The following is a 144,179-nucleotide window of genomic DNA, read 5'->3' on the forward strand; positions in this document are numbered from 1 at the left end:
ATCTATATCATGTTGTATATTTTCAAATTTTTATTTTAAAAATTTCTGCATTTTTTTTTAAATCTAAATGGTGTCTTTACTTAGTTTGGACTTTTTCTTCCCTCATTCTCTTCTCTAATTTTCTTTCTTCCTTCTTTCCCTTTTCTCATCCTTTTCTTTCTCCTTTCCTTCCTTTATAATATATCTATGGAGAAATATCTACAATAATATTGTTTCTGAGAGTGTTTGGGGATTGAGGCTATAGCTCAGTTGGTAGAGTACTTGCCTTGCATGTACAAGCCCCTGGGTTCAATCCCCAGCGCCATACACACACACACACACACAAAAAAAAAAAGGAACATGAAAGTGTTTGGGATTTTCTTTTAAATGGACTTATTTTTAAAATAAGCAATAGACTCACAATTTAAAATGTAAAACAATATGCTAAGATGTGTAAGTTCCTACCAGGTCACCATCTCCCACACTTCCTATTGGTAAGTACATGATATTGTATGGAATGGGGGGACCTTGGTTTACCTAAGCAGATGCCTATAGAAGGACATGTGGGTCGTTTTCAATTTCAAAGAAAAAGGTAATGATTCATACATGTGACACTCTAGTACTGTGTTGATATTTCTGGAGGGTGATTCACCAGATGCAAGGTTTCTAGGTAAAAGTGAAAATGCATCTGTGAATTAGGTACATTGCCCTTTGTAGGGTTTGTGTTTTATATGGGTGAAATCGGGAGAGTCCTTATTTACTCACAACCCTTACAACAGTATGTGGACAAGCATTTGTAGATTACCTTTGAGAAGTTATCTCAGTGTAGTTTTCACTTGCCTTTCTCTTAAGTGAGTGAAATTGATCCCCTCTTTTTTGTTTTTAGGATCTTCCATCGTTCCTGTGCTGTGAAATATTTTCTTTGGCTACTTTTCAATGGGATTGGGAATGGCCTTTAACTTTCTCATTAGTTCTTTTCTGTATTGCTTGCTTTTAGATAAGAATGTCTCAGTTTTACAAAATAATACTTATTCTATGAAACGTAAAAACCGCAGATGAAGAGTTTGACACAATAAAGCCTAGAGAAATGTGTTCTGAGATATGAGAGGCAAAGTGAGCACAGTAAACTTAGAATATACATTTTAGGAGGACAGGAAGAAATTCAGGAGAAGGGCTTCCTCCGCCTTTCACCTCTCCCCTTCTTCCTTCTTCATTCAAGAGTCAGTGGCATTTGATGAAAGTAGTAGGTAGTAGCCCTGGATTTATTCACACTTGTAACACCTAGTGAGATAGTAAAAGATATCAATTTAGAAAAGAAAAAAAAGGATCCATCCATTACATTGTGGTCCTTGGAATCAAATTTGAAATCATCCACATCGATGGTGCCAATAGGTAACTTAAGTTTTTTAAAATAATGTTTATAAAGGGCTGTGATTGTAGCTCAGTGGTAGAGAGCTTGCCCAGCATGTACAAGGCTCTGGGTTCAATCGCCAGTGCTGCAAATAATTGTAATAATAATAATTGTAAGCAGAGTACCAACAGGAGTGGGAAAGGAGAGGGGAGAGATCTGACTGACAAGCTCAATTGTTTTCAGAGCAGGAGAGCTAGTGGGCTTATATAGGGGCAGAAGCTATTGATGCTGTGTGCAAGAAACTGAAGCTGGGGCCCAGAAGGAACAGGAGAATTGGTTGGGAAGAAGTGCTAGAGGTTTTTTTGACATAATTAAAAATTCCTAACTATATCCAGTTTTCTTTTCTCTTTTGTGAAAATGATTATCGAACATGTCTTGCACTCATAATAATTTAGCAATTCCTTCAAAGTACAAAACACAGATGTCACATATTCCTGGAAAGATGCCACCTTATATGCAAATATCCACAGAAATGTGTTAAAAAATGAACCCGCTGCAAAGTGCATCATCTTGCAATGCTAAATACAATTAATCTTTCTTTAACATCGCATAAATGCTCCTGAAATTCATATGTTCTCTGAATGACTACAGGGCACTGCATTGAAGCATACTAAAAAATATATGAGGCTAGAAACAGTGGAGTTCAGTAATTTTACTAAGTTATCATTGATTTGACTGCTTTTGACCTTCTTTAACTTCCTGCATTTAAATTGTGAACAAATATTTTGCTACTTCTTGAAAGAACAAATAGAGTTCATTTCCCACTGACTCTAATCAAAGGGAAATTTGACTTCAATGATTTAATTCAATGTTACTTTAAACAAAGGGAAAACTGCCAAAGCATGCTTTATTTACAAAAATAAATTGTTTCATTTAAGAAGTCATGGTACAAAACTGAAACTGACTCTGAGCCCAGATGAGAAGCATTAGAGTGTCTTAGAGGAAACCCACACACTTACACACACGTTGACAAAACCAAACTGGTCTCTTGCATTTATATCACGGATAGACATTTTCTCATATAATTCATACGACTAGCTGTTGAATACAAATCACCTCTCGATTGTCAAAGTAAGTGTGATTCTTATGCTACTTGTGTTCCTTCATGATGCATGCAGAGCTATCCTTTATAGGATTGTAAGGTGTTCCAAGACACTGTGGGGGTCAAAGGGAAGATTCAGCATCTAGGACAAAGATTTGGTGAGTTATTCGAGAGTTGGCAAGCCAATCAGAATGCCTACAGGTGGTCAAAGATTTATGTAGTGTAAAAAAAAATAAAAGAAGGATGATTTAAAAGATAATGTGAAAATAATCAGTGTTAACATCTACTACAATGTATGAGAAACACTCAGAAATTTATTTGCCAAGTCAATTAAGAATAACTCAAAGCAGATACTAGATAGTCTTAGAGAAAGTTTAGTTTTTTACTTCTGATATTATGACAAGAATATCTGAAATACTGTCTTGAAATCTTTTGCATAGTCTTTTTTTTCCCATCTCTGTCTTTAGGTTAAGCTGTGAATGCAATGAAAGCAAGTACTTGAATTTTAATGAAAAGTTCATTATAAAAGGACTTGCTGCCTGGTGTGGTGTAACATGTCTGCAATCCCAACCGCTCAGAAGGCTGAGGCAAGAGGATCGCAAGTTCAGATTCAGCCTTGCGATCCTCCTGCCTCAGCCTCAGCAACTTAGGAAGGAGTCCTTGAGCAACTTAGTGAGAGCTTGTTTCAAATTAAAAAATTAAACAGGCTGGGGATGCTGCTCAGTGGGTCCTAGCACTCCTTAGTTCCATTCCTAGTACCACCCCCACAAAAAGATTTGCTATATGTCAGTTTTTCATAAATATACAATCCCTTTCTTCCCCACTTCGTAACTTATATAACGTATTCCTGTAAGGTAATTCATGAGGGACATTATAGTGTGGTTTAACGAGACATGTGAGCTATCACTTACTTATTAACAATCTTAGCAGGCAGTGACCTAAGCATACTGTGAGGGAACCCCAGCATTAAGCCTGTGTTAACCAGCGTGGGACAGGTTCTCTGGGTGCCCTGATTCTGTCCCACCTTTCTTCCCATGTCTTAATATTGAACAGGTTATTTCCTTCTCCAGTGCTACAAGTTCCCAAGTCAGAGTATTTGTAAAAATCATTTAGGGTTACATAACATATGAAAATTTAAGACAATTTTTTTTATTCTTGAACACGATACCAGATTCTTTGGTTCTGATTTGCTTCTGATACACGAGAGACATTGTTGAAATCAACAAGTTTCCTTTTTCTGAAAAATCAAATGGTAAGTTTACCAGAGATCACCCTTTTACTGTAGTAAAAGAATGTGTCCTAGTCCCAAGGGAAACACATATATACTGAAAGTCCATTTTCAGTTCCCTGGCCTTCCAAGTTTGGGGACAAGCAAGGTCATAAAGACTCCCTGTGTCACTGCTGGTAGTGTGAATGAGTCATACTCTTCATAATGTGGTTTACATTTTATGGTGGCTTGTTAATTTGTTTTAAATGCTGATTGATGAATTCTCTGACAATACTGAAATGTGATCTAAACAAGTAAGAATTTGTTCTGATTTCTAAATTGTGGGACAGTAGAACAATGACTTTTGTGATTTATCTTAATGCCTTGCTTCCTGGCACTAACATTAACGATGAGGTGACCTTTGTTTATATGCATTATGAGAACAATCTTTTCCCGTGGATGTTTATTTTTGTGTAATAACACTGATGTTGGAAGAGAGCTCAGGCTTAATATGTTGCACAGCATTGTTGAGAATAGACATTACACTTAGTTTTGTGGGGACTTTTTTGTTTGTTTTAATCATAAAATAAGGAAAAGATAGAAAATAAACTCAGAATGCTTTCTCCACTAATTTTTCAAAACATATGAACAAAATTAATACTCAGAAAAAGAAGAGCAGACGATTATAAACATAGCTTACATGACAGCAAAGTTGGTTCAAATCCCAACTCTGTCATTTAATAGCTGTATTATACCAGGCACTGAACTTGCCCAAGCCTTGGTCTTTCATCTGTAAAATGAAGAGAATAAGATTATGTATGGCATAGAATTTGTCTTGAGAAACAAATATAGGAAAAATAATTAACTAATATTCCACATGTTTTATGCCTCAGTAAATGTTAGTTATTATAATAGCAATAATTTTTAAATTTGTAAGTCATGATATAAAAGTATACATACCCTTCAATTGGATCAGTATTGATTTTTAATGTTGATTTTTTAAAATTTTTTACATGCTGTTCTAAATTATTTCATTTACCTTTTAAATCTCACAAAATTCCTTTTATCAGGAAGAATTATATTTTCAAATTATGGGTGAACAAGTTTTGACTACAGTTAGAAATCAAGGCTAATTCCACAAATGTTCTTTTAAGTGAAATGGAAATGGTGAACGTTTCCAGGTTAGAACTGTAAGATTTTGAAAAAAAAATATATGTACAATTGTTATTTATAATATTTAATATGCATATTTATATTGCCTAATTATATTTGCATTCCCAATAAGCAAAGAACAGTTTTTTAGTATAGGTATGTACCCAATACTGCATGGGATATACTAAAAATTGTTACTTGTTCATTTGAAATTCAGATGACTACCTTATATCTTTTTTGACACCCAAGTTTCATATTGTCATGAAGAAAATAACCATTGGTAGTTCGAGTAAAGAAGAATCTGTGTTAGAGGATCTTTAGCAAAAACAAGAATTCATTTTTCATAAATGATTAAAACTATTAATTGCTTTAAAAATATTAATCAAAATTAGCAATTATGTTTGTTCCAGGGAAAGAATAAAGTGTAAAGTAAAATGTAAAGAGGATTGCAAAGGACTGTGCACAAAATAAAAAAGACCCATAGTAGAATAAGTCTCTTCCTTTAAAACAGGAAGTTAAATAGTCCAATTTTGACTATGTCTCCTTAAAGAAACTTCAGATTATCCCATGTAAACAAAACACAAGAAAATGAAAGGACAACGTATCATTTCCTTCTAGTTAAAACAGATTTTTATTTACTCAGAAGTTATGTGTTTGAAGGTCTTTAGATCAATCAATATATTTTGCAATGAGCTAGTAGCAATTACCACCCACTTCTTCAGCCCTAATGTGGTGCTCTGAGAACTTTTATAACAAACCTTCAGTGTAAATCAAAAATTAAGATCAGTCCTACTTACTTGTAAGAAATAATAAACTTCACATTCAAATTTTAAGGAGAAAAAAGGAAAAATAGGTACAAAAATTTCACTGATCAAGTATTAGAATTCTGACCAGAAATTTCCACTTTTGAAGTCATCTTGCAAAGACATTCAGCTACTGACATTTTCAAGAATGTCTTAATGCATATACTTTCTGAAAATATTTGTCACTTATGTATAAAATTATTGACTTGAGAACTGAATTTTAAGATAACTAAATGTATCTTTTATTCCCCATGAATTCTGGTCCCAGAAATAAAATAAACTTTAAAAGAAACATAATCTCTTTCTGTCCAATATATAGACACTGGGATTTAGAATTTTATCCTTAAAACGGAAGAGACTTTTTAAAGTTGAAAACTTTTTTCTTAATTTTTCTGACTAGTTCTTGAAATTAATAATGTCAGTGCCAGACTTTAGCTCAGAAATCTTTTGTGTTTTGTGACACAAAAGAATCTTTTGTGTCTTCATTTCCTATAAATTCAACCCATAGCCAAAGACACCACATACCATTTTCATTTTAAGATGGAAATTACAGACATATTCCACATTCAAGTGCACTGGGTCTCACCTTCTGGTTGATGTATATGTTCCACAGGGTGACTGCTCTCTGAAACACAATTTATCTTTCCTTTTACTACACATTCCTATTTGCAAAAGAAAAAAGTGCCCAGCTTGTTTCTTAAACTAACAGAATTACCATGGTTCTATTTTCTAAATATTTATTTTGTATCTCCAAAAGGACAGTCTTGAGTAGAAAATACATATTTTAAATGCTCAACATTCACTTTTGGAAGATGTAATGTGCAGTTGAAACCTCTAAATAGAAACCTTTTTATAGATTATTTAAAATTTAGGTTTTTTTGAAGCAACTCAAATAAACATAGATACCTATCATGTGAGTCTACTGGACATTAGAATTACGAATTATAGTAGCATTATCTAGTAAATGGTAACTGGTCAAGTTCCATGAGGTAAAACTAAGGTGTAGAAGTTTGAATGACTATCAAGAAAAGAAAAGTAATATTTATTTCTTTTTGATTATTATAATTAATGATTTTCAACTGCCTTTTTCTCACTATAAAGGTGGTAACTGACCTCAATATAAATTGGAAACTGTTGCTTCATTATAAATTTCTCTTTTTTCATCTATTAAATAAGAGTGAGGAAATACACAATAGCATAAGGATTTATTGCTCATTTTATGTGCTATAATAAAAAAGAATTTGGAATAGAAACAAAATAAATGTGGCTTATATAAAAACAAATTGCTGTATAGTTAAGATACTTAATATGAACTACAAAAATGAAGATATAGAAAATCAAATTAATCTAAAGGTAGTGAGACCCATGTTGAAATGCAGAATTCACCAAAAGACATCTTGGAAAATACCATTATTCTTGAGTATTTTTAAGAAGAGATTCTATATGATTATTATTAGTTTATGAGTCTTTTTCGGAAGTCAGAACCTATAAAAGTGTTGTAAATGTTATTAATTGTACTTAACCTATATTTTAATAGGTGCGCACATATTCCACATAGGAACATGTAATACAATATATTATAAATAAGAAAGTTAACAATTGAACTTTATTGTGGCTATTAATATCAATTCCTGGTGGAAGCAGTCTAAGAATTTGAGATATTCAAAATAATCACATTTTAATGAAAGTCAAAGATGAACTTTAACGTGGGAACTATACACATGCAATATTGTATTTCTCATATCAATGTTAAATTCCATAAAATAGCTACGCTAAGTGTCAGATGTAAATAGGGCACAAATAGATTTCCTTGCTCTATTTGTATCCTATGGGTTTTAATACAAACTACATTTGTTTATTTTAAAGATGTTTATTTAAATTCAATCATAACAAACATAAATTTGACCAAAGTATAAAGCAATAAATCCCATATATTGTACAGAGAATAATCTATGCAGCAAAGGTAACACCCATGTGAAAAAAGCAATATAGGCTCACTTGAAAACTTTACATAAATATGCCTAAAAATGTATTGGACTAAATGCTAACATATAGAGTATATGATTTCCAAATGTTAATTTAGTTAACTTTCTTATAGTATCCATACACACACATACTACTTTTATGTACTGTAAGTAAAATAGTAAACTATAAGATGTATCAGAGTAGAACAAGGAGGACATCTTGAGGTCATTCTAGAAATGTACACATTGCTAATCTTACACAGAGTGCACTTGCAATTTGGCTTAAAAAAATAGAAAGCTAAGTTAATAGTTTCAATTAAAAGGGTGTTTTTTTTTTTTTTCAGATACAGACACACATGAAGACTACCAAGAAGTTGTTTGTGCTGAATAATAGATAATACTTTAAAATAAGCATAACACTGTACAAAACATTTTAGCAAAACTGGTTTAAATATGTTTTTCCACAGTGGTAAAATAGAACCCTTCCCCAAACGTTGGTCCAGTGCACTTCCTCAGTCCACTGTCTTCCTATTTCTCCCTCTTACTTCTAGAAACACAGATAACAGCTGGGCCAGGCTTTGCAATGGCCCCATGTACGTCTTTTCCTATGAACTTTGAGTTAAAGCTGGACTCGCAGGACCATTGGCAGAATGTTCTGGTCCCTCGGTGCCACTTGTGGATTCAGCACCTTGCACCTCTTTGTTTCCTTGGTGGGTATTGTCTGGGACAGCAGATGGATGAATGCAATTAGCACCATGCTTTGCTTTGTCCACTTCATTATCAAATTCAATTTCATCTTCTTGATTGTTGATTTTCTTTACTTGTCCATTCTGGGCAGGGTAGGTGTTGGCAATAATGTCATATAGAAACTGGTATTGCTCCTAATGAAGGAAAGCAGCAAGAAATTACATGAAGAAAACTGATACCCTTGTTTTTATGTCAGATGAAAATTAGCAACAACTAATCCTTTACTTCTGGAAGTTTGGATGACAGAAAAGTTCTCTGACATGTCCTCATAAAGAAAATTTTGAATGACTTATTTCCTTGCAGTCCTGAAGGATGAGCTATTTTCAAAATGAACCCTAAAGCACCACCAAACAGGAGTTCACTTCCTTCCTAACACATGCTATTTCAGTCCCATGCCTTTGCCCTTGATGTCATTTTGTGTTTATCTCTTTGGCTAATGCATACATAACCTTTAAGAAGGAATCACCTGCTTCAAAAAGTCTACCCTGATCCCCATAGGATAATGCCCTCAATTCATGTTCCTATAATTTCACTATGGTTTTAGTTACTACATTGTTTACTAAATATCTACCTTTTCCCAACGTTAAACAGTGAGTCTCTCAAAAGTAAGAGTATGGTAGCAGGCACTCAACACATTTTTAAAATCAGTATATGTAAACTCAACATCATACATGATAAAAAGCTTTGTATATTTTAGAGAGTAATTAAGTTTATATTGTAGAGAATTACCAATTTCCAGCTGATCATCTATAGTTACTGCAACATAAAGAAGATATATATTTGCTTTAGAAAAAAAAGATATAACACTTCTTATTCTCCTGTATATACAGTTCTTCATAATGCAACTTCAGGCACTTAGGAAAAGACTAGGAGGAGTCTGTGTCCCCACCCCTTGAACCCAGGCTGGCATTGTGACTTTTTCAGCTGATGCAATACAGAGGAAGACTTGGTATGTTCGATCCAAGCCTGAGCCTCAGAAGGTTGTCCAGTCACAACAAAATGGCAGCCAACGTTGAGCCTAATGGCCATGAAGATCATTTTAGAGTAACCAGACCCCAGAGGACACATCACCTGGTGGCAGACATATGAGAGAGTCTGCTCATCTGAGCCTAAGGAGATCAGTAGAGCAATCCAGCATATCAATAGGCTTATTGAACTATAATCAATGCTGTTTAAGCTGCTAAATTTTGGGATGGTTTATTACACATTACTGATGGATAAAGAATTAAAGAAAGGGAAATTGAGCAATCCAGGATCATGTAAAGAAAACTTTTTTTAATGTTTTTTATGAACTGTCACAACAAATTGCTGGCAAACTGTACTTAGGTCTCTTATTTGTACTGATAAAAATTCCATGTGAATTATAACTTAAAAATAGAAGAGAGAAAAGAAGAAAAGAGAATAGGATGTGAGGAGAGGAAAAGAGACGGGAAATTCAAAATAAAAATGAAAAGGGTGTTATAAAACAATGGCGAAGTACACTTACAAATGTGGAAACCATTCCTGGCCTAGATTTTCGTAGAGATTTCACTACTTGGAAAACATCAACTACCTCTTCGGTTTCTGCACTTTCCAAGAGATTTAGCAAGGCACAAAATATTCCTGTTTGCTGAGCTCCATCTCTATAAAAGGAAGAAAAGATCAAAATAGAAATTTACTCTATTTTATGGAGAAAGTGATATTAGTATAAAGTAGGGGGAGATAGAATGTAGTTTTTTACTAGATGTTTATTATATTATTCTAATTTCATAAAACTCAAATTATTTCTGTTAAATAATTTTTAGAGGGGTGACTGATCATTTACAATTTAGAATTTCAATAATCCTGTATTTTTTAAACAATTGCATTAGGCTTTTAACATATACTTTCTTCTATTTAGTACTTCATGGATTTAAATGTATTTCATTTACATATGAAGTTGTTACAACCAAATTAATAAAGACAGTTTGATAGATGAGGAAACCAAGATTTAAGGACAGAAATTTAAGTCAGGAATTAAACCAAAAGTAGAAGACACCTGATTTTCTTTCACTCTTCTGCCCCTCAACCACTTTTTACAAATATTTCCACTTCCATATCAGTAGAAAAGTGATAACCAATGGAATTATTCATTAAAACAAAGGAAAACAAATAACCAATCTTACTATGAGAGGTGTAAAACAGGATATCAGCAGGATGCTGTGTATCATACATAACTAAAGAACAGTTAGCAGGTATTTAAGCATATCCTAAGAGATACATAGAAGCTGAAACTTCCCTTCATTTGCTTTCTTTCCTTCTAAGTCTCACTTTTGAAAATTCAAATAAATGCTGAAAAGTAGTCTATCTCCAAGGATTTGATTCTAGTATCTGCAATTCTAATAACACTGAGGTTCTTCAAAAAGTATTTCAATAGTTTTCAATTTCTCATTTTACTTTATGATTTTTTTCATTTCTCATTTATTGTATGTTCATTTTTATGTAAACTTTTTATGTTATGAACCCTTCTCTCAATCTTCCTTACTTAAGGTGGCTATTTACCACCGGTGAAATTCTGTAAGGCAGGTATTCACCCCAGGTGAAATTTGAAAGTCTGCATAAGGGAACTAATAAAATCAAGTATTAGGGTTTTTTTTTTTTTTAATTACTAAAATATTTGCCTCTGGGTTCAGTTAAGAAAATCAAATGATGGATTTAAAATCAAAATTGCTAAGCATTGAGATACCATTTAATATTTAAATGAAGACATGTTTATCGAAGATGAAGTTTTCACTCCTCTGGCTTCTGAGACACTGAGTAGGGGACTGATGCAGGTGAGCACGTATCTACTGTAATCTATCCATCTATCTGTGCATCCTTCCCGCCATCATTTGCTCATTCGGCCCTTATGACGTTCCAAGCTCAGGTACTGAATAATCCAAGATGACATGACATTTGGTATTTATTGAGTGAAATTTATTGCCCAGATTTATTAAACTCAAATATAGCCATTTCTATTATATTTCTGTAACTATTATGCTGTGGAAACATAACCAAGAGAGTGACCGACTGAATAAGAGATTTTTTCTGAGTTCATATGTTTTCAAATATCAAGACAAATAGAGAAAAGTGCCAACAAAGAAGTCAAATGTTATGATTTTCAGAGCACATCCTATCAAATTCCACCCACCTGCAGTGAATTAGGATAGGCACACTCTTGGTGTACTTATTCCCTTCCGTGGAAGTCTTCTTGGGTAGTTTTTGTTTGAGGATCTGGATCATGGAAATTAAGTCTTTGGGTTCTGCAGGAAGCTCTTCCACACTCCAGTTGGTATACTGGTACTGGTACACAGTTCTAGGATCTTTCCTCTAACATTAGAAGGGAAGGGGACATTAGCTGAAGTGATTCTTAGTCCATATAGTTTACTGTTACATTTTCTTTACAATTGCTTTCATCTAAATAATTTAAATTTTTGCTCTGAACCATTATATAGATGTTTACTTTTCTTGCATAAAATAATTTATATCAGTGTTACTACCATACTAATTACATCAAAGATATATACCATCTAAATTGTTTGTTTACCTTGGAATGTCTCAATTCAAATACACGGACAGTATAAGTTGAATATTTGGTTGTGTCCTTCATATCAACTTCTAAATCTCCATATGTTTGCTTTTCTTCTCCCCAGTACTGAGCACAGATTTCCTAAATAGGAAAAAGTAGGATTCAATGGCATCTACACAAGTGTTGAGTCTCAATATCTCTCTCTCTTTCTCTCTCTCTCTCTCCTCTCCTTCATTATGTTCTAATAAGTGGAAATTGCTCTGTTCTAAAATTGAAACCTGTACATGAAAAGAAAAATTCTAAAATTCACTTGATGATATGTCAAAGACCCATTTAACAAATATGTGGTTTTCTTTGTATAAACAAAGGAAATCAGAGAATAATCAAGGAGGCTAGAAATAGTTATGTCTTTCCTGGTGTTGGTCTCTGAGATTTGTTCCTGCCTTCCATATCCAGATTTCTTATCTCTTCAAAATCTGTAGATTGACACCTCCAATAACTCAGGTCCTGTGGTCCTTCCACCAGTCCCAAGGAAGGAACTAGCATCATTTAGAGATTTGTCTCTGCATCTTGATAACCAGTACCAAGAGTGACTAAATTGAGAGAATATCAAAGTAAAGGGTCATACTGGGGTGTAGGTGAATCTCAAAATGATTTCCTCCCTCTGCAGATTGCTTCACTGCTACAACCCCACATTGCTGACAATGATGCTGTTCCTGCCTGTATTCTCATTCTATTTCTTGACTTGCACAATTAGATAAATGAAAAAGTTACTGGAATTCCAAATGGAAATCTGAACCTATGTTTATTTTATAAACCAGAAGAAAGAAATTTCTGTGTATGGGACAGAGCCCAAGGGGAACAGAAAGGAAGTCATGATTCTTAGTGTATGCCTATGACGGTTTTTATTAAATAAGCATTAACATATGTTAGGTCATTTGGTAGGTGCTAAGGTACATCTTAAGTTCACCTCCAATTGTAGAATTTTATGGCAATAAATACTACATGGGAATGAAGAGGGAAGGATATAACTAAATTTTCAGGAGTTTTGTTTTGCTAGCATAGGGTCAAGAGAGAAAGAGAGGGCACATTTAGGTATAAGAAGAATTAGTAAATTAATACACAGAAATGAGAATGTAAGAAGGTTTGCCAAGACTTAGTTTATAAACCTACGTTTCCAGAGTGAAGAGTAAGTAAAACTTAAAAAAAGTGGACAAAAATGAAAAGATAAATGGGAGTCTGATCTACGAAGGTCTTGCACATCAGAAATGGAGTTTGATTCTTATCTTTAAGAAAAATAGCTGTTGTTTGTTGTGACACTAGAATCTCTGTGTTCTGGAGGTCTCTGAGTAGCAAGACTGGACAGTCAATCATGAGATTGTCAGAAACCAGGTCCAAGATGACGGGGGCCAACATGGGTGAAAGTGGTAAAACGAAACAAACAGACCTGTGTGACAGAAGGACCAAAAAGATGTGGGCACAGTGATCAAGCAAGTATCTCAAGAATGAAGAGTAACATTTTATAACAGAAAGACTTAAAAAATATATTCCCAAAAGTACAAACCTGGTCTCCATGCTTCAACTCCGTCAACATGACAATAACTTTGACTTTTCTTTGGAATATCATCTGCCAAAAGTCACCAATGGTCTCTTTCAATGGTCCTTGAGCAGCAATCATCATTTCTGGCTTCCAGTAACTCTTCAAAAAAACAAAGTTGGGGGTTTGGTTACTACTGCTCTCTGCAGAGGAAGGAGAGTGCATTCTTCAAAAAAACCATTTGGAAAAAAATATTTTGATATCAAAGCTGTTACATTAAAATATTGATCCTTAGGTCCAAGAAAAATATAATATCAACATATGAAATATTTACTCGGGTAACAAAATAGCAAATAATGTTATATCACAATTAAGACATACAATATTATCTTGCCAAACAAGATTTTCCTTCCCAAAATACTTTCCAAATCTTTTATTCACTATAATTTTTATTAGGATTATAAAAACAATTCCCTAGCACTTAAAATTATCTTCATCATGATACTACTTTTGTAATGTCTATTCATTTTTATGATATAGCATAATTAAACTAATGTTCATTGAATACTTAAAGTGTTTTAGGAAATCTGGGAAAAGAAATCCAACTTAGCATATATGTAATAAGTATTTATTGAATGACTAAAATTTCTTGTTTGAATTCTCAGTTTATTTTTTAAAGTATGTAACAGAGATTCACCTGATAATCCAGTTAATCTAAATGAAAAGTTTTGAACTATGTAAATATAAAAATAAGGATTTGCTTACTATTTGGTTATAGGAGCAAAGAAGAAACATTTTCAAATACTATTATTTGCTCAAATTTTATTTTTAAAATCAATATGGTAATAGTCATATTTGGCATAAAATCTAAACAATAGCATGGCCCTATTCTAAATTAATTCAATAGTTTTTAACATTTTTAAATTGTTTTGAAGTTAAAATATAACATTAAAAGTTGAAACTTTTGTCAATAGATATGTAGTTATGATCGAGCTCATCACTCTTTTTTTTTGAAACCAACTCATATCTTTATCAATTAAAACAAATTAGCATGTGTAGAGTTTTTTACATACATGTAAAAGATTTGAGCATTGCTGACATCATAGTATTAGACAAAGTTATTAAACCAAATCTATTCGTTTGTTACACAAATACATATGGAGTGTTCATCCTTTGCTCTTGTTCTGGGCACTGGGTTTCGCAACAAAAATTAATGCCTAAGTAAGCAAATAAAAATAAATGACAAATTCCTGCCAGCAGGTTCATTATCCACCAGCAATTCTAGTGGGGAACATACACAAACAAAGAGAACACAAACACATATAAACACACATAGATACACACAAAGTCCCACAAATAGATGTATACACATAGATGCACAGGTACACACAGACCATCACAGAATCTCACTCTTTTATGAAGTTGTGTAATAAATGGCCCTAACAACACGGACATGATTTTTAAGAGTGTCAGATACTGGGTCTGGGAAATATAAGCACTTACCATAATGAAAGATGCATTGATATATCTGCTTGTTTCTTCTGAGTCACTGTCTTCATCAGAGGATTCCTCTGAATCATGCTCACTCTCTTTGCTCAGTTCCAGTTCATGTTTAAGTGGCACTCTGTTAAAATCATCTATGCAAAATAAATTATCAGTAAGTCTTCTTTAGAAATAATCAGGGCTGGTGATGTAGCTCAATGGTTGAGCACATGCTTAGTGTATGCTAATTCCTGGGTTCAATCCCCAGCCCACCAAAAGAGATACAAATAAAAATAAATAATCAAATCTATGCTTGGTTGACTTGTCAAAATTAAGAACTAATTCAGAATTAAATGTGCTAATATAAATGCAATGATATCCTACATATAATTCAGTACTAGTAAATTAAGAAATTATAAAAAATGTCTTTAAAAAAAAAAGGGAAGGCCCAAAAAGGTTATAGGAAGAAACATAGAACATAATAAATAGATGTCAAAATGCTCAAAATGGTTATGCAATCTTTGATACATATTCTTTAGTTTTACATAAAATATCATCATTTTGCTTGCTATAAATAAAAATAGAGCCTAGAGTTTTGTTTCTCAATCATATTCCATCAACATTAAATTAAGAGTCTTATTTAAATGGGTATCTCAGATTAATTATGGCTTAGTCCAAATGTTTTCCTTGCCTCTCAATATTTTAAATTTGTAATAATCTGGTCAAATGATCTGTTTATATTACTATCAACTCCATATTTTAACTATATTCATGAGGACTTCTGCAGAAATTAGGTCAGCCATGCACTGATTTGATTTATTTGGTTGTCTAGTTTATTAGCTTGGCTTATACTTTGTTCATGCTAATTTTAGTGTAAGCAGTTGAATAAAATTACAGTCGTACCAGATGTGATCCAATAGATGTGCTTAAATGGTAGAATTCCAGTCTTGAAAACTGCACATTTTGATTTATTAAATTTGATGATTGGCAGTTTATAGAGCATTTTCTATCTAATTCCAACCTCCCAGATATTAGGGATAAAGAGAAAAAATCAGAAAGAGAACAAATGGATATACTGATTGCTATTTGACAAATACCCTGAAATAATATTAAGATGAGAGAAAATTAGTAGAGTACTTGACCTTTATTCTCCTTGCTTCAGAGGTTTCATCTTACAACCCCTTTCTGAAATAACTGGCAGAAAGATAACACTGAATACAGTCTTTCCTCTAGAGACCATTCAAAACATGGGGTTCAAATAATTTGCTGCAACTAAAACTTGAATAACCTATTAACTTCTCTATTGTAAACCAAATATCAAAAATTTGCTCAGAGATAACATGCATGTGTGTCTCACATTAAACAAATTCAAAGAGAGTTTAACTTTAGTTGATACAAAAAGTCATAATAAAAACTACATACATGGAATGACATTAGAATTCCGGTTTTTCTTTTTATTTTCCTCTTGGTTTCCAATGTGCTGTGTCCTCCAGCTCCTATATGAAGGAAGTCTCTGAAGAAAAAAAAAAGAACAGAAAACTCCTTTAAAACCTAAATATTAGATTAATTTATTATTGTGATATAAGATGCTTCCTACAGAGAAGCGCTTCATCAATTTTTGTGAAATTTGTATACACTCCCTACAGGTCACAATTTTTAAGTTTACCTGTGAATTTTCCATTTTTCTTGTTTGTGCATTAGGAACAATTGACATGGCGAGTTGGAACCAAAAATATACATTTTTCTAATAGAATAATCTCACTTAAGAGCTGCTGCACAACAAAGTATTATACTTCATTCTGGTATAAATTGAATGTACTGTACTGTTCATTAGTACCCATACTGCAAAATCAATGGCAATTATTTTAAATTATGAGAACTAAACTTAGCAGGCATAGCATTCACAGAAGACTTGCTGCTTCAAACACTGATACTCAATGTTTTACGCCTCCGAGGCTGCTGTCCCTCTTATGCACAGTAGCTAGTAAGTTAGCAAAATCTATCACTTCTACTGGTAAAATTCACTTTTACTTTTCTCTCTTCCTACTTAGTCCAGTTCATTTTCTTTTTTTTTTTTTTTTCACTTGGAAAATATCAACAATTTCATAACTAGCCTCTTTATGTTCAATCTTTCTTGCTCTAGACCTTCTAAAACACAAAATGGCAGATGTCCCTCTTAGGCTCTTTAGCAACTTCCTTCCAGTATTTGGAAGCAGTAAAGCTCCTCAGTAGAGCATAAAAAAACCTTTAGGGATATAATCTTGACTGTCTCTCCAGCCTTATCCCCTATTAGATCTCTCCCCACTTCAACCAAACCAAAGTCCTCCATTCCTGGCAGCTGTCAAATTCTAGGATAGCCATGCTGTCCATGAACTCTTGGCAGGATACAGTGGTTTGAATGTATCCCAAGGGTTCATATGTAAAGACTTGATTCCCAGATTGGTGGTATTGGGAACGCCTATGGACATTGGAGAAGTTGGGCCTAGTGGGAGGTCCTCTGGTCATTAGAAACTTGCCCTCAAAAGGGGTCCATGGGATTGTGGGACCATGTTTCATAAAATCTCTGCTTCTTGATTTGTGATGTGAGTGTTTTGCTTCGATACATGATCCTGCATGATGTGCCACTCTTGCCAGAGTCCCAGTACTATAAGAACAATCAGTTTTGTATTTGAACCTCCAAATCTGTGAGCTAAGCAAACTTTTTGTTCATGAGCGTCTTGTCTTGGGTATTTTGCTTTAGTGATATGAAGCTAAGACACAAACATACATTTTTTTTTCTCTTTCTTCTTTGTTGTTCATAACTTTTCATACTCTGTAACTACCAGTTTAAACATCAATGCCTTCTCAAGACTTCCCTGCCTCTTCCCACTAGTTCCTAAATAAATATTGATTGAGTATATAATATTTCAGAATAATAATGCTTAATATTATGAGTAGACTAAACTGAGAAAGCTCCTCATGTGCTATTAAGATTTTCTATACAGACACATGCATGCAAATGTACATGTGTGTGTGTGTATATATATATATATATATATATATATACACACACATTAACATGAAGCCCTTTTTAAACCAACATGGCATCCAGTTTCCAACCCCACTTAGGCCTGTGTGATTGAATGAAAGAGAACATCATCACTAAATAACACGAAATACTGGCCACATGAACACCACCTTGAGCTGCATGTAAAATGAGTTGTTTTGTAAAGCACTACAGAACTTTTGCTCTCTAAGAGATCACCCAATAGCCACTGCCCTCTAGTAGCCAATGCTTGGGATTACAAGAGGAAATGATGGCTCACTTTCTTATAAGACCCAAAAGATTTTTCCATCTTCAATTCTGGCTTATCTCAGTTGCCACCAAAAGTCTAAGCCTCTCCTTGAATCCACATACCTAGGATTTTATTCCTAGATGGTTTCCTGTATTCTCAGATAAAACCCAGTCTCTAATGTTAACCAAGGCCTTCCTCTGGATCTTTAGTGTCCATGGTCTATCATTAGCAAACTCCCATCCATCGAAATCCACTTCCCCTTCCCATTTCATTTACCTCAAAAGTTTGAGGAAAGTCATGGGTTCTCTTTGCTACTGCTATTACCGCAAACCATTTTTCCATATTTTGCCCCCCCAAAACCAATAGCTTTTGATTTTCCTTCCCTTATACTACACTATCTTTTATCCACTGCCCTTCACATGGGGGTGTGAGGCACTGATTTCTGGATCACTCCTCCTCTCAGTCTTAGTCTTAGACTTGGCTAAGAGGATGCTCTTCCTCTCAGGTTCATCCTCACCCTTGGTTACTTCAATATTGACAAAGATGATCTATCTAACTCTCGCGTTGATTCATCTGTTTTTTCACCACACACGACCTTTCCCTCCATTCCTCAGTCATTCACTTTCACCATCATACCTGTGTAGGTCTTATTCCTACATTACAACCTCTCTAAAATCATGATTTCAAGCATCCTTGGTCTTAAAAACTATTGGTATTCTTCTGAGAGGTTAATTCTAATCCTTTCAACCTAGTAACTTGCAAATCTATCAAAACCTTCAACATATTGCCATTACTAGTTTTTCTTATGTTCTTCATGTGGCCATTCACTCTTTATTATCAACCACTATAATCATTCCTTTGTAAACAACTCCTTTGCCTCTCAAATTTCATATGTCACTTTTCAAAATCTAGATGGGCTGAACCCAGCTATCCGCATACACAGGTTTTATCCCAAGAGTTCTGTGTTGCTGTAGAAAACAACACAACTAGCTCATCATCTTTAAATTATGCCCATATTTTTCCAAACGCTCAAACAATAAATTCCTGCAAACCTATGACCTTTGCCTAGAAAGAATGCATTCTTACTTTGAGGTAATGATTTTATACTTTTCCCCTATTTTAATCACTATGATATTTTTTGCCCTACTCACTCCTGTACCCCTAACTCTACTGATGACCCTGACTCACAATTTCTCGAGAAATTGAGAGCAATTGGGATTGAAGTAATGTAGTGCCAATTACCTTGATCTGGTCATTACACATGGTATATGTGTACTGAAGTATCACCATGTCCCCCATAAATATGTATAATTATGTTTCAAAAATATATTTAAAAAGAAAGGAAAGGCAATGAGATTTTCCATTACCAGATTTCCCACACTTTGCATCCACCTCCTTTTCTACCTTCCTGTCTAGTGAATTGGAATAATTTCACTGCCTCCAACATCAGGGCTATTGGCACTACCTGTGCTCTGGATGATAGTCTCTCATGCCTTCTCCTAAGTTCACTTACAAATCACTTGCGCCTAGAATTTTACTTGGCATAGAGTCACAACTCTATCATACCTGCTCAGTGGAAAAAATACCCTCTCTAATTACTGACTATACATATCTATGTTTATCTTAAATATATTAGCATCTCCCAACAGCATGTGCATATGTAGTTTAGTAGGGTTAGTGTATTGATTATGGTAAATTTATAAGCTAAAATAGCAACACAACAACAACAAATACTCCTCTCTTTAAGACTACTCTGTGCTTAGTAATTCTTCCAGGAAAGTGCAGGTCTTCTGCAGGACCCAGTTGCTTGGTGATTATTATAAGCTCCACCTCCTTCCCCCACCTTAGTTCCACTTTGATCCTAAACATTAAATGTTTCTGCATCTGATTAAAAACACCTTCCTGGCCTTGTGAAACTCTCCAAATTGACTAGTTTGGTATTTTATAGGAAAAACTCTGTAAACTGGAAATCATCCGCGGAAGAGAAAAGTTAAAAAACATTTTTTGACAACTAAGTAATTCGAAGATAACTGTGTCAACTCTCTGAAATCGTAGCAAAATATATCCTCAGTTAACTGCCAGAATAATTGCCTAATAAATAGGTTAGGACACACTTACTTATCCTTTCCTTTCTGTCTATCAGCTCTAGCCATTTCAACTTCCTAAGCAGTCACAAACCCCCCTAATTATTTCCTTTTACAAAACAAAACCAGATGCAATTTTTAAAGGCAGGATGCTACATCAACTAGGGCAGACCAATTTTGTCGCTATATACTATTATTTTGACACTTCATGTTATACCAGTTTAATGAGTGAGGGTGGGAAGTATTAGGAATTGAATCACACTTCTGGGTTTAAACTAGTCTTCTACATAATAGGTATGTAGATCAAGGCATTTCTTTTAATTTCTCTATGTTGGTTTCCTCATCTGTGCTCCATTGCTTAGGGTGAGGATCAGATGCAGGAACTACCTGAAATGTATAGCAAACACCTAGAAAATAGAAAGCAATAAAATTTACTACTGTTATTTATTACTGTTATCTCTATTATTACCTGGAATTCAGCCTCAAGAGGAGATGGCTCACTGGGTGGATCTCTTTTCTTCATGTTATGTAGACATGGATGTAATTCAGACAAGTTCACTTCTGTTTCTCCAAACTGATTGTATTCCACTAAGGCCTGATGGATCAAGATGTACTGTGCCTACAGAACCAAATAAAAATAAAAATAATTAGGTAATGCAGTGTCCTGTGTGTCACATTTAAATAAAATATGCATTCACATAATTTTGTTCATATTGGGACAACTGTGGTAAATTAATTGACAGGTATAACATGTAAATGTTCTGAAGTTAGCTCTCACCACTCTCTGGAATATGAGCAAATTTCATTTCAGACTATTTTTCCAGGAAAAAAAATTGTTTACCAAATAGAGTATCCATTATATAACTGTATATCTCTTATCTTATTCCTGAACATTTAAAAATAGTCTATTACTCTCTTCAGTGACCATTACTGAGTTAATAAGTGAAATTAATAATACATAAAACTGTAATAACATTCACAGGATATCAAAAAAAGGCAAGTTGATGTTCCACAGAATGTATCATTAAAATTTTCTAAAATTTCTTAAAATAGAGAAAATTATTTAAGATCAAATATGCCAAACACAAATTTGGCAACTCCAAACTTGTTTATCATATTTGAATTCAGTACTTTCAAAGGAATTCCATATTTCCGATTTAAAGAGAAACATATTTTTCTTTAAATAGCACCACCCATTCCCTGAGTTTGCTTATATCTTTCTCCTTTGTTTCATTTATTTCACACAAAAAAATTTCTTCTTCTCTGGTTAACAATCTATTTTTGTGCTAAGTCTTCATTGATATTTATGAACATATAGACATTGTATGTTTTTTCTGATTTTAAGATCACAAAAATCATATTCTGTATGTTTCATTTGGTGACTTCATTCATTCTGTTTCCATCTAAGCATTCATTCACATAGGCAGATACAGACCTAGATCCTTTCAACTGCAGTATGACATTTGCTAGTCAAAGTCCACTGTCCACCCTGCTTTCCCTATCCCCTGCTGATATCCCGGTGGAGTGTTTCCACTGTTGTGCTCTTCTACCAATGCTGAATGCAAGGAACAGTCCTACACCTGTTTTTAGTTATGCACATTTGCAATTGCTTCACTTTGATATACACAATACAGACATGTGCGATTGCTTGGTCAAGTACAGACATTTTTCAGTAACAACTACCACTTATGATCACTGAATGCATAGCATATGCCACAAACTTGTCTAAGTGCTTCACTTCTATTTCCTTTTTTTTTTTTTATAAATCTGCACAGTATTTACCTTTATTTTCATTTTATGAATGACTTAAGTGAAGCATAGAAACATTTAACACTTGTCCAGAGGTGCATAGGATTAAAAATTAGAGACAGGAATTGAACTTGGGAAGTCTAGTTTGAAAACACAGGTTCTTAACCACTATACAGTCTCCTTGGTTTTAATTTTATGAGATGCTGCCAATCTGTTCTTAGTGCTTTTATTTCTTTCCTGGTCTGATATGTATAAATAGTATTTCATTATTTTTAAAAAATACAAAAATGTTGTGGTCATTTTTCTTCTACAGAACTTTCAAGGACTAATGAAAATGCTTTTGACTACAGTCAGTGATTGCGACTTTTTAATTTTCAAAAAACTAAAAGAAAACTACTTCCACCCACTATTTGAAGGTATGATAGATTTAGATTTCTTTTAATACCATTACTATCACCCTAAAAGAATTTAAGTTCAAAAACAAAAGTGAGCATAATTATTAAATCTTAGGACGTACCTCCACTTGAACCATGAGGCATCTCTGTCGCCTAAGCTTGACAACATAACTGTAGACATCCACCTTGCCCTCTGCTTCCAGCCCTTCTAACATGGCATCAATTCCAATGTAGGTGCCTGTGCGCCCGACACCAGCACTGACAAAACCAGCACAAACAAGTGGAGACAAGATCATGATGAGGAAATGCATGGAGAACCATCAAGCATGAAGCAGAGATAAGAACCTAAGTTTCTCTTGAAAAAGGTCTGTTCAGGGTCCTTGCTCCTGGGTTCACAAATCACAATATCACTTCATACACTCTGAATTTATATAATTATAAGTTGGCAATTTACCAAAAAAAAAAAAAAAAAAAAAAATTTCAAAAAAGAATATAAATTACACAAAGCAGATTGTTTCCCCAAAACGGAATTGCCAAAGGAGAGGACATCCTTAACTAAGGACTTGAACAGACCCATAGACCCCAGGGTGCCATAAGGAGTCTCTATTTACCTGCAGTGCACCACAATGGGGCCACTGAAGAAGTTGCTGAAAGCATTCACTCTCCTTCTCAGTTTGAGGAGCAGGTGGGGATCTTCAGGAACCCCATGGTCTGGCCAACTGGTAAACTGAATGTGTGTCACCTCTCGTCCAGTGGTTTTCTCTCTTTTCTAGTCAAGAGGTAAAATTTTCTTTTAAGGTTACTTTGTTTTCATACTAAACCATATATCATAAATAAGTGGGAGGAAGAACCCACAGTAAAAACTCCTCATGCAAATGGAAACCGCTCCAGAGTCTTTTCCTCAGGCATTCTGTTCCCTAAGCTTTTTTCAACTACAATTGCATTTCCCTTTCCAATTAATAACTAGCAATTGAAAGATCATGCAGGAAGTTCATGCATTACCCAGTAAGCAGGAACTTACCAGTGAAGTAAGGTAATGTAAATAGAGCTGAAACTCCTAGGAACTTTCATGCTACAAAGCCAAGAGAGCAAAAATAAACACATCAAAAAATGTGGGTGGGGAGAGGCTAGGAGTCAGGCTGGGGGTTTGGGAGAATGTGTGAAAAAAAAAAAATCTAGTAAAGGTCACTCTCACAGCTGTTTAAAATTCTTCTGCTTGGTAGACCAGCAAACAGGACTATTTCTCACATGTAGAAAGTCTGACTGTATTCCTTAAGCCCTCACAAGTAGAATCATCAACTTGAAAACAAAAATAAAGACAAAAAAAAGATGTTATTTTAATTTTCCAGTAGGAAATATCTGAGTTGATTAAGAATAGTAACCCCAGACTATCTCTATAGCGAGATAGGTATCAATGTCTACATAAATGCTATCAACATCCATATAAATGCCTATATCTATGGATTGGGGGCCTTTGTAGCTTTGTCAATCATGTATTTAGCCATGAGTCATTGGTAGAATTGTTTTACAACCCTCAAGTGCAAAGCAGTCAGTAATGCAAAAGGAACCAAGAGGGCCTTGGGAGAAATACACAGTAGGTTTGCTTCTTCCTGTAAAAAAAAAATGTATTTGGACTATATAGAAATAAAATATAGATTACTGAAAGACCTCCAACAAATGGAATTCAGAGAAAATTTCAATCCCTCTTGTAAAGACCTGCACTTTTTAAACAGCACTATTAAAGCACATTCTATTAATCATAAACTTCATCCATTTGAAGTGTTTTTATTACATGCACAAATTGATACATCACCCGTATCTAATTATAGGACATTTTTGTCAGCACAAAATGAAAGACTACACCCTGTAGCTGCCACTCCCCACTCCAACCCCCTCAGCTGGAAGCAACTACTAATCTACTCTCTGTTTTTATCTGCTTGCCTATCTGGAATTTTCATACAATTATATAATATTTGTGTTGACCTCCATTTTAACTATTTCCAAGATCTTGGTGGCCTCTTTATTTTCTGAACTAAACATCTATCTCTACTACATATTTAGAATTTATACTTCATGTACTGCTTTCTAATTGTGTAGAAATTTGTCTAAACAGTCTTTGCATAATGGTAACACTCCATTCAGAATTATTTGTTAATTAATTTAATAATATAATCACTTATCTGACACATTTAATGGACCCTTCTTTTTCTAAAATGCTTCAGGGGTCCAGCCTAATAGGTACTTTTGATTTGACATGGGCAAACCTAAAATTTGACCTATCAACTTATTTCTTATTCTAACCTAACCTTTTCTCCTAGAGATCATTAAAAAATAATTTTCCCAGATATACTTTATTTTCTCACATTTAATATCTCATAATAATTATGTTTTTATAAAAACAATATCAAAACAAAAATCATGTACTAAAGCATACTCACATTTGTAATGCTCAGTTTCTGAATGATATAATCTGGACATCTTTTGTGCTCATATATCTTTACAATAACATCTCCAAAAGCCCGCATGCCTTCTTCCATTGATGGCCAATATTCTGCACACTTGTTCTATATTTTAAAAAATCATTAGTGATTCCAGTTTTTCATCTAAACAAAATTTTACTACACACTCTTAAAAAACCAAAACCCAAAAATTATTCATCCGAAATTCTCACAATATTTACATATTCTTTGTTAAGCACATATACACCTAAAATTGTGGTATTTGAAATGCACTGTTTCCCATCCATGTGTTCAGGAGGACTTCCTTCATACTACCCAGCAGAAGGATGATGCTCCCAGGCTTAGCTGCCTTTAAACAGAAGGCATCCTCAGTGGTCAGCAAAAAAGAGGTGATTCCTTGTAGTCAATTTCAGGTTGGGGGATCAAGAGGCTTTTACTCTTCCTAAAGTCCTAAATTATGTGATTTAACATTTGTATGCTCAAAGTTGTATTCACTAGTACTTGTGAAGTTAACACTTTCCAAGGTACTGAATAATGCTGGGAAGAAAATTAAAAAAAAAAAAAAAAACCCAAACTTGGAACCAAATAAAAGTCCAGTAGTTAAACTGAAGCATCCAAATGTCATGCATTTAGGAATACATTTCATATGTATAAATTTTATTTTTATGCACGCATGAGAATGCAAATCAAATGTTAGCACTACTAAAATAGAGAGATTTCTATTTCAGTCAGCAAGCACATAAATGTGGCTTTTTGAAATGCAACTCAGCACTTTCTTTTTCTGATTCCAACCACTATCCTGTGAAACTTCTAGGTTCTTACCCTGTTTCCTTCTTCACACCGAGTGACCATGACGATAACAGTGGCTTTTTGTTCCCAGATCATCCTCCAGAAATCATCCAGAGTTTCATCCCTAGGACCTAGGAGATTAAAAAGAAAAAAGAAAAAAATACAAGTTAAGAGAGATTTTTTAAAGTCCTATAAAATAATTTTCCAAAAATAATATAGGACTATCAAATAATTACCTTGTGCAGCAATATATTTCCTGGGTTCTTTGAAACCCTGTTCAAGAACACACAAAAATATGTCATTTACTAAATACTCCATTATTCATTAACATGCAAAATTCCTTTTTCTTTTTTTTTCCTTGGTTTCAGGGATTGAATCCAAGGGCATGTAACCACTGAATCACATTCCCAGACTGTTTTATTTTTTTATTTTGAGACAGGGTCTCACTAAATTGCTGAGGCTGGCTTTGAACCCATGATTCTCCTGCTTCAGCTTTCCAACTTGCTGAGATTACAGGAGTTTGCTACCATGCCCTGCTAATGTGCATCTGAATTAGAAGCAATTGCTTTAGATTTGCTATTTGTTGGTTACAGATTTCCCAAGGCATATTCAAATTATTAAGGGAAATTGTATTAATTTGTGATCAGTCACTTAACTGTGCCAAACGGATTAGTTAGCATTTGCAAATGATATTCATGACTTTCATGTATTTTGCTATATACTGCAAGCAATTTTTAAAAGTTGACTTCATTTTCACTTAGGATAGTACAACAATTTATAGGTATATGTCTTTTATTCTTACAGTTTAAATTCTGAGAACCTTTATAGGCTTCTCACCAACCATGTAGTTACTTTCCATTTCTTTGTCTAAATCCCTCTGGAATTGCCCTCTACACTTCCACCTCTTAACTATGGTTGGAATATACTGCTGAGTCCCTGGAGTCCTTTTTTGCAATTCCAGATAAGTGATGCAATCACTTTCATTTCATTACTTAAAATGTCTGCTTTCTCTGCTCCTGTTACTAAGACAAAGAAGGCACTCAGAAGCAGATGAAACATGCTACTTTCTTTCAAAATTATCTCAGACTCTTTAAATTTACCTTTATCTCATTTACCTCAATGAGAAAAGCTCCATAGAAAGAGATGAAGTTTGCTACTGAATGAAATTTTGTACAAGATCTACAAGAATTCATGTCAATTTTAGTAGCTTCTCATGGCACAGTATTAGTCATGTTCATTTGTTCCCAAGCACTTATTAAATGGCTAAAATATGTCAAGCACCAATCTCAAAGCTGAAGATGAATGCTTTCCAGGAGCTCCTAGCTGTGTTGTGGAAACCTAAGTACAACCTGATACCATAGCAGCTATATATATATTTGAACAGAAAGTTCAAGTTCTTTTGTTGTGTTTTGTTTTTCCTAGAGACCATCAAAGTTCTTGTAAGTCTTAGCAGGTCTGCTCTCAAGTTCTTTACTTTGAAGAACAAGTTATTATGTATAAAAAAAGACAGTATATGCTAATATAAAATTGATTAGTGTTAACTGTAATGGTCTGTGGAGCTCATCTGACAGAATCAGCTCAAACAGAGGTGAAAAACATGACCTCAAACTCATAATTATTCTTTGGCCTATGACTTAACATTGCAAAAAGTGTTAGTTGCTGTTAAAAATAAGCCTTTGAAAGATTATGTTAAAAAGACATAGAATAAGAGATTTCATTGTGGATATCATGAGAACAGGTTAAGGGAAGAACTATTTGTGGATTAAGGTAGACTTCCAGGGACAATAGCAAACAAGGATATGAAAACTGTAGTATATCAAACAAAGTGGAGGGGAAACTAAGTTTAGAGTGCTTGCAGGGGTGGAATCCCAGATCTACTAGCAAAATAGAGAACACCTTTTAGAGTTGTGAGATTTAATTGAATTAATACACATAAAGCACTAAAAATGATAACTGACGAATAGAAAATGTGTATCAATCATGTTATAATCATAATAGTCATCATAATCACCAATGTCAGTAATTTGGTCTAGAAAAATCATTAGATATATCATATGGAACTTGATCAGTGATAGGGGCTTGGAGGTTGAAGATGAATGATGTGTTTAGAAAATATTTCCAAGTTATTCTGTAATTATACATAATTATAGAATAGTGGATGGGACTGTGTCCCTCCAAAACTCATGTCTTCTAGAACTGCAGAATGTACCCTTGTTTGGAAATATATCTTTGTGGATGTAGGACTTAAAATGATGTCATACTGTACAAGGTTGTGTTCTAAGTTTAATGACCAGAGTTCTTAAAAAGGAAAGAAGGAGGACATTCAGACAATGACTAGACACACAGGGAAGAAGGCCACTGGTGGAGGCAGAGTTTGGAGTGATGCAGCTATACACCAAGGAATGCCAAGGATTGCCAGCAGCCACCAGAAGCTAGGAACAGGCAAGGAAGGATCTTCCAGAGATTTCAGAGGTAGTATGGTTCTGTGGACAACTTGATTTCAGATTTCTGAACTCCAGAACTGTGAGAGAAAAAGTTTCTATTGTTTTCAGGGAAACAATAAAAAAATTGTTTTCTTTTATTGTTTTATTTTTTAATTTATTGTACAAACAGACTAATGCACTGCTAAAATAAGTAAGTAAAATTTCAAATTTAAGTCTTTACTAAAAATTTACTTATCCAAGTGGGCCAATGGCAATAGCAATATAAACAAGAAGGAACAACTTGATTTCAATTGTTTTTCTTTTTAAAAAAATCTGGGGAATTACCTTATAAATCAGCATACAAGGCAGCATGAAATATACCTGGTAAGCTAGTGTATTGTTCAAGTTTTCTGATAGCACATTGTTTTGGCAAGGCTACTTGGAAGTAAGCAGGTTCATACATTGCTGCTGGATTATAAATTGTAAAAAACCCCTGGGGGCCATTTAGAAATATTTTTTTTTAATTACAAATGTCTATGTTTTTTGTCCCTGAAATTCTTTCAGAAATTTATCCTACAGATACATTGAAACCCACTGTGGAAAAATAAGAGTTCATATGATTCATTATATTATTGTTAGTAGTAGTAGAAATTAAGAGACCACATTTAATGCCTGTTAATTAGGAAATGATTAAAGAAACCTTAGTGCAGTTATACTGCAAAATCTGTAAGAACATCAAAAGGTAAAAGTTCTCATGGTCCAGGGTTAGCAAACTATGTGTTGTAGGCTGAATTCAACATGTCTTAATTTTGTAACAAAAGTTATTTTGTAACTTAGGCACATTATGTATTATCTATGGAAGCATGGTCACTCATGGCAGAATCTAGGATTTGGGACAAAGATGGTACGCTCCACAAAGTCAAAAATATTTCTTATCTGGCCCCTCACAGGAAAAGTTGATGACCCCGTTCTTTATAGTTATATCATATAAATCCCATATAGACACAGATATGTAAATAACTATGTAGTCAGCAGGATAGAGAACAGTGAGATTTTTGTGTTTACATTTTCATATAAAGGGGTGATAACATAGGCTGGTGTTTTAATTATGTATAAAGAAACTCTGGACGGATAAATAAAAAGCCAACATAGAAGTTATTTCTTCTGGTGGTTGGAGACATTGGACAAATGGTAGATTGGGTCAGAAGGGATTTTTTCAGTTTGTAATGTTTTTGTAGTGTTTAAAATTGTTTTACTCGTGTGAAGCATTATTTATTTATGATTATATAAAAATTGAAACATTAAAATATCAAAATATTTTTAATAAATTTACCATGTACAGAGGATGGGCGTCAATCAAGAGTGTTGCTGCTACCATGCAGTGTATGCAACAGAAGCACAGTAGTCTAGAGTCAGGCTAACTGGAGCGGAATCTCAGATAAAACCTTTACTAATATGTGAACAAGGACAAGATAACTAACCTGAGCCTCTCAGGTATCATCTACACAGTTAGCATTGTGCAGAGGTGGAGTTCTTATGACAAATATATGCTAGTTCATTAAACCTACTATCCAGAACAAAATAGACATCATAGTGTATTAATTTGCAGTATGATTTGTTTTACAAAGAGGAAAATCTTATATTACATAAAAAACCAACAGGAAAATAATCAAGAACTACTCCTGTAAATATTAGTGATTTTGTTGTTCTTATCAGTGACCGGTCTTACTTCAAAATATTTCTAATAAATTTTATAAAACTTTACAAATATGTAGAAGGATTTGAACAAGATGCTTAGACACAAGAAAAATTCAAACTGTCAACGATAATATAACAAGAATACAAAATAATTTCATATTCTTACTCACATCAATATAACTGGCATTTATATAGTTTGACCCTGCATCTCCATTTATTTCAGAGAGTTCAACACGGTTATAATCATCTGTTTAGAGAAAATAAAAGAAACAAGTGAAATAATGAGTAATCAAGCAGCTTAAATACATAGAAATTCAATTCTCAATGAGGACTCACAAGGAAGGATGTCAACATAACGATTTTTATTTTGGTTGAAAGACTTTCGAGCATCCTTGATAGAAAACTTGCTGAACACCCGTGGAATGCTCTGAAAGACACAAATATTCTTTGGGTTAGAGCAGATTCAGGAAAAGTATTTTCCCCCTCACCATTTATTGTATTGAGTTAATGTGACATCCTGTCAATTATTTTCTTTATACTGATAAGCATGTCAGATATGATTATTGAGATGAACATTATTAGGAATTATGCAAAACTTTAAAAATTAATGATGGATTACTTTCAGAACAAATTTCATGTGTAAGACAAAATTTAGAATTAGTTGAAGTGCCACTCCGAAATTCATTTTAAAAACAAATGCTTGAATAAATAGCTACAGTACAAGTATGAATCGGTCAAACTATATTTTGTGACATGAGTTCATATTTGTAATAATACAATAAGGGATTATACTAAAATATAGACTTGATTCATATTATAATCTTGTCAAAGTTTCATAAATAACTACTAAAAATATCTGCCTTGATCATATTGGAGTAGTATGTGGGATAAAATATTAAGACAAATGGTTAGACAAATACATTTAAAATTTTCTTATTCTATCAAAGAAAACTCATACCTGAAATTCAGCTAGAAAAAGCCGTCCTTCATCAGCAATTTTTCTCTTATAAGTTTCCAACAAATTATCTGCATTAATTGGTTCAACATTCATCAACTGTTTTTCCTCATCTATAAACATATTAAAGATTCAGGTCTAGTGTCATGACTGTCTTTAAAATGTGCTACAAATTATCAAAAATTTACATCTAAGACTTAATTCTTATTGTCTTTCCTTCTCACAAATACTGCCTGGAAAATCTCATTCACATTATAAACATTCACCTATAAATCAATGTCTTTTAAATCTTGTGTTTCAGTCTTCTTTAGGGCTTTATATTGTTCCCCCTACTAGAGAGCTTTTCCTTATTTTTTATTCCAACAGAAAAAATACCAAACCAAATGTCACCATTGTTAGGACGTCCATATAATCCATGTAATTACATGTATTTTAAAGCAATTAACATAGTTATGTTTTAATTATTTTTTGTTTTACTTCTTTTTAACTTATTGTAAAATCTCGTAATTGTGCAAATGGAAACAAGAGATTTTGATTAATACCCTTCTACACCCTATCCAGTTTAATTTTATTGTCTATTTACACTAGACTATGAAACAAGTTATATTCCTTTATTGTGCCTCTAGATCATGAAACACAGTTATGTAATATGTTTATGAAAAATATTACTGTAGGATAAAAACACAAATTTATAATCAAGAGCAATAGTTGTATATGGACCTTGAAAAACAATAATTTTAGCAGAATAAGATATTCAAGCTATGATACGTGTAAAAATTGTTTCCACTACTTTTCCATTCATGTCCTGTTGGAATATTTCTTTTAGTTCTCATGCTAATTTTCTCCATTTAAAGATGAAGAAAAGTTGTCCATGAGAGTGTTACATTATTCTTATGATCCATAGAAACTTTCTATCCATCACAGTTATCAAAAAGGCCACATCCTTCTTTGTGTTACTGGGGATCCCTAGTATTCAATAATTCTGAACTGAGGGCTACCTTCAGGTGTTTAGGAAGTTTGGGTGTCTAAGTTCAGGCACATTGCATGGTACAATCACTATCAATTTTGAGATCAATTTTCTTTCTAATCTGCCTTGACTCCTTAAAATAAATTTTCCTCTTCTGCTCAGGTGCTGTTGCTACTGTGCTCTTCAAACTAATTCTCAGGACAGACTACACTGTTAATTCATTTATTCATTAGCATGAATTGAATTCCATGCACTCATCCAGGTCCTGGGATAGAGCAGTGAAAGAGAAAGAAAAACCTCCCTGTCTTTCCCAAGCTTACATTCTAGTTAGGGGAAGATAATCAACAAACAGATGAATAAATAACACATACCACCAAGGTATTCATATGTGTTCAAAAGAAAACAAAGTTAATAATGAGGGACCTCCAGAGAACCAGCCCTAAGGCTTCTGCTCAGATCCTTGCTATCTGCTCTGGCAAGAAGGAAGCCCTTCAAATATAACACAAGAGAGAGGGATTCTAAGGTCTGCCCGTCTTGAGCAAGAGAAAAGAAATAGCTCATGATCGTGAGCATAGTTTTAGCTTCTTTGATTTCATTTCTTTTATCAGGATCATGCTTTTTTAAATTAAGGAAGTAATATAAAAGTTGACAAAAAAGGAATTTGTTGTCCTCTCCTAAGTCAAATTGTTCTTCTGTGTCTTGTCCCTAACTGTGCCTTTGGTGGGAGCAGTTACCACCCCCTGCCAAGGACCTGAGGACACTCACCCCTTGTCTCTGTGACTTGCCTTCTGCTCTTCCCTCCCTGGTTCCTCATTTGTCCATCTAGTGCTTCCCAGGATCTTAGCAGACCAGATCCTGCCCTCCCCACAAGCAGGTTTCTGTATTCTTTGTATATACCTGACACATTCAGGGACATAGATTTATCAACTTATTGTCTTATTTGTCAATATCACTGTATTCCTATATTAGATTCTGAATTCTTTAAGAGCCCAATCCTGTGGAATTCTCAGTGCTTTGCACAACATTTGGCATACCCTGGAAGCCTCATAGATGCTTGCTTCTTGAACGATTTAATTAAAGTTTCATCATTTTATCAACAGAAGAAGTCCAAGTTAAATAAAAATGCCTAGTTCTTATTTAAAAAATAAATGGACTTGAATGCAAGGGAAAGAGTATTCATCAGTGAAAACTAAGCATACTTACCTCTCTCAACAAGCTCCCGTGCTTCATCAAAATTGCTGTGAAAATAAGAAATATGAATGTCTCTGTTCTTAAGAAACACTGAATTCAGTTGGCATTAACTTTCCTTGAGTAAATTTCATTTAATGAATTCATGGAGGGAAGAAAGACGGAAAAAAGAGGGATGGAGAGGAGGGGAGGAAGGAAGTGGGGAGATGAAAGGGGAAGAGGAGGGAAAAGAGGAAAAGAGAGGTGAGAAAGTAATTGGGAGAGGGGTAAAGAAAAACTGACGGACGATAAAACAACCAAGAAGCATCTGCCAGGCTCTGATATGCGACCAAAAGAGTTGATTTTAACACTCCTGTTTTTCATAAAATATAACTTTTTCAGGCCAAAGAAATAAGTACATGTCCCCAACTAGTTCCCTCATTTCTTATGCTTTTGCCATTCTTAGATCCCTCTGATCCACTTTGATCTAAAAGAACAGACACACATTCTTTCTACAGGCTATAAGTAAAACAAATCCATAACATTATTTGCAAATGTAGAAAATATGAATACTTAATGTAAACCAATAACACCATAACAACGACTCCAATCCAATGTCAGTCATGATCTGAACTCCATGCTGTCTTCTTTCCTTCATGTATTTATTTAACTGGGTCGATTATTGCCTTATGAACATGAACTTGCATGGCTATTACTCCCACTCTTATTTTTAATTCATATGTCATTTCTTACCTGGATCTTTTCCTTTGCAGATCATAGATTTTATAGAGGACAACAAGCAGGGCAATTGCTGTCACAACAATCAGAAATGCCAGAAATGCAATCAGTGCCTTAGAATTATCTAGAAATAAGAAATAACACAAGGAGAGGTTACTGCCTCAAATATTTTGTCTGATGCTCTGAATAATAATCTTCAAAAAATGTATATTTTGATATTTTTCATTATTGTAAAGTTTTAAAAAGCTAATAATTTTCAAATAAGACTACCTACAATAAATATATTCCTGATTTTGTGACTTTTGATTATATTATTCAGAGCCCATAAAAGCATACATATTTAAAAGAAAACAGATTTCATTAGATAATGTCTTTTATAAATTACTGCCGGGGTACCCGGGACCCCTAGCTCCAGGCTAAGCAGGATGGTGGCTGGCAGCTTGCCAACGTACGGTCCATGGCACATACTTATGACGCGATAAGCAGGAGTCGCGCTGACGCCGTATGAGGAAGTACTTAACTACTGGCTCCTGTTTCTCGTGTGCTGCGCGTGATCTGCTCGTGCCCCATACACTTACACATTGGGATCATGCATGTAGCTCGTGCCTTGTCTGTATAGCTTTCTGATTGGCTGCCTTACTATATATATTCTTTGTGTGCTCCCCTGAGGGGAAACAATAGAACAATAAAGAATCTTGGAAAGCTCCATGTTGTCGGGGAGTTCTTTCCTGTGGGCAGGGGAATCCCCGATAAGTGGCGCCGAAACCCGGGAGACGGATAAGGGTGAGTGATGTGGGAGGCAGCCTCAAAGTTCGCGGTATGCGACTAATCGGACTAGCAAAAGGCAGTCCAGAGACAGAGCCAAGCGAAATGCGGCTCGGGATGGACTAGCAGAAAGCGGTCCACCTTAAAAGTATTAAAGTGAAAGTAGCACGCGAAAGGCGGCTACACCCTGGACTAAGCGAAAAGCGGTCCACATTGGAGACATTAAACTGAACAAAGTGGTGCGCGAAAGGTGGCCATCAATCAACCCGGACCAAGCGGAAAGCGGTCCAGTGAACTGAAACTGGTATACAAAAAGTGATCGCAGTAAATTAATCATGGGTTCTGAGGTGTCTAGTGTTCGCATGGAAGGACTATTAAAGGCTTTATTAAAGGCTAATGGAGCACCTTTAAAGGTTTCCTCAGCTAGGAAGTTTTTAAAAACTGTAGAAGACAAAGCCCCTTGGTTTTTAGATGAGGGATTGTTTGATCAAGAGAAACTATCACAAGAGACAGAAAAAGGCCCCCCTCCTGATCCCTTCCACGCAGCTCCATGGCCACCTGGGGAGGGAACACCCGTGTCCTTGAAGCAGTCCTCCCCCGAGTCCAATCCCCCTAGGCAGAGATCTCAGCAGCTCCATTCCTCAAAAGTAGTAAGAAATAATGTTTTGTGATTTTCTGCATTCAAACCTAACCTGATTTCTCAACCAGGAAGAAAAAGGGTTAAAAAGTCCTGGGTGATCCTCCCCCCGCCCTGCCTGGCCTTGCTGAAGCCTGCATTGGAATGCAGGCTGCAGCAGTCTCAGCGGGAAAGGGGGGTAACCTGAAGATAAAAAAAAAAAAAAAAGGTGTCATTTTAAACTTCTGGCTGCTACACAGAACTAACTCATTTTCCAGGATTCTTGTTTTGTTTTTTTTTAATGCTGTATTTTTGAGCTCATATGATTTTTTTTTTTGATCAGTTTATTTTTATCCAACTCTACAGTTATTTTGAACATCTGTTACATTGCAATGGAGATTCACCTATAAAGTTACAAGGCCTTTGATTTTGTGTTATGTGTATGTTGTGCTGTCTAATGTTATGTTTTGTCTGTATCAAAACTGAGCGCTCCTAAAATTAAAATTTAAAAATGGATCCAAATACTTTTATTCACGTGATTTAAAAAGGTTCAATTTAAATTGAGTAAACTAATAAAAGTGAAATGTCTTTAAAAATAACTTGCAAGTCTCTAGGTGGTCAAACTAATGGAATGTTGATGTTAAACAATGTCTAATATCAATTGTTTCTAGGACTTTTCTTCAACAGGAAAGAGACAGCAAATACTGTTCAGGACACTTGTCTAATATCTTGACTAAAAACAAGGTTACTAAGAGTTATGTCTTAACAAGTACAATTCTATATACAAAGGGTTCTAAAGGTTTCAACTGTGTTTCATTTAGAGTACTATAAACAACAAAGTATTTTATCTTGTTAAAATGGTGTAATTTATCTAAATTCAGAAATTTCATAAGAGTTGTTTCAGAATGTGAACAAAAGGGGGTCAACACATAAAAAAGAAAAAATAAAAGGTTCTAAAAATACAACTATATTTAGTGAAGAAGAAAATCTTTCTGGATAAGAAAGTGTTATATAATGAAATACATGAGGGTCTAAGTAAGTGCTAAAAAAGTCTGTGTGTAAGTGAAGGGCAAGTTTCAACAAGTCTGTGTGTAACTAAGTTGGTTGTATGTATGTGAAACAGCTAAAGCTATTTAAGGTTTTTCCTAAGGTGAAATACTAATGTTCTGATATAAGCCAAAGTTTAATCTATATGGTAAAATGACATGGTAAAATAACAAGGATTTCTCAGAAACACTTAATTTACTCTTAACTTTGTGTCTATTAAGTTTTATTCTTTAAAACAATTAGTCTTAAAAATTGGGGTTTATACAATTATGGTTAAACAACTGTTAAGAGTATTGTACTATGTTACAGAGTCTAAATTTTTCTTTAAAAACTAAATTTAGTAAGATTAAAGTGTCAAGGTAATTGTGAAATGGTCACTCCTTGTATATTAAATGTATTCATATTTTCCAAGTATACAAGTTTTAAAGCAGGGTATTTATCAAGCTGCTATTCTCCAAACTTCTCTCTCAATGTTGGAATGCTTCTAGGTTCTCACGGGCAGTCTTAATGCGTATTCCTACCTTCCTACCAGTCCCAGTCTCTGTTACAGATACAGAACTACCAGTTCTACTATCCAAAAACAAAAGAGATTTTGGCATCACCACAGCAATAATCACTGCAGTGGCACTCTCTGCAACAGCCATGACTGCAGCAGCGGTTTCATTAGCTACATCAATACCCACAGCAAAAGAACTCAATAACCTAGCTGAAAATACAGCCACTGCCCTGCAAACTCAAGAGACTCTAAATGGTCATTTAAAAGCTGGAATTCTGCTGGTTAACCAATGGGTGGACCTACTGCAAGAACAAGTGGACATTTTACAAGAACTTTTGGGACTTGGGTGTATTTACTCTCTACGAGCAGTCTGTGTAACTCCCATAATGTATGATAATCTTAGTACTGCAGCTGATTTGTCTCGAAATCTTTCGCTTTACCTTACTAATACTTGGTCTTTTGAATTTGATAATCTTACGTCCCGTCTTCGGGCGGAAATTGTTCGAGTGAATTCTACTAGAGTACATATTGCTTCTGTATCTGAATTTGCCTCTTGGATTTCTTCGGCTTTTTCTTTTGTGAAACAATGGGCCGGATTAGCTGTTCTAGGAGGGGCACTCCTATTTGGTATCTTTTACATTGTCTGCGTCATCACACGTTTGCGTGCCTCTCAACAACGAGACCGTATTATTTTCCGCCAAACCATGACTGCATTAGAAGTCGGCAGCTCCCCTCATGCTTGGTTATCTATGCTGGACCGGTAGTCAATGACGGGTAATGAAGGAGGTGGCCATACACCAACCTAAGACAGAAGCTGCAGCATGATCTGCAGACTTTGATGACGGGTAAGGGTATTGGCCGACCCCTCAACCTAAGACAGGCACGGTCCCTTTTGTCTTTTTAATAATAGAATAGGGGGAGCTGTCGGGGTACCTGGGACCCCTAGCTCCAGGCTAAGCAGGATGGTGGCTGGCAGCTTGCCAACGTACGGTCCATGGCACATACTTATGACGCGATAAGCAGGAGTCGCGCTGACGCCGTATGAGGAAGTACTTAACTACTGGCTCCTGTTTCTCGTGTGCAGCGCGTGATCTGCTCGTGCCCCATACACTTACACATTGGGATCATGCATGTAGCTCGTGCCTTGTCTGTATAGCTTTCTGATTGGCTGCCTTACTATATATATTCTTTGTGTGCTCCCCTGAGGGGAAACAATAGAACAATAAAGAATCTTGGAAAGCTCCATGTTGTCGGGGAGTTCTTTCCTGGGGGCAGAGGAATCCCCGATAAATTACAAAGTATTTTATAAATACTTTCATTCAGATTTAGTTCTTTTTCAGTCAGTCTATCTTAAAGGGATTAAAGAGGTAATCTAGTATAATTTTTTTTTTCTTTTTGCAGAAATGGGTAGCCTCCCAAAGGGATCAGACAGGGTTCTGACCCACAAAAATAAATCGACCAATGTGCTCAGAGGCCAAAAGTGTTTCATTTGACAGTAAGGAAGACTTGCCATGACTTAAATTTTCACAAAGGTTTAATATACCCAGTGAACAAGCAGCAAAATGATGCAGAGACTTTAGCATCTCAGCCTCAGAGCCAGACTGGTCAAGTTCCAGTCTCAGCTCTACTAATTACCAACTGGGAAATTGTCCAGAATCCCACTATCTTTAAACCTCTGTTCCTTAATTCCTAAAATGAGTTCAGGTATGATGATTCAGAGTGGAGTGCCTGAAACCTAGTAAGTACTAATTATCCACTATTCACAAAAAGATATTTTTGATTCTTATCATCTGTAAACACTGTTCTAGACACCTAAGATATCTCACAACACAGAATATAAAAATCAACAACAACAACAAAAAAATCGGTAGCCCAGCTACATGCTAATAGTAGATTTTCTGAAATAAAAATTAAGAGAGCAATACCACTTAAAAGAGCTACAGGTGGGACATGGTGGCATACATCTGTAATTCCAGCTACTCAGGAGACTGAGGCAAGGACAATAGCAAGTTTGAAACCAGCTTGGGCAACAAAGGAAGAGCCCATCTCAAATACATAAATAAATAAATGTAAAAAATAAACTGCAAAAGGAAATACCTAGAAATAAATACTTCCAAGGATATCTACAATGAAAGTTATTAAACATCGATGAAAGAAATTGCAAAGGACAAAAAAAAAATAGAAAAACATCCCTTGTTTTGTATTAGAACAATGGACACTGTTAAATGTCCATACTACCAAAAGCCACAAACAGATTTAATGAAGTTCCTATTCAAATACCAATGACATTCTTCACAGAACTGGAAAAAAATAATTCTAAATTCCTATGGAATCATAAAAATCCCCAAATAGACAAAGTCACCTTAAGCAAAAAGAACAAGGCTAGAGGCATGACCTTCTCTGACTTTAGAATAAACTACAAAGCTATAATAGTCTACATATAGTCCAGGCATAAATGCAGACATCTAGACCAAAATAGACAGCCTCAATATAAAGTCATACCCAGCTGCTTTTTGAAAAAGGTGCTTAGTACTTACAACACACATTGGATAAAGGTCAATCTTTTCAATAAACAGTGCTGAGAAAATTGAATATCCACATGCAGAAGAATGAAATTAGACCTATACCTCTCACCAGTTACACCAATCAACAGAAAATAGATTAAATACCTAAATGTAAGACCTGAAACTATTAAACTACTAGAAGAACAAAGAGGGAACATTCAGGACTTTGGAATGGGCAAGGATTTTGGGGGGACAAGATCCCCAAATTACGGGAAACAAAAGCAACAGTGGGTAAGTAAGACTATATCAAACTAAAAGACTTCTGTATAGCAAAGGAGACCATCAATAATGAAACTACAAAGGGGAGAAAATATTTGCAAACTATACATCTGACAAATGGATCTGGAATTATAAGAAACTCCAAAAGCTCAGTAGTAACAAAAAAAAATTAGAAATGAATAATCCTATTTAAAATGGGCAATGTGTGAATATTTCTCAAAGAAAGACATATAAATGGTCAACGTGTATACGGAAAAAAAATGCTCAACAAAACTAATTGTCAGGGAAATGTGAATGAAAACCACAATGAGATATCACCTCACTCCAATATTAATGGCAATTATTAAGAAGATTAAAGATGACAAGTGCTGGGAAACCCTTGTACACTGTTGATGGGAATGTAAGTTAGTAGATTCATGGAAAATGACATGGAAGTTCCTCAAAACTTTAAAGCTAGAACTACCATATGATACAGCAAACCCATTACTGGGTATATACACACACACATTTATATATATATATATAAATATATATATATATATATCCAAAGGAAATAAAAACAGTGTCTAGGAGACATTTGTACTCCCGTGTTGATAGCAGTGCTATTCACAACAGCCAACAAATGCAAAGAACCTAAGTGTCCATCAACTGATGAGTGGATAAGGTGTGGTTCATGTACAATGGAATATCATCATCCTTAAGAGGAGTGAAATCCCATCATTCCTGATAGCAGGGATGGAATAGGAGATCATTATATTAAATGAAATAAAATAGGCCCAGAAAGACAAGAAGCACCAGATCTCATTCATACATAGAATCTAAAAAAGCTGGTCTCATGGAAGTACCATTGATGTATGTGCACATTGCATAATGTAAAATTGTCTTTCCTCTCCACAGACTTTATCACCTTTACACTACTTCTCCATTTGCTTATTGGTTTTGTTTATTATTTGATTAAGTAAATTTTGTTTATTATTTGATTAAAGGGTTATTTGTACTAGTTGTACATTTAAGAATGGTTGGATAGATGAATGTAAATGTGAGTGGATTGTATTGAATGTTTTTAAGGAAATTCTTACTGTAATAGACTTTTAAAATGACTCCAAGTATTATTGTCCTGTCTGTATCTCAGATTCCTTTCCCTAAAACTGTCAATCCTTACCAGTGGTTATTGGCATGCATATGCACCCATACATACACAGCACGTGTGTGTGTGTGTGTGTGTGTGTGTGTGTGTGTGTGTGTGTTTGTGTGTGTGTATGCCATATATATGCCAATCAATATTGTTTCCAATTGTAGGTAAAATGTCATCAGAATACAATCATATCTCCTCTTCCTTAAGTAAATTACTAATATGAAAATATTTTACTAGTGAATTAGAAAACCTCAAAGTGAGATTTTGCAAAAAATTGCATCAAATTAGTACAAGTTAATGTTCTAATCCATAATAATTAATTAAGATTGGTTCTACAAAAACATTAAGTAGCATCATTGATAAACTCATTTTATTTATTAAAAAATAGTCAAATCTTCAGAGACATTCTAAGGTCTAACCACACATTTTCTCCTGTCTTTCCAGGAACTCTGTGAATCTTAAAGAACTGAAAATGCATCCATCCGTTGGCAGAAGGATGACAGAGAAAGGGAAATAATAGGCAGAGAAATTTAACATTTGGAAATTAAAAAAGAAAGGGGAGGAAGCCACCAGCTAACCTGCTGAACAGGGTGCAGACCAGTCACTCAGAATCTCTGAGTCTCAAATTTGGAGAGAACATGTGCTGTGGAAGTGAACCACAGGACAGAAAACAGAGCAGGCAAAAGTCCATGGTACTAGTAACTCTAGACAGAGCGGTGCACAATATACTGATAGATGAAGGAAATTATTAGGAAAAATGGAAATAGACATAGTCAAAGTGGTTATTCTGGTGAGTTAAAACAATAGGTGGAGAATGTGACATACAGCTGTTATTATTATTATAATGAAATTTATTTGAGAGATTTTTTCCATGTGCACCTTTACTTTGATTAAAATATTTATGATAAATATTTAAACAGTGATATTGTTATTAGGGACTATTCATCTTCAATTAGGCAAATCAGGACAGATATGTATCTAAGGCCCACTTTTGACAAGTCATGTTTAAGGGACAAAATAAAGAACAGAACAAGACAAAAAGGCCACAATCTCTAAAACTGTACACAAAACAAAGTTATTAGCATGAGTAATTGTCATAAAATTATCATAATTTAATATTCTGTGCTGCTAAATCATCTTACAAATTATTTTAAGAAAGCAGTAATCTTTAATTGTATTTTCTAGTTTGAATTTATGATATTGAATTTTAATATGATATTTACCTATATATAGTTACCCTGACAACTTAAGATATTATATTTATTGAAACTTCTAATTTAAATATTCAATAATTAAAATATAAACTTGAATATAAAATAATATACCTTGGTAAGAGCTAATATATGTTTTTATTATATCTATATTACTATAACCTACTAATGACTTACAAGATGTTGATTGATGCCTAATAACTGGAGGTCCACGATATACCCCATTGTAGAAATAAACCTAAATGTCAGTAACAAAAAAGAAAATAATCAAGTTTTTCAGTGTTGATATATAATGCTGTTTATTTTTGTTTAAAGTATGCTGATATGCTTTAAAATTGGAACTTGAAGATCACGTCAATATTTCGTTGTCAAACATTTTTGAAGAGGCAGTAAAAGATGGAAAACTTATTTCTAGCAATAATAGTAATAATTGTTATAATTAGCAAAAATAAATGGAAATGGTTGAAGAATTAAAATCCAATACATCAAAAGATTCATAATTTAACATTAAAATTACATTATCAATGTGCTAATACCTTCACATTTTATTTTTAAAAAAGGAAATTTAGCCATATGCTATTTATAAGAGTTGTACATAAAAATTCACTTACTTTTTAAGGGTAAATGGATACAGGGTAAAATATATAGTAGAGACATAATTAACACAAACACCTATATCTCATTCAATACAAATAAAGAAAAAAACAATGTAGATGCACAGGGAAACAGAAGGAGTAAAGAAGAAATGATAATCTTGGCACAATAAAAACTCATTAAAATAGATCTGAATAATGCTTCAAAAGAGATTAATGATAAATGTTTAATATGGCAAATATGTAGCCAACCTTTTATTCTATAGGAGGATAGATGAATGCCCCACTATTCATAGTACATTCACATTAATCATATATTGAGCTGTAAAAAAATTCTATCAATTCCAAAGGCAGGGGGTATGAAAATCAATGATCTATTATAAACTGATAATCACTAACAATAAAAAAATGCAAGCACCAAAAATATACACATAATCTCTTAATTAAAAATTTGCAATCATAGATTCTTTAGAAATTATTAGAAATCAGAACACTCTACTTAAAGAATTCATTTTAGTGACACACAATATAGACATGGGAGACAATCAAAAACTTACCAAGGGCTGATTTATAGCCTTAATCTCTTTTAAATTAATAGAAAAGAAAAGATATATAATGGCAGGGTAAAAACACTTTCGATCCAAAACCTACCAAAAGAACCCCCAAATTAACAAAAAAAAAATAATAAAAACTATTAATTGTTAACAATGCTAAATAAAACTAATATTATTGCTCTCTCACAGAGGTGTAAACATGGTATTAGAGACAGAAATAAATATGAAAATAAGAAAGCAAAAGGTAGCCTCTTGCAGAGTAGAAGAAGAGAGGGGAGTGGGCAGTAGGAAATTATCCCTAATTTGCATATTAAGATTATATGTTAATAGGATGCTCACCTACATTTTTCCAGAATAATTTATTATTCTTGAAAAGTGGGAGAAGAGAATTCTAGAAAGAGAGAAGAGCATGGGGTAAGGTGCTTAAAGAGAATAAAACGGGTGTATTTGAGAAACTAAGACCAGCATGTCAGGAGTTTGGTGGGAATGAGTGAAGCAGTAGGAAATTCAAGAGAATGTATAATGACATGGTAACAACAACATGTTTCTTTGAGATAGACTATTATTGGAAAAATAATAAAAAAGTTAAAAAGTTGAAAAAAACACATAAGTGGTTCTCAAAGAATTCTTTTGTATTAAAGAGATTGAACTAAATTTTTCAGGGAACAAATTATTCCTATACTATTTAAAAATCATAAGCATCAAAAAAAGGAAAAATATCTTGAGTCTGCTGTATACCTTAGCATAACCCTTATATCCAGCTGCAACAGAAGAATGCATTCCCAAAGTTGTGCCAACTCTATCTTTCCCTGCTTACTGAATGATCCACTTTAGGGAAATCGATTCATAAAGACTATACAACATTAAGCAATTGACTCATAATACTTTAAAAGAATAATGAACAATGACAAAGCAGAGATTCTCACCCACCTTGGAATGTGACAATGGTTTACCATCAGAAGCTCTATCACTATAATTCACCATATAAACAAATCACACTAAGTTATCACATCTATGGTTACTATAGTGCCTTAAAATTACTTTGATAAAAATCCAACCTATGTTTCGGGTTAAAAAAAAACCCAAAAAGATTATAAATATTAAAAGATTCTTTGACAAAAGTTATGAAGCCAATGATCAACTTCTTATTAGTTAACTGTAGAAATTTCCTTTTAACAGGAATAAAAGTTATTTATCTGCACACAAAAAAAAAAAAAAACTGATAAGACTTTAAGGGCTGTGAAGAAAATTAAAATGTGAAGTGTAAACTGAAAAAAAAAATAACAGTATACATGATATGGAGTTTAATATCATTAATATTTATAGAACTTACTCCCAGAAGAGGAAGAGGACAAAAGAGGTGAAGATATATAATCATAAGAACAATAACAAAACTATATGTAATATCAACAGAAAGTAAAAATCTTCATTAAAACAAAAAGAAATACAAATACCTTATTCTACATGCTAAACATTAAAGTATTGGTGAGACTCTCAAGAGATGGTCATTTCATACATTAATAACAAAAAAATGGTGATACATATCCAAACAAAATAAAAAATATATGTAAATTTCTTGACTCAACAAATGGATTTCTTGGAATTTATCAAACAGAAATTATTAAAGATATTCGAAGGTTTTGCTATTCCCAATAAGTGTGCTTATAGAATGTTGTCTATATTAGAGATCAACATATAGTTAGTGGAATTCGATAAGGCCAAATGATAGAATTCTATGTATATTGGAAGTTACAGAGTAGCAAAATATTTAACAAGGAAAGATGAACATGATATAATAATATGTTGAAAAATAGGGTTCTTCAGATTGTTGACATTTGTTAAATGCATAAAAATGCATTACAGGAGCAGGGCATGGTGGCCCACATCTCTAATCTCAGCTACATAGGAAGGCAAGGTAGGAGGATTGCAAGGCCAGCCTGGGTAATTTAATTCCTGTCTCGAAATAAAAAGTAAAAAGGGATGGGGTAGTAGCATAGTGGTAGGGCATCCCTGAATTCAGTCTCCAGTAACACATGCATATGCATGTGCACACACACACAAAGAAAAAAAAAAAAAAAAAGAAATGTGCACTTCTCATTTTAGAAGTATATTCATAAACTATGATCCACACAATGAGATTATGTGCGGGAAGCCATTCATAATGACCAAGCATAGCTCAAGCCATCCCCAAGGATTATCTGACCTCAGGAAATCACAGGTCAATAATAATTGCTTGAGAACACCTGGGTCATGGTTATCCTGCATTAGCTCACCACTCAAGTTCAAATATAAGCATCAGATTTGGTAGTGATCCACTAGAGCCAAATGGCTTACACCACCCCATCCTGTTTTTCATGGAAGACGCTCCTAACAGTCCCTTTTGATCTGTACCGCTATAAATAACGCAAGCGTGGGCTCCTTCCTTGCTTAGAGCCAGACTTTTCTGGATGGCTCAATAGGTCACACCCCTGCACTTAAGATAATTCTGTCTTCTGTCCTTATCTCTGATAAATAAATTTCATAGCTTTTATTTTACAGTCAGTCCATTCTTCTGACAGGAACCCTTTCTCTAGCCCAAGAGAAATGTGTGGTGAGAATTATGGACATTTTAAAATTCTTTATGCTCACTAATATTTTCTGACGTTTTGCTACTAGTGTTTTCTAACTTCCAGGTACACATAAAATTTTTGCAGCTGAAAAATTCACATGAATAAAATGAAAAGGGTAAAAAAAATTGGCTAGATAATAATGTGTTCACAGGAAGGATTGTACCTTGACACATGAGCAATAATTTCCTTAAAATTGAATCATTTTGAAATTGTAAAATGTTCTAACATTTTCTTTAAGCCATAGTTTATAGTTCCAGGAATAAATAATTTAGAGTCAAATTTTTGAAACTCCCCAAGTGTGATCTCATTAGATATCAGAAGTTCTTAAGCTCATGTGAGCACTGATGTTAATGTTATTCAAGCACTGAATAGTAACTACTAGAATATATATATTGGTACTATTATGATTATAGAAAGCATGATCTTACCCGAAACTCATATTTTGTTGAATAGTAAAGATTATTTAAATGGAATTCACATGTTTCTCCTTTCTTTTCCATTTGACTACCTTTAGTTCTGATTTCCAAGTGGTAACTTTTGTTGGGGCCATTAATCTCCTTAGGTTGTTTACATGTGACAGATATACTGTTGTCTGCTATCTGGGAGACAGTCACTTTCTGGACCTCAGTTGGAGCTATCAAAACAAAAAGAGGTTTGTTATTTTAATCACTTCATAAGCATATATTTAAATTACTGGACATAATGTGTATAGTATAAGATATCTTAAATGTTAACTTGGGATTATAATAGTGCATAAATTTAAAAAGCTGTAGCCAAACATTTAAAAAGAAATCACCTGTTCATTCAGTAAGCATGAACATATAGTTTGTACTTCAAGCCATGAGATGTACACAGGCCCTGATGGAAAGTGTGTAGAAAAAGAGAACAGAGGAAAAGCAGAGGGTGAGGGAAGGAGCAGGGAGGGGAAATGGTGATGATCTAAAAACCTCCGAGGCCTACCTTACCTCCCAACTGTCCTTTCCAAAAATGCTTGAATTATCCTGCTTCAAGAGCAAGCAACAGATTGTGTTTGCTTTCTGTGTTATCACAGAAACTCAGGAATACAAAAGAGGCATAAACTTGAACTGTTTAAGCCATAACCTCAATGATGGGGAGAATATTTTAACTCTATAAACAGGACAATGTTCCTTCACTGACATGTTGTCCAATAAAGTCTCTAAAGCTACACTGCCTCACTCTGGGTTATTTCTTCTTCCTTGTCTTTCATGAAAGTTAGTAATTACTTTAGGGGTAGATCTATTTTGGGGCCTGGAAACAGGAGACATCACACAGGCAACAACAGCCAAATGTCCCCAAAATCTCAAATGAAAAATATGATATAAAATAAAATATTATGTAGATCATTGTAATATAAAGAAGAAAATTGCTCAAAAACATTGTATTGCATGAAGTGTTTTATCAGGTGAACAGAGGTTAAGGTAATGCTTGATAAAACATTGCTAAATCTCTGTATAATAGTCTGCAGGGTGAAGAGAACAAGAAACAATGTATTTTTTTATTAAAGTTGGTTAGTTTTGGTTGCCTATAATATTACAAATTTTACTGATTCTTTATTCTTGCTGTTCTATAAATATGTCTAAAGTAGAGAGAACCCAGCATGGCAGTTATTAAATTATTTTTAATTATTTTGTTTTCAATGGTTATAAATCCTAGATGTTAACAGACATGCTACATCAACGTGTTTCAAAAATGAAGCAAAAAGGTGGAGGCATCATAGACTAAAATGTTAATTCTGATCTTTTTGCTGTTCATTCATGGAAAGAAGTATTAAGGCATGGAACTTACCTCCTGCTTGGGTTTGAAATTTGCACTCTGCTGCGCTTCCATTCCGTTGTACTTTTGCAGTGACAAAGGCGTATAAGGATACATCATATTGTTTAAAGGGTTTCAAAGTTTCCAAATCATGTTTGGTTTCAGTCCAATTCAGGTGACTGCAGTTTTTTTCTTAGGAAAAGAAAAGAAAAGAAGACTTCAGCAAGGTCCTTAAATGTCAAGACTACCAGATTTTTAATTTGGTCTCCATATAATTCCAAGCAGATTCCAAGCTAATGAGTGATTGAGAAGTAAGTATATCCTTAATGCTCAGAAGTACATACAATGGCTCAGAAAATATTATTGAACAAATTCAATTATGTAAAAAAAAACCTCTAGTATTCAAAAATGATGGTTTCATATGATTGATTTAGCATATGATATATTTAAAATCCCCAGACACATTTGTGAAGGTGTTCTCTTTTCTTCCTGAGACATCACAGCCCTGGTGGGCACTGTGAAAAGTTGTAAATTAGAATAGTTTGGAATGATTACTTTTTTTTTTATCAAACATTTTTCAATAGTTAGTCTCCAATTTTTAAATGTCAATGTGAGCTACCATTATGGACCTTCATTGCAGACCTCATTGGATCACCAATAACTAGGTGTACTCTATCATACTAAATTAAGCACTGTAGTAATTCATGGGGGTCCATGAGACCGAGTGAAAACTAGTATTGGATTCTGAGCTCTTCATTCAAAGATGAGTGAAACCGAGTGGCTTAAGGAAAAAAAGATGTAGCAAATGAAAGAAGGAATGTTTTAAGCTTAGGGACAAGCCTAAGACAGCAGACTCTGACCAAGGATACATAAGAGAGGAAGGGTCTCACTGAAGTATCTTTACATTCGGGAAGAAGAGTCAGTATTTTTCAAGTGAAAAAAATCACTAGAGACCGACATTTTTTACTAGACAAGTGACATGAGGAAAGATGGGTTAAATGAAGATAGGAGAGTTAGCATGTTACTGAATAGCAGTTAAAATACAATATTAGAGCAAACAATGATTAAGAACAATGAAGCAAACACTTGCTTCATGTGCCAAGAAGTCAGGCACATGTTTTTTAGATGGTATACATGAATTAATTAATTTAATCATCTCTTCAACCCTAAACATTGACACTCTTAGTATCATCTGATTTTACAGATGAGAAAACAGCCACAAAGAGATCAAACAATATGTCCATGACTTCAGAGAAAAGGAAGAATGAAGGCAATGTGGACTCAAGCTTGAGATTTCAGAGTTCATTCTCCAGTCTTCGTCATTTCACAAGCTGATTGGGGTAGTAGAGGGGACAAGCACCTGCAATAGGACAAAACTTGACCTTTGTCCTGAGTACCTCCCTTTGCTGGATGTGCCCCTGGGCTTGTAAGAAGCAGTGTATGTTTAAAAAAAAATGCAGTATATGCTTAAGTCTTAGTCACTTATTTGTAAAGTGGAAATTATAGTCATATCTAGAAAACACCATGGGATTGCAAATAGATAAAGTAGCTATCCTGCATTGCTGGTGGGGATTGCACATTGGTGCAACCAATATGGAAAGCAGTATGGAGGTTCCTCAGAAAACTTGAAATGGAACCACCATTCCAAACAGCTATCCCACTCCTGGGTTTATATCCAAAGAACTTAAAATCAGCATACTACAGTGACACAGCTACATCAATGTTTATAGCAGCTCGATTTACAATAACTAAACTATGGAACCAAGCTACTGACAGAGAAGTGAGAAGTTGTGCTTTATTTGTGTACAGCATGTCAAAATGCATTCTGTTACCATGTATAAATAATTAAAATAAATTTTAAAAAAATTAATTAATTAAAAAACCAAACACTGGTACAATAAAATGGATTGGAAATTATAATCTCAAGTTTATATATATAATTATAGTAACTAACACTAATTAATATAACTGTCATTAGAGTCTTGGCATTATAATATAATGATATTATATGTTGTATGCTGTATTTAAGTTTTTATAGGTATTCCACATCTGGGACAGTGGGACAAAATGGGTTAAGTAAAACATTATAAAAATACCTGATAGGGCTGGGGATATAGCTCAGTTGGTAGAGTGCTTGCCTTGTAAGCACAAGGCCCTGGGTTCAATCCCTAGCACCACAAAAAAAAAGAAAAAAAAAAAATACCTGATATACCAAGGAAGCTAAATTAATACCAAATACCCACTTTAATTCCTAGCTTTCAGAGACACTGAAACAATTATGAAAATGACATAATATGTGATTAAAAAGTAATATGAAATGTAAATCTGAAAGACTTTATTCTTTTGAGTTTTTAATAGTGCTTTTATTCGAAATAATGAGAGTGGTTAACAATTACTTCCACAATATTGTAATCCTACCAGCTCCCGTTGTCTTAGCGTGAGAGAGGATCTCATTATGGTTTGTATTTGAGATGAATGAGAAAACATAGCAGAGCACTCTTGTAAGGAAGAAGGTGGGTTTTGCATATGGAGAGAATGAACTGTGTCCTGGATCCAATAGGTCTTTAAGCAAAGTCAGTGCACGTTCCAGAGTGAAGACTGGATTTACCAGTATGCACTTTTGGAGAAAAGAGCCCAAACATTGTCCACCTTCCTCTTCTAGCTCCTCCAACCCCACACAAGCATTACAGATGGATAGCCCATATTTTGTGTATAGCCATTTGAGTATGTTTTGCTCTTGGTTGGTTTGTTTAGGGACTTGAGTAATGACTTTGAAACAGTAAAAGTCACTTACATAACATTTGCAAGACAGAAATAAGTAATTACTGTTAGAGATTTTCTTTCTCCAAGCTTTGGAGTACAAAGATTGGAACAAAGACAGATCATGAAAAATAAACCAATGTTGGAGATGTTCTGTGTTCAAGAATGGAAGCAATTCTAAACTTAAGGCAAATAGAATACCCTCGCATCTCTATGCTGGAAGTTCTATGGTTCACTGCCTCTCTCCACATTTCTAGAACTTTCAAATTCTTGACTTCCCCTTTTTCATAAGGAATTTAACTCTATACAAATTACCTGAATTGGTCTTATAACAAAGAACAAATCCATGGGGAGTGAATTCACTTTTAGGGGATTTCCAGGTAATTACTCCTTCATTTTCACTTTTACTGGAACAAGAAAGATTCTGAGGCACCCCTGGAACTGTTCAAAGAATAAGAATATGTAATATGAAAAATAAGACATGGAGTACATATTCCTTTATATAACAATCATGCATTATCAATAGCTATATTTGATTGTGAATTAGCAATGGAATTTAAAGAACAAAATTAGAGTTTATTGAATTGGCTGTAGAATTAATGAACAAGCTAAGTGTCATTTCAGAGTGACCCTGAGGAGCTTAAGCATTCCATTAACTTAAAGATACCTGAGAACACCCTCTACCTCTCATGTTTGTTGTCCAGATACTTTGAAATTTCTAGATCCCACTGTGCTCAAAAAATCTAATTTTTAGCACTGATAAATTTAGTAGTTATTATTTGAGTAGCACTTATTGCTTCCAGTAACTAGTTATTAGAACCTGAGATAAAGAATGTTATAGATGTTTAAATGAAATTTATGAGGCATATTTTACATGGAAATGCTTCCATTTGAGATTCAGCTTGACGAGTTATAATGAAGGGGTACATCCACATAACCACCACCATCATCAAGATGTAGAATACTTCTATCACCTCAAAAAGGCCTTCCCTACCTCTTCTTAGTCAACCCAGCTCCCTTGCTCAGCTTGTAAACCTTCTGATCTAATTTCTGTTACTGTATATTTAATGTGTCTTTTTACTAATTCCACACAAATAAAATTAAACAGGAAGTAGTTTTTTACATCTCACATATTGCATGTAAAAATAACATTCTGAAGATTTATTCTTCTTGGTGGGTATGTCAGTAGCTACTAATATTTTTTACTCATTGGTAGTGCTAAAGTTTGGATGTCCTCCATGGCCAGTGTGTTAAAGGTTGATTCCCAAAGTGTGCTACTAGGAGGTGGTAGAATCTTCAGGAGATGGGGCCCAATGTGAGGTTCTTAAGTCATTGAAGGCATACCCTTAAATGGGATTGAGGAACCCCAGTGTCTTCCTCTTCTCTTTTTACTTCATAGATCACAAGGTGAGCAGTTTGCTCAATGATGCACTCCCCATGATTACCAGTAAATGCCCTCACCAGAGGCCCAAAGCCTGGGGTCACCCAATCTTGGACTGGAACTTCCAGAATCATGATCTAAATAAACGTTTTTCTCTTTATACATTAATTTCATGAGGTATTCCCTTATAGGATGGAAAGGTGACTAATACAAGTAGTATTTGTATCATTATGAAGGTATGTCATATTTAGCTATCATTCAACAGTAGATCTTTGAGATTTTTCTAGGTTTTGGGCTATTCTCAATGAATATGATGAGTTTTGGGGGATATATTCTTTCCTCTTTGGTAAATATCTGAAGTGAAACTGCAAGAGGTCATTACTTCATATCCTCACCAATAGTTACTATAGACCCATTTTTTTTTTTGCCATTTTAGTGAATGTATAATATCATTTTCATCTTATTGCTTTGATTTGCATTTCCCAGATGTCAATGACTTTGATCATTGTTTTATCTGTGTATTAATCAATTGTGTATATTCTTTTGCAAAGTATATGTTTGAAATGTTTGACCATTTTTCACTGACCTCTTTGCTGTCATGTTTCATAGCTGAAAGAACTCTATACATTCTGGAAAAAATCTTCCCTTGTTGAAAAACATTAATCACAGATATTTCCTTACAATGTATGGATTGATTTTTCATTTCCCATGATCTCTTCATTTAAAGGGGAAAAGCATTCAATTTTGATGAAGCTCAGTTTATCAATTTTTTTTTCTTTGTCGGCTTTTTGTGCCTTGGGAAGCTTTGCCTAGACTAAAGGCACAAAGTTATTCTCCTGTGTTGGATTTTTTACAGTTTAAGTTTTGAGATCTACAGACCACTTTGAGTGAATTTTTGTGTTTGTTCAGAGGAAAAAGTTAATGCTCATTTTTTTTCTACAATGATGCCCTTTCCCCAATAGAAGTACTTGTATATTTTATTAAATATAACCATTAGTTTTCTAAGATTTCTATTTTGATACAGTGATTTATAAAGACTTTAATAATTTTAGTACTTAATATGGAAAAAATATTAAAATTTTCTAGTAATCTAAGGGTGTAGTTTTATGTAGTCTTTTTTACTCTTCCTGTGGCTTATATTATTTTGGAAAATTATAGGGAGAGCTGGATTTAGGTATTCCCTTAGTCTTTGGCCATGGCTTCCATACAGAATTTAGAATCACTTTAGAATGGTCTGTCAAAAATCTTGAAATATTATAATTAATAAATGATTTCAGCAAAGTGGCAAATTACAAAAATCAATACAGTAAAGTCTATTGTATTTCTATATACTACTTGTGAACATGCCAAAAATGAAATTTAAAAATAACAAGGAATAGACTTAAATTGGGAATAAATTCAACAAAAGAAGTACAAAATCTGCAGACTACAAAACATTTTGGATATAAATTTAAAAAGACATAAATTAATGGACAGACACTCTATATCAGTTCATGGATAAGAAGACTAACATGTCATGTGGTCATACTACCCAAATTGATCTAGATTGAACACAGTCCCTGTCAGAATTTCAGGAAGATTTGTAAAAACTAGCAAGTTGATCCTAAAATTCATCTGGAATTTCAAGGGCTGCCATATATTCCAAACAATCTTGAGGAAGAAGAATGAATTTGAATGACTCAAACTTTCTGATTTGTAAAACTTATTACAAAGCAACAGTAAGAATCTAGTACTGATATAAAGATAGATACATAAATGAATGAATAGAACTAAGAGTCAAGAAATACATTTATCTTTAAGTTCACCTAATTTTTGAATAAAGTAGCCAGACAATGCAATGGGAGAAAGAATTTCAGCAATTGGTGCTAGGGTAACCAGATGGCCACATGCAAAAGAAAGAAGTTGAACACTCACCACAAGCCATGTACAAACATATATGTACTTGTACAAATATACATATTTTATGTATAATATGTACATATATTTTTTATCCCAGTAACACAGGAATCTTTCAGCCTTAAATAAACATATTACTGGGATAACTCTTAATAATGTATATTATTTTTTAATACATTTTGCTAATTGTCTACTTACTATTTCATTCCTAATTTCATAGGAAATGCAGATCTATAGTTGTCTAAGCTCTGGCCTGGTTTCATACCTGCATTATCTTAACCTTAACCCTATTCAAAATCCTAAGAATAATCAAAGTGAGTTGATAGGTTCCCATGCCTTTTATACAGTGGAACCATTTGGATGGGAATTATCTGCTTTTTAAATATTTGACTATCTTGCTGTTAAAGTTACCATTTTATTTTTATTTATATTTCAAGGTGTTTTGAATTAAATCTAGTATTTTGTGCATGCTAAACATGGGTTCTACCACCAAGCTACACACTCATGCCCTATAAAGCGATCATTTCTTTAAAAGATAAAAGACAATTAAGAAAACAGGTAGGTAGAAAGATAAGTTGTATAGTTTTAATTCTAATTTCCTACTCTTCCTAGGTAAATGCTCATGTATCCGAGCCTTTGGAAAACTACACTTTTCATCTAACTTTTCAAATTGGATGCAGAGTTGTTTTCTAGTTTATAGAATTTCCACCATATGTTTTATTCTTATTATTTCATTCAGTCCATAGAGGAAGGATTGTTCTGCTGGATACTGGCTATTTTATTATTCTTTTCAAAAACCAGAACTTACAATTAATAATAAATTCCTATTATTTTGTTTTTTCCCTTGTTCAATAATATGTTCTCTAAACCTTGTTATCTTTGCATTTGTTTCACAGGCACTTTTCATTGACTTGCATTCAATACATAAAAAAGTGAAAAAAAAATCCAATAAAATCACTTAAACTTTTTACACTACAAAATTTCCCCCAAATTGGTCTTTCCTCAAATCTGAGTAATCTGTGCAAAGTTCTCATTTTTGTTGGGACTTTTGATATACTGTGACATTTCTATTTCCCTATTGTTTCCTACTTGGTGTTTTCTGCCCATTCCTACTCTTCCTTTCTCTTTTGCTCTTCCTCCTCCTCCTCCTCCTCATGTTCCTCCATATCCCCTTTCCTTCTGTGATACATAGAACTCTTTTCTTTATTCCATCATATTCTTCTATTGCTTGTCAGTGGTGCCATCTCTTACTTTCCTTATAGTGGTTATTCATAAATTCTCAAATAATAAATATTCCTGGGAAATTCTAAACTTAACTGGAACCTTTATAGTTCTAAATAAATATGGAATTTTTAACATCATTTCACCAATCCTCCTAAATGCTATTCATTTCCATAATCTCACTTTTCAGTTGTCAATTATGAATTATCATCTTCATATGACCCATATTGCTGGTACTTTGATAACAATAATTACTATTTTGCAATCAATACTTATACGACTGTGCTTTGTGAGTTTCTTTGCTCATTTTACTTCTGTCAGAGGCAGGCTTTGATACAGGGGCAGAGGGTACAGCAATGCACAAAAGAGAGAATGATACTATTAAAAGAAGGGGAAATGAAATGGCAAGTGAGAAAACAAACGTTTTGCTTATTTTGGTTCTCTTTCCAATTACAGCCTACAATTTGAACAACAAAAAAAAAAATGACAGAAGTTTGGGCCTTGTGTAATTTACTTTCAAATTCAACTTTAAAAACAGATTAAAAGTTGTTTTCTGAAATTCCATTATTTTCTGTAGTTCTCAAAAAGTCATTAAGAACACGAAAGAGAAAGCAATTTTACATATAAACATAAGTAATATACTCACTTCCAAGATCTGTTTCAATAAGTTTACTTGTATTAGTATATAATTGGTGATTATAAAACACTTCTGATATACAACTGTAGGGTTTTTTTGGTTGAAGACCTTCTAAGTTCACTGTTCTTTGATTAAATTCCATATTACCTGAAATAAATAATTGTTGCAGATGAGAACATAAATATATCACACCTAAGTTTCTTTTCTTAATCCATATTTATGGTGATATAATATTCATTAGGTAGGAAACCAATGCAAATGGTTGAAATAGTAAGTCAAAGATCCTGAAAATGATTTTGCTACACTCAACTTTAAAGGAATACTTTTCAAGTGTAACTTAATTTGAAAGTATCCCTCGTTTAACTGGTGGAAGGAGGCATTGCCTCAGCATTCTCTGTTCAGAACTGAGAGTGCACCTTAGTTCGTCTTGGCCTAGATAGACCTTTTTTTTTTTTTTTTTTTTTTTTTTTTTTTTTTTTTTTTTTTTGTGGTGCTGGGGATTGAACCCAGGGTCTTGTGCTTGCAAGGCAAGCACTCTACCAACTGAGCTATCTCCCCAGACCCCAGACCATTGTTTGGTTGTCTGTCTGTCATACAATTGCTCTGGCTGTGCCCACACAGCTTACACTGTAGTCAGGCATCTTCTCCTAACATGGTGATAACAGCCGGTGCTGCACTCCATCCTGTATGTGTGTGTGTGTATGTACCTGTGTGTGTGTGCACATCTCTGTCTTGACAAATATGGCTTGGCAGGTGTCTTTATGTCAAGGGCTGGGAGAGTCCACATCATTTTAAATTCAAATACACTTATAAAGCAATGCACTCTCAATTATTGGTCCCTCAATCCAGAAGCAGATCTTTTCCTCAAAGCACTTGCTGTTTTCCCATTATAATTATTTTCCCATAAAAATAATGATAATTAATTATATTAAGTATTCTTGACCTTCTGTGTGAACTTTCTTGACAGAAGCCTGAAAATCCCATATCAGTTTTTCCTTTCTACCAGAGTATATGTATCATCAGTCTTTTATAACACCCTTCTCTCAAAATCTTGTCAACAATGCCCGTTATATAGCAATTATCAATAAAAATATTTAAATTAATAAATGTTACTTTTTCAATAAATACCTTATGGGTGAGTCTCAGTTTTGTGAATTTGAGCAGCATAAATAATACAGTTGTTTGATTTCAAACATATCACAAATCAAAAATTAAATAAATATATACATACATACATACATACATACATAAAAGGCAAGAGTGGGTATGTGGGGGGAGAAAAAGAATTAAACTGTATCTAGAACAAGTTTGTACCATAAAAAATTCTCTGACTAATGTCATAGACTTACCACATTTAAATGTATATGTAAATTTTTTTTGGTCACAAGGCAAGGAAGAAAAGGATGTGTTTACTTCCCAATTTAAACAAATTGAAATATTTGCTACTTCTTTTAGTGTACAATCAACCAACGTAAACATTTTAGGCTCTGTCAAGAAGATACAAAAATAAACATGATTAACACTTCATAATCTGTATTATTTCCCAACTACAGTCCCTAATATTATATTCATGACAGGATTTGATAAGAATTTAGATGACTTTTGAAAAAGCCTTTATAACTTTCACAGTTTGATGCTTCCTGGTTATTTAGTTTATTATTATTATTTTTAGTTTTACTTTATTTTTAACTGACACATAATTGTACTAATTTGTGGTGTCCAATGTGGTGTTTTGATACATGTATATGTTGTTTAATTGTAAAGGAAGGGTAGTTATATCTATTACTTCAAACATTTATCATTATTTATGAAAAACAGTATTTTTATATTTTGAAAACCATACACTTCAGTAGGGTTTCATTTAAAATTTATGTTACTATTAAAAATAAAGCTCAAGCAAATATCTAGATAAAATTGCAGTTTTGCACATTTTCTAAGATTTCATTTGATTTCTTATAGGTATGTTCATTTTTCAGTGAACAATTTGACTTTTACTGGGACAACTGTTGCACAAAATATTGGAGTTTTCTCACTCCTGGAAGGCATTTTCAAATATTGTCATTTTCTGCATTCAACTGATTATTTCAGTAGTTTTAGGGAAAATGAATAAATTAAGTGGATATTTTTAAAGCATCAGATTATAACATATTCAAATGTTAATAAATTACTCAATAATCTTCACTTTACTAAATGATATGAGAATTTTTAGATAACTGTCCAGTCTCTTAAGCCCTTTTCCACATGTACTTTGCTAAGAACTGCTTCAGTGAAGTCTGCTTGACACCTTAGAGCTTTTCTCTTTTCCAGCAGTGGTTTAGTTCACAAAACCAGCTTGACCTCCTAACATGATGAAACTCTCCTTTATCGTGAAATCATTTTGGTTCTTTCATACACATCAAATCCTTAATTTAAATATGTGTGTATATATAATATATATCCTACATATAATATATGTGTACATATAATAACTTGAATTCAATAAGAGAGAAGAAAAAATTTATATAAAATCAGTTAGTGTAATAAATCATTTAAGTTAAATGACCACTGTAAAAGAAGTAGATGGGGCATTACAGGGTATGAAGAGAAGGCTTGTGCGACTTGATCATTCTTACTGGGATAAGGGTGCATACAATTCATCCACTGTCTGCTTTAATTCCCTCAGCACTGTTCTCTCATCAGACTAGGACCACGAGAACACACATGCATGAAACTGTGCTGTGTTTGTCAATACACAAACAGAAATAAATTGATATTTACCTGGTGGCACATCTAATTTTAATCTTTTAGGTGGATTAGTACATGAAACATGAGATAGATTAACAATGCTACTGGAACATCCCTGTAGACCTTGCAACTTTGATTTACAATTATCAGGGTCACATGACACATTAACTTCAACATTTAGCTTTGCCGTAAACGATCTATTATTGTGGTCATATATATAATTCACAGAGATGGTCTTATATTTTTCCTCTGAAAGAAAAAAAAGGTGAGGATTATCCTTTAGAAAGAATAAATAAGACTGCATTAAATACAAATTCCTTAATAAATTTTTTAAAAATGTCAAATCACTAACAAAATATCCCCACAACCATAAAAATACAAAAGAAATACATTAGGGGCCTCCATGCCACTCTTTAATAGTTCCCTGTACTTAACTTATCAAGGACTCCAGCTTATAAATTTATATTTAGATAGTTATTGTTAATCTCTATCTTCCTAATGGGGCTATATTTTCCATAAAAATCAAGACTAGTTTATTTTGAACATTGACATAAATTCAGATCAAAGCATAATATCTGTCATTAATAAGAGCTCAATAATTACTTGCTGGATTGATGCACAAATCTGACAAATTTCCTCTCTTTACTGTATAATTTTCCTTGCTTTCTAAAAAGTGGTTATAAATGATCTGTTTCTCCAAATTTGTGGAATGTCAATTATTCATAGACTAGGCCCTAATTCAATACTTTCATTCAATCCTTTACTTACTTTTTAATAATAATAAACACCTCCTAAACACTTACATTTAATTTAATGTCAACAATTTCCACTGACTGGTAAAACTATCTTTTCAATAAATATGACTCTATTCACTCATTTTTATTTAACAAAAATTCTTAAGACCTTGTTATGTGTTTAAAATACTATCCCAAACACTAGAAAGAGAAAAGCAAGTCAGATGTGATCAACATTTAGAAATGTACCTTCAAATGTGGAGAGAAACACAGCCTCAATTGCAGGACACAAGCAAAGTTCTATAATAAGATTATGCAAGAATTATCTGTGAGCAAGAAAGAGACATTTCTTCATATTGAAGGGATAGGAGAGGATTTCCAGAAAAGATGACTCCATTTGTGTTTTAAAATATGAGCAGGAGATGCAAGAACAAATACAGGAGACAGACAATAGGGATGGAGAAGAACTGGAGGTGCAGAGGAAGAGCAGGAGCAGGCACAGTGGCAGAAACATATGTGTTTGGAAAAGTAGTTTCATGTTACTTAAGTGAAGAGTATAAGGAGACAATGATACCGGGGAGAGGTTCACAGAAATCTGAGCAAAAAAGGTTGCATTACCTAAATAAATGCATGAAACAAATATATATAGTTCATATAAAGATCTACTGTCATGTACAACTAATTAGAACAAATAAAAAATTTAATTTAAAAAATAAGATTGTAATAATATCTTACAAACATTTCTTAATCTGGAAAAGAAATATGCTTTTTTCTTATGAAGACAATTTATTCTCATGGAGAATAAACATATGCATAAAATGAAAAAAATAAAAGATCATCATATAGAAAGCTACTGAAGGCTGTAGCTTCAGTGGTGAGAACTGGAAGTAAATGTAAGGATAAATTTTTCTGCAAAGAAAGACTTTGCTTCTGCTGGGACAAGAGATAAGAATGGACTAAATGTTTCTAAGCGGCTATACTGAGCTATCCCTAGGTCTGGCAAGACAGAGAGATGGAGGGATAGACAGAAAAGGACTTTTTTTCTTCTTCTTCTTTCCTTCTTCATAAGTTTTGCAAGTATTATGCACATATTTATCATCTTTCTCCCATCCTAAAGCAAACTTGCTATCCCATTTTACAAATAACTAACTGTAGTTAAGTGACTTCATCAAAGTTGTCTAGCTATTAATTTACAATCCTGGATCTCAAAACCAGGTCTGAATATGAAATCTAACCATCTTGCCACTGAGCAACACTGGCTCTCAAGATTTGGAGCTGGTCATTCACAAAAGATGAGAGCCAGAGAGTTCATTTTAAAATCTTGGAATGAAGAAGAAAATAATTAAAGTTCTCTTCCACACTAAAGTAGGCTGCCTCTAAGTAAACAAACTTACCACATGTTGGTAAAGGTGTAGTAGCTGTAATAGAAAAGAAAATAAGGTGAATTATTTCTTTTTTTTTTTTAAAATAGAGCTGCTCTAGTTATTTTGGGGTAAGGTGATTTACACTTTTTAACTTCTTAAGCTAGAAAATCTATCTAGTGAGGTTAGAGTATATTTTTGCAGTTTGTCCAGTAACATGTTTGATATCAAATCCCAAATGTTATTCAGTAACAAACTAGTCTATAAAATATTTTCATAACTTTATTCACTAAATGCAATTGTAATAAAAATAGTATCAAGACTCTTTTGTACACATCTGATTACATTATGGTGATGAGGCCAAATAGTCATACTGCCAAAGATATTTTAAAGGTCCTCAACCCCTTTACTAATCTAAACCTGGATTTATATGGCTATAACCTTTATTGATTGAAGTTTATACTCTGCTTTTACAAATGGTATTACAGGTAAGGGCTGTGTTGTTCTTTAGTTTAGCTTTTGTATAAACTCTTTAAAAATACTTTGGCAAAGAGAAAAAAATAAATTGCTCTCTCAATAAATTGAGTAGTATATTGTGTGAGCATATGATTTAACTGAAAAGTTGGGAAGAAATGTGATGCATGAAAGGTAAGAGATCTCTACTAGTCTTCTCTCAGAGTTGGAAGAATTTGGGGGAGAATGGTGGACTTGCAGACTCTGCCTTTGCTGATCCAGATGCAGCCACTGCAGTGGGAATTCCCCAGGAACCCCATCCCTTCACCTCCATGCCCTCATATTGCTTGACCAAAACTGTCACCCATCCTTGGTTACCTGTCCATCACTTGGAAATCAGTGCTTCACTGACAGAATTATTCTGTTCCACACTAATATTTAAACCGATTCTTAGAGAAAGAAGTTCTAATAGATTTGGTTATTTCTCATATGGGTTTTCATAAAGCATAGAACTTGTAGGGGATGTTACTGCAACAGTGTGGTGGCTATTACAGTAAGATTATGTCCTGATCGCATCAGTTCTTGCATTGCCAAAAGGATAAGGGCATGCTATTCCATGGCTCTTGGGAATGAAATGCTAAGTTGAACCTCTCAAAGAAAGCAGCCCCAGATAGAAGAAGTGGAAGACTGGGCTGTAAGTATATCCTCAGTACTGGTGGTAGTGTGACCACATGACTGAGAGTAAGGTTGTCACCTATTGTTGTAACTGGAGGGACAGTGCTTGCTGGAAGGCTCATAGTGGATGCTGCAGTAGATATAGAGTTGGAATCTGCAAGGAAATAACAAAAGAATAAAAGTTAACGACTTTGTCATATTAAAGGGTGAAGGAAAAACTCTTTAGCAAAGATAATGTCCTGATCAATTTTTTGTTCTAGGAATCCCTATTGAACTAATACTTGCTTGTTTTTTGAAATAGTCAAATGAACCCAAAGATTTTCTATTACTAACCCTTTTAGATAATTAGTATTTCCAGTAATTTGAACTAAACATCATGTAAGTTGATAGTAAACTATGCATTCCTTAATATTATTCTTACCTGATGTGTAATTCTCTTCAAACTATTATTTTTCCTTTCAATTACAACTCTCCTTATTTTCAATACTAAAGGGATTGGTTACTCTTTGATAATATCCATTGCATATCAGATGTTTTTGCATATTCAATTTTCATATCAATCTCATGAAATGAGTATTATTATATCCATTTTTACAGAAGGCAAAATCAATACTCAGAAAATACTAGCAACTTGTCCTAAAATCAGCTAGAAAATTGAAGAAGCTGAATTTGATCCCAGGGCTAGATAACATTAAAGTCTATTATCTTTTCTTCTTTATCATACACCTTTATAATACTAGTAATAAAAAATATGTCCAGAGAAAGCTTACTGGTAAGTGTCTTGTGCTTAAATTAGTATCAAGATGTAAAATTTTGTAAATCAGGAAACCTGAAAATAATATTTGGAGAGAAATAAAAGAGATACATTCAAGTTTTGAGTTTCCATTTCATTATCCATAACCTAAAACACCTGTAGCATTGCATCAAGGCAAACCTGAGGAGTTGTCTGTGGTGCTGATATTGGAGGTGTATGCAGGTAAGACAGCAGAGCTGTTGTGTGCAGGTCTGAGGGTGACTGTTGAGGGGAAGGCTGTGTCTGCAGGAAAGGTGCTGGCTGTACTCCTCCCATCAGGGACACCTGCAATCGGAAGGACCATCAGCACTGTCATTTGATTCTGTCACACAAGGGCAGTGACTGGACAACCAACATAAATATGATTACTGAAGCTAAGGCAGAGCAGGAGCATTCAAGCATATCTGCTGTATCACAACAGATGCATTCCACAAAACTGTACTAAAAAATACGAGGGCTTTTGGGAAAGATGAATTTTAAGGGCAGACAACTGGAAACCTATGCACCATTATAATCAGACCATAAATTAAAAAAAAAAAAAAAAACCAAAAAAAACAGTTGGAGCCCCAGGAAGTAGCTCGGACAGCACAGAGAGGTCAAGATTCCTAGCTGAGAGCTGACATAGGCAATACTGAAAATAAATCAGAACAGTAGAGAGGGATGCTGTCTTGGTGGTGTGGACACCGTGAAGACTAAAGTGAAAGTCTGTATATAAAAGACTGTGTTAAGGTTGGCACAGGAGGAAGTGGGCCTGGCACCTGCTGAGAGCCTCACATGGGTACACCTCTCTAGGAGAGGATCCTTGTGTGCAGGTACTCAGTTTTAATTTCTTAAAATAGATACCCTGGGCTCCTGCCTATGCAGTAGCTGAGCTCAAGAGTTCTTTCTGGTTGTAGGTTACAATGCTACTTTGACTGGGTAGGTTCTCTTGCCAGGTAAAAATCAAATTGGCTTAGAACCAACAAACTTTACATTATGTCGACCTAATTTCCCTATTTTCTAATGATAAATGAGCTAATCAGTATAGAATCTAGTGTTGTAGAAGTTGCACATTGTACTTGGTGAAGACTCTTCCTTGTCAGGCTTCAAAACACTTAATGAGCATTACAGTCTTTCCCCAGACATCACACTCAGAATTTTACAACTTGACTAGTTCTTTGCTAGTTGTCATGGGGAGAGTAAAAGAAACATAAGCTAGCCCCTAATCCAGAGCTTGTTTGGTTATTTCAGTCAGGATGCCTGGGGTTGTCAGTTCAATGATATGAAATTATGCCCACCTGCAGTGAGACTCTGCATTTTGTCAGTGATACACATATGCATGTTCTGCAAACGACTTTAATGGTGTATACAGGCATCTTCCAATTGCAAATGGATTGCAGTTCCTAATTTAATGCATTCCTTCTTTTGGAATTGGAAATGCATCTCCCTCCTAATTGAGTTTGAGTTCTTAGTTCAGTCTTCCAAAGCTACTAAACATCTACATTTAACTAAGCCACCGAAGAGAATGAATAAAGTAAACATCAATTCATCAGTTCAGGATCCTGAGCAGGGTTCCAAAAGAGTAAGTAGAAAAGTAGGAAAGTTTATTTATTTTTACTTTCAAATTTCATTCAGACTTAGAACTGGAACTCTGCAAAGTTTTAAGGCAGCCAGGTTTGTCTTTAGCCTTCTTCCACCTTCCTTCCTACTTTTCTCTCACTTGCCTCTTTTCTTCTTTCCTCCTATGCAACCCTTGCCCCTGTGCTGTCCAGAGGTACCCAGGTTTTCACCTCCTCATCTGAAAACCACATTTCCCTCCTTAGGTAGGAAATCTCAGCCGCAGTTTAGGAATGGCATTTTCTACTTTAATCAGGTTGATCCTTCATAATAAAATAGATCTTTAATTAGTAAAAGTAGCCACAGACCGAGAGGAGGAATTCTTTGATTAGGGCAGAGTAGTTTGTGTGACAACCAGTCCCTAGGGGTCAGTTTTCTTTGGGTATTTTACAATTTCTTCCCTTCCACATCTTCTGAGTCTATGGATTTGCTAAAAACACCAAATCTACTATGGTTCCCATGGCAGCTGGTGTAATTAGAATGCAGCTGGAGGTGAGGACAGCTCTTCTAATTGTTTAACATGTGCAAGTTTCTTGTAATATTTTCATGCTAAGAGGACCCGCTAATCCTTCAGAATAAATAAGTATGTCTTATATGTGCTGAGCTTCCATGTTTGAATCTACCAAGCAGCACTGCTTTCCCGTCAGCTATTTAGCCCTCCATTTCTATCTGTAACATCCAAGTACTCAGGTTACTCAATTTACATGTGTAAGTGTATGGACTTATGACCTGAGAAGGGACATGCTTACTTTATCTGTGAAAAAAAAAAAATGACATCATGAAGGGATTTAGACACTACTTTTGGAAAGTTAAGGAGAGAATGCTTTATGAAAACCAAGACGCTAATATGAATCTGGAGAATTAAATGGAAAATACAAGCAGGTTTTTCTTTTTTCTCATTTTCTAAAATAATAATTTCATTATTTAGTGTCTTTTACTGATAACAAGCAATAACCTAGTTTTCACTATTGTTTGTTGATTTGAGGATTTAAAGATTCATTATTCTTTATTACTAGCAAAAAGGTTTCACTGTACAATAACTGCCTAAAATAGAAAGATATACAGCGTATCATAAATAACTGGTTCCTCCTGAGCACGTTTTTGCTGTAGCCTAAATCCTCATTCTTTACTATTTCGTATCTGTTAGAATAACTTTTGTTATGTGGTTTCATATCCTAAGAACAAATATGGAAGTCCAAATTTATCAGCTAGCAAGTGCAATGCGTTGACTAAGTGGCTGGATTTTTTTCACACCCTTTTTAGATACAGGAAGTTCTCTCGTACTCTTTGTATTTGCACAAGTCTAAAGGATCCGCAAACCTGAAACATTAAGCCCGCCCAGAGCGGTTGTGAGTGTGGTAAGCACAGCCTTGCTGCTGAGTGTTTGAGGGTCAGCTTCTCCGGGAGAGGGCGCCTGCGAGTCGGCATGCGTGGAAAGGTAAGGCGTCTGAGAGGATGCAACACCTAGGCAAGAAAATGAGATCTCTCCATCAGTCTTCCCGCACTGCAGGAGAAAATCCAAACACTAAGAGACTAACAAGGAGCAAGTTGCCATTACAGGTTACCAAACTGTGAACTAACCCAATCTATTAAAATGTCCCTGCCATTTATGGAGGTCCCCAGGCAGGAAGATGGCGCCTGAGTTCCTCGTCTCCAGATTCCTGGGGGCTCCCTGGGTTAGACAACTGGCCTTTTAGGATTCACGCGTGCAGATTGTTTTATGTGACTTCCAAGTCTCTATGATCTTTTCAAATTCTCCTTCAACTCTACAAACTGAATGCTGGAACATTTTCTTGTGGGCAGAATAAGAATAGAATCCTCCAATAAACTAATATCTCACAAATCACAGAGAAGAAATAGAAAAATGGACAAACCATGTAGCAGGTACCTAATTGATATATACAGAATTCAAAACGTATAGGGAAAAATGCTCATCATTATGACAAATTAAACAAATGTAAATCAACATGAAGTATTTTTAACTACCATAATGGCAGTTTTGACAGATTGATAATATTTACTGCTAGGAGAAGTGTACAACCAGTTCAATGAGTGTGTGCTTATATACACATGTACATGTACACACTCAAGAAACTATAGTTTGCTCATGTTGCATCTGTTTTGAATGGTGCATATTAAATCATTAGAAATGTGGATTAAAGTATGTTTCCTTGTATTTATCAGTGAGCAAGACAAAAATTGTTGCATTCTAAAATATAAATCAATCATAATCATGAATTAAATAATGTATACAGAATTTGTTGCAGCAGATAACTGATATATCACCTTATGGCAAGTTTATTTTCTATATAAATGTGCCCTTTTATTAGAAAGCAGGATTGATACTGCCAAAATTAATTACAATTTTAAGATTATTTATCCTTATTTCCAGTACATTTAATTTTAAAACCTTTTTTCTCATATGCTCTATCTGTAAATCTATGACTAATTTGTTCAGGTTAAAAACAAAGTGTGGCAATAAAGAGTCAGAAATGTTTCATAAGTGTGATTTGTTGTGTGTGTATGCGAAGTGAAACATGGAACCTTTAATATGGAAATTCTGTGTGACGTGACTCAGCAATAGTAACTTAGAATGAAATGTTCCACCCAGTATCAGCAACTCCATCCTTAAATTGCTTTTGTAGAAACATCAGGCAATGAGTTCAGTTGTTCTAGCCACCTTTCTGCTGTTGGTGGCAGGAGGAAGTGGAATAAAGATTAATTACACAGTCAGTAATTGCTGAAGAAGGCATTATCCATTTATTTAACTGCTTATTAGTATATTTCATCAATATTGCACTCAAAACACTGCAATCTGCTGTAAACAAAGTTTCTGTGACTGTGTTATACATGTTTGTTTTGCAAATTAAGATAAATGGCATTGTTAATCACATAGCTTAGTTCTTATCAGAGTTTGTCTATAAACCTGTTTACTTAAGAAAATGATAGCACATTATTTCGGAAATACATGGACAACCAACTGTCCTATTGGTAGATTTATGTACTGAATACACTGGCAGACCTAATGTTGACCATAAAAGGAGCTGGAATCATTGACATGTAAATGTTCTAAGGAGCAAAAATACTTCTCACATCAATCTGGTATCTTGCTATGAATGTGACCATCTTACCTTAAATCCCACTATTAGTTCTCACAACTTGGATTAATTTAAAATATAATTTAAATAACACAAATATCTCCAGGAGAAACCCACATAACAAAGCCAAGGTAACAATCTTCAGAGAGGATTTTTAAAAATAAATTGCCTATCTTCAATTGTTTTTGATAATATGAACATGGAATGGAACAAAGAAAAGGGAAGATTCTTCTTTAACTCTGATAAGGAGTTCCAACCCGTCCTGGGTTACAGCAAACTGAGTGAGCAGGAATGGAGAGAATGTGTGGACATGGAGAAATGGAGAAACTTTCCCCTCCTGATTTTACTTAGGGTCTTTCCTCCCTCCCTTCCCCTCTCCCTAATGGCACACATTCATGACTTCAGCCAACTAATATTTTATAGGGATCTACTACTTCCTACATTTTATGCACTTGAATAAAATACTGCACACATAATTAGAAACTGCACACACAACTTAAAGAAAAGCTGTTTGATCACTTAAGAATTTTTTTTAAATGAGTTTTTCCCTAATATATTTCAGTTAAGAACATTTCTGTGTTAACCTGTCATAGCAAAAACATTAGCATCATCCAAAGGGTCTAGAGAGATTTGGTTGAAGGATCACCTGGACTAGGAGGAGACACGGTCTCTGAGGAGTCATTTTCTCTTTCAGAGGTGCTTGCAAGTGAGGATGCAGTGGTGCGAGCAGGTAAGGGGCTACTTGGAAACAGAATCCTGGAATTTTCAGTGGTGTTCAGTCCTGTTATATTAATGGGAGATGGAAGAAGAAGGAAATAAGTATGTGAACTCCATAGTCACCTAAGTATACCAACTCTCCAGTTCCTCATAACATGTATGCCATGCCTACTACACGTATGTAACGAAGACAAGTTAGGTCAACTTTGGTGGAGGCAGGACTCCAATGATTCCTTTTGCTCTGAGAGAAATGTTGCCACAAGCTCTCTTTAGCATCCATTCCCACTCTTTTTTTTTAACTTTGGGGGTGCAAATATAGGTGCATGCAGAAATATAACATGCAGACTTAGATAATAAATGAAGCAAAAAAATAATAGCTAAAGGTAAAAGTGGAAAATAGTTTTGAAAACAACTATCCTTTTCTCTCTTCCCATTCAGTTTCTGGGTTTTCAGTTATCCAAAGCATTTGGGTTCAGAAGGATGGAGAACAATGGATAAGGATGCTTAAGGAAAATTTTAAAAGACTTTTAGATGAAGAAAATAAAGGAGAGAGATAAGGTCAGAAGGGAATTATCAGGAGAAATGAGATTCTAAGAGAAAAACAGTAAAGGAAAAACAAACTTCTAGATACACACAGACTTTTTAAATATATTAAATGTAACTAAAGCAAATGAAGTGTGAGTAAAGGACTGGAAAATGAAATTCACAAATAGGTATACAAATGACCCACATTTATGAAGACATCAAAATATCTTTAACTTTATGATAACAAAAGAAACACAATTTAAGATACTGAAGTAATATTTTCCACAGTTCAAATTCACTTTAAAAAGAAGAGAAATGTGACCAAGTATTAGTGAAATAGGTATCAGCAAAATTGATATGGATGTACCCATGGGAACAGTTTTATTCAGGGCAAATCAGCAGTGCATATGAAAGGCCTTTAAATTGGTTTGTGCTGTTTGACTGAAAAACTCTATTTCTTTATGAAAGAATAGGGAAATACACCAAATTGGTTTATTTTTAAACTTACATGTGATTTTTGGAATTAAAAAAATTAATTTTTTCTAAATTTTCTGTTTAAACATGTATTAACTTCTTTGGATAGCAAATTATGTATTTTTAAATATTCAATTAATTAAAACTGAAATATTACACAATTACTGAAATTAATTCAGTTCAACAAGTTTGGGTGAAAGAGAATGGCACAAATATGGGAAGATGGAAAGACTGGGAAAATTAGAAAAGCGGAAGTGAGGAGATGAGAAGAAGTTAAGAACGAAAATTGAGGTATTATTACTGATTAGAAAATTAAGAAAATGGAAATAGGAATGACAGAAAGAAACCCTAATTTCATCCATCAATGCAAAAATAAAGTTAATTTTCACTACAGATAAAACCAGTCTAAATCATATTGAACTGCCAATACATGGGAAATATCACAAAATTATTCCGTGATTACAGAAATCCAAAGTGCTAATGCACTTGTTATATGTGTTATTTTCCAATGAAAATATTCACTATCTAGAATTATATAACCAGGTAACTCACAAATCAATCCATTTAGTAACAAACTTTCACCCATAATTACTTGCCAACATATCCAAAGAAAAAATAGGCCAGTAGCTACCCCCAATCCTTGGGGTCAAATTGAAAGCCTAACCATAGTATTTTCCCATCTACTATGCCTTGAATAAAAGGGAGGGAAAATAAGGGAAAAGAACAAAGAAGTGAAGAGGAAAGCAAGGGTAGGAGGGAGGACAGAGCTATTCTGTCCACCAATGTTCACTCACTATCATCATTATAGACACAGCGACTATTAATTTGTTATTTTTAGGTTGGATAAACTTTGGTGTTGGCAGAATTCCGATGATCCCTTTTGCTGTGAAAAAAAATGTTGCAACAAGCTCTCTTTAGCATCCACTCCCACTCTTTTGTTAGTTTTGAATTATAAGACTTTAGAAGGAGAACCAATCCAAACACTCAATGTAACAGTACTATGCTATTTTGAAGAGGGGAATTCCTAAAGACTACTTCCAACAAAGCAATTTCAGTCCTGGTGTATGAAGCTGAGTGTTCAGAGATCTGTTCTCCCATGTAGAAGTCTTCATATCCTTGCATACACTTAATCTCTAGTTTCACAAATAGGAAGTTAAGATTAGGTGACATGATTCAATTGCCAATTTCACTTTGTCTCCTAACCCCCACCTTGGTCAGATTACTGGTTCCCATTGATAACATTCTTGTTGACAATATTTGGGAGATACCATTCACTTTTGCATAATGGGTCACAATTTTAACTCACCAGGTTTCATCATTTGAAGACTTATGACAGCAGAGTCAGGGCAGAGGAAATGGAAGCTCCCTCACAATGGTACCAAGTCATCTACCATTTTAAACACTGACATCTCATTCTATCACATATCCATCTCTCTATACAAAAATAACTTGTTCATAAGATTGAGTAACTTAATCCTCTATAAAAGAGGTGCTATATTTCATTTAAGAAGATTACATGAATCAATCAAAATCTGCTATGCAGGAATGACATAAATTCCATTAGACCTTTTAAAAATTAAAAGAATATACTTCTTACACAGATTTGGGAGTGTTTTCATTAGTATTTGCATAGCTTTTGTTTTCATTATTGGGAGAGAATTTTTATTTAATGACAAAAATAATTCCTATAATTATCCAATTTTCAGAATATGTCAAATATGTCACATTTAGAATTGTTTGTTATAATTATTAAACAGTAACTGTAATAGTGGTTTACTTACTTTCTCAGTGCATACAGTCAACCATATGATTAATCAGTGAATAAATAGAACATCTTCAATAATGATAAGTGACATGATTTATCTTTAACTGCCTGCAATTTAATTTCTTTATTACTTTGTGTGTAATCATATGACCGTGTTGGCAGAATTTTCATTGTTTAAATTTATTTATCTCAGAATTTGAACACTTTTTAAGACCATTCATACAATTGTGAAAGGAGAATTTGAAATGGTTATTACAAAATATCTTAATAGTCAAGGCTTTTGTATGCTTTGAAAATGGCAAATTACTCTTGAAGAATTAAGATGCAAATAATTGTTTACTATGTAAGACTATATGTGAAATTTTAAATATTAATAAATACAAATGTAATTAACATATAAAATATATACTAACTTAAATAAACATATAATTATGTTTAGACTTCACTTTAATATCTCATAATTTTTAACTCACATTTGGACTATAAAGTTTTGTGATATAACTTAAATTTATTTATTCATAGTATTAAAATATTTAAAAATTATTAGAATCCTGTCGTGTGACTTACTGTCAAGTTTAATAGACGTTAATGCTTATACATAATAACATTGTACAACTTAATATGTTTAGGTAGTTAGCAGACTTATCTCAGGATGGAATAAGTGAATGTCAAGAATCATTCAGAAATATAAAATTTGTTCTTAAAATGAATTCTTTGAATAATAAATATATGTCTACATTATAACCTTCAAAATAAGAAAATAAAATAAGTAAAATACAAATATTGATTACTGGGAGAAATCAAGATTTGTCCTACAAAAGGAAAAAAATCCTCTTAGAAAATTTCAAAGTTTATATATGCATGTATGTATATGTAAATTTAAAATTACATATCATTTTTATATTGGAACATTTACAAGTTTGCAATTTTCAGTATCTTTTACCTCTTTGAAGCTAGTTTTCCTCTCTACATGTTTACAAAGCTCAAGAAGATCGAGATAATGCTATTACTTTTAAATTCCCGGGCAAAATTAGAAAAATGAGGAATAAAGGGAAACTACAGATTAATTTCAAGTCTGTCAAAGTCTTAAAAATGATTTTTTTTTCTCAGATGCATTCATTTACTTAAATAATGATTATTTATTTTGAATACTTGCATTATGTCACATGGTAAAGGCATAATATGACTAATACCCTCAATGAGCTCTGAGACACAGAAAACCCAAAAGATCAACAAAACATGAAGACAGAATGTACTGTGGAAGAAGTACATGGGAGGAACATCTTATTAGACTTCCAGGTTGGTGGCTGGCTGGTGGATGCATTTAAGTCATGACCTACAGGTTTATGTATAGTTGGTATAGTACTGGAGGAATAAGACTTTGTGATTTAGTTCATGCTCTTTAGATAGCCATTGGAGTGATATCTTTAAGGGGAGATGTAATGAAGAAGCATTTGAATTCAGATCAAACTTTTTGAGAATTGGAACTATGTAGTGTGTAGTATTTTAATCAAAGTTCAGAAATGGAGGATGAAGTAAATTACTGAAATAGAGATTTATCTTTTTTAAAGAACAATCCAGAAATGGTATCATGATATTATTATTAGTTGTTAGTAGTAACTGAGTGCTTAATGGGTACTAGGCCCTATACTATACTAACCTCTTTGTTTGTTTTTGTTTTTTTTTTAATCTTTCCTTTTTTTTTTTTTTTATCTTAAGCATTGCAAAAACCCTGTGAAACTCAGGTGCACACTAGCCCAGGTTTGAGCCTGAGCCTGTCCGACTCTGCAGGCCACATCCTCACCCTCAGGTCTCCCTCCTCCCTTATCAATCTGTCCTCACAGCCTTTCTTCTTCATCTGGATTTCATAGCAAGGAAAATCTTTTAACACTGTCTTATGTTCCACAGAGAATGTGTTTATTAATCATTCATAAGTTAATTTAAAAAAGCATTTCAATCAGGATTTTCCTTCAGAGTACATTACCAGTAATATTAAAAATGCAAAACTAACCTGGACCCTAGAAGTGGATATTCAGATTAAACCATAATTTGCTGAGTGAATGCTCTAAACATGTTACAGAAAAAGATTAGGGAAAATTCAGAGGTCTATCAAATTCATTTATTATAGGATATTGTCATGACCAGAAAGGCAACAAAACTTCAGTGAAAAACACAAATATTAAACAACATTATAATCCATAGGCCTCTTGTTTAGCTGTGCAAAAGTTCTGAAGCTTGGGAATAGAATTACATGTATTTCTGGTATAATTGTGGTTCCACACTCAGTAGCTCCCCAAATCCTTTAAACTTTTATGCAAAAAAAAAAAAAAAACAAAGAAGGGGCTGGGGAGATAGCTCAGTCGGTAGAGTACTTGCCTTGTAAACACAAGGCCCTAGGTTCTAGCCCCAGCACCCAAAAAAAAAGAAAAAAAAAAGTTAACATCCCTGGAAAACAACATAATTTCTAAAGTTCTGTCAAGTTTTCCTGTCTTTGTTCATGCATACTTTCCATAAAGTTTTCTCAGATTGAACATACATTTACACGAATAGACATTTATCTCCAAAAGCAATTTTAAATTCCTCCACCAAGTGGCTATGTTAAAATACTGTAGTTTATGCTTTTCTTAAATTTTATTTATATGATGTGTCAAGCTTGCACCTACACACCTATACCTACACACACACACACACACACACCCTTTCTTTTTTTTTGAAAGAAAATTCCAAGACTTCAGCATTACCTGTTTAGATTCAACATAAAACCAAAATTATTTGTTCTATGGTCACAAAATCCCTGCAAGTATATTTTCAGAATTAATAAAACTTTTATTTAACATGATCAATGACATGAAAATTTTTAATTGCTCAAAAAATCTCATAGAATCACTCCAAAATTTTTTTAAAAAATTCAAAAATCACTCCAAAATTCAAACCAAAGCACTTTGCATCTGTGTCAGCAGTGCAACTTGAAATAAAACATTAATGTCCATAGTCCATATCCATTTGAACACCTAAATGTAGAGTCTCTTAAATTATTTTTCTAAATCACAAAAATTTACAAATCTCCAAATAGGAACACAAAGGTGACCTACATGAATAGCCTGGTTAAAATCCCTACTATCTAGGGGCAGTCCTCCCCCAAATCATCTCTTAACTTACATAAAGGCAATCAGTGCACTAACAAATACTTCTGTGGAGATGGTCTCTGCATATGAAATGAAGTAGAGGGTAAGTGACATTGCTTAGATACTTAGAGGAAACTATATACCAAATTCTTCAATGCCTCTATCACATTTTGAAATTCTTCCTAAGTTCCATAGCAATGACTATCTGTTTCATTTCATGTATGCAGACATCATCAGAAGATTGCTGAAATCATAGGTAGAAGCACCTGGGATGAATCCTCATTATTAAACAAAAAGACCTAAAAAGATTGGCTGTGTGAGATATTTAATTATTTCACGAACTATCCATTTAGCTGCAGTATAGGGTGACAGATTACTCTGGTTGGGCAATGCAAAGCAAATGAGCTAATATAGTTATCTCTGTTGTTTGACATATGTGTACCGCCCTATGCCCTCTATACCCTAGCTCCTGAAATACTCAAAGTAACAATCTACTGTTACTGAAGTCAAGTAGATCTGGTAAAACAGAATCTTTGCATAAAGTACTTAACAACCAGTGCATGATAAATACATATCAAATACTATGTTATATTAATAAAATAGGATTATGATGTATGCAAACTTTATGTATGAGCAATACTGTGTAAAGGTGGAGAATAGGTAAAGACAAGTACATAAAATAATGTTAAGTGAACATATGTCAAGGTGTGTGACAATAAAGAGAAAGTATCAGTTTTTCTAAAAGAATGAACTGCATGGAGTTTTCCTTTGAATTCTATAAATGCATCAAATAAATATAATACAATAAAGCACAGTAATATTCTCAGTGTTTCTATTAATTACAGAAAAACTTTGAGTTTAACCTTCTGGGGACACAATGTTCTACACTTTTTTTTCATACAAGTGCCCTGTGTCTTCATTACCTAGGGCAAGCAATATTTAGTAATATTGCAGTAGGTGGCACCATAGCACCAAAAATCTGTAAATCATCTAACCCAGATCTCTTTTCCCCATTATAATCCTGTTGTGAATCACCAATGGAATTGACTAGATACATTAAACAGATGAAAATGTAGATAACAGAACACTTGATCTTCAAAGCAGTGTTATTCTAACACATGTATTGTTACTGAATTTACCTTTCCCAATATGTTTCCTTTACAACTCAAAATGTTTATGTGATTGCAAATCAAAGTTGCCTTGAAGTCACACCCTTAAGTCCCAGATCAGAGATTTCAGCAAGAACCAGGAATCAATTTGAGTGGAATGGCATTCAAAAGACATACCTGGTCTTTAAATACTACCCCTGCTACCTCGCTTCCAAAAAGAAATAAATGAAATAAATGGAATGCCATTTCCAAGGGGATTTAAGCCTGTCTAGTTGGCAAATCGAAGAGAAGCATGAGGACAGAAGGATAAAACAGAATAGATGAAATAAATGCTTATTCTAAGTATTGGCCTAAAAGGAATGGAGGTGTGCCCTGAAGGTATAGAACGAATCCCTGACTTCCATAAGCCTAAGGGCCATGCAAAGTGGAAAAAATAAAGAAAAAAATAAGGGTCAGCTAGAACTGATAGGCACAGCTTTCCATTCTCTGTATGGCATGACAATAATAAAGTATACAAAAAAATTAAAGGATTCTACTTTTACTTACTCCATAAACCTGGCATATGATCCACAGATAATGAATCCAACAAACTGTATCACATTAATAAGTATTAATAGAACAAGAACTCTGTGCACATGACAAACAAGCTATTATCAAGATTTTAGAGGAAGTAGCCCTTCCTTCATCCATTTTCTTGTCAGAAAATAATGATAGAAACAGCTCACCGAAATGTTTTTATGTATCAGACACCATGCACACCTCTTTCTCTGTGTGTGCATGTATGTGTATTTTTAATTTAATGATTCAGGTAAACCATCCCAGAAATTATTTTACACATTTTATAGGGAATTAAACTGATAATTAACGGACTTTAGCAAATTGCTCGCAGTCATACAGAGGAAGTATTAGATTTGAAGTAGTGTTCAATTAACAGTAATTTTCTTATTCTGTAGGCAGACTAAATGTTAAAACAGTAGTTATTATTATGTTTGGACTCCTTTGTGTAAAATAGCTGCTGTCTACTGCCAGATAATAATTCAGATTTCTACTCATGTGGAAACACAAGATTCTAATGGTATGTATTGACATGCGTTCATCTGATAGATAAGGAAACTAAGGTTGAGAGAGCTTATGCTTTTCTGATTTCATTCAATAGTGTTAAGGCTAATAAATTCATAAGCTTCATCAAGGCCCAGAGAATTTTAAAATATTTTTTAGACCTTACTCATAAATACAAATAGACATCCAAGAAACACTAGACCAAAGCCTCCCACAAGAATCAAAATAAACACAGGTGGAACTTGGTAGAAACAGACAAGGCAAAGAACAATTATAAAACCAACTCCAATTAATAATCTCAGAAATGAGACGACATTGTGTCCATGAACAAAGAACAAGAGTTTATAAAGATCAGCATTTCAACATCAAGGTCAAATGGACACTGGCTAAAATCTTAAAACACAAAACAGCACAAAAAAAAATCACCATTTACAAATGGCACAATATTATAAAGTGTTTGTGTTTGTTTCTAGAATGCAGGAATCAATAGAGGAAATGCAGTGGCAGAAAATAACTTTTCTTTACTCTAGGGCTCGAAGTATTGTCTAAATGTTCAAACACTTTTTAAATGAAAATACAAATATTAAAGAAAAATATGTAAGACAGAGATAGAGAAAACTAATATTTAGGTCCTTGGGGTAAAACAAAATCAAATAATTTATTATTTTTAAATATAGCAATCATGTCCACTCTCTCCCAAAGAATTATTGTGCACAATATCATAAATATTATTTTTCATTTGTGAGTCAACATGAGTATATGCACACTTTAACCTAGAAAGCTACTCATGCACTTACAGATCTTTTATTTGGCTTAAAACACCATGTTATCAATTTTAGACATGTTGATTAATTAAGAAAATGATGAAAAAAATTAATAAAGACTAGATGACCAGGTATGAAAAAGTTGCTCCATTTTTTCTATCTTACAATATTTTTATCTATAATTCATGGGTAATATAGAATATTACTTCCTGTGTGCTAATGGGGAAACAGGTCTATGATTTAGATTCACTGTCTTTAAAAGTCAAATGCTTTAAAAAATAATTTTACATGCCCTTTGGAAAGATTTATAAGTTGCATTAGCATATTAAAGGCATAGGTAAGTTTATGTAGTTTTCTTTAACCCAGGATCTCCCAAGAGTTTTTGCCACAAGCACATACTCAGAACATGCACAATGGAATTTCAGTGTTCTTTGAAACACGGCTTATGAAATTCTCATTCGTATCAGTTATGTACTGTGTGTGTGTGTGTGTGTGTGTGTGTGTGTTACTATGTCAATATTGTAATCCTGATTAAAGCAAAATATCAATCTTGTATGCATCAGTCCTGGTTATGCATTAAATTGAAAGTACAGATTCCTGGGCTCCACCTCTGGAAATTCTGATTTAGTAGATTCATGGTGTGAAACAAACCATGTTGTATTTTCTTAAACTTTAATGATTACAATGGGGAACAAGGGTTAAGAACAACTGGTAAAGATATATCCTTAATCATATACTCTTTTTTTTAAAAACCCATATGCGCTTTTTAAAACAGTTCCCACAATACTTTAATTTCCATATTATCTTTATTATTCTTATAAAAATCTCTTGTTCTCATTTCTCTAAATCCAAGGATATATATATTTTATTCATATATTGCACTTCAGATAGCAACATCCATTAATTATGCTAGTCTCTTAGTACAGTTTTGTGGCTCCTCACTTCCTCTAGAATAGGTTAAGCTCACAAAGAAATGACCACCAAAGGGCCTTTGCACAAGTGGTGAAATTGTTTGATCAGTGTCTTTAGTACTATTAATAATAGTCATTGTTTAATAAGCAGCTACCAGATGGATGGCACCATGCTAAATAACATTGCATCTTATTTTATCTAAGTATTATAGGACTCCTACAGAGTCAATAGCATTATTTGTTTTTTTTATAGACGAAGGGTCAAGAACATAAATAAATATGAGCAAGGCTAAAGAACTCATAGGAAACTAAGTTTAAACTTCAGTGCATATCTGATTCCAAGCATGTTCAATAGCACTGTGTTATAGGGAAAAAGACTGGGCTAAATTCAGTACTTGTGCCAAATAGCTACGAGGGACTCAACAATAAGTAAAATACCATATATGAACCATCATTCAAACTATCATACATTAAAACTTATTGTTAAAAAGCACAAACTTCAGGATGATGTCTGTTGAAGAGGGAGATTCTTTTTACTTAGAAAAAAAGGGGAAGAACAAGGGAACAGACCTGCCTGTGACAAAATAACACAATCACATGAACTTGTGTGTCCTTGGTGTTTTTACCCAAATCATCTAGGAAGGAAAAGCAGTAAAACATGCTTGAAAATGTGTTACTCTTACCACACCCATGCTTTAAAGTAAAACAAGCAAAAATGCTGATGAAACCTGTAACTTCTCAGGAGCAGGGTGAGGGGGTGAACCAGTGAGGAGAGTAGAGGGACACACATCTCATCTAGTTCTGTTTAAGGCTGCTCACAACAGCACAAAAAAATGCCTTTCCATCAACCAGGAGGCAGATTAAAATAAATTTGTGTGCATGTAAACTAAATACAAGACAATAAAAAATAAACAGAAAATAGTACTAGGATATGGAGAGAGCCCCTCACAAACCAGTCTCCATATCACCCATAGGATTGATCAAACATCCACCAAAACTGCACCATTTGCAGTCCCTCAACTCCTCAAAGCTGAGGATAATCCAGCAAAGGCTGATAAATGCACCACTAATTTCTTCTCATTTCCCCTTCAAACCAACGCTGAACAGCAACACTTGGGTTACTTTCAAAATCATTAAAGACATGGGGCATAATGGGAAAAGCTACACTTTGAAAGAGAAGAGGTTTTCAGTGTGTTGTTCTCACAGACTGCTGTTTGCACAGCTAAAAGCTCACAGCAGTGTCTTTACTGCCCTTGTGGTTTCTCCTCCTCGCGAACTTCTGTTTTTCTTATTCTAAGTCTTTATAGGAAAGGAAGAGGCGCAGCTCATGCGGTTAAGCGCACAAGCGCTTCCAAATGGTGCAACTGGTTGCCATAGCACTAGCATAATCAGCCCTATCTCAGGGTAAAAACCACAACTTCTCTAGTTTGTGTAGAAGCTGTCTGGTTATACATTTAACTGCTACATAATACTGAATTTCAGGTCGATTTGGTTTTGCTTTAATGAAAATGTATTTCAAAAACAAGGTTAATTTTTATTGTGATTTGGTGTATTTCAGGAGCACTTCATTTTGTAAAGCACTCACAAATTATGTTAATGAGAAACAATGTTAAACCCTATTTTATCTTCAACAATATAAAAAAATAAATAATCACCCTTTCTTTGGCCAGCAATCAGATTTTACTAGTTAGTTGCATAATGAATCTTGGAGAAAAATAGATTATAAAGAAAAAAGCAAGATGCCTGTGTTCAATTGTGAGTTGAATTCATATTCTTTTTACCTCACAATTGTGAAATAATCAGACATAATCAAGGCAAGGATTTTTCATTTGTGTCGAGTTCTCTAACATCATATATGAAATATTACTTTACTGGTAAAAAAAATATCACATTGAGCCCTTTGCAAGCAAATGTACTGAGCTACATTGATTAAACAACTTCCTTAATATGGGATTGAACAGTCTAATGAAAGATAATACCCAAAAAAACAAACATGTGTAGGGACCTTTCTCTGCCATGCCACATTGACTGATAACACCCTTTTGCCCTGGTTGGTAATGACTTCCCATGCTGAGTATGTCTACCAATTGTCTTATGTTTTGACTAAATCAGTGTTTCATGATATAGAAAATATTAAAATAATCTATTAACATTCATAAATAAGTTTTAGAAAGTATCATGAGGAGCTTTTCATTTAACTTCTTTGGAAAAACATACTGGGGCAGTGCTGGCTACATGAGAAAAGCTTTTTTCTATGTTGAGTGAAAATAAAAAGGAAGATGTATTGGATACCTACAATACATTATTTTACATAATCCTCATAATATCCCTATGTGATAAATATTACTACTTTTGTTTTATAAGTGGTGAAAGGAAGACAGATTCAAGTAAATTTCTTCAAACACCAAGTGAGTAACAGAGCAAAACCTCAATTCCTTATCAGTCAGATTCCAAAGCCTTTATACTTATGCTGCCTCCTGGGAGCAGAGGATTCTGAGCATTCATTTCCAAACCTTGTCCTGCCCTTGGGCACAGAGTTCTTGAATACCTAATATCTGGAAGCTGTAACTTCCTTTTCCTTTCCACTGCCTTTGCCTACTCTAGGTGCTTATCATGTCCCATTCAGTCACCTTTGTACTCTTGTTTATAAGCTGACAACTTCCTCCCTCCCTTCCCCATTCCTGCTAGACACTCCTCATCCATCTACTTTTAAATATATGGATATGTTTGTTTCCTGTTAAAATGTTTTAGTAGGAGAATGTAAACTTTTTACTATTAACCTTACATCAGCTCCGGTTATAGTTAAGTGAAGATTGTAATATCTACTTAAAAGGCTGTTCTGCCCCTTAAATAAATCCTTAGCAACTTATTGAAGAATTCAACAAATGCTAGTAATTACTATTCTCTCATTCCCACCATTATTATTGCCTTTCCATAATTGACTTGCTAACTCAATTTGTGCCTCTTAAAGGCACTGATAAAAATCAGCATCCTTTGTGTCTTACACAGTGGTTAGTTTGTGGGAAAAGCAATTTTTTAAAAAATTTAATCTTAATATAATTTGTGCCTAGAGTCCCATAGTATGAAAAATTTGAGCAATAAAATTTTGAAACTCATTGTAAGAAATGGCATGTGTAAGTTCTCATTTCATAAGATGTCTTCCATTTCCTCTTGGCATTTTCATGTGCTTTTGAATTTTCATGCATTATCTATATTGGTGTTCATGCAACAAAGAACAAAATGCAAAACTGTAGCCCCAAATATAAATACTGTGGTGAAAGAAGAACTGAACTTTATATCATACTTAACTGACCTGGTTTTGAATCCCAGCTCAACCAACTAAGACTTTGTGTAGGTTGAATACCCAGCAATCCCACTACTGGGTACATAAACAACAAAAATGAAATCACTCAGAAAGAGCCATCTGCACTCCTGTGTACACTGCAGCACTATTCACAGTAGCCAAGATATGGAACCAGCCTACATAGCTATCGACAGATGAACAGGTAGAGAAAAGGTGGTACATACACACAAGGAAATACTATTCGGCCACAGATAGATGAAATTCTGTTATTTGTGGCAACATAGATGAAGCCGGAGGACATTATATTAAGTGAAATGAGCCAGACAAAGATAGGCGGCTACTGTGGGATGTCACTCACATGTGGAATATAAAAAGTTGAGACATAGGAAGCACAGTGTAGAACAGGGGTTATCAGAGTCCACGGTGGGGAGAGGACAGAAGGGAGAGGGAGAGGATGAAGTTACAGTTAAATATGAGGAATAAGTTCTGGTGTTCTATGATACAGTAGGGTTACTGTAATTTATAATAATGTATGTTTCAGAATAGCTAGCAGAGAGGATTTTAAATGTTGGAAGTGATGGACATGCTAATTATCCTGATTTGATCCTTACATATTGCATACATATATTGAATCATCCTATCATGGCCCATAATTTGATTTGATAAATAAATTTGATTATTGTGTCAATTTAAAATGCCATAAAATAAATATCATTGTGAGTTTTGACTGTAGAGCAAGAATTATAATAACTAATACAGGGATGAGTTAGTATGAGGATTATCTAAAGGGATACTTGCAAAGGCTATGCAAATGGGTAGAAGATCCACAGGTGGCATTGAGTAAATGTTTATTACAGTTCATTCTTTTAATTGGCATGCAAAATTTCATTTTCCTACTAATGTTGAATTTTATAGGCATCTAAATGTGCCTGCTATCTTGAATTCTGATTTCTCCATAATTCTACTGTGATTATGCTGCTCATGCTGAGTAAAAAAGAAAAGCATTTGAGTAATGATCTCAGACGATGATAGGTAGAAGGCCCCATAGTTTGAATGTGTTTTCCATGTTCAATGCTGTATTTTATCACATTTCTTTCACATTTTCCTTCAGTCCTTGGAGGGCTTTAAAGTAACATTATCAAAAGCAAGACTTTTGAATAAGAATAAAGATATCAAGTCTCCACAACACATGATTTTTTGGTGGCCAGTCACATGAGGTTCTATCTGCAGGCAGTGAGAACAGCTGCCTCCCGTGGTTTCTGAATTCCAGCCCTCCCTTTGCAAAGTGGCTCAAAAATGATGCTAAAAACAGGCAGTTACGGGGACCCAGTTTCCTGACAATCATTCAGAAAATTTCCTCCGAATCATCCTCTCCTCACTGACTGACACAGATCTACCATCTGTTTCTTAAGTTTGACAATTGTATATATTAAAAAAAAATGTTTTTCACAAATTTGATGGAAAAAGAGATGGTTTCTTTTCAGATTCACATTCAGTTTTTTTATTCCTGTTGATGGGCTGAAGTATTCCCACGTGTCAAAAGGACACTTTACACTCATGTTGATCCTAGGCTGGAACAGTAAGCAGCAGGCTGAAGCCTCTGAAGCAGGGCTCCCTACACCTGGCCTTGGGTGTTCAGGACCACCCTGGGCACTCACAGCACCTCAACACTCCATGCATGCAACTAGAATCCTTCGACTGCATTGAATTACTTAAAAAACCAAACAAAACAAAACACAAAACCAGGTACATGTCTTTCAGCAACATTTGGAGATGGAGAGTGAGTATTTAGTAGTCTATAAAATTATTCATTACTGGTCTAGTTTAATTTCCCCATTTCTTTTAACACTTTTTAATGTACATCTTTTAATCCCAGATGACATTCGTAGTCTTAATTTTGAGGTAAACTCTAAGGAAGGAATGATGTTTTGGTCATTGGCATTGTTTTGAAATTATGCTTCCAAAGTTTTCTAAAGTTATCTTTTTACATGAAATTAACAGTTAACAAGAGGAATTTTCAGACCCATTCCAGGAAAGCAGCAGTTGGACTGATAAAGCTGGACATTAAGAAAATGGATAATTATCTTCCTTTTATAAAGATGAAATCTTCCAGGTCACATGGATTCTGTGGTTTTCAAATTTTATATGTTACTTTAATAACATATCTAATTTATACATACAAATGTTTTGTGTATGATCTATGAAAAGGAAATCCAGTTCTCCAGTTCTTGACGCAGCATGTCTTTTCTTGACATAAAGCAAAGAGCAATTATGGGCTACAAATTCTTACAGGAAATCTTAAGAAGAACTCATAGGTTTGTTTTCAATTTTTTTTTTTTTTTTTGCATTATCTTGCCTCTTTATCATACTCTAATCCTAGTAAAGGAGAAAGTCAGTCTAAAATTAGATTCCTATACTAATGGGATGTTACTAAAGGTATATGCTTTTTAAAGGAAGAAAAACTAAATGCAAATAATGAAACAAAGTTAAACTTGAGCAACATTTGGTGAAAAAGATTTGGGATAGCTAGCTATAAAAATATATTTTTCATACTCAATCACCTCTCTTAGCAAACTTATATTTTCTTAAAAATCTAGGTCTTTGCCACCAAAATTAATTCCATGTTGAAAAAATACAATTGATATTTTCATAAAGTGACTAGAAATAAGAAGTGTCTAAAATTTTCCAAGGCTTCTACGAAATTTGTTACTGTCACTCAAATGGCAGGCTTTCACCCTGCTGTGTTGTTAGCACAGTGATTTCTCCTTGTCTGCATTGCTTTTAGCATGAAATGCATGTAGTTGAGCCACACATCATAAATTCCATTTCATAAGTATTAGTAATAGCTTTAGTGCTCTTGTGAACGTTAAATAATATGCTGTTAGTGGTAATATTGTAAATTACTCCATCCTAAATAGAATACTAGTTTTGATAACAGAATTCTCTTGAAAATTATTTGCAATTAGCATCCATGTTTAAGAAAGAGCATAAAAGTTCAATCCATACAACAGACATCCTAAAATTCAGAGACATTCTACAGAACATCTGACTCTTCAGTTTCAAGGTCATAAGAATCAAAGAAAGACTGAAAAACTTATAAATCAAAGGAGATTAAAGAGACATGATTAATAAAGGCAACATGGTTTCCTGGATTGGATGATGCAGTAGAAAAAGGGCTTTGCTAGAAAAAAAATAGATGAGATACAAATAAAAGCTGTAGCTTAGTTAACAGCATTGTGTAATGATTATTTCTTAGTGTTAACAAACGTACCCTTTGTCAAACGTATTAGAGGGAACTGAGTGATGAGTGAATGAGGACGCCTTGCATTACCTTTGCAACTTTTCTGCAATTAATTATTCCCAAATTAAAACTTAAAAAAAAATTGCCTGGTTGTAAATAGTTCAGAGAAAAAAGAAACAACTTTTCTTTCATTTCTCAGTTGAATGGTTTTGAGACTGGACACTTTGATAGCACATCTGGTATATCCTTGAATCACAGCCCCACTCATTACACAGTCATGCAGATGTTGAAAATTAGCTCAACTAAAGAGACAATGTTACACATCCTGATGTGTTTAAGGAGTCATAACGTTTCATGATTGAAAGATCATAAAGCTTACCCATCTATCTACCGAATACTTAAAACTGCCCTATAAAATTCCCATTCACTAGTTTTGAGTTAATTCTTAAATGCCCTAATAGGAAATGCTCTTACTGCTCTTCCTGCCTGTACGGCATCCATTACCTAACTGAGAGGATGAACCTGAGATAATGCTGCCAGGAGCTCCTAAAAGGGGGCGTGGTCTTGAGGACAACGGGACACTGTGCTCCAATGCACAGGAGGAGGAAGCAAATGCAAACCAATAAAGGTCTTTGTTTTAAGAGATAGATCTGAATGAAATAAAATACAAAAACATACTTTCTTTCAAAATCTTTTTGATTTTAATGTACAAATGAACTCACAAATGCCTACCAATGAGTGGAGGAAGGGTTTTTATTCCCTAGTTTTAGGGTTTTATCCCCCAGTTGTTTACATAATCCACCCACATGGAACAAGTCATGCAATTAAAACTATTTTCCAGGGGAAAGTAACATTTCACATTTCAAATTCTTAAATTTGGAATTGCTTTTTTAAAATACCAGCAAAGTAAAGAAACAAGAATCATAAATCAACAGTCTTTTTCTGCTGCATTTCCAGGTACATTTTTTTTCACTCCCAGAATACATTATGCTTTAGTCTTTCATCACACCTTGTTTACTTTCCTTAGATTGTTTTTCTTAGTATCTCAGGGACAATGACAAAAATGAATCTTACCATTTTTCTGGATAAAAAAAACTGAGGATGGGGCTATGCCTCTGTGGTGGAAATAATCAACATGTTTTTTTCATTTGTTTAAAACAAACTCATCTCTCTTTACCCCCCAAAAAATTTTTAAATGCCTATTGTGTGTAAGACACTGAACAAAGCATAATGGAGAAAGTAGATCCCACATACTCAATCACAATCACAAACATACACACACCTCTCAGTATGTATCAAGCACTTCACTTAGGTAACAGACAATATTTATATTTCCCATATATGATCATATAGGATATTATTCTTATTTTAGAAGGAAAGCCCAATAAATAACTTATCCTAGATCGTTCAGCTTCTGGGTAGTAGAGACAGAATTTGATGCAGAACTATGACTTGAGGTTAACTCTTTCAATCATTAGACTATAACCATATTACAAAGTACTAAGCATGATTGTGCCCTCGGTTCTATGGAAACAGAGAGAACAAGAGCCTGAAAATGGGAACATCTAAGTTCAGAAAGTTGCATGGGGGTTAAGCAGGAAAAAAGGCCATTCTTTCAGAGAAAAAAAACAGTGTGGCCCCAAGCTGAGAGTCTAGTATATTTTAGAAAGTAAATGCTGTTCCTCAAGGCTGAAAAGTAATGTATAAGGTTAAAAATAATGCTAGAAATGTTTCTGGGGAAAATATGATGCTGGTTTGCTATTACAAACTGAGAAAGAAGTTAGAGCATTATCCTCAGATTATTGCAGAACTTTAGGTGGGTGAGCAACTTAATTGTGATGTACAGAAAGGAATTTAAGGGTGTAAGATGGATCAACAGGCTGTAAAATATTTTAAAATGCTATTAAAATAGTATCGATCATCTATAATTAGCATTTTTTAAATTCAGATTACACACTGTTATTTATTTATTTATTTATTTGGTACAAGATATTGAACCCAGGGGTGCTTAATCACTAAGCACATTCCCAGTCCTTTTTTTTATTTTTTAATTTGAGATAGGGTCTCACTAAGTTGTTTAGGGTCTCATTAAGTTGTTGAGGCTAACCTCGAATTTGTGATCCACCTGCTCAGCCTCCAGAGTTGCTGGAATTATAGATGTGTGCCACTTAAAATCCTGAGGAATTTATTATTAGTCATACAGAGTTTAATGCCATGGGCAGAGTGATAATATCAGGGCCCAGATTCCTTCCACATTTTTGCACTGACTTCCACAGGGTATGGTTTAATTGCCTTCTCAATCTCAAAATGACCAAGAATCATACTCTCTTAAAATAGCATTAAAGCCAAGCATGGTGGTGCCCTCCTATAATCTTAGCACCTTGGGAGACGGAGGAAGGAAGATTGCAAGTTCAAATTCAGCCTCAGAAACTTAGCCAGGCCCTAAGCAACTTAGCAAAACCCTGTCTCAAAATAAAAAATAAAAAGTACTGGGATGTGGCTCAGTGATTAAGCATCCCTGAGTTCAAGTCCTACTACAAAAAAGCAAAACAAACAAACAAACAAACAAAAGCATTAGAGATGAAAGAGGGATCTCATCTTCCTTTTGTCTCTTTTCAAGATTGAGGGAACAGTTTCCCCAAACCCCCTTTCATGCTTCATTGGTCTAATTCACATTCCCACCAAAGGAAATGAAGTCACCATGATTTCCTTTGACCAATCAGGAACTCACTTTAGGTAGCAGGGAAACAGTATGATCCAGTTGAACTTCAAGTCATATAAATGGAAGGGCTTACATAATAAAGTAAATGCAACTGCCCAAAATGCAGGTGATCCAATTCAAAGTTGTGGCAAGGGAAGTAGATAGAAGTAGACATGTGAAGAGAGATGAGGAATATAGGATCAGTACGTCCTAACTGAATGTGTTCTATTAAGAGAAAAGGAGAAATTCAGTGTATGTCCTAGATATTTAGCATGAGCAAGTATGTAGAAACTGATATAATTCATTAATAATAGGGAATGAAAGCAAGGTGAGTTAGTGGAAGATTTTGAGTTCAGTTTTGGTATTGCTGAGTATAAGGTACCAGTGGGACAGCAATGGGAGGGCACAGCTGGAGAAATGGGTCCTTTACACAGGAGAGACGGCAGAGCTGGAGGTGTACACGTGAGTCTTCAAATTACAAAAGACCTATTAAGCAATGGCAGCATGCGATGTCACCCAGAAGGCAGAGGAGATGAGGCCCTAAATAGCATATACACCAACACCAACATTACGGAGCTAATAGAGAAAGAAAGAGGAGACAAAGGACTGAGATAAGTAATAAAACTAAGAGAAGGTGGTTTCATGTTTTATGGAAACCAGGAGAGGAAAGGATTTCAAAAAAATTAATGGTCTCTTATGTCAAATGTCTTTGAGAGATGAAGTAAAGTAAATGCTTGTATATAGTTGATTAAAAACCTGGGGTTCAAGGGAGATGATATTGGTATATGCATGTAAGTGGTTTCAGGGATGTGCTGGAAGAAGAAACCAGAAAGTAGTAAGTGGAGAAGAGAATGGGAAGTGAGAGACTATAGATTGTGATGCTAGAAAAAAAAAAATCTTTAAGAGTTGGTGAAGCAGAAGAAAGGACTAGAAAACAGTAATTAAAAAGCAACTTGGAGAGGAGAGATAGTGTTTATTTATTTTTTAACTGCACTGCCATCATAATTCTCTCAAAACTGTTTTGATGATTGTGTGTGTGTGTGTGTGTGTGTGTAATTCAGAAGTAGCTGAAAGGAAAGTGCTAGATTTTAAAACATAATGTAAATATTTCTGGAGTATGTCATATAATGTCTATAAATTATTTTTTAAAAATTTAAGCCTTTGCTTTTATGTTTAAGTACTAAATGTGTCCAAAGCTATTTTGTGTTCATTTTTCTATGTGTTTCTTCAATGGTGTTTTGTTTTATTACTATTTCTTAAACCCCATGCCAGCTAGCTTTCATATTTAGCAAGTCAAATACAGTTTTCATACCTAAAAAGGTTATATAACCGTGCTAAATAAATATTTCATTATGAAGATTTTGTTTTCCAGTGTCTTTCCTTAAAAAACCTAAGGAAAATGAACAGGAACACTGCTATTCAGTATTTTTAAAGGCTACATCTGTCATGTGGACCCCAGTCAAACTACTCCAATGGTGTGTCACTCATGACTTAACTTATAAAGTGTCAAAACTCCTGAGATACTTACAAAATTTACTTCAAAGTAGAAGCTGATACCAGTTTTGAGTTTTCTTTAGCATGAAAAAAAAGTTGTTTTTGCAGTGCTAAATTTAGGTCTTCACAACAGAAAAATAAATTGTTATTAGTTTGTATTTATGAGGGTCCTGTGTGTGATGCCAAAGAAATACCTGATTTAAATTTATTCCCTTTACCAATGGGATGATGAGGGTGAGGACTGGGAGAGAATCTGTAGTTTAGAAAAAAAATTAATTCATCATTCAGTGGACTTTAGAGCTCAAAGACGAGTTAGGCTAGTAATTCAATCAATATATTTTCTGAATTTAAAATTTTGCTCTATTATATCTCTTTGCACACACACATGTGTGTACACACACACACACCACACAAATGTGTTTTTCTCTTGTTTGAGGGATAGAAAGCGTTCTGGAGAAGCTGGCAGGGGTCCTGGAATAGATCCTGCCTCTGCTTCTAACAGAATGGGCAAATCAAGGGTACCCAGTCCTTGGTTCCCATATCTATAGAATTCAGCAATGGGATATTGAGGGCAGGTTAAAAGACACTATGAAAATAATTTGAAATCTTTCTAAATGAAAAAAAAAATGTGTCTTGAAAGAAAAAGTTAATTTTTTTTTTGAAAAAAGTCCTATGAGTATGTTGTGAATTGGGCAGTAGAGTGAAACACGCGTTGCAAGGAAGGATGGCGGAAAACACGAAAGGAGGACACGGGGTGCAGGTGGGTGCCTGTGAGCACCGGAAGAGGCTGGCAGACAACCAGGCCCAGCGTGACTGGTGAGAGATAAAGAATCTTGTGCAGGAATTTGGAAGCGAGTGAAAATTAGTCATTTCCAAACATCCTCTCAAATCTACCATAGTTTGAACTCTGAAAATAAATGTCTTCATTTTTGTGGTTACTCCTCACCCATTTAGGCATTTCTTTATAATGTTTGCCCAGTGTGCTAGCTTTGGGTACATTTCAACTATATTATTTATGTCCCTTTGAAACTACCGCCATTAGGCAGTCTATAGAAAGTGGTTTCTCTCATAGGTTAACAGTGATTAAATATTGTCAGTTTCACATGTTTTGGCCTGTATGTTGTATGTCATTTACTTTACCTATGAAAATACTTTCAAGTTGAATGTGCCAGAACCCTCAGGTGTTCTTGTTGCTGCTTACACGAATAGATGTCAGGTTTCTGGAAAATTCTCTTAATTTTCCTTCAATAGGTATCTATTCACTAAAGTACTCTCATTTTTTACATAGAATGAGATTCCTCAACTCAGGAAAGCTGAAACATCTACCTTTGCACTTTTAGGATCGGAAATGTCTGCAATCCCATGTTTATCTCCTCCTCTAGCATTTATAGTGTACTAGTCTTCTCTACTTCTTCTACCTGTACTCTTCTCATCTAATCTGAAAAAGCATTGATTTTTCCTGGAGTCCTTGTAGCTGTTGCTACACATCTATTCTTTTTATAATCCCCCTTTCTGACACGGGGCCTTCTAATTCCTTATCAACCCTTCCCACCCTAACCTTAGTCTTGTGTTCTTCCAAACCATGCCATTGGAATTACTACCCATTTGCACTACGTACCATTACTACAAATTTTGCATTAACTTCTCACATCCAAGGGTCTTTTTGTAGGTCTTCAGTCTCCCTTACTTTCTCTATCTCCTACTTCCAATTCTTGGTAGTAATATGAAAGAAGCATGGTGGCACTAAAGCACTTGGTTTGTATGCAAACCCAAATCCTGGATGTTTCAACACCCTGCGTTTTTTCCATGTGCTATGCTCTGCCCCTCTTATTCATCTACCTAACATTTAAATGGCATTCAAAATCCTAAGTGAGATGACATTATTTTTTGCTGCCATGTCACTGTGCATATGTTCACATAAAATATCACACTGAGCTATCACCTTGGATTTGAGTACATGCTATGTTCTTCCCCTAGAGATCCACATGGCTGGTTCTCATCATTTCTGCTCTTCACCTGGTGTTTCTCTCTGTAAGCTCATCCCTGACTATTTTAATAATTGATATTCAGCTGTTAGGACAGTATGTTTTAACTCTCATTTCTTCATTCAGAAGCAGCTACCATCAGATCCCTGTGTGATTTTCTATCCTTTCCTCCCTTACTCTCTGCAAACACAATTACTGTACCAGTGGGCTCATTCTTCCCTATATTTCTTTTTGTTATCATCTCTTCTCATGCTGTGCACCATCAGGAAGCCTGTGACACAGTTACTACCTATACAGATCTTAGTATTTAAATTCTATCAACTACCTGAAAATATCTCTGAAAATTCTAATTTTCATAAATATTTTTAAATATATTCCTGTGGTACCTTGTGAATCACTGGTTTGTTTACTTGTGTACAGATCATGTTCTACAAATAAAATAGACATGTTTTCAAGGTGGGAACCATGATTTTCCTTTACTGTTCTCTTCTCAAGGTCTAGCTTTGTGCTATGAGGTTAACAAGTACTTAATAACACAGTTAAAATAACCAAATGAATGAATGAATGAATGAATCCTCTTTGTTGTCCATCAATAATACCACCAAAGCAAAATCTTGACTTTCAAAATCCATATGGTCAAAGAGATCAACATTCTTTTATCAAGAATTATTCCCATTTGAATTAAACACACTATTTTTTTTTCTGGTTTTGTACATCCGGAAGTTTGTCAAATACAATGGACTCTTATAGATGCAATTATATGGAGCTATGGCAACTAACAGACAAAATAAATATTTCAAAGTTGTTCAGAACCCCATTTGTCCTTGTTTAACTCTACAGTAGAATTGAAAAACGAAGGCTTTTTATTTTTTAGTGCCTCCCTCTCACCCCTCATAGCAATGGGTGCCCATATGAACTATTTCTGATCCATTAAGTGTAGACAAAAGTCTCTGGGGAAGGTTTCTATTCATGAATAAAGGGCACCACGTTATTAGGCACAAATCTCTTGCTTCTGTGTCCTTCCCTTTCTTCTTTCTTGGAATGCAGATGAAAGTTATGGATGCATGGCAACCCTTATGAGATACAAAATGGCCAGCATAAGTGCAAAAGCCCACAGAATGGGATGGTAGAAAAGAAATGTGAAAAAGCTGTGGGTTCCTTATGGCATGACTATGCCTCTGCAGCAGTCATGTGTCTCATCCCTCTAGATCTTTGGTAGTGTTGCTCCACTTTAGTTGAACCACTAGTATCTTATTTTATTTTGTTTGACAGCTGAATACAAAGATAATGGATATAGCAATCTACAGGATCATTACAATCTACAGGAACCTTTCTGAGGCATCTTGGAATCATCAGAATTCAAGCATGTTTGTATTTGACTTATAAAGACAAATGAAAATGAATCTATTTTTCCGAGTATGTCCGTGGTGGATGTACCTTAAAAAGACTGTTGAGATCACTTTGCTCAGAGAATATTTTTTGCTCTTGAGTTGTATATCTAGGGAAGGTGAAATCTGTTCACATCTTTTCTGTTATGGTCCTGTGCATATTTTAAGTCTGCCTTTGCATCACAGTTTTAAACTCAGTAGATTAATAGACATTTCATTTTTTACTTTAATTACAGCCTACAGCCTTGGTTGGAAAATACTTTTATATTTCCTTTTCTTTGTAAGATAGATTTGAATTACAAACAATCAGTCAAAACATTTGACCTAAAAAAGATCTATGAAGCCCAAGGAATATGGGGGAACACCATGATTGCCAAAAATAATCTCTCCATTCCTACCCTTTCCTTTCTACATAAATGAGACGCACACCCACACCCACACACACACACACACACACACACACTCATGCAAACACACATACACAGACTATTCCAGCCATACATGTAATTTTTGTTATTCAAACTTGTATAAATAGATGTCCACAACACTGCCTACATCTTTAAATTTGAATATTTGAACAGACTGAATAAGACCTGTCTTCTATAGGTGAAGAACTACAGATATTGTAATATAAACAGCATATACATTTGAGTTGTCTTTCCAGGACAGGGAAAAGAGTCACACGTAATTCTCCATATTATCATTTTATCCTTACTGTGCCAATCTGAATTTAATTTCCCATCCTCCACCAAATATGCTTATCCACTGATGGTATTTATTGTCATGTAATGCCTGAACCACACTCAAATGTTTCTGTTGTGCTTAACAGTTCGACGATAAGGATCCAAAGAAGAGAGATGTATGCACTAGGTTCACAGTTTATCTCTTCTTGAGACATGTTAACTGCATGGACAGATCAGGATTCTAATTACTCTAATGACCTCACGGTGGGAATGCTGCTCAGACAATCTTAGGAGACGAGTTGACCATTGCAAAATGTTCTGGAGTGTTCTTGCCTGATCAGTCTTTGTTCTCGTGTCTTTTGTGCCTAACCCTTAAGGTCTCAATAGAGACTTCTTGACTTTGACCAGTTTTGATATCAAAAACCACCCATTAAAATTAAGATAATGTAATGTGTTCCTCTATAAAATATGAATTTATTAAATTGCTATAAAAAACTGAATAACATTCCCAAAGTGCTTCCCTGGTACTGTCTCCAGTTCTATTCAGATTGAAAGGATGTTTTCCAAAATGGAGACTGAGAGTTTTATAATAGCCTCACCCCTACACCCACAAACAACATCAACCTTAAGAGAAAAAAGATAAGCATTTTATTCCTCTTATCATAAACCACTGTTGATATGTAAGTTACTCAAAGTTCAAAAAGAAAAAAAATGACTCAAAAATTTGTTCCAATGTTTGAGGAATGTAAGCACAGGGACAGAGCACCAGGAGAGTAAGCCCTGGACGGCAATCCAGCAATGATCAGGGTTACAATAGCCTCAGAGGGGACATTCTGTGTTCTTCCCAAATAACCTGTCCCAGAGCTTCATGCACTTGCCTGAAGGAGACATCTGAGATGAAGATGGTCCATCAGAAAGTGGTTCCTGACATATTTGGGTTAGAATTTTCCAGACTTTCAAAAATCATTCACTATTATTAAAGACCACTTGTGTCATCAAGTAACACGATTACTTTAAAAATGTCTATTTTTAATGGCTATTAAAAAATATTAGTTGACAAAGAAATAAATTCAGTTCTGCTTTCTACCAGGAAGCACAGAGCCCAGTCTGCCTCAGGCCCTGATGAGATAGTCAGAAACTTTCAGGGCCATGTCTCACACTGCAGTATTTTCTCAGGATAGGTAGTGACTTAGTTTTTCTCATCCACAGCATCTTTACTCTTCTTGCTACCCCCAAAATTTCTACTGCTATCAAGACACTGCACAATTATGGCTGAATTCCTATCAGGCAGCCATTTCAAACAGATATTTCCCATCATTGCACAGTTCCCTTTCAAATGTGGGAAGATATTCTGTTCCTTATTTCTCATAGCTGGCCATAGACATGAATTGAAAACACACACACACACAAATATATATAGTCCTATAAAAATATATAAAAACTACTGTAGAAACTGCCTAAAGTAATATTATTTACCTGACTCTCCCACACATTCTAATTATTTAATATACTTTTCTTTAAATGACCTAAAGGCATGTGGAGTGTTAAAAAATGTATAATTTATAGACACATTGGAAATGTTTATTGTGAATTTTAATATAGAAAAATTTCTGCTGCTTGTGTTCCCAATACTCTGTTGGTGGAGAGGTAACATAACCTCATAAGTAAAGGATAAAAAGAATATTAGCAAAGGAAATGATCATAATAATTGTTAACATGTACTCAATACTTTTCAAGTGCCAATCATCTGGTCGTTAGTATCTGTGAGGCAGACACTCACATGGATGGTGAAACTGAGGGACAGAGAGATTAATCAGTTTTTCCAAAGAAACACAGTCAGTGGCATATCTGAGATTTAAATGCAGGGAAGTCCAGTGAATTGAAGTCTTCAGTGTTCACCACTGCAAAATTACCTTGCATAACAACGTTAAGCATTTTGGCTACCAGACCAGCTCTGGATAGGGGAGGCTGCATACCTCTCACATCCACGTCAGGATTTTGTTCATAAGACCAAGCCTCTAACTGAAGTCTCCCTCCACTATTTCCTGAAGCTCACCGGTATCTCAAATTATTCAAACTCAGGATTGTCTCTTTGGATTTCCAAAAATCCATCTGTGCCCTTTTATACTTCACAAGAAGTTGAAAGCTTATTTAATTAGATTAAGGAATTGTATAGCTAAAAGTGCTCCCAAGAATTCTATTTTTTTAAAACAGATAAAAAGTTAAAGACCATTATTATTCTAATTGTTACTGCTACCAGCTTGATTTCGCTTTGTTAATGGACTGAAAAGAATGGAATTGAGCAAGGTATAGAGAGAGCAGGTGCACTCAGCAGGACGCAGGTCCAGGGATTTCAGAATTACACAGAAGAAGTCATCACAAGTTCAGTCCTCCTAGAGTGCAATTGTGTCAGGAGAAGGTTTCTTTTCATCTGTGGGGTGGTCACGGGCTTAGGAATGTGTCATACTTAGCAGGAGCAGAGGTCTGGGAAACCGAGCACAGGTGCTCCATTTCTGCTTGGCCAGTAGTCCTGGCTCTGGCGTGGGGCCAGGCTAATTCAGGCCCTTCCTGCTGCATGTGTAGAATGGACTCTGGACACGTGGCAGAGTTACTCCAACTGCTACAGGGCATGGCTGGTCCTGATGGAGGGCCTGATCGAGGCCCTCAAATTCAAAGGAGAAAACCTGATTTATATAATTCTATGAAAACATCTGGATATGACAGTTACAGCAGCAGACTCGTTAGAAGAACAGAAACGTAACTGTCAACTAGCTGAAAATATCTGCAGTATCTGTAATGCTGTCCTAAAAGCAGAGACAGGAAATTGATCAGTATGGAGAAAGTCTTGTTATAACATTTCAGTTTAAAATCTCTAACTATACTGATATTTATATTTATACTAACATAAGCATACAAACACATACATAAACAGAGTTCCCAGAAAAATCCTATTCACAAATGACACTGGAATCAAATTGTTTGAGATAAAATCTTGACTTGGTCTCCTGTTACTTATGTAGACTCAAACAAATTTCCTAATTTCTCTGAGCTAAAGCATATAAAAAATGAGAATAACATAAAAGTTGTATGAAATAGATGAGAAAATTAAGATATATATTAACATATACATCTAGCACATGAAGTGATTAATACTACCAGTTATTTTAAGAATTATTTTTATATCAGTATTATTGCTAAAATAGCCAATACAGCATGGAGGAATCAAATTGCCTAACGCTAGTTATGTTGACTCAGATTACAGGAGTACTAGTAAACATTGTGAAAGGATGAAGTCCCATCCTTTGCAACAGCGTGGATGAGCGCAGAGGACATTATGTTAAGTGAAATAAACCAGCACGGAAAAACATATAGCATACAATCTCTTTTCTATGTGGCATCTAAAGGAGTTGACTACACAGAAGCAGACAGAGACCAGGGAGAGGTAGGGAGGCTAGAAAGAGAGGCAGGGATAGGCTGGTCAACAGGGACAGAATTACAGATAGAAGGGAGGTCTAAGTGCTTGTAACCTCTTGTACAGTAGTGACTATAACTAACAAGAATGCATTGTATATTCCAAAATAGCTAGAAGTTAATGAATGCTCTGACCACAAAGAAATGCTAAACATATGAGGTGATGAATATGCTAATTATATCTGATAATTGCATGATGTATACATGTATCAAATCATAATACTGTATCACATAAAAATGTACAATTATTATATGTCAAAAACAACCAACCAGTTGAATATGATAACTTCCCAATCATCAGTCTTTGAAAGACATATATTCATTGATTCCAGGTACCAGATCCCTTGAGTACTGTGTCCAGTCCAGGGTAACACATATTTAAAAAGGAATTGAAAACCAGGAGTATTCAGAGGAGGCTGACTTGGGGATGCAAGGTGGAGAAGGTGCGAGACAGCATAACTTAGAAACTATTTTCCTTTTTCAAATTCTCTCATTACTAGAAAATAAATGTTTCTGAGAATAAATGGCATATGATATTGAAACTATAAGAATATAAAAGCAGACATAAGATTAAACTTTCTTCTATGAAGATACACATTAAAGAGAATTATAAAAATGCAAAACAGTGCCACTATTTCTATTGTCTTTACTTTATAGTATGCAGTTGTTTTTCATATATTATTTATCTTAGCACTTACTGAATTTATTCTTATTGTTAAATCAAGAATAAATAAATATTTTGAAATTCACTTTTTTTTCATGGTAAATATAAGTTACCTAAAGAAAAATAGTCCATAATCGAGTTTAAGAAAGAAGTTTATGTACAGGAATGTTTAAGAAGAAATCCTGAGACTAGTTTGAGAACCACAGGTTTTAGTCTTATTTAGAAGATTTTGAAACCACAAATTTCAATAAATTTGAGCAGTTCAAGATTAAAATGGGCTTTCCTTTTTTAAAAAAAATAGTCTTTAGAAATTATTCAGTGTGAATGTGTGGATAAAGGGATACAAACATTGAACTCCAAAGTTTCATTTAACTCAAAAATTGTACAACATTGGGAAAGGAATTGAAACAGGGGGCTTACCAAAACTGCTGTTCTCAGAGGCTTGGTGTGAAAGTTAGCAGGTAGGTGTGTGGTTAGGGCTGGAAGTCTGAGGCGAAGCAGAAGGTGAAGAACCTCAGTGCAGCGTAAGGGTGCACTTTGAGTCACTGTGTTCTGGTAGGTTCTCTGATGGGCAAGGATATGAGACTCAAGAACTTAATGCCAGATACCTAGGTTTCATAATGGGTTCTTTTCCCGGAATGATGGAAGGTCCACGGTGGCCTTACAAGTGTCCTCTGAGCATTGCAGACACTAACTAGTTAAGATTTTTTTCAAGGAGAATTGACAGATGTACACAGAGTTCCTCTGTTAGACTATGTCGCAGGAGTTAACTTCATAACCTCTATTCTTTGTCTTACTTCTATCATTTTTGACACCTTATATATATATATATATATATATATATATATATATATATATTCATCTTTTATATAACTTCAAATCAAAATTCAAACACAACCACACAAAAGAAAAATGTGCAAGCATTTTTTTTTTTTGTGATAGGTTCACAGAAGAAGAAATGTTACATGAACATTGAAATTTTAAAACAAATATCTCAGACTGGGCATGTGGTAGTGTGTGTTCTTAGCATACATGATGCCCTAGATTTGGTCATCAACACCACACACACACACACACACACACACACATGCACACACACACACTCACACACACACAGAAACCCAACCTCAATAAAAAATCAAATTAAATGCAAAATAGTAAACTTAAGAAATAGTCCTACCTATAAAATTAACACATTTGAAAATGATGAAGTTAAACTCCAGCAAAAGCTTGTGAAAGGAAACTCAAACATAGTTAGGAAAAGCCTAGGTACAATAACTTTTCTGAAAGCCATTTGTCACTATGTACAAAGAAACCTAAAATGTTCCTAATCATTGAAACAAAAATTCTAGGTCTAGAACTCTATCTTAAAATACGGTCATGTATATCTATGGACAAAGATTTCTGTGTAATGGTATGCATTTTAAGGAAAAAACTAACAAAATGTTCTTCATTGACTGCAAACTAGTAGACAAGTTCTATAGAAGAATGAAGGAAAAAAATCCTTCAGGGTTTGGTCATTGAACATACATTGCCCATTTCTTCAGACAACCTTAACCACAATGTTTCAGATTGAGCACAGGCCCTTGCTCCTTCGTGGTGGAGCGCTCCCATTTGGTGAGCCTGCACAAGTCCATCTGGGCAGGGGCCACGGCTTCATCTCCTGCTCCCAGACATAGAGTGGTTCTAACATTTGTAGACTATTTATAGAAATATTCTTTCTTACAAAGTAAGCAAAAAGAAAAGTCTTTCTTACCAAATAAGCAAATAATGATTATAAAATAGGACGTGTCAGTGACAGGCAAAGGGACAAGGCAGAAACAAAACATGAAGAAGTTGGTGACTCCTTCTTGCAGACTTTGGCTCAGAAGGCTCCACTAGCCCATTGATCAGCCTATGGGTTGTCAGTTATCAGTTTGCAACTTTAAGGAAATAAAAGCTCACATCTCAAAAAAAAAAAAGTGATTGTACTTGAATTAATTTGCTCCTTAATTTCAAATTCATCATTCAGGTATCTTTCAAATATTTTCAAAAATCTTATCTGGAAAGAAAATATTTTTTTCTTATTTACCACTAAAATGAACACTGACAGTCAGTGCAGACATTGTCTACACCCATCTGTAAGGGGCATCATATAGTCATTCAACTTAATATTCTCAACTGATTTCATGAAAAATACTTTTAAATTTTGTTACCCCAAAGGAAAGGGAGAAATGAATTTCCTTCCAGATCGTTAGGAAGAACCACCAGAAAACTCTCTAAAAGTTAAGGTGACCGAACTATCATAATTTTCCAGAAATTAGCACAGAAACAGAAGCACAATTACATCAAGTACTGCCCTATACATGTGCCATTTAGTATTCCAGATCACAAATGTCAAATCACTAACCATTTTTAGGGGATGATAGGTAGAGGAAAGGGTAGAAGACACATAGAGAACTTGTTAATTTAATCTGTAAAGAAAGAAAAAATAATAAAGCAAAAAGGGTGCCCTAAATTTACCACTTCACAAAGTGGTACTTTTCTTATCCAATAGAGATAGATGGTAAGTCAGGGTGAATATTGAAGGCCATCCATATTGTCCTGCCTCAAGGAGTGAAGTATTCATTGTATGTCTTTCATGAGTATAATTATCCACAGTGTGCACTGCCCTATTTGATTCCCTCCTTATGTAAGACAGTAACATAATTAAATAATTTACAAGGTCAATAGCTTGCCATTCTTCCTATCAGAATAGCAGGCCTCAGAATCAGTGTATCTGTAGGAAACAGGCTAAAATATTTCCATGTAGCCAACTTCTCTCATTGAGTTACAGGCATCCATTATTTAATTTATTTCATTATTAATTCAACATATAAATGTCTGAAGGCTACTCTGTGATGTCAGGCCCTGGGTATGCAAAAGCAAATAGGGAAAAGACTCTCCCTTAGAGGAGTTCACAGTAGAAAGAAATTTTAAAAAGATAATAATAATAAGGAGAGGCATTGCAAGGAGACAGAACTAGAAGGATGTCCCCTGAGGCATGGAGAAAGGCTGCAACCAGTGTACATTACACCTCTTCCCTAGAAAACTGGGGGGGAAGGGGGGACCTGCTATTTCACAGTTCTTGGGTACAATTTAGTTTAACACATTCACTGTGTATCAAACATAATTAGACTATTTCTGTCTAATTACGGGAGAGATGCTACCACCACATATTTTTATGAGGTATTCAGGAAGTCAAAGGCAAGAAGAAATCTAGAAGAATTTGTATTCATTCAGAAAGAGGACAGGGACATTAAAAAATGAGGAGCAAACTGAAGACCTGCTGTGGAAAAGAAGCACTAAAATGGGCATTTAGCAAGTATGGGCTTTTCTAGACTTCTGGTATTTCCATTTGGGTGGAAATTAAGAAAAAAAAAAAAAAAAAGAAAGAAAAAACAGAGCAAAATTTTCTCATAATGTTTTGCAACTTCTGCTTCCGGTCTCAGTCAGAACCCAGAAGTAGCAAGAGAGTTAAAAATGAAAACATTGTTTATTATGATTTTTTCCCAACAAAATGGACTATACTTAATTCAGGTACTTTTGGGATTTCAGATGAATATCTATCTATAATGAATTTACATTTTTTAAATAATAAAATGATTTATTCTTGGCATCCTTAACCTTAACTTGGGGAGAATAAAATCTCTATTGTTTGAATCCAATAGAAACAGAAAACAGTGTGACCTATAAAGTTTGAATTTCTTTAAGGGAAAAAAATGTTCCACAGCACCAGTAATCTGGTGACAATATTCAATAACAGAAAAAATTCTTTTCTCCATTAATATATTATCAACTATAAATTTTAGAAAAATTTTCATTTTCTGAAAGACTGTCAACACTTTGATTAGTAGAAACGACCAGAGAATTTGCTCTGCTCTAGTAACTGCATGCCTCAGATTATAATACTAAATTTACTTTACTGGAAAAAGGTAAATAAAAATATTTAGCGTATGAATACACATGCAATATGTTTAAAAAGTTCTTAATTCCATCCTACCTTGGAGTTTAAATGTTCCATAACCAAAGACAGTTCTATCTTAAGCAAAGTTGATTTTTCCCTACTCTCATTTAATCTCCTCATCTTTACTATTACTCCCCCATAGAAGTCTGCTTACTTTAACAATTTCTGGTCACAGGATGTGGCTGCCTCAGTTTTTATCTCCATCTGGCAGAACATAACCAAACTAACTATTTGAGCTCTTAGCTCCTACCTTGTCACAACTAAACTTTCCTGTGTACCGGTTCCTTGACCCCCACCTCCCTAACATGACATGCATTTTTTGTAAAAATCCCAAGTCAGTAAATTTCCTCTGAGAACTTGTAGCAATGCATGACAAAAGAATTGATCCAGTGCTGTGCAGTAGGGTTCATTGTATTTGCTCCCTGGTCTGGTATCTGTGGCCACACAAAAGTCTCTGGTGTATCTTGATATATTGCTCCTGTACAGTACGTCTCCGTATTAGTCCCTCCTCCTCCACTGACAGCTATCTGGATCCAGTAGGGATGGGGTGGGAGAATGGGGTGGAAGAAAGAAAGAAAGAAAGGGAAGCAACAATACCTTTTAATTTAAAAACTGATGACAATAGATTCCTACTCTTTCCATATTCAAAGGATGACAATACATCTTTAATCTTTTTCACTCTGAAGTCTTTAATGTTGTATTAGATCTTATCAGGCACAACTGCAGTGAGGAAAGGAACATCGGATAGTGAACACCTATGATTATAAGTGAGTTTCTATTTATCTTTGAAACAATGACCTATTACTAGAGACAGCTAATTATTACATTTTTAAAATGCCAGTTACCAGGAATAAATTTTATATATTTTTTAAAGTTTCTTAAACTTATGAAATATTTTGTATTTCACTATCACTAACCATTTCTCACCTGCAAATATTTTTATCACTTATATTCACTGTATATAAATTACTGAGGTGCCCTTTGGTCACTGTGTACCATAACCAACAAACTTCATGGTGAATAACAGTGGTTGATTTCAGAAGAAGCACCCAGTGGCTAACCACGTAGTCTAGAACAGCACCACATCATCACTGGAACATCTCAAAGAAATTACAACTGCTTTAGTAGTTCTCCATGAAGGTGATAAGGCAAGCAGTTTTGTTCTCAGGACATTTGGCAAAACCTGGAGATATTTCGAGTTGTCACAGATGAGGGGGGCATGTGGTGGGATACCACTGCATCTAGTGTGTCGATGCTACTAGGAGTCTTATGATACATAGGACAGCCCCATTCTCCAGCTGAAATGCTGATAGCTTCAGGATTGAGAAACCTGTCTAAGTCTACATTCTGTTGAAAAAGAAACTAAAGCTTGAAAAGGTTAAGTAACTTGCTCAATACTACATATCAGAATTAAGTATGGTGAAAAAAATTAGTGGCAGATTTAAGATTCAAAACTGCCCTTAAATGTCTAATTCAATATTCATTCCATTACATCACACAAAGGATAAATACCTCATAATACACCAAACTGGACTAAGTTTCCTTATTTTTATTATAATAAAGGACAGATCATTGAACATCACTGAGATACAGTTTTCTCATTTGTAAACCAGACAGTTGAAATAGATGATTTCTAAGGTCCCTTTTTAACTCTGAAATTGTACTATTGTGTAAATAATAATGCCCTATGTTTCAGTGGCTACCAAATTTCCAAATTTCTTTCTGTTTAAACTTTTTCTTCAGGAGTCTAGCCCAAGTAGAAGCAGTAATAATTGTGGTGAATTTAAAAAATAAAGTGTTGCGAGCAATAGTTGACTCTCACTAAATAGTAAAGAATATAAAATTCAGATGTTATTTAAAAATAGTGACATGAATAAAAGTCATGTCTCATTTCTGATCAATGTGAAGACAAGATCTTCTTGCACTCTGTGTACAAATTAACTTATTTTGGCTATATTTATACAATATGAAGACTTTAAAAATAAATGATGTCAGTCATGTAAATAAACAAGAATTATTACTACATTAACTGAATTGGTTGGACAGATTCAGTCCATTGACATATTTCCTGAAATAAAAATTTCCCAAAGTATTCATAAATCTGTAATTCACTCTTGGTAACTTAACATGGAAATAATGGGTACACATTTAAATTTCTCATTCTTATGTGTGAAAAAAACTAAAAATTATATTTTTGTTGAAATATTGTTATGCATATATTAATGTGAATTTTGAGGAGCTTTATATGATTTGCTCAAATTGGAGTACATATTATTCTCTTATAATAAGAAGACAAGGTTGAAAGAAATGAGGATCAATTGAAATGTATTTGAGAAAGGAACCAACAAATCAAACTTGCTTGTTATGTGCTGTATTTTGTCAAATGAAGAGTTAAACAGGTTAATTGCTACAACTGTAAAATAGGGAAGTAGATAAAAAGAGAAAATACACAGCCATCTTCTCTTCACTAAAAACAAAACTAGTATGTGTAACCTGTGTACATAAATTTTGGGTGTACCATACAATCCCTAATTTTAAATTCCTTTCATTAAAAAATTAGAGAATAAAATCTTAGCTACCGCCTTGTTGGTTCAATATGAAAACTGAATTTATTTCAATTACAAGAAAATAAGCTGTCATTTTATTAATTAAAAAAATTGCACAAAAGAATTTTAATTTGACCCATGTGCCATCATTATTGTTAATCTCAGTACATTTTCACAACATTTTGATGGACCTTAAATCAATTAACACTATAAGGGAAAACATCTGTGCTTCTAATACATTTTAGGGTAGCTTTTAATATTGCTTTTATAAGGAATCTAAAATGAGTTTAATTGAAAATGCCATAATTCATTGTGTGTTAAAACAGTAGATTTTAAAATCAAGTCAATTTATTAACAAACCTGCGGCATGTGTATCTGTAAGAGAGGATTATTAGAAAAGCCAGAGGAAGGAAATGTTTCCTTTCCCATCAAATCCAGATGTTCAGCCCATAAAATGGAGGCCTAGCATAAAAGGCAAGTTATGGTACTGGTATCCTTAGGAAGTGTAAATTCTGAGAAAATTCATGGTCAAAATAGATTTTTAAATAAGTTGTCTTTGACTTTTGTTTAAAAATAAAGTGATATTTTCAGTATCAAATATGAAATGGAATAATGAATGAATTAAAATAAAAGGCACATGATGTTTCCAAAACACCTTTATGAGAAAATTTTTATTCTAAAATATAAATAATTTCTTTTTAGCAAAAATAAAGACCCATGATAAGCATTTTATTTCATGCTTTGATAAAATATAAACTGGAGTCAATATTACACAAAATCATTGCTTTAGGAGTTGCACTGATTTTTCTTTTTTCTTTAGTCAGTTACTCTTTAGCATACAGATATTTGTAAAATAGATTAATTACAAAACAGGAGTTAACATTGACAATGGCCAAACAGTCTGTATTTTGATTTACAAAATAATATGTGAAATATTTCTTATTTTTAAATCAAAATTTCAACTTTCACTCCAACTCTTAAAGTGAAAAACCATGAGAAGCTAATTTTAATAGCAATAACAGAATTTCTGCACTCCTTTATAGTTTTCCAAATGTTTAAATAATGTAACAATCCCTCACATTATTCCATTTTATTACATTTTACAAAATGCTTTCATGTTCATTTTCTATAACTACCCTAAACTAAGAAGCATAAAAATCAAAATTGAGTTTAGGAAATATGTTCTATCGCATGTAACAAGAAAAGTCATTTGGAATTCTTTTTTCTCTTCTTGGAAATGGACTAAGTTAAATGGGAAGACATGTTTAGTAAAATTGACATTAATAGAAAATAGCTTTAGTTTTACAATGCTCCTGCAAAATAGAATGTGACAAAACTGGCACAAATTTCACATTTGACAACTAAAGGTATTTTTATTATTCTTATTTCTCTGCCTTTGAAGTACTTCTTATATTGTATCTGACTTGTTCCAATTCCAGAATTTTGAGGTTCTGCTTGCCTTTGATCTCTCACTAGCATTCCCAATACTTCTTTCATCCAAGCCTTTCTAGCTGCCCTGAACACAACACCACTGTCTATTAGTAGAAAAGGGAAAATCTATTTCAAAGGCTTTAGTGATTGTTCTCTTGTAGGTCAACCTGAAAGTATCTTTTATGTCCCCCAGTGTGAGAACCTCCACCTTCTTGAATCTCCAGTGACTCCTGGGTTCCATCTGTTTGAAAGTCGCCCATCAGCAAAGAGCCATCACAGCTGTTCACATTTACATGAGGCTCATTCCTCTTATAGTTCAATGGGATGTTATTTCCTTTTTTTTTTTTTTTTTTTAACTTTTATCCTTGAAACAATGGGCCCAAAATAAAATTTTAAAAAGCACTGATATTTGTTCACCTAATTGAGCTAACACATCTGAAAACCGATTATTTAAGCTTACTAAGCTTTTATCTCCTTGTTATTTACAAAACACAAGCTTTTTCTGCATTACAGCAAATTACACTTTCAGGTTCACAGTAGACAGTGCCTACATGCATGGTTTCTATTTCTCACACACTGGTGTAGTATTTTCATTGAATTGGCATGTTTTCTCTCAATTGCTCCCTTTTCCCACACTCTCAATTTACCCTTTAAAATGTGGATTAAGCAGAGGTGCTTAAATTGCTCCTTTATATTCATATGAAAATTAAGCAGGGGCAGGAGGAGAAAATGATAAGACTTTCTCCTGTGGGGACTGAAGCTTTCAATATGATTTCACTATTGAGATCATAAACCACCAAACCATCTTGTGCCCATTTTCAGTGTAAGCAAACTACCACAATGCAAAATAAATATCAATAATATTTAGATTTCTTATTCTTTGAGTTTAAATATAATTGTTTCACCTATTAAAACTAATGTCAAAGAGGCTGGGAATGTAGCTCAGTGGCAGGCACTTGCCTAGTATGTGCATAAAGTTCTGGGTTTTATCCTCAGCAGTGGAAGAAAACAAATAATAATAAGAAAAACTTGAAAAATAGATTAAGTAAAATAAAACTAATGCCCAAAGTCTGCCTATATATTCATTTAGTAATCCTAAGAATTCAGAAATAATTCCGAGGCTGAAGAACACAGTGTTTTATCAAGTAGCCATAGAGCACCAGGCCCTAGGGGAACACTCAGTGTTACTCCCCTTCCTGATTCATTCTTTCTTAATTCTAGTATTTAATATTAGAACAAAGAAAATCAAATACTACTATTTCCTCTTACAGTATGATAGTAAGTATTACTAATATCTGGAAACAGGCAGCTATAAGCTAGAATCTGTAACAATTTGCAAACTTAAGTTAAATATGATAACATCTGTAAAATATTGAAAACAGTTCCTGGTACATAGTAAGCCTGGCTTTTTTTTAGCTTTTTTTTTTTTTTTTTTTGGTATCTGGGATTGAACCCAGGGGCACTTAGCCACTGGGTCACATCCCCAGCCCTTTTTTTATTTTGAGACAAGGTCTTGCTAAGCTGTTTAGGACTTGGTTAAATTGCTGAGGCTGGCTTTGAACTCATGATCCTCCTTCTTCAGTCTCCGGAGCTGCTGGAATTACAGGCATGCCCCACCTTGCCCGCCATTAACTACTTTTCGTGTTAGCTTAGTACTTAGTACAGACTACTAGTAAGTATTAAAACAAGCTGCTCTAAAATATAAAATCTCTTTTAAATAAACCTGCTGAGTCTGATATCAAAAGATTTATTCCGTATGCTTCATCCTTACGGAGCATTTTAGTTTTACCTAATAGCTGCTAAAATGATAATCAATTTTTTTTTCAAATTTTTTGAAGAAATGGGAGATTTAAAATTTAATTTAGTAATAAGCCTTCTATATAACCAATAAACACCCATAGAAAGACTCCAACCTGTTCAAGCATTAACTTAAGTAGTATTTTTAACTATTTTTAACAATATACATCAAAACAAAATACATGTCACTAAGCAACTTAACAGAGCATTATATTTTCAAGACACTTTCCTGCTAAACTTCTAATCCATTAGCCTCTCAATGTATTTTGCAGGTTTTATTTAAAGAAATTACGTAAAGCCACACCTTTCTTGAATTTTAGCAATTATGCTTAGCAAGTGGTATATTAGATAAAGATTTAATTCTTCTAAATATTGTGACAAATTTCTTCATAATTACTTTTCTGACCTTGTTAAAGTAAATAGGGATATTTGCCAATAGTTAGGAGGCTCATAATCACCGTTTACCCTTTCAAGATGAGACATGGATTCAGATATTCATGTGGAATTTACTGACTTCTCAGTATATACCACCAAGAGTGCTATGCCCCACTATACACTCATGGACTCTTATTTTAACATTCAAAGTAAAATGTATTTTGTTTTCCCCCACTGGCTAGCCCTTCTCATTTTGTCTTCCTATCTCTTCTCCTCAACCCTTTCAATTATGGAGTGTTCCAAATTAGGATTAGGCCCTCTCCTCTTGTCCATCTAAATATTTCCTCACATGGTCTCATTCAGTCCTTTAGCTTTAAATTCCATTTGGTACACAATGACTCCCAAATTTGTGACCCCAGTCAAGACCTAGCAAGTAAGCCCAGATTCTTACCTCCAACTGACTAGGTTTTATTTATTTTGTTTTTGTTTTTGGCAGTGCTGGGAATGGAGCCCTGGACCTGGCACATGTAGGCAAGCAGTACTCAACCATTGAGCCATATCCCTCCTCCCCAGATGATTTCTTGACGTCTCTACTCATGTGTCTAATGAGAATTAAGGTATTAATATACAAAACAGAATCCTTGATTGCTTACCCTTAACTTGGTTCTTTCCAAGTTCAGTAACTCATGGGGAAAAAGAAAATTTTCTATAGTGTCTTTGGCCTTTCATGCAGCAACTTTCTTCATTCTAAGTAATTTTTTCCTTTTTTTTTCCAGCTTCACTGCCAACAATTAGTCTAGTAGTCCAGATTACCATCCCCTTTCTCCATCCCACTGATTCAACTGGCTCCAGGTATTGATTTACACCCAATAGATTCTCTTTATAGCAGCCAGAGTAGGGTCTTTAATATGAAAATATGATTAGGTCATTCTCTTCTTACAAGTTCAAAATGGCTTCATCTCATACTTAGGATGAAATCTAGGTTCTTTGCATTTTCAACAAGGCAGTATAGATCTGCTTCCTACTTGTCTTTCTAGCCTCAATATTAAACTTCCAGTGTTTACTCACCATACCACAGGTACCTTACCTTTCTGTGCCTTGAACTTGCCAATTTTTTGCTTCTGCCACAGCGCCTTGGCACCTGGCATTTCCTCTCACATAGATCTCTATGTTCTTGTCTAACCAACACATGGCTCAATGACACTTCTTCAAAGAAATCTTCCTTGATCAGCCTATTTAGAGAAGCGTTCACCCCTGAATCTGGCCTATCACTATCATTTCAGACTGTTCGATTTTCTTTGCAGAACTCAATTGGAATTTTCTCAATTATTTATTTCTTTTCCTGATTGTTATCTCCCCTTGCTAGGATATAAGTTCCATGAGAGTGGGCATCTTCTCTGTTTTATTTGTGATTGGGTCAGCACTGAGAACAGTTTCTGTTACACAGTAGGGACTCTGTAAACAACTGTAGAATCAGTAATCAAATCATCTCATTTACTATCTCATTATTATTCTCATTTTATATCAGAGGAAACTGATGCACAAGGGGTAAAATTTTGCGATCTTTCATGATTAGCAAGTTCAGACTGGAATCTAGACAAGATTTTGAATAGTGACTTCTGAAGTATTTTAAAAGTAGAGCTTGACTGAGTCCAACGTCTGCATCATCATCTAATTTACTTTCATCAGCTTCCCGGCCCTTTTCTTTTTCTTATCTACTTCCCTCATATCACTTCCTGTCAGAGTCAGAACTCTGAGCTGTTATCTTGTGTTTTACTGTTCTCCTTAGCTATTATATATTTTGATCATATCTAAGGTATCAATAAGTAACTCACAGTATAAAAATGTGGATGGATGATTGAAAAGTAGAAATACTTAGGATTTATTAGATCTAAGTTAAGTCTGATTTTAGAAACAAAAAGCTATATTTGGAAATCTAAGTCTAAGAAGTCAAAGTAAATTATTTGTCCTAAATTATCTGATTAGCCGTCCATATTTATTATGTTGACCAAATAACAAACTATTTTTTTTCTTTTCTGTCCCTCAAGTTATTGAGCCCAACTTGGTAATAGGAAAGTATAAAATAGCTCTGCCTGATTCATTTAATGCATCTTTTGGATGACTATGAAAAGATTATTTGGTGTCTACACTTCCTGGAATAAGATGAGAACCTTATGTGTTTTCCATGATCAAAGTGTTTTAACAAAGGTCAAGTTACTTCCCTTGTACTTCAAAACAAAAATTTAGATACCTTAGTGAATTATTCAATGGCTTTCACTTTATGTAATATCAAAAACCAATTAAGAAGGGGAAAATCCATTGTTTCCATGGTATCACTCAGCTCAAGGCAAACTCAGCCCTGTACTTCATTATCCTCTTTTTCAAGATGATAGTTAACATGTCACTTTTGCATTATTTGTGTGGCATCAGCAATCATGGTAAAGGAAATTAAAAGTCAAAGATGTCTTTTTGCTTTTTTCAAGAGGCATAGTCTCAAATGAATTTTTCTTGCCAAAGATATGGAAGAGGCTAGTATATAAAGGTTCAAGGAAGTAGGTGAATCAAATGAATGGGATTTAAATGCATATTTCACCCAAATGACCAATAGCCCCTCTAATCCTGCTGTTTTTTGCCCACCCACATACTCATGGCTACAATTACTATATTATCAAGCAGAACACACAAGATCCAGTAACTCACTGGAAAAAGGATAGGCCTAGAATCAGATAGACCCAGGTTAAAATTCCAGCTTTCACCCCAACCAACCCCAATTTGTTTCTCTGCTGGTAACTTTACAAAATCACTCTGAAAGAACACCAAAAAACCTAAGGATATGTTTGTGTGGTGTGTGTGGATGTATGTTTTCACTTTTCTCTCCATATAGCTATTTTATTTTCAGAATAAATCACAAAACTAAATAAAGGAATTTAGGGACATTGTCTAGTCCCTTTTTGCATCCACGACTTTAAAAAAATATGAAATAATAATCTACACAACTCAGTGGCAACTGCAGAACTATAACTGAAGAGTTCGTTGAGAAAATCTAGTCAGATCAGGGGTCTGGAGGTAGTTTTACTATATTACACCTAGATTTAAAATTAAAATCTAAATGATTTTTAGTTATAATTTTTAAAAGGCTATCAACACCAATAATTATATGTAGCAAGGAACATTATCACTTCTATGAGCAAGCTTTGGGGTGCTGATGGAGACTTTGGAAGATTTAAAATCTCATCTCTAAGCAGTCACTGCCATAATAGATTGCAGACTGCATGAGAACCGGCACAAGAAGTGGTACTCCCAGCAAGCAGCACAGGGAAAGCACTCATCAAATAATTGTTCCTCAAAAGAATTAATAAACTAATGAATAAATGAACAGATTTAGTTGTCCTGCTCAAATTAGATATTCAGAATGTTTTTACGTTTTGGGTACTGGTAATCTGTGAGATTTTCATTTGCCCATTTATCCATTTTTGTATTCCTCTCATTGTCTAGAATGATCATGATTTTCCTAGAAAAAAATAGGATATGCAATTTTATACACAGCATGTGATCAAAAGAGAAAGAGAGAGAAAAATAAATGATAGCAAAAACTGTATGCAATTTCTTCCATCTTCTCTTGCCTGAAATATGCAAATTTTCTATCATGTAGGAAAATCCACCTTGGATAATTCACTTAAATAAGGACAATAACAAAAGGACAGAATTAAAATCGTTCGTAGAACCATGAAGTGCTTTCTACCTACAGGGTTGGGTCACACTCACAGACCATCTGTGCATTCAGAAAACAAGTATCAGGAACCTACAGACACTGGTGAATAAGCAGAAACTCAGTGACAAGCTACATGAGCTCACCAGCTGCTGTGAGAACCCAGTAAAGAACACTCCAAGAGGGGTTATTCAGAGACCAGCACAGCAGCAAAGCACCTACCCAGGTGAAAGTGGTGAAAGAGCAGGGGACATAGCTGTTGATGGGGGGCTGCCCACAGAAGACAGGCATGATTTTCTAGCTCAACTTTGAAGTGGAATTATAATTTACTCAATTGGAAAGAACAAAAAAGATATCCAGAGAATTAAAAACAGCATAGCCAATGGTTCAGAGACAGGAGATTATTGTATTTTTAGAAAAATGAAAGTTACAACAATAGTATATGGTATATGTCACAAAGCAGCTACAGACAAAGTTGGAGAAATCTTGAGGGATTCAAATATCAAATAGAACTGCGAGTGCAATGTTAATTGTTTTTATTTTTACTAATACACAGAGACAAAAAGGTAGGGTGATTTGACACTTTTACACTCCACCATTTTACACTGAGGGCATTTTAAACTTATCATGTCAATTATTATTATTTTTTTTTTTTTTTACTTTTTACTCCACAAATAAGTAGTTCCAAGTTTGTAAGTTAATCAGAATATCATAAAAATGAGTGAGAACTAAATGTAATTCTATAGTGCAGTTCCAGAGATGTTTCTAAAGTTCCCAGTGGCTACCTATGGAATAATCAAAACTCTTAAAATCTCAATGTCAATCTAGCTGAAAGTGCTCTCAGTCTCAAAGTGAATGCTATTGATGGAAATATCAACATAAGTTTGAGAATGGTTAATGCTTCTCAATGTAAGTTTGAAAAAAATGAAAAAGTAAATCATCTTAGGTATCATTGAAATGCAAAAATAAATAAATAAATAAATAAATAGAAGTTGCTAAAACAGGGTACAGGAAATCTATCTAAAAAGAATAAGTAAGCCATTTTTGAAAATTTTAGAGGTTTATTATTTGACAAGTAAAATTACTACTTAGAAAAATAATGACAACTAGGTAAAATACTGTAATCAGTATAATTTGATATGGATAAAACTGATCCATGAATTTAATAGTATAGGTAATTAAAAAAACTTAAATGAAAGGGATGCTATTGAATTCAGTAAAGCAAAAATGAAAATTAAAAAATTGGAAATTATTTAATTAAGCTACATAGAAATAACTAATTTGGCTTAATGAAGGTTTTTTTTTTCCTACAATGCAAGAAAAATCCATTGATGTTGGCATATCTTATTTTTATTTAAAAGTTGAGTCAAACATCCCTAGTACCAAAATCATGGGATCATAACATTCTCTACCCAATAGGGAGTCACTCAGGGAAGGATACTTAAATATCAGATTTTTATCCTTTTACAGAAATTATTCTGTAATTGCAAGTATGGGCCAAGTAGGGATCGAAGGAAAATAAGTTTTCAGGCTATTGTTACAATAGAAAGTGGTAAAGTATTCCTAATGAAGAGAGTCAAAGGCAATGGGATATACAGAATCTTTAAAATACAGAATTCAGAGCAGCCCAAAAAATCTCTGAAATGGGATGCAAAGTTAAAAGAAATCAAAGATCTATAAGGATTTATTACTCTACCCCTTAACTTTAAACTGTTCCTTTATATCCTCAAAGTGTCTCAAAGAAATGATAGTTGTAATTGTGCTTCAGTGCTAAAGAGCTTTCTGCTGTGATTTCATGGGATGGCATGAATGATATGTATCACTTTACAGACAGTAGTAGCTCTTATTACTTTGAATGCTTACAAAAACTTATGGATAAGGAAACTATCTCGAGGAAAAATGATTTGGATCAAAATTATACAATTTTACTGTCATTTATAACTAATTAGAACAAATAAAAAATTTTTAAAAAAGAATGAAAAGAATTATACAATTCATAGAGTTGAATTTCCAAAATATTTATTTCAAATGCCATGGTATTGCCCAACATGGAATGACTCCTGCCTATATCCTACTCCTACTATGCTGAATATTTTTTTCTTTCTTTGTAAACAAATTACTAGTTTTTTTTTTTTTTTAAGTGGGGTATATGAAATAGAGTGACCACCTCTTACTCTCATATCACTTTGATATCATCTCTTAACATCACTGCTATTTTTATAGGTTTCTCTAAACTATCTTCTGGAATATTGGGAAAACATTTCCAATGTAAAATACAGAGAATTTTTTCTTTGTCTATCAATGGACTTTATTAAAGTTTCACTTTCTCACTGTCCATGGGTGTGATGCTGGGTGACCCCTCAGTTCTTGCCTCCAGCCAGTGACAACAGATCACTATTTGGAAATCTGATGGTTTCCTTCCCATTGCTCAAATTTTAATTGAAAGTAATTTTTAAAATATATGAGTGGTGATCATTTTCCCTTGAATATCATTGCATTGTAATTATAATTTTATCATAAATCAATATACACAAGTTATAGAGTTTTCAGTAAAGCAATTTTTTCATTTTAAACAGTGGTCTCATTTCTAGCAGGAAATGAATGTCTTAAACATGACCAGATAAGCACCATAATAATACGTTAACTTTTGTTTGAACTTGGGTCTGTAGTAAAGGATCTAAAAAAAAATTTGAAATCCTTGCTGATTATCTTTGTAAAAGCGAATCCAATGAAGGTACTGTGAATGGATACAGTAGATGCTGGTTTATTTTGCTAGCATTGACTTTTTGTGTTTATGTGTGTCCTAGAACAAAGGATAAAATGTTTTCGTGAATTTATTCTTTATGAATTATTTTGTGATTCCTAAACACAAAATTTTCTGCTCACTATGGTCATTCCTAAGCCTTTTTGACAGAGAAAATTTAAAATAGTACACTGACATATGTAAACAGGAAAGCAGATTAAAGTTTTCAGATAATTATTAGATATTTTCTAATCTAAATGTTAGTTGGGGTCATGTACGCAAAATCCAGTGATTACTATAATTATTTCTTTATGTTTCATATGTGGATATATATATACATATATATGTAGAAGTAGACATCATATATTACCATATCATATGTTACTAAATGAAGAGCCTGCTGTATTTTATTGTTGCCCCATACCATGGTCTAAAGAGTGCTCTCTTTCCATATGTAAAGTTCTATCACTAATGCACTGGTAATAGCAACTACTGTGGAGCTAAGCATCTAGTCCTGACGAAGATATTTAGTCTAAACTGAATTTAAGTTAAATTTCTATTATGATTTTTCCTGCATACATAAGATCATAATTTTATGAAGATTGGGAAACCCTGAATAGCGAGGGTAATGAAAATTTTCTCTGTACCACACTGAGTTAATGCATGTGTTTGAACAGGCAACTGTGTCTTCATTAACACTGTGTGTTCACCAACAAAACTACAAATCTCAGGGTTTTACTCAGACTGAAGCTCACTCTCACACTGTCTTGTAAGAAAGAAATGGTTCCCAGATTCCTTGCAACTGCCCTGCGTCCACACATCTCCATCTGCCCTTGCAAACAGTCCAAGTGCACTAGCATGAGGGTCCCACCAGCATTTGCAAGGGCTGGTCTTGACTCTGTTATCCTCCTGCCACATGAGTGCTTCCTTCTCTACACCTTCCTTTCCTTTTTGTGGGGACCTGCATTTGAAGAATGACACTAACCCACCCTATCACCTTCGCAAAAAATGTCCAAAGAGCAGGTGGAAGAAAATTTAGAAATATTTCAAACTATGGATTTTAAAGAACTAAGGGAGGCTTCTCCAGACAAGAATTGAGACAGGAGATGAAAGAAAGAAATAGGAAAAAAAAAAAAAAAAAAAAAAGGGCAAAAGCCACCCCCCCCAACTTGGCTCTCTAATTTTATTTTTACTGCTCACAGTCTCTTTTGATCACCCTCTCTGAGATTTTCCTCCTCTTCCTTCTTCATCACTATAATCTACAGTTTTATTAAGAATAGAGGTACTTTGGATGAGGTAGAGGGGAGTGAAAGGAGGGGAGGAAGGATAGTAGAATAAATCAGACACTATTACCCTGTGTGCATATATGATCACAGGACCAGTGTGATTCCACATCACGTACAACCAGAAGAAGAAGTTGTACTCCATTTATGCACCATGTGTCAAAATGGATTCTACTGTCACGTGGAACTAATTAGAACAAACAAACCAAAAAAAAAAAAGAAAGAAAGAAAGAAAAGAAAGAAAATCCACTATTTACTCAGTATTTGGTAAGAAATAAGGTACAAAATATATGAAAAAAGACAAAGACATAGTTTCTGCATTTACGTAGGTTGCAATGACAGTGAAGCCATTGAGGCACATATCATCACCATCATCACAACAGTTAAAACAGTATTTGAAAAATGCCAAGGAAAGGGAGTAAAAGGACCCAATTTCAGTGGAGATATTTTGTGGCAAGAGTGACAAAAGAGAATGTCAGTGAGGAGATGTGACTTGCACAGGGTACAAGAGTCCTTGAGGGAGTATCAAAGAACTGGACACTGCACCACCTCTTGCTTATTCTCTTTCAATCCTTAGAAAGGGAAGGAAAGATCACCACCAGCTCCATGCCCAACTCCCAGCTCATTGGCACACCCAGCTGCTCTGCCTAGAGGATTAGAATCTATATCATGGACAATGAGAAGATATCAGAATTTCCCTCGTTCTGTTGTATTTTCTATTGTATTTCTAATCACATGACTGATTAGAAAACTAGTATTTAAAAAAACAGATGGATTAGGAAATTTTTATATATTACAGGTGAAAACTAATGCAGTTGTGAATTAAGGTGATGGCAAGGAGGGGTAGAATGAAGGAAAGATTTTAGAGATTACTAAAAAGGAAAATTTCAGGAGTTGAAGAGCACAGTAAATGTTTTTGTTCAGGAAAGGAGGTAGGTTTCATATTTCTGAGGGATTAATCTGGAAATGGAGAATTAGGAGCACAACACATAATAGATTATAGTAATCTACTCAGATGGTAGAAAGCAAGAATAAAACTGGCCAAGTTTATAGGACCCAAATATTTATAAAGCAGATAAATATGGCAAAATAGTAGTTATACTGATGACTGGTAACAACTAGCATATATAACTCATATATATGATTATAGAACATAACTCACACAGATAGAATATATGTGTATCTTTATGTATATGAATAACGTAGCAACATTTCTGTTCCTACAGTACTTATTTGTCACTGATAAAAGGATAGCAGAAGAATAGAGAAAGAACCCAGTTCAAGCTGACACCTCTGTCCCTGTGCTTAGTTATGTAGAGAAAGAGAATAAAAGGAAATACAGACCTCTAACCCCACTTTACCTTCCCTTAACAAAATACACTCCAGAATCTAGCAATAATAAGAAAAGTTTTTAGTAGGAAAATATTTTTAAAAGATCAATTAAGCAATCATGCACACATCTCAGATTCTCTTAAGCTGCATTTAGCACTTAATAGGATTACTTATCAAATTCAATTAATAATTTGCATTGAATGTCTGTGATGTGCAAGATACAGGATGTGTTTGTGACATGAGGTTTTTTTTTTAACATAGATGGAAAATGAAGAATTATGTTCAGGAAATGAGACTTAACTGTTATGACTCATAACATAACTCATAGCACATTTCACAAGGCATAGTTCAAAGTACTCTTAACTGTTATACTATGGAGGGGTAGATTTGCCTGGCACTACAACTTTATTATGGCCAGAGAACACTCACCCATACCTGCACTCTCAAAATTATCATTCTTCCCTAGAATTATTTAGAAATTTTAAATAAAGCTTTAGTTTCCAATTGTCAGTTGAAACTTTTGTGTAAAACTGATCTCAGCATTGTTATTGCCTTGCCAAAGCCTACCTTTGACCTTGTCCACATGTGCATTTTATTTTATTTTATTTTTAACATGTTTATTTTAGAGATTAAATAAAGCATTTGAGTTGTGTGCATATTTATTCAAGATGTCTCTTCTACATTTGACTATTTCTTAATACTTTTAGAATATAATATATGAATTTTGCTGTCCAACATTTATTATTTCCTGTAGACACTAAGCTAATTATAACATATTTAAATAAAACATAGGATTGTTGCTAATAAATAAAAATACGTAATTTAAAGCAATTATTTTCCAAATTATACATTGAATCACAAAGTATCTCTTGGAACTTAAAATTATGCTAAGCTACATTTGCAGATACAAATGATTATGTCAATATATGTTTTCCCCAAATATTTATATACTCAACAAGACTCTCAATACTTTTTGTAAAAAATGGTTGTTTTAATATTAATGTGACAAAGGTAAATGTGAATTTTCAAAATAGATCTGTGCAATCTGTGCATATCTATCCATTTATAGCATAAGTTATTTACAAAAGTTGATTTAAAGGTTTCCAGATCCTATTATACTTTTATTTTGATCATGAATTCAAAGATATTCCTTATGATGAAAACCATTTATAGATTAATTTAAATTTTCATGGTGAATTGGTCTATGACCTACAAAATATTTTAGTATCCTTTTATACTTATTTATAAATGCTTTGCAACATTTTCTGAAAGTGAATTTTTAGTGTCCCCTGATTTATGATCATATACATTTATCATGACATTACCGTTTTTCATAATTTGCTTTTGATTATAATAAAAAGACTTCACAGGGGTGGCAACTTGACAAACATTTTCTGTAATACAAGAAATGCTGCACCTACATAGACTTTTTGAAATTCAGCTTTCCAATGAAAAACAAAACAAAACTAATCACCACAACAAAATCTTATCTTACAGTGTTTTTCTTTCCACTGTCATAGGTTACTTAAAAAATAAACTGAAACTGTAACATGATCAGGAGGTAGTGGCTGCCCTGACTTTCAGAGGGAAGGAGAGAGGGGGGAAAAGCTGGCAAAACAAGATTTTTTTAAAATAACTTTTTCATTTAAAAAATGGCTTGAATTTCTACAAAGAGCCTATTTTCAGTGCTGTTTTATTAATAATAGTTTCCTACATCATAAGGAGAAATGTTAAATATCTATTAGTTACACTTAGTAATGATCCAAAATGTATTCATGACCCAAACTGACAATCTTCCAGAAATAGCCACGAAATAGACCATAACTGTACACAGATCTGAAGCTTAAATAGGGACCAGAAGTCCAATTCATTGCATTTTTCCATAGAACATAGAATTTGCATGATTTTAAAAATTTAAATATCTCTACTTCCCCAAGGCTATGAAGGGCTGTGGCCCTACAAGAATGTCCAAAGCAAAATATCATTAAAATTATTAGGAAGGCACTAAAGTTTGATTTAAAATGCATCCCGTGAGAAGATGCCAAAAATCCATGTTTTATTAAATATATAAAGGTATTTTTTGAATAATCATGTACCTACAGGTTCAATAAAATATCTCGAATATTTCAATAGTAATAAAATTTGAGGAAGCAAACTCTTGATCCGAAAAGAGGGAGTGACTTTCATGCAACCAAGGCCATCTTATGATTTTTAAACAGTTCAGTTTTTGCTAAAACATTTATTTTGTCATTAAATAATTCCTCAGACTTTCACCTATGTGTGTTCATATCACCGTGAGGGTTAAGTAGCAGGGTCACCTTCGTAATACCTCAATAATTTGTAAGTGAACAGATGCTATTTTTTGTTTAAATTGTGATTCCTCCACCCAAATACCTATGCATTTTTAAAAAGAAACAATATATTCTGTCACAAAACAAACCCTGGAACCACAACAATCTTGATCATTTTATAGCAGGCTTATCAGTTCTAGTCCCCAACACACTATTTTTAATATCTATTTCAGACCAATGTTTCTCCAAAAGGAAAGACAATCAAGTAAGAAATATTAATATTCTTGTACCTACCTGAAACAAATGCCTCTGTGTCCAGAATGGCAAAGCCAAATGCCAAAAGTTTAAGCCACAAATACATGGTCATATCTGCAAATCAGTCGTATCCCTAAGAAACAGCATGCGTCCCCCTGAAAGGCAAAATAATTATTACCTCTCTAAAAGATTTTCTCTGCAAACCCGAATCAAAAATAAAAGAAACGAATGCATACTCTTCACTGCTGTTTTATCAGAAGGGGAACAATTTCCTCCTCTGCTACCCTAAGAACAAACCACTTGCCAGCTACATGGAGTTAGCAACTAGAAGGTAGTGATGTCAGATTCGGTTTTACTTACTTCTCCAAAAATACTGTAAAGGGACCTCTTTGCAGGAAGTTAAAAAAAAAATTGTTCAAAGTAAGTGCTATGCCATTTTACTTCCTTTAAATAGTTATACTAAGTTCGTAGGTCTTTTGAAAGATTTTTTCCCTCAAGTAAATTCTTCTTAAACTATTCCTACAGTAATTCTTTAGAATGTCTATTGTTGCTTTAAAAATAAAAATAGAAATTCCTTCAAAATAATAAGTAAATTTTCTAGGAGATGATAAAGCAAATTCTAGGAGATGATAAAACAACTTCAGCCTGGGTATGACAGAATGGGATTTGACAAAATGATATGGTATCTGAAGCAGAAGAGCCATGACTTTGATTTTTTTTTTTTAGATGACCAAGTGAAGGAATGAACTATCTATCTGGTTATTTTTGGCAACCAGTATGGTTCACCATGTGGGCATTCAAGCCTCAGCAACGTAACAGTTTGAGCATGGAACTCATTTTGTATGCAAATGTAACTTCAGAGGACTTAACACTTTCCCCCAAATTGTTTACCAGATATCCTTGTGAGGCTAGGAAGGGAACCAAACGGTTATTTCTACCACAGCATGTCCTGGTTCAAAAAATGAATGCATCTTTGACTTAGGGTATTCTTCATGTCACAGATGAGGGGGAAAAAACCAAGTGTCTTTTACAAAAGTTAGCCTTTTTTCTTTTTCTCAAAATACTTTTCTAACCCTTTTGATAAATAAGACAAGAAGTTAATATAAAATGTTCTTCATGTTCATGAAATAAGAAGATGATTACTAGCAAAATGCTATTGTGAATCCTGTAATACAAATAAATGAATTGGTATCATTATCATAATACAAGCACTAAAAAATAAAAGTAAACACAAGTACAACTCATTCTTTGAACTACAGGCAATACTTGGAGGACTTACAGGCAGGCAGTCTTTGCAGTATTTCTGCAATCCCCCAGTTGGGGATTGTATCTATGTAAATAAATATTTTGAAATTACTAGACTTATACTCTTACTTTGGCTGCTAGGAACTACAGAGACAAATTTGTACCTCGCTTTGTACAAATGGAAATAACCTCACAGCTTAAACTCTGGCTAACATTTTCATAATATTATGATTATGATTGCATTCTATTTTGATCATTATTATCTGTGTTGCCTTATGAGTCTCTTATGAGACTCCTATGAGTATGTGCAAGAATTGTGCTTAACACTTTACACACATTATCTAATTTTTATTCAACTCTCGATTTGGATAATGTTACTATTCTCCATTTTGTCTATGTTATTCTGAGAGAGTTTAGGTGATTTGTCTAAGGCCTCACAGCAAGAGAACAGACAAGTTACGATTGGAACCCAAGTTCCCAAATTTCATCTTTACTTACTTACCATCCTTCTTCATTTTCTCACTTCTTTCCACAGTCTACCTGTACTATGTATTTTTATAGTTTTTATCTCTAAGAGATAGATTATTAAGTCAGTAAAAATGATGTTGTTCTCAGTTCAGTACTGTGGATCAAACCCAGGGGTACTAGATCACTAAGCTACACCTGAGCTCTTTTTATTTTATTTTGAATCAGGGTCTCACTAAACTACTGAGGCTTGCCTCAAATGCACCATCCTCCTGCTTCAACCTCCTGAGTTGTTGGTATTATAAGCACACTCTACCACACCTGGCTGCATACATGTTTTTAAATAAGATTATTTTGAACTCACTAATTTTCATACAAGGACACCTAATGGAAAGTAGGAATCAGAGACCACAAATGTGAGTGCTTAGCTCTGCACTCTATTTCTTAAAACACATTAGTAATGGAAAAATCTTTGGGAATTAGTTTTAAATATCTTTAAGTAAATTGTCATATTTTGTTAGCGTGCTTTTTATGGCCAAAAATTTGGCAAAACTAGAGGCCAGGAGGAGAGTGCATGACATATGATCTTTTAAAAGGCAGAAAAGTATACAAAATATACTTTCTATAAATATACATATATATATATGTATACATTTATATATACACACACATATATTTGCAAAATGTGAATTTAGCACATTTGAAGAGACATCAAGTCACTTCAGTAAGAGATTCAATTTGATTTCAGGCAAGTAGGTAGAGATAGTATACCTAAGGACTCTAAGACTAACAATAATGAATTGGATTATTTTATGTTTAACTGAGTTGGATGATTCATTAAAATTAAGTTTAATGTCTACAGAACATAAGCTTTTGAGTAGCAAAACCTATATTGTGTACTATAAAGACATAAGGAAGTAGAGCCTGATGTATAGAGACAAGAATGGATAAATATATACACAATTCTGATGGTTCACCACAGAGGCAATAGCAAATGGCAGGTTTGACAACCATGAGGTCCAGGCTTTGGGAAAACCAAGGAGGAAGTTCCCAGGAGGTTGTCAGGAGATGCATCACAGCTCTCTTTAGACAATGGAAAGTACGGCACTGGGAATGTTGGTAGCAGCAGCTGCCTTCCTTTAGCACATCTGGGGAAACCTCTGCTCCTTTACCACATCTGGGCCTGGCACATGGGTCTCCAGCATGCTAACATGGAAGACTGTCATAGAAAGTAGGAGTGTTTGCAACATAATGATGTCATCCACTCTCATTGATGCCAAGAGGTTGGACAGGTGGGCAGCAGTTTAGGCAGTATTTTGCCAAAACAACAGAGGCTAGGAAAGGGCCAGGAATTAGCATCAGATTTGGCACATAGTAAATATAGTGATGCTTCTTGAGGAGTTGAAAACAGCATGTATCTAAAATAATCTCAAATTGTGATCAACAAAATTTGCTCAAAATAATTAACAGCTGATTGACTTACCATAGATTTTTTAAAAAAGCTAGAATAGTGTTTAATTGAACAAATCATTTTTCCAGATTTTTAATTACATAAAATTAACACAGAGATGAACAAATTACTTGAGGTAAACTACAGAAACAGATATTATTCACTCATTCATTCAATGAATATAGAGTAAACTCCTAATGCAGGACAGTCATTTTGTCTGACCCAAGAAAAATAATGTTGAGCAAAACCGAACCTGCTCCATGCCTCATCAATACTTTGGTGGAAGACACAATTATTGGCAATCTAATCATCATGACCTGACTTAAGCATTCAGTAGGGTATTTGGTCTAGTCCTAGGGTTGAGAAGTTTATCTGGAATAAATAGCATTGAAGGCAGATTTGCAAAATTAATAGACGTTAAATGGGCAGGAGATGAAGGAGAGTATTCTAGATGTAAAGAACAATGTATCTAAAGGGGGAAAGTGTGTTCAAAGCATGAAAAGAGGCTGTGTGGCAGGTACCTAGGGAGGAACAGCCTGAAAGATGGGGAGGCTTCCAAAGAAAGAGTAGCCAAGCTTGCCTGGCCTTGCTTCAGGATTTAGCTTCATCTCCAGAACTATGGAGAGTTATTGAAACTTTGTAAGCTTTGCTCTTGAACCTTCTTGCCAAGGATCTACATGGTGCAGATTTGATATCATCACATTTCTCTGTGTTCCTGTGCCTCAGCAGCATTAGTTAGGCTTCCCTTCTCCATTATCCCTGTCAGTTTATAAAACATCATCTGTAGATTTTTCTCAATCCTCACTGAATATTCCTTAGCAGTCGCCATGTTGGGTCTCTTCCTCTACCTGACTTGTAAGTGCCACTGAGACACAGTCAAAACTCAGTCCTGGACCTGCCTTTCCCTTTCTGGGTGACTCCTTCATGCTGACTCACAAATGTATATCTCTAGTCAGATCTAAATTTCAATTCTCTAGACTTACCTTTGCTCCTGTCTTCTTGAGAGTCCCTGATTGCCTCACAGTCAGCTCAACATAGCATGGAAAGCTTGACTCACCCTTTCTTCAAACCTGCCCCACCTCTCAATCTTATCTGAATCTGTAAATGTACCAAAAAAACACTGTCATTTTTGCCAGAAACCTAAGTTTTATTTTTTATTTCTCTGTTTCTTCCCTGACTGCATCCAATCCATTAATGGATCTCATTCATTCTCTCTCTACCATCTCCTGTAATTGTGCCTTTCTAGTGTGTCACTTAGGACCCAGCCACCATTGCTGTGAAGCAGTGTTTATCTTATGTCCAAGCTTCCATCTTATCTCCTTCTCTCTTTCCTTCTGCGAGTAAACAAATTGATCTTCTCTCAATACACATCAGGTCATGATAAGTCTGTACTTTGAATCTATCTATATTTATCCAATTTTCAACTGAATAAAATCCAACCTCCTCCACATACATTGCTTAACCAACTTAATGCCATGTTCCACCTTTCCCAAACTATGCTCTGGCCATGCTAGTCTTTGTGTTGTCCTTGAAATAAGCTCTTTCCCATTGAGAAGCTTTGCTCTTCATTCTGCCTGGGATTCTCTTCTAATTCTCTTCCCACCCCTACCATTCAGTCTGAACATAACTTCCTTTAGGCAACAGCTTTAGTGTCACTTCCTCAGTGAAGTCTCTCCTACCATCCCAATTTTAAAAAGTCCCTCTATGTTACATTCTGTCTCAGGATCATGTTTGTTTTCTCCAAATCCAGGAATGTATTTGTTTATTTATATTCAACTCCTCATGGGTCCATGAGCCTACCTTCTATGTAGTAGACCGTGAGATCTAAGCAGTGTTTAGTATAACAATTGCCATTCATGATACTATCTGTTAAATGAATGAATGAATGGTGGGGCTTACACATGAAGCTTGGGTGTGCCCAACATATTGGGTGTTGGCAATAGCAAGGGCTGGCAGAATAGTGGAGATGCTTGTGTTTGTAGTGTAGGCAAAGATAATGTCAGAAAGAAATGTTCACCAGTTAAATAAATGAGCAAATCAACACCAGCAATTAAAAATCATATTGAAATTTGATACATAGTCTTATCCATAAACAAAAAAACTATAGGAATACATAGGAGGGTATGTTTATATTTTATGATTTGATATAAAAATATATTCTTGTGTTCTGCCATTTGTCTTTTGAAAATTTAGGTGTTGAACACAGAAATCTATGCTACTGGATAAACCCACCCCCTTTGTCTTTGTATAAAATGAAAATACTTTTGTAAGTATTTTCCAATGTCAAGTTGCATGAGAAGGAAGGTGATGTTGCTTTCATAGTTTTTCCCATTCTGAGCACCAGAACTTAATTCTCCTGGTTATGGTAGACATACCCAGCCCCTTTACCCTGAACATCAATAATCAATGCTGACAGAGGAGTTCTTTATAATGATGTTTTTAAAAGATGATTTTGTCCAGAAGTTAGGAAATGGAATTAAATACTAGTCCTAGAAATTATTTAATCCCTATAATTTAGAGCTAGTAATGCTACGTTAGTGTTGCTGTGAGAGCTAAATGTATTAATTAGGAAAAATATTCAATAATTGGTGTAGAATAAACAATAAGGTATAATTAAAATGTTTCCAAAAGGGCATGCTTCCCATTCCTTCTTCTTCCCCAAAGAAAAAGAAGGGTAGGGACTCCACAGGAGGGAGGGAAAAGATCTCCCAGAGGTCCTAATGGTCTGTTTTCCTTCTGTGAGTTGCACAGACAAAGGGTTGATGGAAAGTGTGAAGAGAGGAGATAAAAAGTTAAACTAGACGTGAGAGAGAGAAGTGTTTAACTGGAATACAATTATTTATGTATTTATTTATTTCCCAAAAGGAACTAGGAAGTTTTGAGAACTGTTCTCTGTATTGTTAAGAGAAGAAACAGGGAATTCAGTATTTCTTGTTTTATCAGTTTAAAGGCACTGTCAATTACAAGATGCATCCTGACTTCAGTAATGTTAAAGAGTGTTTTATAAAATGTGTACCTTACAATCAATGAAATAAAGTAGCACAGCAGACCAGGGTCAGGAAAACAATGAAATAATTTTATGTTTGTTAGAACAAACGCTCCTTTCAGAAAGCTAAAAGCAAATCTCACAATCTCAAATATAGTCACAGAATAAACAGTATTAGATGAGTTATGGATTGGACTCCAGTACAGTAAATACAATTAAATGAAATATAACGAGAGGTAACACACATGTGAGAATGTATAAATTTGATATAATGCTTCCCTAAAACTTCGGTTTATTACAAGTCTCAAAAATCATGCTCTCAGCATCTCAAAATCATGTATCGCTTTGGTTAATGACTAAAACACATTTAAAATACTCATTTTCTAATCCGTCTAAAATTTTTAGCATGAAGTTTCCAACAACACTTGTTTTAGAGGCAATCTTGGGTCTGTCTCTGAGAACAGGTCATAACATGCAGATTCTCTCACCCTTTCTATTCTTAGAAATAGCAGCTGGGAGCCTTCGAATAAGGCAGAGTCTTACAGCTCTTATAGTTCTTTCCATTAGTCTGTACCATACTGAGAACTTCATTTAATTCACCAGAAGTACTTCTCCATGTGACTTCCATGTGTATCTCAAATTTATTGACTTCTTTCCATCTATATCACTTCCAATTTAGATGCCAACATCCCTTGAATACACAACTAAAATGGTCTTCTAACAGATTTGCCTGTATTTGATTCTGCTAATAGAAATTATTACTTGCCAATTCATTCTCCACATCTTCTTACCCAATCCTTATACTGTAAATATCTTCCCATCAAATTTAGGTTTAAAAGGGAAATGCTTGAGGACCTCAAAGGCTCTGCCATGAGACCCTTCTCCTTCGGAAGCCCCATCTTTCATAATCTCCCAGCCTTCTTTATCTCAATCACATATACGTTGACTCAGACCCTCCTTTTACTAGGGTCTTATTAAGGTAAGAGATTTTACACATGCTGTCCTCTCTTCCTTGAAATCTCTGCTCTACCATTTAGGAATATCTTTTCTAGTCTTTCTAGTATGAGCTCCCTTGTCCCTATCTCCAGAAATTCTTTCTTGTACTTCCCTAAGGAGATAAAATATCCTTCCATGGTTCTTCCAACATTTTTTCAATCTTCTTCATGGCACCTGTTATACAGTTTGGGTGATTTTTTTTTTCTTTTTCTCCCACCAAGCATGCATTCCATGAAGACAGCTACTCTAGCCCATAGGCAGAGATGTACTACAATTAGTTGCTGAAATGAATGAAGAACCATAAGATACTTCCTATGCTTTTGGGCTACTTAAGACTGACAGGATGTTTTGCAATGATGACATAGAGAATACATTTTTCTGGGAACAAGATTGAATTTAATTTGAATTACAGAAAATAAGAGAACATGATAATTTTTGAGCTTCCAGGTTTAAGTTACAAAATCTTGTCTGCTATACTTGTTTAGTCAAGCACCTTTATTCTTCCTGTGTATAGACAAATTCATTTTTATGCTGTTATGCAGGAAGAAGAGAAATCAGCATATAAAATCAAAATTATCTTCCAAAGATGAGGCAACCTCAATGGAAGGCCCTTTTACTCTAAGCTCTGTTAGGGTAAATATTCCCTGCTGCAATAATTAGACCTCCAACTTATAAAGACTCAAACACAGAGCTTACTTCTATGTCATAAATCAACCCAATAAGGTGCTCCAGGGTTTGCAGCCACTGTCTACATAGTGAGTGAAGGACCACACTCTCCATCTGGATCCTCTGTGATCCCTTGGCCTCTCTGTTGTCTGAATTTATTAGCAGAAGTGGGAAGAGTGCATGGATAAGACACCCAGGATCTTTAAAGACCTTGGCCCTAAAGTGACATATCGCTTTGCCACCTGTTCTATCACAAAGAATAGTCACATGTCAGACCAGATATAGGGCAAGGCATATTAGAAAAACATAGTCTCCAGATGGGCATCTACCAATCAACAAAGCTCTGTACTGTGGGCAGGGGAGCAGAAACATGAGTTTTGGGGTACAGCTTCACATTTCCGCCAAAATTACTCTGGGTTTGGAGAAGAAAAAAAATATGTCCAAGATAGTTTGGAGGTAGAAACAAAAAAAAACTAAAACATTCTTCCACAGTATATGTAGAGTACAGTGAGAATAAAATTAAAATATTAACCATGCTGTCAAGGAATACAACTCAGGGAGGAAAATAACAAATGCAAAAATAACTGTAATATAACATCATGATATAATATATGCATGAACAAACACATGTGAGTGTGTGCATGTGTTCAACTTTTTGACAAATACAAGATTCTTCAGGTCTTTGGGATTTACTTATGTCTTTGGAATTGTCTTACTTTCCTTTTGAATGATCGTCAAGCACCACTGGGTTTTGTTGGTGTCAAAGAAATTTCACCTTTAAAAAGTTACATGTAAAGGTCGAATGTTTTCCCTGATAAGTGGATCATGATATATAATGGGACTGGGGGTGGGGTGGGGAGTGAGAGTAGAATGGAGGAACTTTAGATTATGAGAAAGGAAATGAGAGGTGGGGATATGAAAAATGGTGGAATGAGACAGACATCATTACCCTATGTACATGTATGATTTTACATGAATGGTATGAATCTACATCTTACACAACCATAGAAATGAAATGTTGTACCCCATTTGAGTACAATGAATCAAAATGCAGTCTGTAAAAAATTAAAAATTTTTTTTAAAAAGTTACATGTTTTATAGGAGAAGCACAGCATTTATGTCAAATAAATCTTGCCACATTAGTTTGTATTTAATATGTAAGACTGTAATTTTCATGATAAAAATAATTATAAACTAATAAAATAAAGACACCATAGTACTGAAGTGGAGTGAAAATGGAAGATAGTCCTGTGCCTATACAAACTTACAAGACAAGGATACCCAGAGCACCATTTAAAGCACCAAAAGAAAGTTTTGCTTTTATTTAGTTTTATTTTAGTTTTTTCCCCAAACCCAGCAGGAACAGAGCAGTGGTGGATGCAGTGCTTACTATGTGCCAGGCACCATGTTAAGCATTGACATGAATTTTCTCATTCCTATTTTCACTTTGAAGTTGGTACTATTATTATCACCATTTTTTTCTGATGAGTGAACAGGCCCAGATTAGTAAAGACACTTTCCTTAGTTCACTTATCATCTAAGAAACAGAACTTGCATTTGAACCCATGATCCAAATTTAAAGAACCCAGTCCAACCCTCCTCTATTCTGCATTAAGGAGTTTTCACTTAAAAATAGAACTAATTCTATGTAACTCAGATAGAAATAGAAATGATACATAATTGAATAATACTTTCAATCAAACATATAGTCCTATTTCTGAGAACTAAAATAAATGTTATAAAAATTGAATGCAATGTAAAAGCAAAACATTTTTCAGAACTTTGATACCTAATCTCCTCTATCAAGCAAATATTGCAGTTTGCAGTCCTCTTCTTTCTCCAAACATTGTCTCAAGATAACCTCATTGACTCCTGTGAATGGAAATGCCACACATTTCCATGATTCAAGTATCTATCCATATTTTTATTCACAGTCCAAACTCACCTGTGTGCCCCTATTTCCTATTGCCAAAACCAAGGCAACTTGAGTATTTCACAGACAGTCACATCTAAACCTGAACTTTTGATTTCTCTATTCCCCAAACCTGTCCTACTGTACCAGATGTCCCTGCTTAGGAGAGGGCACCCCACTACTCAATTACTCAAGCCAGATACCTTGAAGTCATCCTGGATCCTCCTTTTTCCTCATTTCCTATACACATTTCAAGCAACCCAGTCCAATCCAGAAGCAAGTTCTCCCAAATCTGTCTTTAAGATGTCTGTCAATTCCATCCATTCCATTTCCACTACCTCCAGGTCTACAGATCACAGCTTCTCTGTTGGAGACTGGCACAGCCTCCCAACCTCTATCTGCTTCCACACTTCCTCTCCTCTAAGCCATTCCCTACACTGAGCAAGAGAGAGTATCTTAAAATGTAAATAAATCTGTGCTATGTCCTGGTTTAAAGTTTCTATTCGCAATGCAAATATTACACAAATTCTTTATCAAAGCCCATTAGGTCCTGCAAGTTCCAGCTCCAGCCTGGTTCTCATACCTCTTCCTACACAGCTTTTCACTTTTGACTTCTCCCAAGTTGCCTTGAGCTCAACCTGTCCCATTCGGAATGCTGAACTTCAACAGGGCTCTTTCTCTCCTACTGCCCATGCCAGATCCTTATTGACTGGCACAACACTTCTTACCTCTCGTCTTCTCAGAAAGTCCTCCCCAGACCCTCCTCGCTAAGAGGATCTCCAACTCTCATTCTTTGTCCTTGTTTCTTCAATTGTTGTGATGTTTTAATTTACTAACTTTTTGTGTGATTCCCCTTTTGAATATAAGTTCCATTGAGGGAAGGTCTTGTTTGTCTTGCCCACCATTGACTATCTGTTGTCAGGAACGGTATCTGTCTTCTAGAAAGTGCTAACAAATATCTATTAGCAATGGAGAGAATGATATAAACAAACAAGTGAACGAGAAAGTGAATGAATGAAAGATGTAGCTTTCCTTTGCCTGTGTGAAGAATCTTGAATGTAAAAGTAGTTCTGTTAGGTAGTGAAACAGTGTTATACCAATGTGAAGGTCTCTCACTTTTCTTTCAGCTTTCCTTCCAAAAATGGAACTCCTGACACTATAGCTTAAGACCTTATAAAAAGTCATCTATCTTTTCTTGCCACAGTTGCCTCGAATATAATATTATGCTATTAGAATGCAAAGTAAATGAAAGGACATCTCAAGCATCCAGCCAGTGTCTTATTCATGGAAGGGCTTAGGAAACCTTAGCTCCTTGGAGGACACTGCCCACAACCTAGACATCGATTCAGGAACCAGAGGGAGCTTATTTCTATTCTTGGTTTTGTCACTTATTTGCTCTCTGACCACTCAACCACTCTTTTCTTATTTCCCTATTTAAGGGAAACCATCCACCTCTTCCTTCCTGTAAATTGCCTCTCACACATTGGCATCCTCTGATAATGAACTTTAATAGTGGTAAGGGGGCAAAAAGTAAAATGTTAACTTTTTTTAAATAAAATTTTAATCCAGTGTCCAAAATATTTCAATCCATAACTTCTAACCATTTATAAATATGAGATTCAAAATGTTGTAAGCTCGTCTTTTCTGGTCCCTTATTTGACAATGTAACAAGTGTTTGAGGACCACCAGTCTGAAGGGATCCCCTAATATGCTTGTGAATGGCACCTGTATTTGGGTCAATGGACTCTGCCTTCATATGTATTTGGTTGACTCTGACTATTAGGGATTTTAGACCATTATTATTATTATTATTATTTTTTGGAAGGGAGCACTGTTCCCTAGGCAAATGTATAAGGGAAGCTGACCCTTCTACTCTCTAATTGACACATTCCTAGGCCTGAACACATGAAGGAGTTGTCAGCTGGCAACATTCCATCTTGTTGGGACATTCTGTGGAATAGAAGATCAAGGATACTGCTATTTAATAATCAACAACTTCTTCATTAAAAAGCAGTCTGTTATCATCATTTGGAAACATCCAGAAGAATAGTGAATTGTCTTCAAAGTAGGATCAGAAATAAAAACTTTCAAAGTTTATAAGAATGAGGTCATAATGCTGAGAGGTATTAGAATTATAAGGGTGAGAGATTAAAGATGACCGTATGTTCTTTAACAAGGTTTGAACTATAGAAAGGCCTATGGCAGCTTCCACGTTCTATTTCTTGAATACTCCCTCTTGAAACCTTGAACCTTCATGTAAGAAATCCAACTACCCTGTGCTGCCATGCTGTGAGGAAGCCTGAGCTAGCCATGAGGAGATGCCAAGGCAAGAAGGGTTCAGCAAGATTTTCTGAAAAAAGTCAGACGGTAAATATTTCAGGATTTTTGAGACATGGACTCTACTGCAACTGTTTCAACTCTGCATCTGCAGAGATTAGACAATGTTAAAAAAAATGTGCATGGCATGTACAGACTCAAATTTTAATTTCATATAAGTTGCATACCTCATGAGGTATTATTCCTCCTCAGGTACTGTTTAAACATTAAAGAACTTTAAAACCATTCTGTTTGTGACCCACAACAACAGGATGAAGACTGAATTTGACAGAAAAAGAGAGGAAATGAGACACTCGGCCAGTTTTCAATTTTTCCATCCCCAGATATTTTTGTCATTCCAGCTGAGGTTTCAGACATGAGAACAAGTCGAGACGTCTTTACTGGGTACTATCCAAATTCTTGGCTCCCAGAATTATGAGATAAGATAGTAATTTATTTTAAGCTCCAATTTTGTGGTTGTTTATTAATAAGCAACAGATAACTAGAAAAAATCTTATGACAAACCCAGTGATGAAAAGTTATATTGTTTACTTTAAATTCTATAATCACATCACTAATCTTATCCCTTATAAGCGTCCTTTCCTGTTGGTACATATGAATCAACAAGTTTGTATTTAACTACTGATTAATTTTCTTGATGGCATAGATATGGTTCTATTATCAAAATGAGCAAAATTTCTCTCAAAAATTATATTAAGAGATATGAGATATAATAAAGCCAAGTAAGAGGTGAGCTTTCTGGTTTTGCCATTAGAATTTGGTAACATGTTTAGATCCCAAATTTCAAATCCAGGGTTAAAGAAGTAATCATTTTTTCTTTACCCACCTACCAACCTATTGTTTCTGCCACGCAGCTATAATTTCTCCTTCCTCTGGTCATATCCCCCTCTGCTTCTCTGTCCCTCTGGTCCTAGAGAAGGTGATTGTAGAGATGGGGCACATCACTCAGGCCTAAACCCATCAGAGTAGAGCATTCTCCTGGCCAGAGAAATTGGTTCCACAATGGACACATACCCCAAGAGTAATGGTGATCTAGACAATTTTAACTGGCACTTCTGTGACAGAGTCTTTTTCTTCTTCTCTCCTTCTTATTCTCTTTCTTTCTTTCTTTCTTTTTTTTTTTTTTTGTACACTGAAAATTGAAAGAATAAAAAAGACTGGGGTTTATCATACAAATCCTAAGCTTAAAACTAAAACAGTTTAAATTCAAACATTAGAATGAGAACTAAGAGATACAGAGAAATATGGTAGTGTTGTCAATCTGGGTGTATATAATCTAGTGATACCCCTAAATGTCTTATTTTCCCTTAAACAGAAAATTGCCTCTTTGTTTAAGTTATATTAGGATCAATTTTGCAACAGTTACAACAGAAAATGTCCTGATCCCTCACATGGGAAAAGACTTTTTCCCACTAGAATATTCATTTATTTACTCCTCAAGAAATATTTTTAGAAGTATGTCTAGTATGTTCAGGGCATTCATGATGAGACCCAAGAACACAAAAATAAGCAGGAACAAAAACCATACCCACCAGAAACTCACAATCTAGTGGTAGATACAGGATTATAAACAAGTACTTAAAATGCAGTGTGATTCAAAGGTAATGACATTGCGGCCTAAAGGGGGAAGTGATCAACTCTGCTTGAGTGGGTAGGAGAAGGTGCACAGGAGAGATCACTGAGCTGGGGATGAGAGGGGCAGACATCAGAGTCCAGGCAAAGGGTCAGAAACAAGGGAAAGACCATGAGGCCATAGTAGCAAAAAATATTAAAGAGTTTCATGGGTATGTTTGAGAAATCAATAGGAGAGACAGGAGTGAAAAGCTCCTGAGATTGTTCCCCAATATTTACACCAGTCAGACTTGCAAAATTCAGTAAATGTGGATTAAAGTAAAGATCTCCCTGTTCTCGCTCAATTTCAACCTCTCCTGTTTTGTAAATTATAATCACTTCCTATTTTCTTCCTCTCTCCTATGGACTTGTTTCTTTTTTCCCTCAATGCAAAATGTAGAGCTTGGTAATATTCAGTTCTGTTTCACTTCTTTTATCTTCTTTGTTTTGTGGCCCCATTTAATAAATGATTGATATTCTCTCTCTCCCTCTCCCTCCCTACCTCTCTCTCTCTCTCTTGCTCTCTCTCTCTCTCTCTCTCTCTCTCTTTTTCTCCTCCCACCCCTCCCCACCTCTCCTTTATCAACTTTGCTTTTGCTTTTTTCATATGCTCAGTATGCAACTAGACACAGAATCCCAGGAGGGAGTGAGGAGTGGAGATGTGTTCAATAGTGTCACTAGCAAGAGAGGGTGACTGAGGAAAGGATTCTCAGACTTAAACCTAAGTACTCTTAGGAGCAGCTGTTCTGGTCCATGTGGCCTCCCACCAACACATGGTATAGGAAGTGGCATCTCGGCTCAGAAGATGTGAAAGAGCTAATGGAGGCAGCATCGCAGTTCTCCACAAACTTCTCTCTTACTTCTGATGTGGGCGGAAATGAGCTCAGCCTAAAATGCTCCACTGGTTTCACCCCTCCTAGCTGGGTGGAGCAGCTGCAAAGCATGTGCTGTGAACCTTGTAAGCTAACCCTTGTGAGCCACAGATCCGTGACTCGTGGCAGGAACACATTAAGCCAGAGGCATAGTGGCGTTAGTAATGGGAACGTGGCCTGTCTTACTGCAGGGTGCCTTCCCAACACACCTTTCAGCTCCTTGGAGTTGCACCTTCAGAGTTGCTTGCCGAATCACTTCCTTTGAACAGAACCAAAGAACTAAATAGCCCCCACTATGCTGCTGGGCAAGGGTGAGAGGAACCTGTGCTCACAGGAAGTCAGTGGTTCCCTCTTTATCAATACCTGCTCCCAGTTTGGCCTTCTGCAACTTCCGTTTATAACTTCTGAGTGTTGGACAGGCAAGCTAGGCTCTACTCTTTGCTGTCCCTGCTGTGCTGTGGGACTTCTTTCCAGGGGTTGGGTGGAAGGGAGGAAGAGGTAGACTGGGTTTCATAACACCAGTTGAGTCTGAGCTCCAAGTTCACAGCTGTGTGAGCTGAGTTCAATGCCTAGGTTAGAGTCCCCCTGGGGTTGGGGTAGAAGCAAGCTGCAGAAGTGTGTGATTCCTTCCGCATGACAACAGATCAAGGTTCATGTGCATATTACATGCACATTGAAGCCAGCAGCTCCTCCTAAACAGGAGAGGCCTCCTCCTCTTCTGAAGTGCATATACACTGTGGCAACATCCGGTCCCTGATTATTAGACACCTCCTAACTCTGGATGGGATCATTCTTCATTTAAACAAAGACTGTATGGTTTGAGGACACCTTGAAAGGGCTGAAAACATGTTTTGTGCCTAGAGATATTTGAGAGAAGAGAGAGCTTTTACCTTGTCACAAGGGAGTTGATTGTTTCTATAATGTTAACAACTGATTTAAAAGGAACAAATAAGGGAATGGGACCAGATGAAAAAGATATGTAGTTCATCCTGGTCACCCAAGTAAATAGTGCTGAAAAATTCAATCTCTGGTGTTAGGTTTGTCCTTGTGATTCCTGCTGATCAAGATGAATAAGATCACTTGAAACTTTTTTATTTACTTGCTTTTATCATCATTTCCTTGAAGCACAAGAAACAGGTTCATATTCACCCTGGTGGAAGACAGTGATCCTCTGCCTAGTGGTCTGTAATGATAGCTTAAGAGATGCATGTGAATCTATATTTTTCCAAAAGAAGGACAATTCACCAAATCGTGCAGTTCCTCCATTCACAAGGACATGAATAGCTACTTTAGCTTGAACTTTGCAAATGTAGGCCTGCTGTAACAGTGTACAAATAAGGAAAATAAAGATGAAACCATGAATCAGAAATAATCTAAAAACTACTGTTACAAAACTATTTGTACTAAAAAATTGAGCTGTTTAATCATAATTAAATGGATTTTTTTTCTAGCTGATTTTTTTTCTAGCTGAGTTTCTGAATAAACCAATTCTTGATATAAAATAATTTTAGGAAATTTATGGTAATTTTTGTTAGGTGTGTAGTACAGGTTGAATATCCTCTACCTGAAATGCTTGAGACCAGAAGTGTTTCAGAATTTTTGGATTTTGGAGTATTTGCCTATACGTAACTAGAAACCTTAAGGACCCAAGACTGAACATGAAATACATTTATCTTTCATATACACCTTTTACTCACAGCTTGAAGATAACTATATGACATTTTTAGTGTTCCTGTGGTCTGACTGTGACCCATCACCTGAGATCAGGCATGGAATTTTCCATGAGTGGCATCATGTCAGCTCTCCGAAGGGTTCAGATTTTGAAGTATTTCAGATTTCATATTTTCAGACCCTCAGTTTCAATGGTAATGGTATTGTGCTGTTGTGAATATGCATGTGGGAAAATGTTGTAATTTTTTGGATAGGCAAGCAGTCTTTGCTAAAAGCAAAGTGTTGACAATTATTTATAATGCTTCAGGAAAAAAGCACAGAGATTAATAAAAAGGCAGAGAGATTAAAAATACAGCAAGATGATAATTGGTGAATCCTGCTTTATAGAATCCTGGTCTTTATAGAATTCTTTTTATTTGTTCAAACATTGTAATAAAAATGTTTTAAAATTATAAGTATAATAAGGTTGCAAATATACCTCACAGATCAGGATTCAGGTTAATGATCCTTATTGTAACTATTTGGTATTCATCTTCTGAAATACTATTATTAAGTATTAAATTATTCAGTACAATTCCTTTTGCTACTATATTAAAAGTGTGTACAACTGAAACTCAATGGGGAAGAGGCACTGCTAAAAACACATTCATGAATGAACTTATATCTCTTCCTGTAAAAAGGAAAAAGGTATTAATGGATGGGAAAAAGAAGTTCTTTAGAGCACATTTTATAAGATCCAACTTATGCAAAAATAAATTTGTGCTTGTGTATACCTGTGAGTGAACACAAATGTATGCATAGACAAATGTCCAGAGTATGTTTGCCTCAAGGGACGTTATCTGACTATTTGATTGTTAAGTGATAATGTTCTCTCCTTTATGATTTCCAGTCTTGTTTGATTTTTTTAAGTGTGATATTATTTTTAAAATTCAAAAATAGAATACAGGAAATAAATCACGCATTGACTTTAATCCTGCCCTGTTTGAGAAATACATGAACTTGATGTTAACCAGAAACCTATTCTAGAGCACAGTAAATATGACTGATACTGACTTTCTCAAGAAAAATGCAATGCATTAAGCAATATTTAGATTACATTCATATTTCTTTTCCTTTTCCACTCAGGATAACATTTGTGTATGAGGTTTCTATTTCAAAGAATATGAAATTCTAAATAAATAACTTCCTCTTTTGCTGTATTTTCCTCTGTATCTAAGGAAAGAATTATTCATATACCATGGCAGGCTGCACCATAAGTCAAACTGACTATTACATTTTCAATGAAAACCTCTTTCTACTCATTTAAAATATCATTGGCAAGTCTAGTCTACACATTACCAAGTGACATTTACTTTCACCTCATGGTATATCAAATACATTTCATAGTATATCTTATAAATGAATTGCACATGTATCATGTATCACTTTCATAAAAGCATGCAGAATCATGAATTGGAATAAACTCAAAAATCATATTGTAAAGAAACCACTATTCTGTTTATTAAAAGGAAGAAAATATTAGTAATTTTTAATACTATGTTTACCTATTGTTGCTCATGGCTAGGCTTAGACACCTTTTAAAAAGTAATAAGCTTAAAAGTTTCAAAAAGAAGTATGCAATGAGCAGATTAAAATCAAACTGTTGCTTGAACAGAAAAAGAACTTTTTCTACATTCTTCCTTACTTGATTAGAATGTGCCCAGTGTTGTTCATGCAAATGTGCTCAGGGTGTTCATGCAAAAAAAATAGCAAAATGACACAATTACCAGTGCCTTTCCTTCCCGTTTATTCTGTTCATTTTTCTGAGCAAATGCATTCTTAACAAAGGATCAAAAAAAATCACTAATAGTCATATGAGTCCATGAAAACTCAAAGGTTTAGGATCTAGTCTTATTTCTGCAATTAGTTAGAGTGATCTACAAATTATTTAATTTCTCTGAGTTCAGTTTTGCAAATGATTTAGACATGGGGTTCTCTAAGAAAGCTATTGCTAAAATATGGAAAACATGTTCTCAGGAATGGGCCCTTTTCTCCTGAATGGAAGGACATGGTGCACAGAATAATACTAGCCCAATCAGGCTCTGCAGGTGTCCACCAACCCTGGTGGCTCCATCAGTTTTATCCATCACACTCTGATCCAAAAACAAATGAAGGCTCCTTTCTCTGTGGTGAAATGTAGGCATTAGCCAGCCTGGTTGAAATCAGCACATTAGGGTCTGACTTCAGTGTCCATTTTAAGACACTTTTCCTACCAGCAGCAGCTTGTGAGGTTTTCTGTCCCCCTTTCTCTTTCTCTCTCCCCTGCCTCTCTGCATCTCCCTGTGGTCATCTGCCTTCTCCCTACATAATATCTCAGATCTAGCTGCAGTTAAATCCCTTGGATTACTGTGAGTGGTAAAATGATTATAATTGAAACTACACACTGAGAAGTGCTGAGGTATGAGATGTCAGAGCATTGCTGCTGGCAGCTCCTACAGGGATAGGATATGGTGCAGAGTTTCTGCTGTGATAAGATGCGTGGCCCTTGATGTAGACAGTAGCATCCTCAAAACTGCATGTCAGCTGCCTTGTATTTATCTGCAGATTTCAGCAGTGCTGGCAGGTGAGAGTAGCACTGGCGCTCTCAGCAAGCTCTGGAGTGAAGAGAGTTGTCATCAGAACTGAAAGGAAGATCAAGGAAGGTGAGAGACGACATATGAGGACACTCAGAGGCCACCCCTGTGAGACCATCCCTCCCACCTCACAGAGATACTCAGGACTATTTGAGAGGAATGGGAAGAAGGCTGGACATCACAGGTGGCAGCAAGGATATTGTGAACCTATTCTTACCATCCATCTAGGATGGAATAGGAAACGTGTTTTACATGTATTTTAATAAAGCACATTTTTAACTGCAACTTCACCAAGACCATTTATTACTAGTCTAAGAACTTTATAATTAACCTACAATTTGTCACAATCTCCAGAATCCTAATACTAACATATTATTATGTTACGTTATTGGAATAGCATGTCAAATATGCTGAGGCTCTAAAGCATTCGAATAAAGGATGACATCTTAAGCCATCCATTTGTATTGAACATCTGCCCTGCATTAGTTTAATGTACTTCAAACTTGAGGATAATTAAGATAAATTTTGAGAGATAGATCATGATTCCAAATAATAACAAAAAATAAGCAATGTATCAATGACCACCATTGATGCCACAATTTATTAGTTGTTTTCATAAGTCTACTTACCTTACTGTATTTTGGTGTGGAAGGCTAACATGTAGTGTTAGCCTCACTATAGAACTGGGGAGGCAGATTTCAAAGGAGTGATCATGAATTTGCGGCCACTGTTTTTTTTTTTTCTAGCCATATTTTTATTGTGGCTGTTTTAATATGAACAAGCTGGGAGCCTTTAAAAATAAGAGAAGTTTTCACAGAAATTCACATTTTCAGTTTCTCTTGAAGAGTTAAGAGGATTGTACGATACTAGGGTTCATATTCTTAGGATGATTACAAGACGGTAAAGATGAATAATTGATGCTCTTCTAAACACCGGATCCAAAAAACCACTAATGTATTTTTGTTTGTTTGTTTGTTTGTTTTGTGGTACTGGGGATTGAACCCAGGGTCACTTTACCACTGAGTTACATCCCCAGTTCTTTTTATTTTTACTTATTTTATTTTATTGTATTTTTACTATTTCTTTTTTGTATTAATTTTTTTTATTTTTACAGACTGCATTTTGATTCATCATACACAAATCGGGTACAACTTTTCATTTCTATGGTTGTACACAATGTAGATTCACACCATTCATGTAATCATATATATATATATATATATATATATATATATATATATATATATATACATAGGGTAATACTGTCTGTTTCATTCTACTATCTTTCTGCCCCCCACCCTCTGGTACTTATTTTATTTTGAGACAGGGTCTCACTAAGTAGCTGAGGCAGGCCTTGTGATTCTCCTGTCTCAGTCCCCTGAGTTGCTGAGATTATAGACATGCAACACCATGCCAGGCTGAATTTTTTTGTTAATGTTTTATTAATATGTAGTTCACATACAGAAGAATCCAAAAGTCATATTAGGTTCAATTCATTTTTCATAAGTTAACATGAAGCTAATAAGCACCAAATCAAAAGAGAGAACATTATGGACTTTTCCAAAGTTCTACCTACCTTCATTTCCAGCCACTATTGCCACTCACCATTACACTGGCCTCTTGTATGAAGGGCACTTTCTGCTTGTTTTTAAACTTCACATAAATTATATTTATCTTTTATTTGTGGCTTCTATCATACACCATTGTGTTTGTGAGATTCATCCACCTTGTGCTGTTTATGAGTAGCTTGTTCATTCAGTTTATAGTATGGAATTCCATTCATGAACATATCACTTTATTCATTCAGCTGCTGGTAGACATCTGTCTTCTTTTTAGTTTTTGGCTATAGCAGAGAATGCTATCGTGAATATTCTGCTGCCTGTCTCTTGATGAACACGTATTTAAGAGAATTTAGCCTAGAAGTAGAAATGCCAGATCATATGGTATGCACACCTTCAGCTTTAGTTAGATATTGCCAAAAATATTTCCAACCTGATCACACCAATTTACACTTTCACCGGAAGTGCACGAGCATTCCAACTGCTCCACAGCCTCGCTGGCACTTGGTGCCATCCGCCTTGCCTTGTCTTTTGTCATTCCACTGAGGGTGCAAGAGCCTCACATTATGTTTCAACCTATTTTTCCCTAATGATGAATGAAATTGGGTACCTTCCAAGTTGTACACTTGGAAATTCTCTTTTGTGAAGCGCCTGGCAAAATATTTTACCTTTTTTTTTTTTTTTTGCATTGTCTTTCCTAGTTAAAAGGAAATCTTCACATATTCTAATCATAAGGCTTTGTCAGACATACATATTGCAAATCATTTTCTCCCACTCAATGGCTTGAATTTTTACCTTTTAGTGATATTTTTTTTCATGAACAGAAATACAGAAGTTCTCTATTTTAATGTTATCTAATTTGCAATTATTTTTCTCCCTCTATGAATGTGTCATCTTAGCAAATGTGTCACCTCTCTGAAGTTCATGAAGATATTCTCCTATGCATTCTTCTCGAATGTTTACTCCACTTTCACATTCAGATCTACAGTGTACCTAAAATTGATCTTATTACATGGTGTTGAGATCAGGCTATTTTTTTCCACATTAATGTTCAGTTAACCCAACCTCATGTACTGAAAAATCATCCTTTCCTCCAGTAGTAATGGAACCTTTATCATAAATTACATAGAAATTTTTATCTGGACTCTATTCAGTTCTTTCGTCAGTGAATCTGTTTATACACCAATAATACCTTTATAAAAATATCAATGTATGAAAATGTAAGACTTCTAGCATTGTTCTTTAAGATTGTCTTGGCTAATCTTTAACCTTTGTATTTTTGTATAAATTTTGGAAATAGCTTGATCAAAATATATTCTATAATTTTGATTACATCATATAGATCAATTTGGATATCATTTCTATCTTTATTTTTCAAACCATTAATATGGTAAACTTCTCCATTTAATTATTCTTTAATTGTTCTTAGGGATGTTTTGTTGTTCTAATTTTATACATCTAGAATTTTTTTAGACTAAGAGTCTAATCGATAGTCAATGCTTTTGATACTATTGTAAATTAAATTGTTTTGACTTTCATCTTCTATTTGTTTATTCCTGATATAAAGTGATATAATTGTTTTTTTACAATAATGTCTCCAGTAATTGTAACTTCTTTTCTTTATTTTGTAGTTTTAATGTTGCTAAAATCACTTATGAACTTCTGTAGTAGATTCCCTTGGATTTTCTATGCACATGGCCATATTTCTTCCATTTTCAGTTTCCTTCCTTTTAATGATTTTCTTGCCTCAGTGTATTAAGATGGGCCTTCAATGTCTTCTTAAAAAGACTGCTTTTCAACCCAAACTCAGGGAAAATGCTTTCAATAAAATTCTATTTATTCTGACTTCTGCTGTAGGATTTTTTATAGAAGGTTGTTATGATATTAAGGAGCTACCTTTCTCCTCATAATTTACTGATATGTTTCATATCATAAATGTGCCTTTTTTTCTGCATCTGTGGAAATAATTATGATATCTCTCTCTCTCTCTCTCTCTCTCTCTCTCTCTCTCTCTCTCTCTCTCTCATTTTTTTGACTCTGGGGTGAAATGCATTGTTTGATTTGAAAGCTAAACTGCCCTTTCCTTCTTGGAATAAAGTCTAAATGTCTATTTGGTTGTGATATATGGTACTAGGTATATTTTTCTTTTGGATATTTATCTAGTTTTGCTAATATTTTATCTATTAGTTTTGCACTGTTTTATACTTTTCTATTCTTGTAAACCAGTATAAATTTTTGAGAATAAGATTATACTAGCCCCTTAAAATAAAACAGGAAGCATTTCCATTTTTCTTTTTTTTTCTGGAAATGCTTGTGTGATTAGCGTTACACCTTTTTGGGGTGAGGGAAAAAGTAATATCTGTTTTGCACCCACAGCGCAAACACCTCTATAACAAATGACAGATTAGAGAAAGTCAAGCAAAATAAACTTTTTAAATCAATTTTACATGACATGGGAGTCTTCAGAAATGAAGACCCAAAGACCCAGGGCAAAGAGTGTGTTTTGGGGCTAAATCTGAAGAAAGAAGTGGATAATTGTGGAGAAACATAACTGGACAAAAGGGATCCATTCTAAAGGTAATAAACTGAGGCGGGAACCCAGAAAGGTCTGTTCAGATTCTTCTGGGCCTCTGTGAACCATTGCTTTCCTCTGGGTATAGGGCAGGACACCTGTCACATAAGGGTCTTATGACCTACTTTTAGGGGAAGTAGGTCAGAGAGTGATCTTTCTAGGTTTGTTTTAGGGGAGAAAGAGTAGCAGGAGATGGGAGAGTGGGTGGAAGAAGGTCACAGACACCTTCTTGCTTCTGAAGCCCTCCTTCTCCTTCAGCTCAAAAATACTCAGCATGTCAAGACACCATACTTTGATGTATTATGTTCTGAGTCCTGACATTACAAAACCCATCTGGGTCTGAGGGATTGTCAAGTGAAGAGGAGAGCAAAGATTTTTAATAAAAGAATCAATTTATAGGTTAAAAAAAGGTTTTAGTTTTTCCAAATCATCTTGAGGCAGTTTTGATAAATTGTGTTCTCAAAAAAATTTATAAATTGAATCTAAATTGCTAATTTTATTGTTGTAATGTTACTCTTAATGTTATTTTGCTAGCTTTTCAAAGTTTTAAAAATATATATAGTGATATCAATTTTAATTACTAAGACTCATAATTTATATTTACTTTTTCAATTTTGCTAGAGATGCATTAATCTTTTCAAGAATCAATTTCTGTTGGGCTTCCTTAATTTTCTCACATTTATTTATTTTATATTTCATTGGGTTTTTTGTTGTTGTTATTGTTTTTGCTTCTATTTATATTATTTCCTCTCATTATTTTACATTGACTTGATTTGCAATTCTATTTCTAGTTTCTTGAGTTGGAAGTTTAATTTTAAATGTTCAATATCTGTCTTCTATCTCCATCTTAACCCTTTCATATTACCATCTTAATCCCTGTAGGCATTTGGGTTGGCAAATCCTCCACAATTGCCATTAACTTGTCTAATATCAGTGTGCCATGTTTATAAGTTAATAAGAAATAGTCAAAATTCAAATCCAAGTCTGTCTCAATCCTAACTCCATGATCTTTCTTATTCATATAAAATTCATCATATGAAAAACATGAGATTGATGATACACCCACAAAAGAGATAATAGAAAAACTAATAAAAGAAATGAACCATGGTCGACACTTCTTGCCAAATAAAGAGCAATTTCATAAGGAAAAACAGGAAAGAAGAGGAGAAAAATAAAGTTGTGTCTAGATGCTTCCTAACTATCTGATGTTGAGTAACTCTTTCCACCTTCTGAAGCCACTGTTACCTCATCTGTAAAGAAACATGGGCTATTTCCAAGCTTTCTCTCTGCAATAGTTTCAAAGAGAAAATGTTGTTACATAACATTAAATGTTGTCAAGGTTATAATGTAGTTTACTAAAAGGCAATAAATTTACTAATTACTGAACATTATAATACTGATGGTGAGAGCTGAATACCAACAGTTTTAAAAATAAAATGGGTTTTATGCCTTTCTCAAGTAATTAGAGGTCTCAGGGGCAGCATACCTCCTACCGCACTTTCTAGTGACAGTTTCTTACTTGTGACAACTTGATAATGACATTCAGTTTACCAAGTCCTCTTTCTCATAGCTACAGAGATGTTTTGTTTGTGTATAGGACACATCAATCAAAAAATCCCATCATGGGATAGCAAAAAAAGAAAAGAAAAGAAAAAGAAAAAAAAGATTCACCAGAGTTTTAGCATAAAAGGATTACCAGGAAAAAAATGATATTAAAAAAATCTAAAACACCATCATATGTGGACAAGACAAACTTAAATGGGACAAACCATTATACAAAGATGACTCATGAAATAGTTGTGACAAAAATCCTCTTACTGACCTAGGTTTTTCATCTGTGACATTTTAAGGGCAAATATGATTTAGAAATAAGAAACTTAATACTTTCTGGTGAACATAAGAGATTTTCTTCCCTCTCATTTCCTTAGAACATTTATCATAGAAAACTTGTAACTGTAATTACTTTCTTCTCTCTTTAAATTGCATGTATGCGTGTGCCTGTGTGTATGCACACAAACTCTTTTGAAAACTTGGTAAGTCGCTAGCTTTTATACCCAGGAATGGATTTCTCAAGGACCTAGGAAACATCACTTGGAAATACTCACCTATCTCTATCTCCTAGTTTTTGTGGGAGAGTAGGAACCTAACTTTAGTGAGCACCTTACTTCAAGGTATAAAACCTTAAGTTGTATAAAACTATCTCTGTGAAAAAGATTTGAGAGGTTCAGTCTCCCTTTGGATACAGTAATTCAGTTAACAGAGATCCTGACTTCAATTATCATGGTCAAGTTAGGATGAACTATGTGTGACTCTCATGTCCTCTGAATTGAGGACTAGATGTTGTTTATCTTGAAAAATGTACCTGATGGCTGTATCTCATTGGCTTGATTGATGAGGGAATGATAGTTTTTCTCTGTCTTTGCAAACTCTTATTAGTTTGCCTGTGATGTACATCACATTCTAGTTTAATATTTATTCAATAATCAAAGTGTTTTCTATCTTTGTTAACTTTGTGTAGAGTATTTGGGGGTTCAGAGGTGAATTTGTCTTTAATTCTATTTCCCGAACACATATCAGGGTTGAATTCAGAACTGAATCTTCTGAGTTTGCACAGCATCCATCCAGCCAGACTTCTGTAATGTATGTTCCCAACCAAGTACATCATTTGGCTAGAGGTAGATGGTGCTATGTTAGAGGAAAAAGGAAGAAGGGAGAGTCAAGTTTATAATCTGGATATTTTACATCAGAATCCTTTACTTTGTTTATCTCTCAGTAACTTTATGGAGCTGAATAAAACTCCTGTACATGTAAACTTTTGCTCATGGAATAAATAAAAAAAGGTACATATTAGATTTCAGTGTTCATGAGTTTGAAAATGAAGCAGAGATAAATTTACCTGGAAGTTACTAAAGTATTTCAAGCTCGCTGGTTCATAGAGGCCTCTTTCAAGGTCTAGAAAGGTGTTTACATGTCTTCATAAAATTTCCAAAAGTAGGATCTTTCTGTATTCCTTTTGATAAGAAGGACCCCCCAAAGCTTTAGTAAAAGAGAGAGGGAGAGAGAGAGAGGGAGAAGAGAGAGAGAGAGAAATAACAAGGGATCAAGAAAAGGTTAAAGACTAGAACTGAATTTGTGTATGTTCTAAAGACAGGATTTTCCTAAGAAAGTAGGCATTATCAAAAAATAGCCACTCTGATATCTTAGAAGAAAATTAATTTTTTTTAAAAATTCCTGCCACACAATAAAATTTCAGTTACCCTGACCTGAATTCTTGACATCCAACTAAAAAGCCTGTCAGAAAATAGTTCATTAATACATTCACTTTTCTTCCACATAATTTATTTCATGCAATCAAATAGTGGCAACTAAAAAGAAAGTAGTATAATCATTATAATAGTATAGAAAATCTCTTGAACAGAACATTTTTGAAAATAGCAAATTTTCAGAATTTAGGGGTCAAGTTATGAAAAGACAGTGTGATTTTTTTACTATCATATACTAAAACTATATCAAGAAAAATGCACAAATCACTATTCATATGCTATTTCCTCATATTACAATTTCATCATGCTCTAAGGCAAAAGGAAATGACAATTCTTTCTCCAAACATTCTTATTTATAAAAGACATAAAATTAAA

At 34.5% G+C, this 144,179-nt stretch overlaps 1 protein-coding gene across 5 annotated transcripts; it reads right to left on the minus strand.

Annotated features, from left to right (window-relative positions):
* Positions 1-7,872: 7,872 nt before the first annotated feature.
* On the minus strand, positions 7,873-117,945 carry Ptprc (protein tyrosine phosphatase receptor type C). 5 transcript variants are annotated; one of them, XM_047520668.1, is made up of 32 exons: positions 117,824-117,945; positions 117,627-117,742; positions 67,107-67,241; positions 64,683-64,826; positions 61,908-62,051; positions 61,053-61,127; positions 59,879-59,902; positions 57,784-57,999; positions 56,376-56,513; positions 55,036-55,173; positions 50,207-50,332; positions 47,165-47,323; positions 45,787-45,992; positions 41,780-41,840; positions 33,565-33,673; positions 32,848-32,882; positions 30,681-30,790; positions 30,059-30,149; positions 29,893-29,969; positions 25,838-25,874; positions 25,635-25,732; positions 24,792-24,917; positions 22,965-23,122; positions 22,476-22,611; positions 20,679-20,828; positions 16,273-16,363; positions 14,872-15,005; positions 13,396-13,530; positions 11,850-11,972; positions 11,454-11,632; positions 9,792-9,927; positions 7,873-8,439 (listed from the first exon to the last, which is right to left on the minus strand). In XM_047520668.1, exons 2-32 carry the CDS (start codon positions 117,697-117,699, stop codon positions 8,164-8,166), a joined length of 3,840 nt encoding a protein of 1,279 aa, XP_047376624.1. In that variant the 5' UTR covers positions 117,700-117,742; positions 117,824-117,945; the 3' UTR covers positions 7,873-8,163. The 5 variants fall into 5 exon arrangements, with proteins under 5 accessions (XP_047376624.1, XP_047376625.1, XP_047376626.1 ...); XM_047520669.1 differs by lacking the exon at positions 67,107-67,241; XM_047520670.1 differs by lacking the exon at positions 61,908-62,051.
* Between the last annotated feature and the right edge of the window lie 26,234 nt (positions 117,946-144,179).

Source organism: Sciurus carolinensis, chromosome 12, assembly GCF_902686445.1.
Source record: "Sciurus carolinensis chromosome 12, mSciCar1.2, whole genome shotgun sequence".
Classification (NCBI taxonomy): Eukaryota; Metazoa; Chordata; class Mammalia; order Rodentia; family Sciuridae; genus Sciurus; species Sciurus carolinensis.

Coding starts and splice junctions, on each gene's coding strand:
- Ptprc (XM_047520668.1), bottom strand. CDS start 117,699: ATGACCATGTATTTGTGGCTTAAACTTTTGGCATTTGGCTTTGCCATT. Junction 58,000..59,878: donor TACACCTTTACCAACATGTG/GTAAGTTTGTTT, acceptor TTTTTCTTTCAG/AGGAAAAATATAAGACCATC. Junction 9,928..11,453: donor CCTATCCTAATTCACTGCAG/GTGGGTGGAATT, acceptor TTCCTTTTATAG/AGATGGAGCTCAGCAAACAG.